Genomic DNA, 103942 nt, shown 5'->3' with positions numbered 1-103942 from the left:
ATAAAGTTAATAAAGCCTGTTTATTCAGAAACTTGCAGCATGGGAACTCTTTTGCTGTCACCTTTGCTTCAGCAGCGGTTCAAAGGTGTCAGGGAGTATATTTTATTGAATAAAAAGGAAATACTGACGCAGTATCTCATTGGAAAACGTTCCCGTAAGGCAGGATTTGTGGAGCGAGGGACAGACTAACTGGTCAAGTACATTTGGCCATCCTCGGTTAGCTGCAAGGGGCCAGGCAGTTTGGGGACATTTCAAAAGAGGAAGGGGCAGAGGGTGTGTGGCCAGCCCTTTCCTGGAACAAATAGGGGTCAGTAGAATGCTTTTTTGTAGTCAAAAGTGTCATCCTGGTTATTGGGGGGCGGGGGAGGTGTGTGGCCACATGATAATTACAGTTTTAGAGTTGGAAGTTATCTTAAAGTTCACCTGGTCACTCTGACCTACCATGCATGCCCCAGCCCCCACCCCGAATCCATTCAACAAATGGAAACACTCAGAAACAGGGTAGTTCAGTGTCTAAGCTGTAGCAAAGGTCAGAAGCAGAATTAGAGTTCTCCTGAATCTTAGGACTGTGTATATAACCGTCATGCTTCTCAAAAATAAAACAAAAACGAAGAAAAGGAAAATGAAGTCAGTAGATCCTGGATACTGTTCTGGGGCTCAGGGGCTCTGGGCTTCAGGGGAGCCAGCACTGGGGAAGGGGTGATGTGTCTCTGGTCCAGATCAGTCAATCCTCCACAGATTTAATTCTGACCAAGGAACATGAGGGAAAAGTGGGTGGGTGGGTGGGTGTCTCGAAAAAGAAAGTGCTTGTTTTTTAAGGAGACCATGGAAGGGACAACCCATTTTCTGCCATGCAACGTAGGTGGGATTTGTTTTCGGTGTGTGGGAAAAGGCTTATACAACTTGGCAACATGAACTGAAAGTCATAAAAATCTCTTTTGACCCTACAGTCCTTCTAGTGTTTTATCCTATAGAATCAAGATATTTAAGAAAGAAAAAAACTACATGTTTAAAGATGTATATTGACTTTTTGTTTTAATAAAAGCAAAAGATTGGAAATAACCTAAGTAACCAACAATAGGGTGTCAGGAAACATTGTGAAAGACTTTGAAAGAGCTTCCCTCCCTCCCCAGTTACTGGGTGTTCCATTTACCCATCCACCCTCCACCCCCTTCTGGGTTGTCTCCACCTTTCACTCTCTTTAAGCTACTTTACAATGATGTACATTGAGGGAAACTGATAATGCAGATGATTCTTGTGCAGAGAAATGCAGATTTCATCCAGTGGAATTTAACTGATTGTCTGTGGATACTGGCCAATTTTGCCAGTTTTGTATCTATTAAGCAAATTCATTTCAGCATTCCTACTGGACTTATTATTAAAACGTCTTACTGGTTCTCTCATTAATTAATGAGTTAACTAAAATCTTTAACATGTTCATTTTGTATTTGAGTCATGATTTTACTTCCTAAAAAAATTTGCCCTTTAACAAGGTGGTTAAGGGAAATTCCCTGGCGGTCCAGTGGTTAGGACTTGGCGCTTTCACTGCCGGGGCCCAGGTTCAAACCCTGGTCGGGGAACTAAGATCCTGCAAGCCGTGGACAAAAAAAAAAAAAAAAAAAAAAAGCAGTTAAATTTAGTATATTCATTTGATTTTATTTACAGCCCTCTTAAGATATAAAGACCTTACAGCAACATGAACAAATATTCTTAATCAAAAACATTCAGTGGAGAAAAAACCAGAATGCAAAATTTATACTAGGCTGTGATTAAAACTAAAAATGGCAGGTGCCTAGGGCAAGAACTAGAGGGGAAGGAGAAAAAAACTGAAGTCTGATTTGTTAGAGCTGTAGAATCCTGGAGATTTTTTAAAAATCCTGATTTGTTATTATTCTGTTCTCTGTTATACATTAAAAGTAAAAGAAACAAAGACCCTGTATGAGTTTCCTCTTGCTCAAATTGCCACTGTAACAAATTGCCACAAACTTAGTGGCTTAAAATAACACAGATTTATCATCTTACAGTTCTGGAGGTCAGAAGTCCAAAATGGGTCTCACAGGGCTAAAATCCAAGTGTTGGCAGGGTTGGTTCTTTCAGGCCCTAGGGGAGGATTCTCCTCCTCACCTTTTCCAGCTCCTAGAGACTGCCAGCATTCCTTGGCTTGTGGCCCCTTCCTCCATCTTCAAAGGCAGCAGCATGGCATCTTCAGATGTCTTTCCATCCTCACATCTCTGACTCATTTAAGGACCCTTGTGATTACACTAGACCCACCAACATAATCCATGACAGTCTCCCCACATCAGGTCCTTAATGTAATCACATCTGCAAAATCCCTTTTGCCATGTAAGGTACTCACAGGCTCTGGGAATCAGGATGTGTGCATCCTTTGGGGCCCATGGTTCTGCCTGTCACAGATACCTGACCCTGATCCAGTTGATTTCTTTGAACTTTTAAGTTCAATGAGAACTAAAAGCTTCCCTATGTGTCTGAGTGCAGGAAGACATAGTGTTTAAGATGATATTGAAATTAAATTCTGTAACAGGCAACACTATGGTAGAAAAAATCAAAACAATTGTTACCTCTGGCGGTGGGGTGGGGACTGACTGGGAAAGGGCATAAGGGAACTTTCTGAGATGGTATTCTGTATTTTGATAGGGTTTTAGGGTACAAAAGTATAAACAAATATTAAATTCTAATGATATTTAGGGGAAACTGTAGCGATGTCTGCTGTTTATTCTGAAATGTAACATAAAGGGACAGACTGACAAGAGGGATGAATAAATATGTGATAAGTAGGTGTAGAGTAACATTTATGGCAGAATCTACATGGTGGGTATATGGATATTCACGGGAAAAATCTTTTATTTGTTGTTTGGCAATTTTTATAAAAGAATTTTGGGGAAAATAAGACATAACCCTGAAATGATACTCTGGTGACTTAAATTAATAAAAGGATGGATTTGGAAAATCATTAAGCAAGTCTTTGAACCATCTCTCTATTTAAAATCAAAGGCCCTCAACCAGGGAAATTGTGGAAGGTGTCTAGAAAGGTGTGGGATACCACAATTTTTGGTGTCCATGACCAGAGGAGGGGAATATTACTAGCATATACAGGGTAGGGCCAGGGAAGCTACTGCAACCAAACTGTCCATGTGACAAAAAGCCTCCACACCAAGTGTCACCAAGGAACACCTATTTAAAACCCAAATCTTCCCTTCGTAACATTTCATCAATTTGCTGGTAGCACATCTCCAAATGGGTGGTGGCTCAGTTCTTCTGCTGGCTGCATCCCCGACTTCTTGGCAACTCCAGAGAACCCAGTGTAGAACTCTACCCAGACCACACATTTAATGAACATCTGATGATGGGCAAGGGGGTGGGGCTCCCTGACGACCCCAGCCTGACCTCCACAAAGTTCCCTCCATGGGTGAAGATGCAGATCTACTGCCCCCCCCCATCCCATCTCCCAAGAGGGCAACGGGGAAGGATGTTCCTGCTGCAGTTCTTCTGCTAAGACACAGCCTCCAGCACTGCACCCCCACTGCCACACCCTAACCCCATCCCCTTGCACCAAAGGGCAGGGGGAGGCACCTGAAAGTAACCACCATCACACACAGCTGAGAAAAGCCAGCATAAAGCACTTTTATTGCAATAATAAAACTTGAAACTCATATGTAGTGCAGGGGGTGGGGTAGGCGTGGGCGAGTAGGCAGCAATTTCTCTCACCAAATCACTACACAGGACAGCAGAGGGTGAGAGGGAGGAAGGAGAAGCCAGGAAACTCTGAGATCAGCAGAGGGAGCTGAGCATCAAAAAACAGGAGATGCTGAAGCTGTGATGACCAGCATCATTTTCTTAAGACAACACTCAAGGATTTGTCATGATGGCTGGGCTTTCATGGGTGTTAAGTGTCTACAAACAGCACCTTCAATTTAACTTTCGATTGAAGTTCTTAAAATTTAGGAAGTGGAGCCTGGATAGCTATGAGATTACAAAAGTCCTAAATATCCATTAGAAAACCACAGGATGGAAAAAAAGAAAAAAAAAAAAAAACAAAAAGCCAGGCCATGAAGAAGGCTTCAGAGGTCCCTGCTGGCCCGGTGACAGACACCTGTAGTGTCCAACATCTCAGTGAAAATGATCTGCTTTCAAAAGGCAGAGGGTTAAGGGGAGGGTGGGGGTGGGACAGTGGAGGCAAAGGCTCTCCCCTTCCCACTTTAGTTTTGGGTAGGGCTTTTAATTCAACCCGAGGACATCTCTCAACTTGGAGAATAATTCGGCCCTCAAAAGCGCCTCAAATCTGCTATGGCTTTGCAGCGCAGCAGCAAGAATGTTTAATATATAATAGATAAAACTTTCATCCAAAAAAAAATAAAATAAAATAAAGATTCTTGCACTCCCCCCAACACCAATTCCTATTCTAAAGTTAACCCATTATTTGTGCTGTTAATACTTGACTAGTACTTAACTGGAAACCTAGATCCAAAGGACTGAAACTCAATCTTCACCCCAAAACAAAAACAAACTAAAATGGGTAACTTGAGGTTTATGGCATACAGTTCAGGTCAACACACATACGAGGAGAAAGGGGAAGAGCAAAGCCGGTGACAGAACACATTCAGTCGGGGAAGATGTCTGTACAAAGAGTGTGGTGGAACATCAGGAAGAGCTCCGCACGGACTCGCCGTGCGCACCTGGGGGCGGCCGGCCCTTCCGTGGCACATCTGTTGGAGACAAAAGTTGGTGAGCTCCAGCAACTCAACGCCTTTCGGGTGCAGTGGGGACAGCCACAGGCTGCTGCCACACCAAGTCCCTTCCCTAACAGCTGTGAGGTCTGACTTGGCCCTCGCCCCTTCTGCTCCAGCTGGGGAGGGCCCACTGGGCTCGGGCTGGATTCCCAGGCGAGCAGCCTCCTTCCTGCTCATCTTGGTTGTGTTTTTTTTTAAACCTAAGGTCACATTTCTGTTGCTGAGGATAGCAGGAGAGGCAAAGCCCACCAATGCAGCTGACAATACAGTTTCCCATGATCAATGAGTCTCCAACCTGGCTGCATATAGGAATCACCTGGGGGCTTTAAAAAACCTCAACACTTGGACCCCACTCCCAGTGGTGGCGGTTAACTGGTCTGGGGGGTGGCCTGGGCATCAAGAGAGTCTTCAAAGCTTCCCAGGGGCTTAAATGTGCACAGCCCGAAGCTGGTTTTCCTCATGTTGAACAGACTGAGAAAATGTCTGCAGTCTTCATTCACTCTCTCAAACCTGTAACTTTCTGGGTTTGCCCTTGGGCTTTCCCTCAAGACCCTTTCATGAAGCTCTGAGCTGTGCTTTGGCAGTGTGTGGGGAGGCTTAGGCCAGGGTGACTCATAGCCATTCAGCCCTCTCTCCCCTCTTTCTCCCCTTCCTCTGTCCTTCCAGATTTCCAGAAAGCCTGTTCCCAAATCAGGGTAACTCCAAGACTTCCTCAAGTACATTATGTTCAAAGGACTCAGCTTTCCAGGGTGGGGACTAGGTGTAGACCTCTGGGCAGAGAGAGGCTCTCTGTAAAGTGTCAGAATTCCCTCCCGGCAGGAATGACAAGTGGGGTAGCCAGAGTCCTCAAACCTGACCAGGCCTGGATGACCCAGGTGTTTAGGGATCAAACCACTGGGAGGAAATAGCTAATAATAAAAAAGGCTCCTCTATTTAAAAAAGTCCATAGTAGGACAAAGATACTCCATAACAGGCTGGCTGCCACTTGCTACCATTTTCAAACAAAAGCATTCTCACCCAGCCCCTGGCTGTGGCCCTCTGGTTCCAGGGGCGGGAGGGGAGAAAATGCAGAGGTCTGGGGCCATGTGGAAAGAAGATGACAAACATTCATGTGTTTTATGATTCTTATACCCACATGAAAAGTTAGGTGCCATTAGGATATTGAGTTTGGTTGCCTAGAAATGAGGGTAGAGGAAGGAAAAAAAGGTCCAGGAAGGGGATGCAGAAAAGGGTTCTGTCCGAATTTGCCACTGTCTGGATGTGACCTTGAGTAAGGCCTCAGTCTCCTCACTTGTTGCACAGAAAGGCTGACTTAGGTCCCTAAGAGCCTCTCCTAGACTGAGAGCATCCTTTACACTTCATAAGCATCCTTAGGCCTCACCTTTCAACCCACTGATAACAAGCTGGCCTGCTGTCTGTCCTCGTGTGTCCTGGGCTTGCTCCCCGAGGCAGGTGGCCCAGGTGGTAATGCCTCTCTCATATCCTCTAACAGGCAGTAACCACAGACTGTATGGATGAGGGAGCTGCAGAAACTAGGCAGGGCAAGCAAAGTCAGTCATCCCAATCTTACCTCTAAAGAACTAAAATGCTAGCACTAAAAATTTGGCCTGTATTTCCAGTTCCCAACTCAGTTTTAGTTTATAGGCTACATATAAAAATACTTAATTTAAACAGCTACCATCAGCTGCCCCATCCCCACGAGTTCTTTCAAGAGCACATGCCGTCCCTTTCCAAGGTGTACACTTAAAAACTGAAAGGATAGCCAATAGAGGGAGACTGTAAAGGGAAAAAAACCCATGGCATTTTTGGTTCTCTCTGATGCTCATCAAACACCATGCATGACTTGGAAGGAGCAAAGGAAGGTCCTTCAGCACTAAGTTCCTTACCCAAGAATGGGGAGCTCAGGGAGGAGGCCATTCCTGTCATTCCAGTTTTAGAAGCTCCACATCAAAGACGAGAGTGGCATTTGGCGGGATGATGCCTGGGTGCCCAGTGGCGCCATAGGCATAGTCTGGGGAGATAGTCAGCTTGGCTCTCTGACCCACGCTCATCTGTGAAAAGAGCAAGGAAGAATGAATGAGCTGATGCAACCCCCAAATGTCTCCTTAAGAAGCAGAGCTGTGGTTACCTGCCAGGATGGTGTGACTAGGACATTCCAGTGACTGCACGGCTGCCTGGGCAGTGGGCACGCCCTCTATGGGATGTGGAGGTAGGCGATCAGGCTGGATGAGCCCTATATCTGTCTCCAAGGGAGCCGACAGCAGATCAAAATCCCTCTCGACTCCCAGAACCATCAGGCTCTCAAGCTTTCTGTCCAGGTCTCACTGATCTGACTCTGGGCAGCCATCACTCTATAAGTGTCACCACCTGATCCTTCAGTGGCCTGTCACTAGAGGCATCTATACTCTTCAAAAAGGAGTGCTTTGATCAAAACTTTGCTTTAAAAGAAAACACACAGAAAGTAATATTTGAGGCAGTCTACTTTTCTATCCTTTCTAGATTTATACTTGTACTCAGAAATACAGAAAAACTAAAAAAGACAGTATGATTTTCTGGGGTACAAACTACACTGTACAAAGCAGCATGCTAACTAACAACTGTGTGAAAAAGAGGAAAGTTTATATTTATACCTGCCTGTATAAACAGAAAACATCTTTGGAAGGACACAAATAATACCACCATTTCTCTAAGGGGAAAACAGAGGGTGGAGGGAAATGTTTCACTTATTAAAATGTATTTGTAGTTTTTCATTTTCTAATCAAATACACAAGTTTAAATATTTATTTTCTGTATAGTGAGGTTCTCTGCTCTATTCCCACCCTTTACCTATCTTTTTTAAGTCTCCATGTGTGCGTTCCTGGCTCTCTGACCCAGAACAAGAGATGGTGACTGAAGAGAAAGCTGCAGGCTTACTTCCTACAGCTCCCTTCAGAAACTGGGACATGTTGGACCAAGGTAGTAAGGACAGTTGAAAGCATATGGCTTAATCTAATAAAATTCAAAACAATCATATCCTTTTACCCAGCAATTCCACTTCCAGAATCTGCTAGCAACCCAAATGCCCACTGCAAGGGGTGTGGTTTCACAGCACATGTGCACCACGGGTTAGCCAACAGAAAGAATATAGCGGCCTTAATTATACTAACATGGAAAGATGTCCAATACACATCGTTAGATGAAAAAAGCAAGCTGCCAAAACAGTACATGTGGCAGGATTGCAGACCTGTAAACACAGAAAACCAGAACACAATATCAAAAGAATAGGAAAAGGGGCACAAGACAACCCCCCTTCTTCCTGTGCTTTTAACTTACTTGCTAAATAAATATTCTACAGAGGAGTTTAAAAGAAGATGCTCTATGTAGGTCTCAGACCACCCAGACTTCTCACAAGTAACAGAGCTGTGACTGACCCAAAGAACCCTGGGTGCAGGGGGAGACTGGGCATCTCCCCAACACCCCACCCACCATGCCTCACCAAGCCTGGGATGTGAAATAGACTGGTAACACTATCTTGGTGGCAGCTATGGCTCCTGGAACACACAACACAATGATTGTTCCAGTGCTGGAACAGCCACAGAAGATGAGTTGTGGGGTGGACAATGGTTGGCCCGGGAGATGGGGGATGGGCCACAGGCCCAAGAGCCTGCCAGACGTCTGGGGTGGGAACAGGACGGGACAGAAAGGTATAGTTGAAGAGGTTTCCGAAGGGAAGTAAGCCACAAAGATCCTCTCCTTTTTGTACTGCCAACCCTCAGTCATGCTGGAACAAAAATCTAGACACCTGGGAATGGGATAGCTTAAAGTTTCTGAAAGTTAAGCAGTTTATTTGGAGCTAAATCAGTGATATTTTATAGAGGAAGTAGAGCAAAGTGTATTCTGGAAAAGAGAAAGACAAATCCTTCTCTCCACACTGGTTAAATCTCCAATTCTCTTTGGTGAGAGGAAATAGACTAATTTATCCATCGTGGCAGGGCCTATTATAAAGCTCGCTGGGTCTTAGGCCACCGTAAACATCCCTTTACCTGGTTAGTGCCAAGAAGAAAATTCCTGGGCTTAGTGGAAGGATAAAGTCCAACTGAAATTTGGCAACCCTGGGTCCCCTACTATCTACTGGGAATTTTGAAGACTTGGCAGAACAAAAGCTGTTTACACAAATTTGGAGGGGAGAGGTGAAGAAACACACTTAAGACAAGCAAAATGACTTTCTCCACGAGTCTGACCTCTCAGAAGTGGTCCGACACAACATGGTCAATAATAAGACAAACACAAATTAAAATGATACCGAGATAACATTTTTCACTCATTATATTGTCCTGAAGCCAAAACTTTTTAACAACACACCGTGCTGGAGGGCCTGGGAGAAGCAGGCACCTTCACAGCCTGCTGGTGGCAACTCAGTGTAATCCCCACAGATGGCAACCTGGCAGTATGTCAAAATCCAGTGCACACAGCCACTGAACCACTCACTCCACTTTTAAGAATCTGCCTATGGCAACACCTGCACAAATGTAAAATAAAGTCCATTCAAGATTAGTCACTGCAGTATTGTTTACAATATCAAAATACTGGAAATGACCCAAATGGCCATCAATAGGGTACTGGTCAAATAAATTATAGTACACCCAAGGGAATACAGGGAATACAGGCATACCTCATTTTACTGTGCTTCACAGATACTGTGTGTTTTACAAATTGAAGGTTTCTGGCAACCCTGTGTTGAGTAAATCTACTGGTGCCATTTTTTCCATAGCATTTGCTCACTTCATGTCTGCCACATTTTGGTAATTCACTCAGTATTTCCAACCTTTTCATTATTATTATTTGGATGGCCATCTGTGATCTTTGATGTTACTACTGCAAAAAGATTATGACTTGTTGAAGGCTCAGATGATGGTTAGCATTTTTTAGCAATAAAATATTTTTAAATTAAGGTATGTACAGTTGACCCCTGAACAACACGGGTTTGAACTGCGTGGGTCCACTTACACATGAATTTTTTTCAATACTAAATACTACGTGATCGTGGTTGGTTGAATCCCTGGATGAGGAACTGCAGACACAGAGGGCTGACTGTAAGGTTATACGTGGATTTTCAAGTGTTCAGGGGGCGGGGGAGGGATGCCCCCACCCCCACACTGTTCAAGGGTAAAAACTGTCCATTGTTTTTTTAGACATGATGCTATTGCACACTTAACAGACTGCATTATAGTGTAAACATAACTTTAATATGCCCTCGGAAACCCAAAAATTCACGTGACTTGTTTTATTGCAAGATTTGCTTTATTGTGGTGGTCTGGAACCGAACCTGCAATATCTCTGAGGTCTGCCTACACTATGTAGCTCTATGAGGAGGAGAGCTTCCTCCTCTTTTATGTCCTGGTATATGAAGTATCAGCGATGGATTATGTGAAAAAGCAAAGCACAGAACAATGTGTGTGTGTCTAAAAGAAAAAAAAGGGAGGCACTTAAAGAAATTCTACAAGAAACATTAATAAAAGGAGTTATTTGGGTGAGAGAGCCAGGAGTGAAATTTTTCCTACCTATAAACGTAATTTAAAAAGTAGACACTACGAAACACAACGAAACAACGGAGAGCATACCTGGGCAACCCCTTCTTCCCAGCCTCGGATCACCTCCTGCTTACCCAGCACAAACTTAAAGGGCTTGTTTCTGTCCCGGGAGGAATCGAATTTCTTTCCATCTTCAAGCATCCCTGTGGAGAAGGGCAGTTGTAACATGAGCAACGAGGAGTAATGACACGAGGCAAGTCAGTCAGCAGCAGAGTGCCGGTCCCACGGGCCAGCACTGGAGGGCCTGGCAGGGTGTCCTAGGAGGATTTCCTGTGTCCTCAGTGGGCCTCTGAGGAGCTGGGGTAGTCCCTCTACTCCAGGCTTGTGAACGCTCTTCCCCAGCTCCAAGCAGTAAGCTGATACAGAGGCAGGCAGTAGCCTACCTTGTTGTGGAGAATGGGGAAGTGGACACACTCCTAGCAGGAATTCCCAGCACCCTGTAGGTTTCCTCCCAGACAGAGTAACTGTGGGCCCTTTAGGCACACACAACAGCTCAAAGTCACTCCATGTACAAGAAGCCATATTCCTTCCTCAATTCATTTGTCATCTTTTACAGAAATGTGGGTAGTGTCAGAACTTAACTGAACTGTAGGATACCAGTTGGTGTCGGAGAATCAGAGAATCAGAGAAGTGGCATTGGAAGACACCAAAAACCTTTCACCAGTGAACTGCTAACGACTCTGAACTGTGGACAGTGTTTCCACTACGAGTCAGAGACTGGGCTAGGCACTTTCCACATACGAACTTATTCAGTCCTTCCCACAGCACTGTCCCCATTTCACAGAACTGAGGCAGAGAGAAGTGACCTTGTAAAGCTAGGCTATAAATCCAAAGACCATGTTCATTCTACTATTCCAGTTTCCCAGAAGCGTGACAACCCATAATGGCAACCTCGACTAAAAGGGGGCATTCCAGAGATGGAGATGCCAGTGGGTGAGTGCCACGACAAAAGACGAATAGACACCTGCAACTCCTTGCTCAAAAAAGACCATCACATTGGTTTCTCCGGAAGCCAGTATCAGCCAATTGTGATAGCTGTCACTGAGGTCCTGAAAACTCACACCAGGATCCTAAACTGGAAGGGGCCAGCCAGTTGCTGACATGTAACTAACACAAAGCTGATTTCACTGGAGGCAGAGATTGGGCAGCCACCATGGTTCTAAATTAAGCAACACTCAGAAGACCCAGCAAAACACAGAAGTCTGTTGTGTTTGTATGTTTTCAGAGGTGGAGGGAAATCCCAGCCTAAAAAACAATGTCAACACTGGCAGGTAGAATGGGGAAGCAGAGATCAATTGACAACTTTATCACAGCTACCAGACATTCTGTATTTTGACAAAATAGGAAACGGGGGGGAGGAAGGGGGAAGGAACTGCTGTCCTAACAGAATAGGAGGGGAGACAGATGTCCTGGGCGCAGAGTGGGTGCTGACACTGCCTGAAGCCTGGAGCTGAGGACTGAGAGTGAGACAGGAGGATGGAGATCTACCCCTGCCAAGTCAGTGCAGAGCCAGGAACTGGCACCCCAGAACTAACAAGTTGGGGTATACATGTAGCTCCTCCTTTACCAGAACACAATCACTACCTGATAAAAGGAATGATAAACGGCAGGACTTGAATAGTTTTTTATAAATGAGAAACTGGGAGAAGACTAGGTCTCCACTTTCCATAATACTACGGACATTCCCTTTAACCCATTTCAAGTTCTTCATACACTGACCCCACCCCAACTGAACTCAGCATTAAGGGTGAGAGGAGACTGAAGACCAGAACTAGCCTCTTCCTGGTCTATGCTCTTTAGAGCAGACCCTGAGTAGAGCCCCAGGGCTTCCTGAGCAGCCACGGTAGACAGGTAACTAGGTGAGGAAGCCACGTGGGAAAGAGCCAAGGATGGGAAGGTGGTCCCTGGCCTCTAAGTCCTGACTATCTGCAAAGGCTGGCTGGACAAAACTCAAAGAGAAAACCTGCCCAGAGGGGCACCTGAAACACAGGCTATAGCACATTCCAAACCCTTGGAAAACCCAGACCCAGCACTCCCACCCCCCATTCTAACAACATCAAATTTCCAGGAGCAGCAACAGCCTGGCCCAGGAGACAAACTGGAATCAATCCAAGCCTTCCTCCTATGCCAGAGTTGGTGTGAGGTGGCCGTATGGGCCAGTTTGGGCACTTGGACCAACTGTGAAGTCTACTGGAATCTTGCAGGAAAGACCTGCCTCACTGGTAAAAAAAAGAAACACATCCAGGAAGAAAGCTCCTGCCCTCCCTTCCTGTTGCATGCTGTCATGTGAGGATGTGATGTCTGGAGCCATGGCAGCCACCTTGTAACCACAAAGTCAGCCAGGAACCCCAGAATGGTAGTCCCATTGCTCTGAACCAGCCCCAAACCACCTCCTTTAAGACCTGCATTCTAGGTGATTAAAAATCTGCTTTGCCTTAAGTCAGATTTCCAGTTACTTGCAAGTGAAAGTAACCTAATTGGAAAGAGGTAAATATTTTATTTGACATTTACTTAGTACACCCCACTGTAGCGCTGCCATGAGAGAAGTAACAAAGAAATGGAACTCAACAACCCACATCAGTAAGAGCTATCACTGTGACAACAGACCAGTGTGTTATGTCAGGACCCAGTACACACATAAATGTGTATAAATGAAGCAAAATTTACATGTAACAGTTACTATGTGGGATGCACTTCTCATTTCTAAAAAGACTGCTGATTGTGACTCTCTAGATTTATTTCATTATACATTAATGGGTTGCAAGTCACAGTTTAAAAAAAATACAGTATACCTACAAAAGAATTATATTATTTCCTACCAAATTTGAACATGTGCCCAATCAGAGCAAGATCGTATTTTGATTGCAATAAAAACCACTGGGTACTGAGACAGACTCCCTACACTTTCCTTTTATCCCTGATCAAACGCATTGCCAAGCAACTTCTAGATGTTACATGCATCCATCCTGCTTTGCCAGAAGGTGAGATGTTTCAACTGTCTGACTGGTACCAGGCTGGGGGCACAAGGTGAGACTCAGCCTCTACCTGCTGCTGAGCCAAACTGGAGAAGTGGATGCTCTTCAGTGCAGAGACTGTGGGTCTGGGAAAATGTCCCCCTTAAGCTTTTCTGGGACACTGAGGGGCAAAAAGAAAGCATAAAAGCCAAGATACAGGATTTCTAAGTAAAGGGGCTTTAAGCAGGAGCTTTGCCAAGGATCCTTATTCTCCTACCCTATTTCAGATGAGCTGCTGTCCCTGGGAAGAGGACATGAGCCTCACTCCAGAACTTGAGAGCGTGGTCATCCTCTGTCAATCTCACCTACTTCCTTGGAGAAGAAATCTTCACAGGGAAGGTTAGGTGGTGGTGTTGGTAAAGGTGGGGTTCCTTACATGTGAGGAGGGAATTTCCTGTAATCTAAGTCCAAAGGGTAAACGATATCCAAAGATCTGAGCAGGATGTCACACAACTGGCACAGGCTAAAGGGGCCAGGAGGTGCTAGAAAAAAGGCTTCCCCAATGCGGAGGAAGAGACCACCTTCTATATGGCTATAATTTGCAGGGTGAGGAAGGAGGTGATGCAAGAGAGGAAGCAATGTCCATTAAGAAGCAGGAATGAATGTGCATACAATGCTTTCTGGAGTGGGAATTAGGTTTGTCGGTATTGAATGCAGAACATAAGAGAAGCTGTGACATCAAAACCAGTAGTTTTGGCCAAGATGGAGGAAAAGGGATCAGATTTACCCTCCTAACTAAACAACCAAAAATTAAAACAAAAACAAAAAGACAACAAACTAACAAAAGAAAAGAAACGAAATGAAATGAAAAGAACAGAGAGAAACAACCCAGACAATAGTTAAACACTTAAGACACTGGACATTGCAATGAAAAACTGTGATCCCTGAGAGATGGGAAACTAACAAGGCGAGCCCTGTCTGCCCCAGCTTATATCCTTGGGAGTTTCCAGGGCGAAGAAAGTGGGACGGAGCTCAAGTCCACAGGACAAGTACCAGGGAGGAGAGAGCTGTAAAGGAAGACTCCCGGAGGTATACAGAGGGTCCCCCTTAGGTATTCAGTACAGTACTAATCAATGCATGTGTTTGAGGAAGCTTCTCAAGGTCTGGAAAAGCATCCAAAAGGTTTAGAAGAAACAGTGCTCAGAGCTTACACAGGGCTGGGATCAGTGCCTGTTCCCATCAGCCAGACTGAAGAAAGTCATGGTTCATGAGGCACTGGGTAGGAAACCCAGGAAGATCTTGCCTCAGCAGTGAGGAATAATCAGCCCCAAACTGAGCACTGCTCTGGGACCCTCCTAACAAATTGTAAAAGCAAGACCCCAGGGACTTCTCTGACAGGCCAGGGATTAAGACTCCATGCTTCCACTGAAGGGGGCGTGAGTTTGATCCCTGATGGGGAACTAAGATCCCGCGTGCCACATGGCGCGGCCAAAAAATGAAGGAGGAAAGGAAGAATTAAAAAAAAAAAAAAAAAAAGCAAGACCTCAAAGGATCAAACTATTTCCAAGTAACTTAAGTGCTTCCCAGTACAAAGCTCAAGAAGATTTTTAGGAATAAAAATATCCAGCACCCCAAAACATAAAATTCACAACGTCTAGCATCCAAAGATTACCAAGCATGCAAAGAGGCAGGAAAACACAACCCACAATGCAACTAATCAATCAATTGAAAACAACTCAGAACTGATACAGAGGTTAGAATTAGCAGAGAAGGACAATAAGATTTAAGTCAAACTTCCAGGGATGAAAACTACAACGCCTGAGATGAAAAATACAGTGGGCTTTTAGAACAACTGGATATCCGTAGGCAAAAAGTAAAAACCTGGATCTATACTTCACATTATAATCAAATATCAACTAAAAATCAACTCTAAATGAACACTATAAAACTTCTAGATGAAAACATAGGGAAATAATCTTTGTGACTGTGGGTTAGGCAAAGATTTCTTAGATATGAGGTTAAAAAGCACAATCCATAAAGGATAAAATGAACTTCATCAAAAATGAAAACTTCTGCACTTTAAAAAATACTTTTGAGAATGAAAAGTCAAGCCACAGACTGGGAGAAAATCTTTACGAAGCATATATCTCATAAAGGACTTGTGTCCAGAATATATAAAGAGCCCTCAAAACTCAACAAGAAAACAACTTAATTAAAAAAAGGCAAAAGATCTGAATAGATTTCACTGAAAAAGATAAAAAAATGGCAAGTAAGCACATGAGGATGTTCAACCTTATCACCATTACAAAAACGCAAGTTAAAACCACTAGGAGGTATGACTACTACCGATTAGAATGAGTACAACTAAAAAGACTCATCGTATTATGTACTGGTGAGGATGTGGAGGAACTGGAATTCTCACACATGGCTGGTGGGAACTTAAAACAGAACAACCACTTTGGAAGACAGTTTGGCCGTTTAAGTTAAACATACACCTCCCATTTGACCCAGCCATTCTACTCCTGGATATTTAGAGAAATGACACTTATGGCTATACAAGAAGACTTATATACACTAACATTCATAGCAGACTTACCTGTAATAGCCAATAACTGGAACAACCCAAACATCTGCCAACTGGTGAACAGATAACCAAATATATCCATACAATAGAAAATTATTTGGTAATAAAAAAGAATGAATTATTGACACATGGAACAACATACTCTCAACATAATTATGCTGAGTGGAAGAAGCCAGACAAAACAGTACATACTATATGATTCCACTTATATAAAACTTCAGAAAAATGCAAACTGACCTATGCTGACAGAAAAGCATATCAGGGGTTGTTGGCGATGGGAAGAAGGGGGAGATTTCAAAGAGGAACAAAGAAACATACCAAAACTTATGAAGCTGTACACGCTAAGTAGCAGCAGTTTACTGCATGTCAATTATGCCTCTGTAAAACTGATATTTTAAAAAAACGGAGAGAAAGGGAAAAAAGTGAGATTTACTAAAATCCTACATATGTTTACCTCCTATACCCAACCTGGCAGTGGATGGCAGGTGCTTCCTCTGTCTGGCAAGGAGCAGGTAAAGCAGGCAGCAAGTCAAGCCTCAGCAGTTGCTCCCATTTTAACTCTGGACATCTCCATGCCAGGACCTGGAGCTCTTGAACAGTGAAACCACCTGCCAAGTTAGCACTGTAATTTCCTAGAGAAAGCACGCTCTGCTGAGAGAAGGCAACTGAGGTTACAGTTCAGACATGACAGCCACTCTTAGCAAAAACCTGGATCACCAGCATGACCTTCTATCTGCAGAACTGACTGATTCTACTTCTGATGCCACACAAATCTATACCTCACGACCCAGAAATTGCCTAGGATAGCCAAGTATTCTCGATTTCAAGAATTAATTCTCGTCTCTCCTGACTGAACGCAGCTCAAGGTCACAGACCTGGACTCAGAGTTCTATGTCCCTGTGGCACTCAGCTCAACCCCTGGCACTCACAACACCGGCACTCATGAGCACTTTTCGATTTGCTTCATTTGCATGATTTTGAAGAACTAGCAGGACAAGCGTGAGGCTTCCATTTCTGGACCTCTTCCCTACATGGGAAGAAGAATCTGAGGGGTAGTCCCAGAATGGCAGTTTTTACTTTTGGCACTTTTAAATTACTCATCAGTAAGAAAAATGTGAAAATTTGGGGGGTCTCCAGTTAAAAGGACAAGGCCATGAAAGGAGTGAAAGCTATGGCTCCCTGAGGGACTGTTAAAGCAGCTTCTGGCTGGAAGGCAGTTGACATCACCTCCGCCTGGGTCTCCTCCCAAACTGTTTTAGCTGTTCTTTGGGGGAAGAACCAGGCTGAAATCCCTGGAGAGGGAGCAGGAGGGCTTTAAAAATAGAGAGCGCGCGCATGAGTGTGGGGAAGTCTCCAGGTCCTCTCCCCGGCAGCACTCCTCCCACAGCTTGGCTCTTTCGGCTCTTTCTGCTGCTCATCTGTTAGGGAGGGTTCTTTCTTGCTCCAAATGAACCAGCAGAGGCAGACTCGGCCAGCAGCTGCTGTGCAAAGGTCCCTCAGACTGTGTCTCTGATGCTCGGCCCATGTCATAGAAGCAGTGGTTAAGACCCAAGGCCAGGGAATTCCCTGCCTGTCCAGTGGTTAGGACTCCATGCTCTCATTGCTCTCCTATTAATGTCTAATGTTTGCTTATTAATCCTATTTTTTCTGTTTTCCAGAAAACACAGAGGCAGGAGCTGTCAGGTATAATGGTTAAAGGCATGAATCCTGGAGGCTGGCTCCAGATTATTACAGTAAGTCCCTGCTGGTCTCCCTGTTTCTGCCCTTGCTCTCCTACAGTTTGAATTTGACATGGCAGCCAGAGTGACATTCTTTTAAAATACAGGTCAGACCCTATTACCCTTGTGTTCAAAACCCTCCCCTAGTTCTTCATTTCACTTAGAATAGAAGCTGAAGTCCTTAAAATGGCCTACAAAGCCCTGTAAGAGCTGCCACCCCACAGCACCACCTCTCTGACTTCATCTCTGATTCCTCTCACACTTCTCCACTCAAGAACACTGTTTTCTTATGTTCTGTACACACACACCAGGAATACTCCCACCATAGGGCCTCTGACCTTGCTGTTCCCTCTGCCTAAAATGCTCTTACCAAGTCACACGGATTACTCCCTTACCTCCTTCAGGTCTTTGTTCAAATGTCACTTTCATTGTTCTATCTAAAGTTTCAACCTTCTCCTGTTCCCTCAGCACTATTGGCTAATATCCAATGTTTGCTTATTAATCCTATTTATCACCTGTCTTTCCCATTACAGTTTAAGATCTATGAAGGCAGGGACTCTGTCTTCGTCACGCCTATATTCCTGGTACCCAGAACAGTGCCTTGCATATAACAGATGGTCAATGACACTTGTAGAAAAATCAAAGGCACCTTTGCCCCCACCAGGCCTTGCACACATTTGGCAAGCCCCTGACTGAGCCACACACATCCAAGACCATGTGGCACTTCTAGCCCCAAGTGTGGGCTGCTCAAGGCACTTCCCTTATAATGTTAAGCACAAGGGAAGGCACTCCCTACAAGGTAGGCACCTCCAGGGCAAGGTTGAGGCTTCCCCCCCTGCCCAGCTCCTAACACATTCGTTGAATGACTGAGGGAAAGGTTTGGTGTGCTGACCTGTGTGTGGGGGTGAGAGAGGAAGGAGTGGTTACAACTTTATCAATCCACAGGGATTGGGCAAAGTCCAAAATGTTGTAAATATTCTCTTTCTTATTCTAACCCAAAGGCAACAGAAGTATGATACCAATCATAACAGGAATGTGGGCTTTCCACACTCCAGCCGGAGTCTAGTGCCAGGTCTTAACTGACCACTCAAAATGGTCACTGAGTACCTACTCCATGCCAAGCACCAGTGGGGAGAGAACCTGGAGAACACCACTTGTGTGGGTCTGGCCTCCTGGAGCCTGCAGTCTCCTGGGGAAAGGGTAGATGGAACTACACACAGCCTGACTGTGAGGAAAGCAAAGGACGGGTGCCTTGTTGGAGACAGAGGAGTGAGTGTGTGTGCATGTGCGAAGAACCACTTTAGTCAAGGGTCAGGGGAGACCCACTGAGGGGGTGTCATTTAAGCTGCAAGAAGAGCCTGCCATGTGGTGGGAAGTGGGGGCAGTGTGGCTGCACCTAAGCACAGGGGCAGAGACCTTCCTGGGGGGAAAGCCTGGTGTGTTTGGGGAACCGAATGCAGGCCAGGGTGGCCTGAGCTCCTGGGAAGGGAAAAGTAAAGGCAGTGAGGGCAGAGACAGCAGCATCCAGGAGCTGATTATTCCCCCTTTTCTCTCCCTTTCCTCCTCCTGCTCTTTATACTGCTAGAATTTATCGGGCCAAAGTTAAAGGCTCCTGAGGGAAGAAATGCAAGGACTCAGTTGAGTTCCTCAGTAGGTAAAAAAAATAGGGAAAACAGAAATATGAATCAACAAGTACTGCCATGAGCACCAAAGGGAGAACTGGATAATACACGCCTAAGTTATCCAAAACACCCCTGGCCTTTTCCATGGGAAATAGCAGATGACAATCCTATTTTTAGAGAAAACTCCAAGGCAGACAAATGAGTTTATAGATACAATGAACTCAATCAGTATTTTACAAAAATCAGTTTTTAACCACCAAACATGTTCAAGTTAAAATTTTTATGGTATAAATTATACCCAATAAAGTTGTTAATGAAAAAAAAAAAAGTCTATGAGACCCACTGAAAGGAACCAGACCTCTTTGGAGAGGTGACTGATGCCAGTATCGGAGAAGTAAAACAAGGAAATGATTAAAAATAGTGGGAGTATGTCAAAAAGGTACTGGAGCCTGCCTGAAGGGGCTCCTACTGGCTAATTTTGGGACAATGTGAGTAGCAAAAAGAATAATGAATATCTATGATTTTAAGGCTCCAAGTAAAATATATGAGTTCCTAGTATACTAAAAACAAATAAATAAATAGATAGAGGCGGGGAAAAGTCCCTTGTCACCATGGGGGATGACTATAAAGCCAATTCCTGACCTTGGTGATTGGTGATTAAAGAATTAAGTTTTACCCTGTGTAATAGTAGAATGGTAGTTAATAAATGTAGAAGATATGAAAAAAAAATTTTAAATTACCACTTTGTAAATGCCAATGAAATAGTTTCTTCTGGTAAGAATCATCAATTGATGTAAAAACCAGTAGGTGAAAGGCTGATGAGGAGCAGAGCACGTGGAGGATGTCCAAGCACTTCACAGACGGCCCGCTAATTGCAAAGGGTAAAATGCACCTTCACAAAAAAGATCAAATTTAGCATTACAAATAGTAATGTTCCCCACGGTGTGCTGAGTACAAAGTGTACGACATTCTGTAAGAAGTCTTCACGTTAAAGTGTTTTAAGCAGAAACTATTTAGACATTTCAACTCCTAGTTTACTGGAAATCAAGGCAGTGGAAGGAGTTAGACAACAACCAAGAGAAAACAATGAGACAGACATGGGGTATTCTATAAGGTAATAAGCCTTCTCTCTTTGGAAAAGCAGTGTGAGGTGTGAAGACTCTTCTAGATTGTTACTATAGACATAATATCCAACTGAACCTCAACAGAATTCTGGTTTTCACTTCGAAGACAACTGGGGTAGTTTCAATATGAATTTGGCTTTAGATACTACTGAATCATTTAAAATTTTCTCAGATGTGACCAATAGCAGGATAGGGAGAATACTATCATTCTTACAGCACGCTCAAGAACTTAGAGAAGTATCATGATGTCTGCAAATTACATGGCTCAGCAAAAAACCCGACATAGATATCTACCTACATATACCTGTAAGTAGACAGAAATGGCAAATATGACTAAACGTCAACCATCGTGGAATCTAGGTAGTGAGCACACGGTATTTATTATTCTTTTTTGATTTTTCTCTATGTCTGACAACTTCACAAATAAGAGCTGCACGTAGATGCAACAACACTATGAGGTCTTTGGTTCATTTAAAGCAAGTGAGCCTTCTTCTGCTCTCACCTGTGGAAGAGAGCTCGGCATCCATGTAATTCTGTTTTTTGGTAATCACAGTCCCAGAGGAAAGAAAATAATGCTTCCATAGCAAGGTCTATTTTCAAAATGTTAAAGTCCAGTTATGTTGAGGAAACTTGAGGAGAAAAAGGACTGACACCTTAACTTGCTCACACAGCCAAGCTGGTGTAGCCCAACCCTGCCCCTCTCATACCCACCAAGAAACAACAACAAACACTAAAAACCTCCCTTGGTCCCCAAATTGAAGAGAACAACTGCAGCTTTCTTAGACAATATATTCTGTAGGCAATGTGTAGGCCTGTTTTGAGATGAATCCTCACTCAGATTCATCTCTTTTTTATAATTACCTATTTCCCCACCTGTGAAATGGAAGGGTGATAAGGTCTCAGCCTATCCAACTCTGCCAATGCTAAACTGCAGGGACAATATACCACTTAGTGCCTAAGACGCAGGGACCTTTAATGAGATTATGTGCAATAACAGCGTCACTGTTGCTGCTGCCCATCCCAGAATGCACCTGCCCCCAGCAACTCCTCACAGCAGGCACTGTTACTCCCATTTTACAGATGGCACATGGAAGCTGAGAAAAGTGGATCAATTTGCCCAAGCTAAGATCCGAACCCAGCAAAGGACCCACATCTTCTTCGGGGATCACTGTCCACCTGGTACCACCTCTGCACACCTGCCCTTGGCACACTCTATACACCCAGTGTACAACCAGGGCCCTGTTTCTGCACTTGCCACCAATAGTCCACATAGTAGCCAGACTGCAGTGTGTCCTGTTAAAGTCCAAATCAGCTCATGACCCTCTAATGATTCATCTCAGAGAGAAAACCCATGTTCTGATAATAACCTACAAGGCCCCACATCACCTCATCTCCTATCACTTTCTCCCTCACACAATCCACGCCAGCCAGGCTGGTCTCCTCACTGTCCCTCTCATACACCAAGCATGCTCCAGCCTCAGGGCCTCTGCAGTAGCTCCTCCCTCTGCCTGGAACACTCTTCCCTAGACAGCCACACTGCTCACTCCCCAACTTCCTTTGGGCAAATATTAAAATGTCACTTTGTCAGAGGCCTCTTCCAACCACCCTCACTAAAAGCAGCAAAGCCCCTTCCCAGGTCCTCTGCTTTAATCTCTCTCCACAGAGCTTCTCACCACCTGACGGGTTACACCTCCGTGCTATTACTCTCATCCCCACCAGATCAGGTCTTTGTTTAGTTCACTGGCCGTGTCCCTGCGCCTGGCTGCTTGCTGTTGCTCAATCTGCTGTAGGAAGGAAAAGGGTCCTGTTGTGGCCCTGCCCAAACAGTTACAGCCTGTCTGCCTGAAGCCGCCACACATCGCGGAATCCATCTGAGCAGTCTCTGCTGGGGGCGAGCCTTCCTCCAAACATCAGATCATCAGCCAAGAAACACCCAGCAGGGGAGTGGGTGGAATAAAGCAGAGAGGAGAGGGGAGACAGAGGCTAAAGAAAAGCAAGGGGCTGGGGGCGGGGAGGGGGACTGCAGGAAAGGGACCACACCTGCCCTGGGAGCTGCATCCTCCCTCCAAGTGGACCTCCTGAGGAGATGAAGCCAAGAGATCCTTGGTTTTTCTCAGTCAGAAGCCAGGCTACAGACAACTTAAACCCGATCCCAAGGACAAGATGTCAACTATAATAAAAGAATTCTTCAATCCACTTGAGGCTGCTCTGACAATGGCAGGCATGTGGCCTGCTGATGTGAGTAAAAGGGACATAAGCCTAGCTGTGTGTCAGGACAAGCTCAACTATAAAGATGATGAAGCTACCGGAGGCAAGGAGAGAGCCATGAGGATCCACTTGATTCTCAAGGCACATATTTGGCAGATTACCATTCCACCTCCTTCCTCCCACCTCAATGCCCACCTGTCATGCTACTAGGAGGTGCTTGGCTGGTGACAGTACAGTTTTCATTTTCCCTTCTGGCACGATGATGAGGCGGCACAGGCCTCTTTTGGGGCGGTGCTCGTGCTGTGCTCTGCTAGAGGCCACAGAAGGCACCAGAGGGAGCCCAGAGAGTAGCATCCAGGATACAACTGGCAGCCACCAGTAGCATTTAAAACATCCATGTGGTCAAAGTCAGCCTGTGATAATCATATCTCTGGTGATTGAGAGAAGATTTTGGCTTCCTTACTTCCAATGCTGATTCTTAGAAGCTGCCCCCAAATCAGCTGTAGCAGATGCCTGGCCAGAGCGGACTGGATCTAGAGTATTCACCCGACCTGAACCTGGGTCAGTGAGATTCTCCCTCCTAGGAACTGTAACCACTGGAGCCACACAGCCAAGCAATCTGAGCTAGCTCTGCGAAAGAAGACAGAAACGGGGCACGGGGGTGGGAGGAGGGCGGGTGGGCAGGCAGGAACGTCCACCATCTACGACTTGGGAGAAGCAGGAAAACAGAAAGCTGTCACAGGAGACTACTGAAGCAGGCAGGTAGAGAAAGACACAGATGAAAAGTAGGAGCATCATGAGAATTTCTCCGTTCTCGAGGTCCAGTGGGCCTCTTGCCTTTGAGGACCCCCAGATTTTTATGATACTCCCCACCATGTTCCCTCAAGATGGATTCTGTTCCCAGTGGCTTAAAAGCCATAACTGCTCTAGATGAAATCTCAAAGCTTCTACCCATTCCTCTCACGCCCCCACAGGTCTCAAATGGGTTCTTTCTGGGAGGCTGGTGGCAAAGACCCACAGGAACAAAGCCGCCTGCCCAAGAACAGCCTATTCTGTGAGTATGAGAGGCAGAGCTGGCTTCTCACCAGGGCGTCTCTGTAGGGCTTATCAAAAATGAAATAAAAAAGAAAGCTTTTGTCCTAATGCATGCCAGGGTCCTGCTGCTGTTCTGGGAACGTGTGGGTGGGTGCCGCCCTCGAGGAAAACACAGACTTGGAGAAGAGGCACTGGGAGCCCTGATGGTGCTCTGGGTCCCACGACCGTCTGTTCTCTTAGGAAAAGGCTCCAGACATGCTGTGTGGGGACACTGCACCAAGAGGCACAGTGAAATGTTGTTCTGCCTACATGTGGGTGTCCAGTCCTACCATCAGCACCAGAAGATGGGAGATCCAAGGACAAGAGGCACAGACTTGGGAGTGGGACAGGTGTAGCCAATTATCCTAATGTGGCTACCTCCAAACCGGGAGGAGAAGGGGTCAGAAGTCACCTCATCATCTCTCTGAGTCCCAGTCTCTGCCCCAGTTGGCTGTGGGAACTGAATGAACTGCCCACTCACCCAGCACTGTAAAAGGCAATTGTTACCCTTCTCATCCTGCAGATCAAAAACAACCAAACTGGCAGGTTCTCCTCCAGCAGACCTCCTAGGTGCTGACTGTGGTCTACAAAGACAGCCATTTAAAACATCAAAACCACTTTCCAGTTTCGTTTGCAGGCATGAGATAGTTCCCCATAAAGACAGGTTTCAATACCTCCTCCTCTGGTAGCCTTTTTAAAACTTCTAGTCCCTAACTCCCTCCACCCCCGGCCCCCTTTTCTACACATGGAGAAGGGCCAGAGGAATAAAAAAGCCAGAGAAATAAAAGGGCACAGGAGGGGGGAACGTTAGTTGCTTTTTTTCCTTCCCAAAGAAAGTCATTTCCCTCAACAGGGGGCTGCCCCCCATGATCTGGAAGAGAAGGGTAGAGCTAATCCCTGAGCCGCGGGGTCAGAACTGCCTACAGAAGACTGAGAAGGAGGAGGAAAAGGGAGGGAAGGAGAAGAAACAGAGGAAGGAGGAGGAGGAACAGAGGAAAGGGTGGGAAAGCGGAGAAAGGGGAAGGAGGAAAGGGAGGGAAGGAAGGTGGTTCATGTGAACAACTGGGGCTACACCAATCACCAGCAGCCCCCTACAGCTAAGAAGTCTCCGCCTGCTCAGCCTTCTCCCTCCCTTCCCCCCACCAAGTACAACCCAGGAGGACCTTGTAAGGGCATGGAGTAAAAGATGGTCTCAAGGCAGATGACTGTCATGTTAGAATTGTGGCTGAGAGTCTAATATTTCCTTTGGCTTACAGTCCTGTCTGTTTCCCTAACTGGGCCTCAGTTTCCTTAGTTTTAGAATGGGGATAGGTCTCTACTCTTAGAAGGGTTGGGGGGCTAAATTACATGTTCTGTCAGCCTGGGCCATCACTGCCACTGAGGCTTGGATTTGTAAAGTGGCTCAAAAGTAAGAAGAGGAAAAAGACCGTGCAGATCTGGCTCCTCCAAGGCTGGGCTGGGCCAGAGCAATGACTTAGAAAGTGGGACGTCTCCCCACCCGCAGCGCAGGGCCGAGTTCCCCGGGGAAGAGGCTGAATTCCCACGGCCTGGGAATTACCTCGCCCTTCTTATCTCCATCGAAGGGCGGGGAGGAAGCGGGGATAGGGTGTCAACCGGGACACAGAAATGATATAAATCCTCTCTGATGGTCCTTGGCCAGTGCTCTGCCCATTCCTGAGCCTGTGACTTGGGAAAGTGACTTCGCCTCCCCAAGCCTCAGTTTCCCCATCCGCGCTGTGGGCAGAACGGCAGCATTTGAGGCACGGAACCGCTTTCGAAGTGCGGGATAACGTCGGGCCCGCGGTCAGCGCTCGCACACGCCGGCTCAGACCGTCCGGGGTTCCGCAGGCCCGACGCTGTCCCCTCGGGGGCGCTGCCACCGCCCAGGCCTCGGCCTCGGGCCACGCGGGCCCGCCGCCGCCACGCCCCGGGCCTTTGCCCCCAGGCCGCGCTGGCCGCCCCCGGACCGCCCCCCAACCCCACCCCGCGGGCCCGCCGACTCACCCGTGTAATGCACCACGCAGGTCTGGCCGCGCTTCGGGAAGGTGCGCCCTGAGGAGACAGACGGGCGCGGTGAGCGGATGCGCGCGGCAGCCGGGGCACTCCGAGGCCGCTGGGCGCACCTACTCACCGTCTCCGGGGGAGATGGTCTCCACCTGCACTCCCATGGCGGCGGCGGCGGCGGCGGCGGACGCGGGGCGGGCGGGCGGGCGGGCGGACGGCGCGACGGCCGGCGCGACAGGCGGCGTGGACAGAGAGCGGATCTGGCGGCGGTTCCGCGGCTGTGCCTCGTCCCTCCGCGGAACGGCTGCGCACGCGCGCGCCCCCGCAGCCCCGCCCTGCGTGCGCGCCCCACACGGCGCGCACGTCCCCGGAGCCCGGGCCGCGGGGCAGGGGGGCCGGAAGCCCGGAAGCCCGGAAGCCCCGAGGCCTCCGGATGCTGTCGTTCCGAGGGGCCGGGCTTCTTCCCTCACCTTTCCTTTCTCCGTTCTTCCAGCCGGGCAGGCATCTCTAACCCAGTTTCCGCATCCGAGAAATGGGAGTCAGAATTGGGGATCGGCCAGTTACCAGTTACTGACCGGAGGACTGATAAGTCCACACTTACCCTGTGAAAAGGATGGTTGTGAGAGGTCCGAGCAAATGTGCGTTCACGTTAGCGTTCAATCAGTGGGTCACGATTCTGAGCTCTATTTTTCTGCTTTGGAGGAGGCGTCAGCATTTACACTGCCCTGCATGAAGCCTGTCCTCTCTTGTCCGAATTCATTCATTCATTCAACCATTCACAGCTTGCATACATATATTCTTATTGAGCACCTACTCTGTGCCATGCACTGTGTTAGGTGCTGGGGAAACGTGGGTAAAGGAAACTCCGTACCTGACCTTACAGAACTTACGGTCTCGCGAGGAAGAGACAACCAACCACGCAGGTAAATGTAAAGTTTCAAATCTGTAAGTACTGTGAGAGCGGTTCATGGCATTGTGCTCTGAGGGACATATAATAGAGATGCCTAACTTAACGTGGACTGTGGTGACATGCTTCCCTGGGGTAGCCAGGTTTAGTCCAGGTCGGAACGTGTTGACCAGCTGTGTGTGTGTGTTGGGGTAGGTGAGGCAGAAGGAACAGGTAGATGCATTGCAGCCAGAAGGAGCATTGTGACACAGTCTAGGACCTGAGGGAGGCAGATGTGGACCAATCCTCTGGATTTCCCTTCATGTGTTCCTGAGGTGTTTTAAACATGACCCCAAAGTTCTTTAACACTCTTCTCAGCATCTATGTCCCCTTTCCCTAGAATCTCAGGGAGGCTTGTGACTGCTTTGGCAATTTTCGCCTTATTTAGGATATGGGCTGTAACGGAAATATGTGGCTGATGTAACAGTGGCTGAAATGAGGCAGAAGTTGGTGTCTCTCTCTTATAACAGTCTAGAGGCAGTTAAGACAGCTTGGCTTCACAGGCTGTCCAGGAACCCATGCTCTTTCTACTTGTGCTTCTCCATTCTTAAGATCCTACTCTCATACGCATGGTCCAAGACGGCTCTCCAACATATTTGCATTCCAACCAGTGGAAAGGGGGAAAGGTGGAATATGACGGCATATCCCCCTCTCTTTAAGTGCATGACCTAGAAGTTACATACATCTCTTCCTCTTACACCTCACTGGCTACACCCTATTGTATGGCCAAATGTAGCTGCATGGAAGGCTGAGAAATATAATCTCCATTTTGGGTGGCCATTTGCCCAACGGAAAATCAGGCATTCCGTGCCTATAGAAGAAGAGAAAAATGAATATTAAGAGACAAAGTTTAAAAGGGAGATCCCAGCAGCTGCCATGACACTATGCCACACATACCCTCTTCACTGTACAACTACATAGAGAAAGTAGACTGCAGAGAGTTCTTGGGTCCAATATAAGACTTTGTTTACCTTTTCCTGTGGGGATTCACCAAGAACCTCATGTTTGCACCACCTCTTGTTCACTGCTTTGAGGAAAGGAAAGAAAACATGTGGTGCCCGTTTTAGCCACCAGTGTTGATGTACTGGGTAGGCCTGAGATGAATTGAACCCCAGAACTGATGCATGCTGTGCAACACAATGGACACTTATTAAACATTTGTAAGATTTTTATAATAACTGGAAGAGTTCGTTTCCAAATTGGTTTTGATTTTATGTTCATAATCTATAGCCTTAGTTATTAATTTTTCCACAAAAATGTGGTTTATTTTCTTACATGACTTAATTTGTTATTGTCAATTAACAACAAATTTGTTAATTTGTTAGTTGTTATGTTAAGCCTAGTTATTAGTTAATAAAAATGTTAAGTGTTCAAATCTTTTAAAATCACCTATTTAGCAACCAGAAGAACTTAGAAATAGTGAGTGACCCTAAGAGGTGGGACTGGGAGAAAGAACAGGAGATTTCACTTTTCATTTAATATCATTCTTAACTGATTGACTTTATTTTTACTCTGTGTGTGTATTATTTTTATGGTTTATAAAGGAGACAGGGAGTAATTTGAATCTCAAAGTGTAAGCATCCCTGATGACAGGGTAAGTGATTCCTTCCTTGCAGCTCCAAAATCTGAAAAACGGGGCTTAGATTTCTTTGGGTTTATCCTGTTTGTGTTTCATTCAGCTCCTTAACCGTGTGTTTATATCTTTCAACAAATATGAAAAGTTTTCAGCCATTATTTCTTTAAAATTTTTTCTGTACCACTCTATTTCTCCTGTTCTTCTCAGATTCTGATGACACAATCGTTAGCTCTTTTGGAATTGTCCTACAGGTCCCTGAAATTCTGTTCATTTTCCAATCTTTTTTCTCTCTGATGTTCAGATTGGATAATTTTTATTTTTCTGTCTTCACTGACTTGTTTCTCTGCCATCTCTATTCTGCTACACACCCATCCAAGGAGTTTTAAAATCTTTGGTTATTTTTATTTTTCAGTTCTAAGATTTCCATTTTGTTCTTTATATGTTCTATTTATTTGTTTAAACTTTCTATCTTTCTATTTGTTTCTAGATGGTTTGCCTGTACTTGCTGAAGCATTTTTATAGTAGCTGCTTTAAAGACTTTGTCAGATAATTCCAACAGCTGTGTTGTCTCAGCATTGGCATCTGTTGATTGTCTTCCCATATAAGTTGAGATTTCCATGTTTCTTCATATGTCAAGTGATTTGGAATATACCCTGGACATTTTGAATATCATGTGATAATACTTGAGTCTTTTAAAAATCCTATAAAGAATGTTGATGTTTCTGTTTTAGCAGGCAATTGACCAGATTGGGCTTAGGCTGTGAGTTTCAACCAGCCTTCTGTGGCTTTAATGTTATTTTTATTTCCAAAGCCTTTCCAATGTCATTTGGATCTGTCCCGGCTATGCACCACTCAGTGGTCTATCTGGGACTTGGGCAGTAGTTTATCCTGTAATAAATTCTCAAAGTCCGTGTGAGCTGTTTAGTACTTAACTCACACATGCAAAACAGGGGGCGGAGCCCAGAAGTTCATAAACAACGCTATTAGGTAGCTTTCCTGAACTCTTCCCTGTGATCGCCTCAATAATGTTTGGTTCACTGGGGCTTCCCTTTTTGGTCCTCTAACCAGAAATCTGGGACGTTATTTACCCTGTTATGTCAGTCAATTCCCATGACTGCACCTGTATTCAGGACCAAGCAGTGAGTGATGAGAGAGAAAGGAAAAGCAACAGGAGTTTGCCCTATGCTCTTGGGGCCATCGCTCCTCTGACTGGAGAGGAAGGTTCCCATCTTTCAGAGTTTTAGGCTACTGCAGGTACAGGCCATCATTGCTGTTGCTTTAGCTGCCACCCTCATCATAGGATTTCTTGGGGGCTGCAGTGAATGTGAACAGAAAAAAGAAAGAAAAAGCTGGGAGACTGCCCTTACTCTGAGCATTGGGAGACTTTTTCTTGCGCCTCAAATCAGAATTAGAGGGCTTCTCCTAGAGCTTCTCTGTCTGCCCTGGTGTATACTTCCAGTTTATTGTTTGTTTGTTTGTTTTTGGCTGTGCAGCGAGGCTTGTGGGATCTTAGTTCTCTGACCAGGGATCAAACCTGGGCCCTTGGCAGTGAAAGTGTAGAGTCCTAACCACTGGACCTTCAGGGAATTCCTATACTTCTAGTTTTCAAGCTGCACTGAGTCCAGGCTGGGAAATACTGGAGGAAAAAAATGGTTAACTCACAGCTGGATTGGTAGTAGTACTTCAAATTCTGGTCTGGTTCCTCAATCTATCTGCTACTACTTATTCTTCAGAGTTCTTAAATAGCTACTCTCTGCATTTTGTCAGGGTTTTATAGTTGCATTCATTGGAAGAAATAAAGTGCAGTGTGCTTACTCTGTCTTACCTGAACCAGACCCAGTCCTGTTTGATTCTAGAAAGATCTTTTTCCAGAGACAGAGAGGGAGAGTGACAAAGCAAGTGTAAAATGTTAACAGTTGGGGAATCTGAATGACTATAATGTGAAGTCTTCATACCAATTTTGCAACTTTTTTGTAAGTTTGAAATTATTTTCAAAAAAAATTTTAAACTCTGGATAAATGTGGCTGGTATGGAAAGTCCTCATTAAAAAATGGTAATAAAAAATAACAACAACAACAACAGAACCATTTCTTTTTATTTAAAACAATCAGTCTGGGGGTAAATATTGAGACAACTCCTCAAAGCTATTTCTTGCCTCCCTATCCCCCTTCCCAAGATGGTGTCTGGGAAGGTAAAGGCTTAAGATCCTCTTGGAACTAGAGGCAGGGGATGCTGCCATGGGTGTTCATGTGTAGTACCCATGGAGAGGTGGCCAGTCTGATGCTCCTCTGGGCATCTATGGCTAAAGATGTTTCTGGTTGTCTCTTGACCCCGAATGCAGTGCGTTTTAAAAACCCCCAATGATTATTTTGCTCATAAATTTCCAATTTGAGCAGGGCTTGATGGGGAAAGCTAGTCTGTGTTCCACGCATTGTCATCTGGGGCAGCTTGAAGGCTGGGGCTGAAATCATCAAAAGGTTCACTCACTCATATGTCTGGTAGTTGACGTAGACTGTTGCTGGGATCTCAGATTGGTCTATTGGCCAGGGTCTTAGTCAGCTTAAGCTACTGTAACAAAATACCATAGACCGGGTGGCTTAAAAAACAGACATTTATTTCTCATAGTTCTGGAGGCTGGGAGATCTAAGATCAAGGTGCTAGCCAATTCTGTTCTTGGTGAGGGCCCTCTTCCTGGCTTGCAGACAACTGCCTTCCTGCTGTATCCTCACATGGTGGAGAGAGGAAGCTCTGGTGTCTCCTCCTTTTTTAATAAGGCATTAATCCTTTCGTGGGGGCTCATCTAAACCTAATTACCTCCCAGAGGACCCCCTCCAAACACCATCACATCAGGGGTTAGGGCTTCAACATATGAATTTCAAAGAGGACACAGATACTCAATCCATGGCAGCCAGAATACCTATGTGTGGACTTTCTATATGGTTGTTTGGCTTCCTCACAGCATGGTGGCTGGGTTCCTATAGGGAGTGTCCCAAGAGAACCAGGTGGAAGCTATATCACATTTTATGACCTAATCTTGGAACTCACATCACATTACTTACTCCATAGTTAACCCCCTTCCTCAGATTAAAGGGAAATTAGACCCCACTTCTCAATGGGAGGAGTGTCAAAGACACATCATTAAGAAGAACATGTTGGATGGCGGATCTTGTTATGGCCCTTTTGAGATGTACAATCTGCCACAAAGATCTCAATGATTATTAAAATACTGAAATACCTCCAAAACAGTTACTACATAGCAGCAGGGCCCCAGCCCGACCAGATGTGTGGGAAACTTCAGGAAACATTGTATGCCTCACCTAAGATATAGGGCTTTACTTCCTGGTGTGACTTTTCTCCAGTGCTTTTGATTTTCCCTTTATCCTAACTAACACTGCCCTCCCCACGATTTGTGAGGAAGCCAGGACACACAGACATCTACCCACCTGCCTCCCACCCTTAGTGACCCCCACCCTTCTCCCATAGTGGAATCCTTCTTCCCCTCTAGCAAGGCAACAGGTAGCTGATGTGATTACAAGAAATGCAGTGGTAGGTGCTTTGCATATAGTGGTTTATACAATCCCCATCCCAATATCACTGTTATTAACCCCCTTTTACCAAAAGGAAAGCTGAGGCTTAGTGACATTGGGTAAGTTGCCTATAGGTAGCCTGAAAAGTGGCCTCCCAAAGAAATCAGGTCGTAATGCCTGGAAACTGTAAATGTTACCTTACATGAAAACAGAACGTTTGAGGTTAGGCTAATGTTCTTGAGATGGGGAGATTATCCTGGATTATCAGGGTGGGCCCTAAATGTAATTGTATATATGTGAGAAGCAAGCAGAGGGAAACTTCACACACACACGCGAAGGGGATGGGATCATGGAGCTGAGAGATTTGAAGATGCTGGCTTTGAAGACTGGAGTGATGCAGTCACAAGCCAAGGAATAACAGCCACCAGAAGCTGGAAGAGCCAAAGAACAGTTTCTCCCCTAGAGCCTCCAGAAGAAGCATGGCCCTGTCGACACCTTGGTTTTACCCCAGTGATACTGATTTTGGACTTTTGGCCTCCAGAACTGAGAGAATAAATTCCTGTTGTTTCAAGCCACCAAGTCTGTGGCCATTGGCTACCACAGCCTCAGGAAACTAATACATCACATAAGGCCAGAAATGTGCCCACGTCTGTCTGGCCCCAACAGCTCCGCTGCTTCCCGTGCACCATGGAGCCACAGTGGAGAAAACAAATGCCCCCCACCATGGTGGCACTAGTGGAGGTGGAGTGGGTGTGGAGAACCCACCTGGGGCCATTATTTGGCTTGGGGAGCACGGTGTGCTTCTAAAAAATTATTGTTATGAAGATCGACTTTGCTACATGTGGTAGTCTGAAAAATGCTCGGGCTTCTGAATCACTGGGGATCCTAATGTGGGTCCACAGGATGGTGGGCAGGGACAACCCAGGATGAGGGGTGCTCCACACATGCTCCTCAGAGGGGACAGTCATGCTGTCCTGAAAGTAATATGGTCAGACAGGCTAATAGATTCCAAGTGTTAGGTTAGCGTGGATTTAGCAGATGGGAACACATCCAGCCCTGATGGATGGCAGTTGTTTATTGTTTACATAAACAGCAGAAGCAAGATCAGCCATGCTGTCAGCTCCCTGCCTCCCTTGTCCACAGGATGACTTTGAAATGAAAGGGGCCAGACGACGTGGGCTTTACAGCCTGAGCTGTACCCTGCGGGAGGAGGGCGTGCGGAAGCCCCACCTCATCAGAACGAGGGTTGCCGAGACAGCAGAATGCGCCTCGTGGCAGCTCCTCACAAGACTGCCTGACTTGCCACGTTCCGGCAGATCTCGCGGGTTCCACCAAGGCTTAGGTCAGCTGTGGTTAAGCCTTTCCTCTGTGGTCCAGGTGGATACGTGCAATGTTGTCAGGGCACCAGCACAGAGCATTTCCCTACCAATATGAGCCCTTCACAGGGAACAAGGAACCCTATGAAAGTTTCCAGGGTGAAGTGGGAGGAGCTGTGGGCAGGGGGGTGGGAGTTCTGGGTTCTAGATCCAGCACTGCCAGTGACTTGTTGTGTGACTTGGGTAAGTCCATCCCCCTCTGTGGGCTTCTGTAAAGAAAAGGGGTTTGTCTAGATGACCGCCAAGGGCCAGGAAGGCTGTAATGATCTGTGACTCTAGAACAGTGCCTGGCACATAGTAGCGGCTCAAATGTGAGTTGCTGAATGAAGTATAAGGGCGTGATCAGTGACGGGGTGGGGGAAATGGTATGCATTGAGGCCTCCCCTTTGTTGGTGGTGAGATGGGGGCAACAGAGGAGGAGGCTGAATGTGTTCACCCCTCTAAAAAGCCCAGTGGTGCCCAAACACTCTTGGGAAGGGCTTAGGGACATTCCTCAGCCAGTGCGGGCTGCTGTCGATTACAGGAGAGCCGAAGTCTATTCCACAGTTAATTTCCAAACTCTCTGTGAAAGACACAAGTTGCAGAGAGTCGACATCACTCTTGACAGTTCCTCGGAGACTGCCCTGTTGGAGGTGTCTGGCTCTCACTGAGTCCTCCATGACCACTTTATCCTTCAGCCATCTTTTCCTTGGATGAGCTCCAGACGAGTCTACTGTTTGTGTGAAAGGCAGACCCGGTCACCCCCAGTGCATAAATTCCCTCCCTCTAAGAGGTGAGGGATGGAACCTGCCTCTCTCCTGATGCCCATGTGGGGAATTCTCCACTGTCTTTATGAATTAGTATAGTAAAATGCACTGATCTTAAGTGTACAGATAGAGTTTTGAAAAATGTATACACAGTTGTAGACAACACCCCAAACAAGATATGGACCATTGCCATCTCCTTCGAAAGTTCCCTTATGGCCACTTTCCTGTCAGCCACCCCACAAGAGGCAATCACTGCTCTGATTTTTATGCCTGCGGATTAGTTCTAGAACAGCACTGTTCCATAGAGCTTTCTGCAATGATGGAAATGTTCTATATGTGATACACACACACACATACACACACACATTTACAGTATACACTGGCCACATACGGTTATTAGGTGCTTAAAATGCGGCAAGTGCAACTGAAGACTGAAGTTTTTATTCTATTTAATTTTAATTAGTTTAAATATATAGCGGATAACACTGTATTCTTTGTTTCGGTAACATCTTTGAGATTTGTTCATGTTGTCATGTGCCTCAGGAGTAAGTTTAAAAATTTTTTTGAAATTTATTTTTAATTGTGGTAAAATCTACATAACATAAAATTTACCATTTTAACCAGTTTTAAGTGTACACTTCAGTGGCATTACGTACGTTCGCATTGTTGTGCAACCATCATCCGCATCCACCTCCAGAACTTGTTTGTAAAACTGAAACTCTGCACCCATTAAACGAAACTCCCTGTTCTCCCCTCTCCCCAGTCCCTGGCAACCACCATTCTATTTTCCGTTGTTTAACAAGTTTTTTTTTTTTACTGCTGAGTTAGCCTTTTACTGCTGAGTAGTATCTCTCCCTCCCTCTCCTTCTGCCTCTTCCTCTCTCTCTCTCTCTCTCTGCTTTGTGTATGAGTTCAATCCCTGACAGTTAAATGTGCACGTGATATAATTCAACCACAGCCCTTGGTTTTTGCCCGTTCTCCGTGATTAGAGGAGGCTTGTGGCGGCAGAGCCATGGCTCCTGTTCCTCTGACTCCCACACTCTGGGTGCCCTGCTGGGTAGCTGGTACCGATACGATGTCTGCTCTTTGTGAGCTCCTGATGGGGAACTCGGGTAAGGGCACCCACACTGGCTGAATTCCCATGGGGTGTCCAAGTCGCACGCATGTCCTCTCTGTCATGTCAGCAAGTTCTCCGATAGCCCAGGGTCTTCTTAACCCAGCTCGTCAGTACAGAACCAGGCCTAGGACTCCGACTGGGGTGTGCTCTCCTGGCCAGGCTGTGAGCTTCCTGGAGCACTGGGGAGGGTGCTGAGCATGTCGGGGTGTCAGGGGAAGAACGCAGGGTTTGGGCAGGACTCCGCGTTGCCTCTGTGTTCCTGTGTGACGTTGGGCAGGTGACCTTACCCTGAGTGCCAGTTTCCTTCTCTGTGACAGGAGAACAATAGGCACTCTCATGCATCGTTTGTGGGGACATATATATTAGAATGGCCCAATAGCCTTAAATATGTGCTCACCAGACTTCTGGTCAGACAAGTTGACATAGACCCATTTCTCCCTGCTCCTCCCTGTTGAGCAAGACCATAAAGCAAGGGGCAACCAAAGGAGCGCTCTGACAGGTGGTAGAGGAAGGTGAACCGGTTTGGAACCCCAGCACTGGAGGAACAACACAGAGGCAGGGCACCTTGTGCCCCCCTACCCAACAGAGGAAGGCGACCTGGACCTGTCATTTCCCGACCCCCAACCTAGCAACAGAAGGCAGCCCAACAGAAGGCAGCCCAGGTAGGCAGCCCTGGATGAAAGGGGAGCCCCTCTGCCAACATCAGGTGATCCCAACACCACTGGCAAGGGGGGTTGATGGGGAGTCCCACTAACAATAAGCACGCAGGGGAAGCACCCCCCTTCCCCACGGGGAGACATGGGGTGAGCAGGTGGAGAAGGCAGGAGGGATCCTGCCACAGCAAGCAGCAACAGCAGGTCGGACACTTCCCTCCCCAGCAAGAGACACACAGCGGCCAGGCCCAAGGAAACCCCTTCCACCCTCTTGGCAGCATAAGCAGAGGCCACTGGGAAACCCAGGAGCACCAGATAAACCAAGCAGGATAAAATAATACCACCAGAGGCTCTGAAAATGAAACTGTCAGTGGAACCACAGCCTGCAAAAGTAGTGCAGGACCTGCACGTTCAGCCTAAACAGGGTGACTGGCTGCTAAAATAAAGACTTTAACTAGGACCCAGAGTTTCCGAACATACTAGACAATCAACTGACTCCAACACTGAGTTGAATCCGATGTTAGAATTATCTGACAAGGATTTTAAAGCAGCCATCATAAAAACGCTTCAATAATCAATTACAGAAACAAGGGGAGAAATAGAAAAAAATCTCAGCAAGGTAATAGACCTTATAAAAAAGAGCCTTCAGTAGAAACTCATGTTTAATTTAATATAGATGCAGATGGTTACCGATAGAAATATTTATAGGTATGTGTATATTACGGGTTAGTATGCATGCATCTATTTCTTAGCTCTGTTAGCTGAGATGGCCTAAAAGAAAGACACCCAAAGAGCAAAGGGCATACCTAACACCCGGATCTTGGTTTCTAATACCATTCTCCAATAAAAGAAACCGGGGCTCCTCGGATAAATAGCTGATTCTCGAATGGGAGTAGAAATATACAAGATGAAGCTGGAGCATCTTGTAGTGATAGAAAGTTGAAAAGTGCTCAACCACCCCCCACCCCCCGGAGAATCTGGCAAAGGAGGCTGGGAGGGGCCAGGTGCGTGAGAGTGGGGTACCCTAGAAGCCCCAAGGGGCCAGTGGGCCCTATGTGGAGGTTCCCAGGAGGACAAAAACTCAGAGCAGTGGCCGTTGGACTTAGCAGTAGAGGTGTTGATGAATTTGACGGAGCAGAAAGGTGGGACAAAACGATCATCACACCTGGGCTGCACCATCTTCACCAGGGCAAAGTGGCTCTGGCCAGGCTGGGCTCCACTCTGCCACCCTACTGGGGCTCAACCAGGTTCAGGGGTGGATGAAGCCTCCTTTAACACTTTGGTGATAATTCTCCTCTGTGTGGATGTCACCACAGCCTCATGCGCACAGTCGCCAGGGCAGGAGAGGCATTTGGGGGTGCCATCAGGAACGCACGGCCTCTGAGCAACAAGAGGAAGGAACGAGAAGCACACTTGGACCCCGGGTGCTCAGTCCCACCTCCGCACCTCTGTTTGTACATGACTCTCTCCTGGAGGGTCTTTTCTCCCCATCTCCCGCTTCTTCAAATCCCACCGCCTCTTTGAATCCTGGCTCAAGGCCTGCTTTCTCTTGAATGCCTTCTCTGCCCCCATTGATCTCTCCGTCTGCCCTGAAAAACTTCTGTGACACAGGGTCATCTCCTATGTGTCCTTCCTGACTTCCTAACTCAGCTGCCACCTCCTTGAGGGAGGAAATAGTGACTACTTCTTCTGCCTCCCTACAGAGCCTAGTAATGGTAAGTAAAACCACAATAATAATTGCTAACAATTATTGAACAGTTCCTATTATATTAACTCATTTCATCCCTGCAACATCTCTCAAAGGCGAGCTCTAGGATTTGTCCCACTTTACAGGTGAGAGGACTGAGGCTCAGAAAAATTTAAGAAGCTGCCCAAGCCACACAGCTCATACATGGAGCCAAGAAATAGGCCAGCTGTTAGGAATCAATGGAAAAATGTGTACGATGCACTTAGAACTGTGCCTGGGGTATAGAAAGTGCTCAGCCATCCAGAGAGCATTTACTGAGTGCCTACCATGTGTCAGGCGCTGTGCTGGGTGCTGTGGATTCAGCTGTGAGCAAAGCAAAGTCCCTGCTCTCCTGGTGCTCATAAGCTGTTCCTACCTAAGCCCTCCCACTGCTGTTCCCTGGACCTGGAACATTCTTCCTCCAGGTACCTGCATGACTCGCCCCCTTGCCTCCTTCAGCTCTCTGCTCAAATGTCACCTTATCAGTGAGGCTTCCCCCTGAACTCACCACTTAAAATTGCAACTCGTTCTCCCCTTCCCTGCTTCCCCACAGCACACACTTCGGGTCCCTCCTGCGCTCTGCTTACCACTCACCTATGTGTAATGTCTGTTTCCCCCACAGACATCAGTTCTGTGTGGGTGGATCTTGTGTCTGTCTTCCCTGCTGCAGCCCCAGTGCACAGAACTGTGCCTGGCACACAGTAGGGCCTCAATAAATATATGCTGAACGGATGATTAATATGGCAGGTGGAGGAAATTGTTATGAAGCAAAACGAAGCTGGTTGAAGCTGGGGGTCGGGGAGGCCACTTCCAAGAGGTGACGTTTGAAGAGACCTGAATACAGTGTGTGTGTGTGTGTGTGTGTGTGTGTGTGTGTGTGTGTGTGTGTGTGTATGTGGGGAACAGGCCATGTAAAGATCTGGGCAGAGTGTGTTCCAGGCAGAGAGAAAAGCATGTGCAAATGTGGGAGGGTGCTGGGTGCATCTGAGGAACAGCAGGGAGGCCCAGCGTGGGGGGCAGGGCTGGGGGGGCCCTCAGTCCCCCTCTCTGTGCCCCAGTTTCGTCATCTGTAAAACAGAGGAGACAATGGTACACCCTTCATAAGGTTGTTGTGAGGATTTAATTTCTAATTCTGCTGTGGAAAATTTTCATTTAAGCACTCAGAAGAGTGTTTGGCAGGAAGTAAGCACTCAGTGAATATTAGCTGTCATCATAGAAAAAAGTCAGGGAGGAGCTACATTAAATGACAAATTGTCCCTATCTTGGGTGGTGATAGTGGATTATGGAGGCCAGTAACTTTATCTGTGTGTGTTTTTTTTTTATGTTTCAAATGATTAGGTATACCCAGAAAAAATAGCTATTAATATATTTCCTTAAAAAAATGTCCTGTGCAGTGGGGGCATTCTCAGATAGCTTGGGTTTGGAAGAAATAGGGATGATGGTTGTGGAAATGGAGGGTGGAGGAGGGGGAGATGGAGGAAGGAGGGGGAGGGGGAGATGGTGGAGGAGCCAGTGCTGGTGATGGTGGAGGAGGGGGAGGTACAGGTAATTGGGGGGATGGTGGTAAAGGTGATGGCTGCCAGGGGAGGAGTGGTGGAAGATGGTGGAGAGGGTGGAAGAGGTGGTGCAGGCAGTGGTGCATGTGGCTTGGAGCGTTTCATCTTGTGACCACTTGGAAATAGATACCTCGTAGTGGGATCCTCCAACCTCTCTAAGGAGGGAGCATATTTCACTTTCCATAGAGAGACAACATTGAGCTTCTTTGTGAAACATCAGTTTCCTGTGTCCATCCCCTTGATTGTGGTACAGATGGGCCCCAGTGGCCCACACCGGAACCACCTGGCAATGGCCCGCTGAGTTACTATAACTCAGCCCTTGACCTAACTTCTCCTAAAGCCAAGGGCTATGGCCCTGGAGGACATCTACTCCACCCCTTCTCATTCACTGACCTTCCTGAGGCCCAGCCCCAGAGCCCTGACCACTGAGAAAGGCAGGATCTGTCCCCACTCTGCCCCCAACCAGCTAGACCTGCCAGGTTCCATAAAGCCACCAGGGCTCCAGTGACAAATCTCAGAGGCACAAGGCTGTGTTTCTCTTGACCAGATAGGTTCCCAGTGAGTAGAATTCCTCCTGGATTGAGCTCCAGGTTGGGCTTTGTGAAATGAAAGATTCCAGATCTATCTTCTGAATCCAGACCCATCCAACCACTTCTCTGCCTGACGTTTTTCCTGCACATCTCACAGGCACTGCAAAAGCTGAGCTCCTCCTACTCCCACAGGCCTGTGTCTCCCACCAGCTTCTCCATGTCTCTGGATGGCACCACCACAAGCAGCGGCCAGAAGCTGGGCACCCTCCTGGCTTCTCATGCCGCCTTTGAGAAAATCCTACTCCCTCCCCACCCCTCAAATCGCCTACTTCTCCCCAGCCCACTGCCAGCTCCGCAGGCCAGGTTCCATCACTCTCTCATCTCCCACCCTGCCAATTGCAAATCCCTCCATGCTTCTCTCTTTTTCATTTTAAAGTCGTTTATTCATGTGTAACATACATATAGATAATTGCAAAATCAAAAGTGTGCATCTGGATGAATTTTCACAAACTGAATACACTTGAGAAACCATCACCCAAACAAGAAATAGCATATGACCAGCCTCTAAGTAAGAAGTCCCCTTGGGCCCTTTCCTTGGCTCCTTTTCTTTTTCCCAAAGGTACCCTCTATCCTGACTTCCAACACCACAGATTAGTTTTATATAAATGGAATCATGGGGTATTTGCTCTTTTGTGTCTGGATTATTTTGATTAACTTTATGTTTGTGAAATTCATCAGTTATTTGCAGGTAGCAATCATCGGTTCATTCGCACTGCTCAGAGTATTCCACTGTGTAAACATACCACGTTTATTTATATATTCTACCATTAATGGGAACTTCGGCTGTTTCTGTAAAAAAATTAATAAACAGAAACCGCAATTAAACAGAGTGGGGAGACCAGTAGGTGGAGCTCTCACACCCTGCAATGATAGCAGAGCCCAACAGGAAGAAGAAGGACTCCTCTTCTCTCCTGGCAAGGACTCAGCCAATGAAAAGCCCTTGACTCTTTGTTTACTACAGCCCTCCAACTTCCTTTTCCCCTCTATAAAAGCGATCTCCTTTCCTTGCAGTGCAGGGACTTGCACGTGGCTCACCATGGTTGCAGACCCTGAGTTGCAATTCTCTGCTGATCCTGAATAAATCTATCTTTGCTGGAGAAATATCTGGCAGTCTATTTGTTTCATGTCAACATTTCCAGTTTGGGGCTATTGAAATGCCTTCTTTTAGATAAATGTGCTCATTTCTCTTGGGTACACACCTAGGAGAATTTGTTTTCCAAGGTGATCCTAACAATTTACACTCTTATCCACAGTGTATGTGTTACCAATCCAATCCCTTCCCCCAGCCAGCATGATCTTTAATAGGCAATAAAAGTGCACAGTTCAAAATTCTAAAGTTTAAAAAAAAAAAAAACCAAAAACAGTGTAACATAAGTCCTCTTACTCTGTCCCTGAGCCACACAGGTGCCTCCTCTCCCCACAATCACCATTTGGTGTGTCTTTCCAGCGTGTGTGTGGTGTCTATACAGATACAAGCAAATACATATTTGTATCGATTTTATTTTATATGGATGAAAGTGAAGGAAAGCAGAATATGTCATCCCAAAATGTGCCTCTTTGACATAAAAATTATTCTAAACTGAAGACAATTAAGAAGGAGCAAACCCAGAAGAAGCTTCCTCCATTTTCCCCCCTAAAGGCAGGATATTCTCCTTTTATTAGAGACAGACTTTTCAGCCCAGAGATGACACCAGAGGAATCTGCAAACAAACCTTCTTCCATTTGTTCGCTCCCATTTATTTGCTTTCCCACAATCTGCTGTCTTTGGAAGACTAAAACTGCTTTCCTCTGTCTTGTCATTTCTCTACAAACTTACTGTTCTTTGTTGAAGATGCTGGAATTCTAAGCTGCCTTTCTGAATTACAGTAAGTTCCCTACATACGAACCTTCAAGTTTTGAACTTTCAAAGATGCAAATGTGCGTTGACATGTCCAGTCATGTAAGTTAGTTCACATGTCAGGCATACATTGTTATGTGTGTGCATCCTCTACAAGTGGTTGTACTTTTGTGTACTTTACTGTACAGTACTGTATAAAGTATAGTAGTACAGTATCTTTTTTCTTTTTTTGGCTGTGCTGGGTCTTCGTTTCGGTACACAGGTTCTTCATTGCAGTGTGCGGGCTTCTCTAGTTGTGGTGCACAGGCTCCAGAGTGTGCAGGCTCAGTAGTTGCAGTGCACAGGCTTAGTTGCCCCGCGGCATGTGGGATCTTAGTTCCCCTACCAGGGCTCGAACCTGTCTCCCCTGCATTGGAAGGCGGATTCTTAACCACTGGACCACCAGGGAAGTCCCCGTACAGTATCTTTATTTCAAGCCCAGGATGTCCGGAAGCAAGCATAAAACCAGCGGTGATGTAGCTGGTACTGCTAAGAAGAACCAAGCTATAACGATGGAAACAAAAGTGAAAATAATTGAGAGAGTGGAGCGAGGCGAAAAGATGGTAGTCGTTGTTGTTCTTGTAACATGAATCGTTCAACCATTGGCAGGATTCTAAAGAACAAGGACAAGATCATGGAACATGTGAAGTCTGCTGTGCCAATGATGTCAACAAAAATATCGAAGAAGCATGGAAAAGTGATGGAGGAGGTGGAGAAACTTCTCAGTGTGTGGATGCAGGATCAGCATCAGTGTCGCGTCCCGCTCAGCTTAATGCTGATTCAAGAGAAAGCTAAAAGCCTTTATGAAGACTTGAAGAAGAAACACAGCGAAGAATCAGAGGGTGCATCTTTTACTGCCAGCCATGGCTGGTTTCATCAGTTCAAGGCTAGAGCCAACTTTCAAAACAGAAAAGTAAGTGGTGAGGCAGTGAGTGCAGATACGGTAGCTGCCAGGGAATTTCCTGAAATGCTTTGAGAAATTATTGATGAAGGCGTGGATTTACCCGAGTAGGTTTTTAATGTGCATGACACAGGACTGTACTGGAAGAGGATGCCAGACTGAAGTTACATCAGTAAGGAGGAAAAGTTGATGCCAGGCTAGAAAGCAGCAAAGGATAGGCTAACTCTGTTGTTTGCTGGCAATGCTTCTGGTGATATGAAGCTGAAGCCTCTCTTAGTTTATCATTCAGAGAACCCAAGAGCCCTTAAAAACATAGCCAAGGGCTCTCTTCCTGTTGTGTGGAAGAGTAACTCCAATGCATGGGTTACACAGGCCATTTTCCAGGACTGGTTTTTCCATCACTTTATCCCAGAGGTAGCGAAATATTGCTTGGAGAAGGACGTCCCATTCAACATTCTTTTGCTGCTTGACAGTGCTCCAGGCCACCCCCCATTCATGGACGACTTTCATCCCAATGTCAAAGTAGTGCATCTGCCACCGAATACTATGTCGCTCATCCAACCTATGGACCAGGGAGTTATAGCGACTTTCAAGACATTATTTACATCACACTTTTCGTCAGGCTGTAAAGGCGAGTGACAATTCAGGAACAACATTTTGACAATTTTGGAAAGACTATAACATCTACAAGGCCATAAAAACATTGACTTTAGGGGCTTCCCTGGTGGCACAGTGGTTGAGAATCTGCCTGCCAATGCAGGGGACACGGGTTCGAGCCCTGGTCTGGGAAGATCCCACGTGCCGCGGAGCAACTAGGCCCGTGAGCCACAATTACTGAGCCTGCGCGTCTGGAGCCTGTGCTCCGCAACAAGAGAGGCCGTGATAATGAGAGGCCCGCGCACCACGATGAAGAGTGGCCCCCACTTGCCGCAGCTAGAGAAAGCCCTCGCACAGAAACGAAGACCCAACGCAGCCATAAATAAATAAATAAATAAACCCAAAGTTAAAAAACAACAACAACAAAACATTGACTTTGCTTAGCATGTGTTTACGGCCGTCACCATGAATGGGGTTTGGAAGAACCTTTGCCCACAGTTTGTTCACGATTTTTGTGGATTTGAGAAGGTGGATGAGGAGTCCAAAGAGGTCTTCATCGACTTAGTCACCCTCAGCGAGAAGCTGGAGCTAGTTCTGCAAGAGGACGACTCCATTGAACTCCTTGCTGTGCAACACGAGGGGCTTACTAATAAAGACTTGATGGAATTGGAGGCCCAGAGAAAGGACGAAGAGAGACAAGAGGAAGGAGAAGTAACTGAAGAACCGAAGAGATTCATGACGTGGGAAATGGCAAGGGGATCCAGCAAGGAACCAGAACCTGTGCCATCAACGTCAGGCATGAGTGAAATTGCAGCTTGCCCTCTGTCTCCTATTGCTGACGATCCTTCAGCTCTACCATCTCCCACCTCCTCTCCCTCCTCCAGTCAGTAACTCTTCTTGCCTGTTCACTCGATGCCAGCCCCTGTGTGCCAGCTGTTGTACTATACTACTGTACTTTTCAAGGTACTGTACTGTAAGATTAAAAATGTTTTCTTGGGGCTTCCCTGGTGGCGCAGTGGTTGAGAATCTGCCTGCTAATGCAGGGGACACGGGTTTGAGCCCTGGTCTGGGAAGATCCCACATGCCACGGAGCAGCTGGGCCCGTGAGCCACAATTGCTGAGCCTGCGCGTCTGGAGCCTGTGCCCCGCGACGGGAGGGGCCGCGATAGAGAAAGGCCCGCGCACCGCGATGAAGAGCGGTCCCCGCACCGCGATGAAGAGTGGCCCCCGCTTGCCGCAACTGGAGAAAGCCCTCGCACGAACCGAAGACCCAACACAGCCAAAAATAAATAAATAAATAAATAAATAAAATAAGAAAATCCTTAAAAAAAAAAAAAATGTTTTCTTTATTTTTTGTGCTTGTTTTTATGTATTATTTGTGTGACAAGTATTATAAACCTATTAAAGTACTATATAGCCAATTGTGTTAGTTGGGTACCTAAGCTAACCTGTTGGAGTTAACGAACAAATTGGACTTACGAATGTGCTCTCGGAACAGAACTCGTTCATATGTAGGACGAGTTACTGTACTATTTGTTAGGTTTCTCCTGTGTCATGTGCACTGCACGCATTAATAAACTGTTTTTCTCCTGTTTATCTACTTGTTAGAGTCCTAGCTAAAAACCTAAGATGGGTAGAGGTAAAGTTTTGCCTCCCCTACAGAAGCAAACTACACTTTCCAAGGGAGGGTGGGAAATGGTCCAGCACACATTCTGGAACCAGCTCCTCATGTTCACATCCTGCCTCCTCCACCTACTGGCTGCATGACCTTGGGCAAGTAATCTACACCCTATGTTTCTCTTTCTTCTCTCCCTAATGGGGTTGGTGTGAAGATCATGGGTTAAAACTTGTGAAGTGCTTAGAACAGTGTCTGGAACATGGTAAGCCTTATTCTTGGAAATGACTTATCAGGTGTCTTGGAGAACATTCATTTTCATGCATGAGCACTCATTCTTTATAAATGGCTGCATTGTATTCACTGTGTGAATGTGCCATGATTTACTTAACCATCTGGTTAAATTCATTTAGAATCTTATATTACAAAGACTGATTCAAAGCTATTCATTCACTCATGTGTGTGTACCTCACTTGGCTCCCAGAATGCACTACACACTCTGGGTCTTCCTGGCCTTTGCACCTTCTGCTCCCTCCTCCTGAAACATTCTTCACCAGCTCTCTGACCACTTGGCTGAATCCTGCACAATGTCCAGCTGTCAGCACCAAAGTCCTCTCCTTGGGGAAGGCTCTCTGGCTCCCTGACAGGCCATGTCTGCCTGTGACAAGCTCCTGGGGTCTGTCTTGCCCCTCACCTTCCTCAGTGTCCTTTAATTACTGTCCCTCTCCCCTGCAGACTGTACATGGGGTGCGACCTTCAAGGAACTCCACCATGGCCCCTTGGGCCTGGCACCGAGGAGGTGCTTACCAACCCTTGTTGACTGATGGCTACTGTGGGCTATATTTCTCACTTGTTTTAATCTCCTAAATCTGCAAGAAACCTGGATTTTAGAAAATGTATTTCCCTGTGCTCAAGATCTCAGCTGCCCTTAGCAAGCTGAGGTCTGAGGTCACGGCTTATCTGCTTTCTGCCCTGATGCAGGTAACAACGTAACACTTAACGAGTGTGTGCCTATACACGTTATTTGATTTAATTCTCACAGTAACCCTCTGAGGCAGATACAATTATTATCTTCCTTTAGAAATGAGGACATTAAGGCTCAGATAGGGGATACAGCCAGTAAGGGGTGTGGCAAGATTCAGATCCAAGTCCAGCTCAGGGCACTGGGCACTTTGTCTCTTGGTCACTTGTACCTGTGCCCTTGGGGCATCAGGAATTTGGTTTAGATAATTGTCTGGGCTTTGCAATAACTCTCACCCCCCAACCTTCCCCACCGCCCCCCCCCCCACCAACTTTAGATCTCTGTCATCTGGCTGGTGAGCTGAGAGTGTTCAGACGGCCAAAATCTCTCTTGAATTCTGGCCACAGCTGGAGATTTGGGGACCTGTCTGGCCTGCCTGGAAGAAAAGCCGTCCTATCTCCATGGGGTCACGTGGTCCCACCTGCTAAGAGCCTTTGGCGTCTCTGCTGATTGGGGCCTTGCCCTCCAAGTTCCTGTTTGAAAATCATCCAGAAAAGGACAAACCCCTGGCCCGGGGAGAGGGGTTGCAAGCTGACCTGCCATCTTATCAGTCTGAAATCTTTGGATACACCCCATCATTTTCAGGGAGTTGAGGTGTCCCAAATCTGCCCTGTAGGCTGAGTGTTGTTGTCAAAACTAACAGTACTGGCTGATCTGGGGACACAGGCGCTCACAGGTTTGGGAAACAGTGTTACTAGCATACAGTAATTGTTACTAACAATACAATAATTCTGCTGAGAGCCCATTTTACAGATGGGAAGACTGCAGAGCAGAGAGAAGGAGTTGAGCTGAGGAGGAAGGGCTTGACCCCAGGGCTCTGGAGTCCATTCTTGGTTTCCTTAGTCTTCTCTCATCCCACAAATCCAGAGGGGGACTTAGTGTCGTCCCTCAGTAGGGACAAGATGCGGTCCCTGGCACTGGCTCCAGGGACTTGTCCAATGTCATACCTGGTAAAAGATGGAACCTAAGTTCAGAGCCAGATCTGCCTGCCCCATGCCTTCACAAATCCTTTGGGTTTGTCTCTTGAGGAAGGAAAACTCTTTTCCTCCTTGTTAATGAACATCCTTCACAGCGCAGCTCAAGGGTGCCCTCCTCCCAGAAGTCCTCCTTGATTTCCTGCTGCCCTTCTCCCCATGTGTCCCAGTCATTACTCCCACCGCTGTCCTTGGGCCTGCCTTTTTCACAGCTGTAGAGCTTGGTGGTCAAGGGCTGTGGCTTTGGAGTCAGGCAGCTGGGGATTCAAAGTCTTGGTTCTGACTTTTACTTGGTGTGTGACTTCAGGCAAATCCCTTCACTGCACTAGGCCTCAGCATTTTCCTCCACAAAATGGGCTACTACGGTACCTTTGGGTGTTGTCAAACTACATGAAGTAAGGTATATACAAGGTCTGGCACAAAGTTAGTGCTCAAATTATGGTGGCTGCTATTATCATCAGTAGAAGCTAAAGAACTGGTCCTGGCATTGAGGATCTCAGGTGCTCACTGTGGAGGTAATTAGCCCTTAATAACCTTCCTAGTCCAGCCCAGGCAGGGTGGGGAAAGTGCTGGGGGGCATTCCCTTACACCCTGGGCCCCTCCCCACACACACACCTGTTTTTTGTTCTGCCTAAGTGTCTTTTCCGGAAGAACCTGAAGCTATAGCACCCTTTAGAATGATGCCCCCCTGTGGCTGAATGGGAACCTGCTTTGGGAGGAAGGGCGTAGATGGGGAGGTCTTATCTCCATTTCACAGGTTCATCCAACCAGTTATTTGCTGAGGACCTACTATGTGTCAGGCACTGTGCCAGGTGCTCAGGGTACATGGGTGAAGCATACAAAACACCCTGCTTCATGGAGCTTATAATCTAGTGGAGGGACAAAGGAATCAGAGTGTATAATGCATCAGCTGGAGATTAGGATAAGACGGAGAATAAAACGGGACAGAGAGATTAAGTGATGGGGAGGGGACAGGTCCTGCAGGGCTCTTCAGGCTTTAGAAGAAGTTTCTAGGGCTACTGAGGAGCTCCTGAGGGCTTTAAAAGGAAGAGAGTAATGGATGTGGTGACTGTGTGTGAACAGACTGTCAGGGGCAAGGGCAAGAGCAGGGGGACCAACAAGGAAGTCACGGCAGTTGTTGACGTGAGAGATGGACGATGGGCCAGGGAGATAGTAGGGAGGGATGATAAATGGCTGGGTTTGGGATGCATTTGCAGCAGAACCTGGAGGACTTACTGAGGGACTGGAAGGACTGGGGTGAGGCATGAGACTGCTGAGAGAGAGAGAGAGAGAGAGAGATGCAGGCACATGGCACAGGAGCTTGCTCAGACCGGGAACCAGGCTGGACACTAGAAGTCAACAATGTTTGCTGCTCTGCTTCCCTGGCCTGGCCTAAGAAGACAGAGGATGTTGAAGGGGGGAGGGGAGGACACAGGAGGACACATCCTCCTTTGTCCCCTTGACAAGGGAGCAAAGCCCATTTTAAAGAAGGAAGACCTCCTTACTTGGCCCTGGGAGGGAGAAGTCCTGACACCAGTTTCCCCCTAAAAGGCAGTTAGGATAAAGGGAGCAGCAGGGAACCCACATTTCTGCACCAACTTCTTCCTCCAATGAACTCAAAGTCAGCTTTAAGGAGTTCCTGGCAGGGATGGGCACACTTTATACTGTTGGTGGGCATGGGAAGGAGCCCTGTGGCTCAGGAGGGCACTTTCTCAATGCCATCCAAAGCCATCTCTTGAGGAAGCAACCAGACGTGTCCCAAACTGTACCTACAGGCTTGTTTAGCATGGTGTGGTTTACGAGACCAAACAGGAACACACATGCTGCACAGTAGAGACTAGTTTAAAATGTACTCATTAGGGCATCATCATGAGAACTAACTTGCATTTTTCACTCAGTGACGAATTTTAGGTATCTTTCCATTAGGACATGTCCTGTATGTTGCAATATATCCTTGGGCCAGCCTATTTAATGCCAGGAGGATCCCACTCACTAGCCAGTATTTGGGATGATCCAAAATGCCTCAACTGAGAACTGCCCTGAATTCAGAAACCCCAGAACCAGTGGCTGTTGAGTATCCGCCCCCCCCACCTTTTTTTTTAAAAAAAACCTATGAAAGCCTATCTGGATGGATGAACCTTTCCATCTGGGCCACCAGCACAAAAAACTAGGGCTGAAAACATCCTTTCTTAGCCTTGAACCAGACTAGCGTGGTCCCTGGTTCTGTGGTTGGCAGTCCTTCTGACCTAGGGCCAGTTACCTGGCTGGTCTGCACTGTGGTGGCTGCAACAATTAGATCAGCTGCCTCACTCACTTCCCAGGGCTGGGTGGGAAGCCAGAGGCCTTTGTGAATTCTACACGATGCAGGTTTTAAGCGTGTTTTTATGTTGTTCTGGTTCTACTAATCAACATAGCAGAAACCCTCAAGAGGGGTGGGGAGTGTCGAGCGTATTTATGCATACAGGGCTGGGGTTGGGGACGGAGTGCACGTATATGTGGCATGGGGGTTAAGAGCAGGAGCCTTGGGGGGCAGATAGGCCTTACCACTTACCAGCTGTGTGACCTGGGCTTCAGGGTTTGGCACTGTACAATGGGACCGTTGTGAGGCACTGAAGTACTTACAATGGTTGCTGTCATTACACAACTTCTTCAAAGCAACCCATTAGAAAGTACAAAACTCCTTTGTCCTCATTCTGGTTTTTAATGGTCAAGGTGACAATAATCGTTTCTCCAGACCAGCACTTAGTTTCATATTTACCTCCAACTGTGGCAGATGCTGCAGCCCCAGCAACCCCCTGCCACTTTGGGATCAGAAGCACCAAGCCAAGTCCCTTTCTCAGGTTAGATCCCCAAGGCCTCCCCCACTCTGGGTAGAAGTAGTGTTGCCTCTTGGCTCATTGCAGTGGGTGAAACAGAAAAGAGAAAGTGATTGGTGATGACTGCTTGGAAAGAGTACTGAGGCACGTTATGATTCAAACCCAGAAAATTCTGAGTCAGCGTTGATTCTAAGTCTGTGGCTCATTTAATAGGGGGTGGAAAGGCTTCCATCCAAGACCCCAGTGATCCTCCTCTCTCAAACTTGCACACTTATGGGGGGAGGGTCTTGTCCTGGCTGGGACTACTGCCCAAGTTGGTGCAAGTCAGAACTCAGCGGGTTGAACAGCGGAGTGAAGCCTGCACAGCAAAACCATCTTTGTTAGTCACCCTGACTTCAGTCAGAAGAAGCCTCCTGCAAACGCTAACACAGTACAAGGAGCTCGTAGCACAGGGAACCCACCCCTTCTTCAACATGTGATTTGCCATGCGTCATCAGTGCTCAGTGGTATTTTGATTGTTTCTCTTTCAGACCAAGATACCCTGACTGAATTCATCTGGGTTGGCACAAGCTGTTTCCCAGTAAAAAGATACCCTATCTACCTCCTAGGTACAGATTTCTGCACGTGGAGTACATAAAGCAATGACAGAGCAGCCTGGATGATGAGGGAGGAAAGCGCTGAAGCAGGAGGTGTAGTTAGAATCTCAGCTGGCCAAGGCCTGGAAAGTGTAAACTTCCCAGGGTTTGAGTGAAAGGAGCACAAGGGTTGTGTGCCTCTGGATCTGACCTCATGCTTCAGAGGACTCTTGCTGCTGCCCAGTTTTATCCAGGCAAGAGATCTGTTCTTGTGGAACTGAGTGGCTGCAAAAGCCTTTTTCTGTAAGTCCCCCCACTCCCTTCCCTACACAGGGGAAATCCTCCACTAGTCATCCTGGGGGCAGCGGGGGAACACACTAGTGGGTGGGTGTTGTGTGCCACATGCAATTTTTACGCAGAGGGGATAGAAAACTCCTCCCCGCACACCTTAGACATAAATATGATTTTAAGATAATCAAAGCCTGCCTCAGTGGGAGAGGTTCTGTATAACATGCTGGTGATATTCCTTCCATTTTTTTGGTTGTTTTTATTTTTTTCTTTAAAGTCCATTGATCGTCACAAAAACCCAGGAAATGCAACTAAGGAGAAAACAAATGTCCAACTGAGATCTAAGAACGCAGAGCTATGGAGGAGACATGGCACTGGACTGCTGGGTGTGCGGGAGGGGGTGGAGGGGTGGTCTCCACGGGGCAGCTGGCCGTGGGGGACACAGGAAGGAGATGAGGCTGCTGGCTGGGCCAGGCAGTTATGTTAACCGCTGCACGATGACGGCATTGAGCAGGTTGGCTTCCTTCAGGGTCTGGCTCTCGTCAGCCAGCTCTTTGTTTGGGAAGGTGGTCATGAGGACAAAGCTGGTGGCAGCCATGGCCGGCCGGGCGTCCACGATGAAGAGTCGGATGTCGCTGATCCTGGTGGAGTGGGGGGAGTGGGGAGGTGGGTGAGCAGTGTTCTTCCCCGCTTCGGGAGGCTCTATCACATCCCCAGGTCCCCTCCCCTGCCCAATCCTTCTCCACAGAGTGTCCAAAGCTCTCATTTGGAACCACATGAGCTCATGTCACTCCTTTGTCTAAAACCCTTCAGAGTTGCTCCCACTTCCCTTGGTATAAACACCAATCTCCTAACTGTGGTCCTGAGGCCTGCCTAATTTTATACCACCCTCCTTCCCCCTGTTCTCCTACCTCCCCATTTCAGTTCTTCATCATGCTGTGCTCCCTGCCCACATTTGGGCCCCTCTTCCTAGAGGCTTCTCTGCCTGATCCCTTTTCTGTAATCCTAATCAAACTTGTTTCACAACTAACCTCATGTGAAGCCAGTCAACACTCAAGGATTGGCAAGCCATTCCCTGGGCCCCACATGTGGGTCCTGGTTTATATGGCCTATGATTGATGAAATTTAGACACTGCTATTCTAGAAAAAGAAGTTGCCAAATATCTTTACAGGCAACAGTCCTCCCCTGCTAATCCCTTCATCACTTTGTACCTCAGTTTCCCCATCTTTAAATTGGGGAGGAACAGTTGCTTTGATCCCAGATGATCTGAGATGGAACAGGTATTCTAGAATTCTCAAAGTCCAGATCTAGAAGAGACCTTAGTAGCCTAGTGGTTTTCAGAGGCTGCTTGCGGGCAGGGAGGTAGAGGAAGCCCGGTGGGTGGGAGGGTGCACTGCATCCCCTCTCCCCTCCATCAACCACAGCAGTTCAAATTTTATCTGTTCTACACTTGGGCTTTAGCATGAAACTTCCTTTGAACAAATTGTTTGGTGGCTAAGAAAACCCCTCTGAGGAATCCGATCCCCTAATTTTAGAGATGAGGAATGAGACCCACACAGGGGAGGGAGCAAGTCACTGGCCACACTTAATGGAAGAGTGGGAACCAAACCAAAGGCTTCAGACTTGCATACTTTCCTATCCCACTGCCTCCTCTGGGGAAAGCACGGAGTGCCTGCTGGTGTTTAGGAGGAAGAACTGCTCCCTGCTTCTCACCTGTTTGTGGGAGTTTCTGGGACCCTCTTAGAATAAGCCAGGCTACATAATGCAAGGTACCTGTGGCTGTGGTTAAATTTCTGCACCAGCCTCCCGCCATCAGCAAGCCGTATTTGGATGTTTGTGGTAGGCTGTGACTCATCAATTGAGATGGAAGAGCTGGCTTTGGCTTCATTTTCTGCCTGTTGGGCTGGAGAGCTGGTATTCAACACCTGGGGGGCAGTGCTGAGGAGAGACGATCGCGTCAGGACACAAATAGAAACAAGGCCCCACACAAGAGGGGAATCCTGTCTCAGATTTTTACTGAGCATTTGCTACGTCTGGTGCTGTTTGTTGCTACTGATATAAGGAGTGTCCAAGACAGAATCCCTGTCCTGATGGAACTTAGAGGTCCAGTGGAATTCACCTCAACCCCCAAATTACTGCTAGCTCCCTCACTCCTGGAGTTGGGCAAGTTACCTACCCCCTTCTTCCTTGGTGTCCACAACTGAACAAGGGCTTGAAGGGAGGAAAGCAGTATGCACGACAGCCTGGGCCAGGAGAAACTGGGACCTGATGCTGGAGGACCCAACAGACCAGGATGAGTTTTAGCCTCAGTGAGAGGCTGAGGGCAGAATGGGGAGGGGGCACGCCAAGTCTTCAGATGAGGCAGGCATGACACAGCTTGGCAGGTGACTGCTGGAATGTAAGGGACAAGTCCAGACTCTTTTCCTCTGATGGAGTTTTCAGGCCTGCCTGCCCCAGTGCAACCTCACTCATGTGAGTATCTCATATTCATGTGTCAACTATCAGGAGGTGGCTGAGATTTCTGGAAAGCCAACTAAGTGCCTGGCACCGCAGGGATTAATTATACAATATGAACAGGACACAGTTCCTACTGTGGTGTTGACAGCTCAGATCCTGGAATGAGATGGACCAGGGTATGAATTTACCCACTAGCTATGGTAGTGTTGGGCTAGTTATCTAAGCTCCCTGAGTTTCAACAAGGGTAGTAACAAGGTTCTTTAACAAGGACCCTTGTGAGGATTAAAGGGGTGCTACACTCCGGGTGGCTGACAAACACAAAATGCACACGAATTCCCCATTCTCCATAACCATTGGAGGCTTCATCTCTCTCCTGTAAACCATCTATGCATCTCATTCTCAGCCTTTCTCTTAGCAGATGTCTTGGCCTAGACCTATGCAGAGAATAGAGGCCATTGGATGAGAACTCCCTTGCTTCCCCTCAAAGCCTCTAATTAGATTAATTCATACACCTCACCATTCCCTCTGATCCTTACAACCTAAAAAGGGTATTCTCAGCAAATCCAACTGAAAGTGCTTTCCTAAGTGTGTTCCCTGGGACCCTAGTCCCTTGAGTTATCTCCAGGAAGGTTTTGGAAATGCCACATATTATACCAACAGCATCACAGGCCACTAACATATTAAAGAAGGTCTTGAGAGATCGTGAGGTTAAGGCAAACTTATTTGACCACCATGTCCTTTCTTTCATGTTACGCTTGTTAACCTCCTGCAGATTGTTTCATGGAACACAGTGAAATGTTGCCCCAGGGCACATAATTAGCAAGGAAGAACTGAAAACTGAACTTACTCTTTTCTGTAAACATGAAAAACAGTGGCTTAGAGAATTACAAAGTGGAGCTCAGAAGAGAAACCTGGCCACACTTATTGGATATGAGAGGAGCTTCTATGGATCAGCCTCACAGCACGTGGGACTCAAATGTGGGCTGAGACACAGATAAATTACACCATCATGGGCCTGAAGAGATGCTTGGAAGTAGTGGAAAGTTAAATGTTGAACCTGTAAATGCCTAAGATCTACTCTGTTCTGTTCATTAGTTTTAAGGGCATTAGGTCAACTCTCTAATTAGACTCTAGGCAGCCTGTCCCTCAACTGTTTATAACAATTCCAAGTACATGATGGGTACTCACTGATGCTACTGCCTGCCAGAAAGGCCTGAATGAGAGAGAAGCTGAATCACCTCACTGCTCATTTCCTTTGTAGTGGGAATAAATTGGGCACTAAGGTGCTTTGTTGCCACAATGCTACCTCCTGAGACCCTGCCACCTGCTTTACAAAGATGACCACTACAGAAAGCATGGTGAGGGGGCAAAGCTCATCCTGGCAGCAGTGTCACCCTTCACCCACACCGCAAGTGCACTCTTGGTGTTTGGTACTCAAAATCAAGTAAATGCAGGCTTCCCAAATCTTCAGATTAGTTCCCATCCAAACAAACAAATGCAAAGCCTAAAATAAAAAAAGTTTCATGCAACTGAACGAACTTTTTCAAATTTCTGAACTGAGAAAAGTCTATTCATTTTATTTTTCTAGGTAATTGGAGAAAAAACAAGCATTGACTGATTTTTGAGGCAAACCTGAGAAAAATTTCTTAAACTTTTGGCTTCTTGATCATTTTCGTTAACAAGAAGACAATGGAAAGCATAGTAAAATTTATTGGAAAAACTGAAAGAGCTGTCCATCTAGTTTAGACTGAAAAGCTAATGCTCCATCTCCCTTAGCTGTATAAAACATTTTTTTAGCTCATTTTTCATTAAAAGCTAGAACTGAAATAAAATCAAAGTGGAACTGGCAATGAACATTTATTTAGCTGACAAGCATCACATCTGATTATCAAGCTCTGTCTTGACTTGTTGATTCATCACCTGCACTAAGTATTCCCATCCTGCTAAAACAGACTCCTTAAAAACATCTTAATTTTTTGAGATGTGGAGTCTTCACACAATAGAGTTAGACTTTCCAATAGTAGAAGCATTTTCTGTTAGTATCATGAAACCTGACAAATCCAAACTGCACAGTGCTCTGGACCCTTCCTTATAACTACTGGCGGGTGAAAGATGGATACAACCTTTTTGGAGGGCAATTTGACAACATCTTAAAAATATGAAGATCTTTTGAGCTAGCAATTTTACTTCTAGTACAACATTAAGGGGTATATAAAGATTTAATTAGAGATATTCATTGTGATGTTGTTCATAATACTGGCAGCCACCTAAATGCGTAACATCAGGGACTGGTTAAATTATGGCACATACATAAGACAGAAAATTATGTTAGCATTAAAAATAATATTGTAGAAATACACTTACTGATCTGGAATGACAGCCATACTACATTGATTAGGCAAAATAACAGGTGATAGAACATTTATTTTTACACACACACACACACACACACACCCATATACATATACAGACTGGAAGGATACTTCCCAGATACTAACTGGATATATCTGGGTGTTAGGTTTAGGGACAGTTTTTATTCTTTATCTGTATTTTCTATTTTTTCTTTTTTTAAAGATAAACACATTTTATTTTAATAATATAAGGAAAAAAATTATCTGGTGCTCCACAAAGCTTACCATAGCTGACAGGTAAGTCACAGATGGATCAGAGAACAGCTGTCCCGGACTAACCCGCAGGCCCCAATGTGGTAGATGAAATGATGAGCAGGGTGGACTTAACTATTTTGGTCCTGGTATACCACAATCTATTGGTCTCTAATGTCCTGAGCTATGACCCTTGCTCCTGATGAGGCAAGAATGGCCAGCAGGGAGGCAGGGGATTCTAGGAGAGGGCCAGCCAGAAGCTCAAAGAGCACAGCTGTTGGCAGACCACACTCTGATTCCTGCAGATGGTGGTGAGGTGAGCAAGGGCAGTGCCTAGTTCAAGAGCTGCCAGAGCTAGGTCAGAAACGGTGTCTTGCTGTGTAGGAGTGTGGGGAGAAATGCCAATCAGAAGGCCTGATTCCAGTCCCGGCTCTACCATAGGGAGCACCTAAGGGTATCCCTTAAAGTCCAAGAGCCTCAGCTTTCCCTTTGTAAAATAAGGATGGTACTGGCGGGGAGGGTCACCATGCTGAGTGCCTCTCATGTGCAAAGATCCCTCTGAAGGATACTGACGAAGTGACCCCATGTATGGCCAAAGCTGAGTGGGTCCCTGAGAGAAGGCTGCCTGTCTGTGGGATGGTCAAGGATCTGGTGTGAACCCTGCCTATCAGAGGTAATAGGGACTATCAACCAGTCAGATCCTATTAGGGGTTTGAATGCAAGATAGAGATAATGGCAGAGGACACGTGGCAAAAATTTCACAGGAGATGACAAAGTGAGTCTCAGGCAGGACCAAAGAAGTAGAGATAAGAGCTGCCATAACAGTGGAGCAGCAGGCTGCAAAGGGGCAACAATGTCTCTGAGCTTCCCTGGATCCTAAACGATGCCGCTGTAGGCTGGCTGGCAAGAGTCCAGGATTCCTTTCTCCTCTGAATCCCCATTTCAAGTGACCTGAATACGTGTGTCTGTTTCAGCCTTAAAGCCATGCAGAAGGTTATCCCTGCCCTGGACACCCTAGATTACCGAGTCAAAGCATCAATATGTTACCTTTACTGATTACACTGACTGCTCACTGTGGGGCAGTGCTCTACGTGCTCCTCCCAACAGTAATCGAGGAGGTAAGGATTCGTATTAGTCCCACTTTATAGTTGAGCAAACTGAGCCTGTATAGTCCAAGCTCATATGGCTAGAAAGTGAAGAATAGATTTAAACTCAGGTGTGTTAATGCCAAAGCCTATGTTCTCCATACTCTTCCTCCCATAAAAATAAAATCTGAAGTACCTTGTACTAAACAGTAAAGAGCTATACAAAGTGAGCTTTACACAGGGCCTGCTGGGCCCGACAGGAGTGGCCCACACAGTCCCACTCCCCCCCGTGCTGCTCCTTACCTGCCCAGTTTCTGACCCTCGCCAGTGAAGGCTTTGAAGGCTCCCTTGGGCTTCACGAAGTCCTCGTCCCGATGGTCCTCCATGTCCAAGTTCACCTGCCCACCGTGAGCTAACCTCCGCAGCTCTGCTGGCACCTCTCTGTGGGAGAAAAGGCAGTGCTGGGGCCCACACAGAGCAGGATGGGAATGACAGTGATGGGTCCAAAGGGAGGAGAAACTTCTCAGTTCCAACTGTGAAGCTGGGCTTCACAGGGAGTCGACTGCTCTAGTGGCTACCTGTCCGCCTCCCCCTCCTCTCATGCCTGCTCAGAGTCAAGAGTGGAGACCTGTACCTTACTTGGTGACTTGGCTCTGTCCTAGGCCCAAAGGGGAAATGTAGATACACAGGGTTTTGGGAGCAGATCTGTGAATCTGTATCTCAACTGTGCTAAATCTGCTTAAAAATGTAAACTTCTTAAATAATAAATACTTGAATCAGCTTCTTCTTTCCCATCTGCCATCTCACTCACTGATATGGAATCCGAAGGAGGGCTTTTCTGCTCACCCTCTGCGGATAGACTCCAGAAACTGGGCATTGGATGGGTCTTGGTAGCTTCTGAGTTCACCATTGTCCAGGCTGAATCCACTCTTCCAGAGCTTCAACACTACATGAACCTGTGACAACAGGAGGTAAGCAGTCCATACATTGTCAGGAACCTGGCAAGCACACCAGCATGAACTTGCAAATTAACGAGTTTTTACTATTTTACTGTGTCATTATTAAAACACGCAGACAGACAAACATATACTCATGCACAAGGAGATCAATCAACAACCAATGAAATAAGTATTAACCTAAAATAAGAAGGTGATATGGCACAAGTTAAGAGAATGGGCTTTGATTTAAGCAGACCTGGGTCTGCATCTTGATTTTGCCACTCACTAGCTAAGTGGCACTGAGCAGATGACTCAATTGAAGCTGTGGCTTCCTTATCTATAAGGTTGCCAGTGTGCTTGGCACAAAGCTTGTTGTCAACTAAAGTAGCATGGCAAATCTTACGTGGACTATTTTGCAGCCATTAAAAATGATATCTACAATTTCTGTTAACGACTCCCTATATATACACACAGAAAAGGGTCTAGAGGACTAAAGACCAACCTATTAGCAGCTGCTACCTCAGGTGGATAGGATTTTTATTTCCTCCTTGCTTGACTACTTTACTTTGGAAAAAAAACCCAAAATAATTAAAAACAAATACATTATGGAGACTAATGGTCACAAGGTCATATGAAAATGTTTATGGCACTGAAAAAGTATATATATATATATATATATATATATATATATATATATATATATATATATAGCTGAGTCACTTTGCTGTACAAAAGAAATTAATACAACATTGTAAATCAACTATACTTCAATAAAATTAAAAAAAAAAAACGTTTACGACATAAACCTCAAAACTGATTCTACAGTATGATTACACTTATTGGAGAGGGGGGATCCCTATGCGCAGGGAAAAAAGGACTGGAATACAATACGGAAAAAGTTCAAAAAGTACGTTTCAGGCTTCCTTGTGGCGGGGGGGGCGTCTAAAGACCAAGTTTTTTAGGCACGTTCACACCACCAGAAAACCCTGGAATCACTATCCCTCTGCCTGAGATCCATGGAATGCTCAGAAAACTCTTTTTTTTTTTTTTTTTTATTTTTTTTTTTATTTTTTTATTTTTTATTTTTTTTTAATTTTTTTAAAATCTTATTTTTTTTTTTAATATTTATTTATTTATTTATTTATTTATTTATTTATGGCTGTGTTGGGTCTTCGTTTCTGTGTGAGGGCTTTCTCCAGTTGCGGCAAGTGGGGGCCATTCTTCATCGCGGTGCGCGGGCCTCTCACTATCGTGGCCTCTCTTGTTGCGGAGCACAGGCTCCAGACGCGCAGGCTCAGTAATTGTGGCTCACGGGCCCAGTCGCTCCGCGGCATGTGGGATCTTCCCAGACCAGGGCTCGAACCCGTGTCCCCTGCATTGGCAGGCAGACTCTCAACCACTGCGCCACCAGGGAAGCCCAGAAAACTCTTTTATTTGTCCATCCGCTCTGCCTGTCCCCACTCATGAGCCACCCCCCACCCCCCACCCCCAGCCAGATGAGAGCTGTCTTTGATTCTCAGGTAAGCCTTTCCATTCATGGATGACAGCAAACCTGCTGCCTCTTCCCTTTCAGAGGCTGCTGATTCACGTGTAACATGGGACTAATTTCTCCCCCAAAATGATAAAACAGTCCATGAACTTCCCTAAAGAAGGTAGGTGCACACTCACATCTTGGCCGGAATGCCGCCTCCTTTCTCCTGCCACGTAGGCAGACTCTTCCTCTGGTGCTGCTCCAAGGCGGTAGCCACCTCCTGCAAATGGCTATAAAAGCCAAGTTCATAAACACCGGAGGAGTGGGTCAACAGTTTACAGGTTATTCAGATACAATGATGTTATCTCAAGCTTGTTAACTACTAGGTATACTTTCTCTGAGTAGGAAACTCAGAGACTGGGGTAAAAACAGGAAGGGTGGGGGGATACTGTTTGGTTAAAGGGAACGGCTGCTACTAAGCTCTAGTTAATCATGACCATTTCAGAATCTAGGTGTAGGATAACACTAAAGACTTTTTGATTTTCACAAAGAAAACAGAAATCCTGACTGTACGTAAAACAGGTGGCCACCAATTCAATTAAAACAAAAATAAAGCAAGACACTGACTAAATCAGGTTGGTTAGGCCAAACAAAACATGTTTGCAGAACCTGATCCAGACCACAGGCCATAGGTTTGAAAACTTTGCCCCAAATCTTGATTTCATGTTAAAAGGTAAGAGAAACTGCACTGCTCTTCTGCATATGAGAGGAAGTGAGCAAATGAAAAACAAAACAAAAACAAATTCAGTCACTGCTGGGGTGAGGAAGGCCTCCTTTCCCCTGCTCTGGAACCTCAGTCCTGTGGACACAGACAACGACCCCGACCCCTTATGCTCACTCTTGGTTTACTGGTCTCTCCAGGGCTCTTGGACACTCGCTCCACAGCTACGGCTCCATGTTCCTTGGCACCTTTAAAGAGATCGTCCACCAGCTCGTTGGGACTTTTCTTCCTGGGAGGGCCAACAATCTGCTGTCCACTTCTCTCTGAGCCCCCGGCATAAAACCTGTGCAGAAAATACACATCTAACACCAAATATACTTAGAAAACATGAATAGAGCATGTGCCAGGCTCTGGGCTAGGAACTGGGTACAATGAGGCAAAGGGTACAAATGCCCATCTTTAAGGAACTTACTGTCTAGGTGGGGACAGATTTAAGAAGCAGGCAGCCATACTGCAGTGTGAGCCACAGTAGAAGTCAGTAAGGGGTGCTCTGGGAACACAGAGCTGGGGAGTACAGTCAAGGGTTCCTAGAAGGGTGTCTTCTGGGCTAAATCTTGAGGATGAGTTTATCAGGTAAAGAACAAGGGAAGGGTATTCCAGGCATGCACGACAGCACGTTAGCTCTGGGAATTCACCATCCGTCGGCCAGCACCTTTCCAGCAGATGATCACTATGGTCAGTTAGAAGCAGCTACCACTAGCAGCCCTGGATTAATGGTGGCAGTGGCGTGGTTAGTACAAGCAGCTAGGTTCCACTGTTGGCTCTGCCACTGAGTGACCTGGGCAAGCCAATGCACTGAGCTAACCTCACTTTCCTTCTTTGAAATGGAAGGGAAGGACCACATGCCCTACCTACCTGTTCCTTAAGTCAGGGCCATCAGGTTCAAATCAGCGGAAGTATGCAAAAGAACAAGCACAGAGTAATGCACACATGTAAGGTGTGATACAGCACCGAGAGCTCCCAAGCCTCACCTAACCTTGCAATTCTTGTGACATACACCGGGCGGATGCGGAAGAGTGGGTACTGGAGGAGGTCAGGGAAGCTCAAATACAAGCCCCAAGATAACCCATACCTGCTTTGCAATGGGCCAAGCATGGCTTGAGATGAAGTTAGCACCTTTTTTTTTACCTGCATCTGAAAACCTTCAGTCATGTAGCCTTGGCTAGCTGCCTCCTTATCACTCCTATTCACAGCTAAGTCAATAGCATGTCTCAGTGGGGAGAACTGAGAACCTATAAAACTGAGCCTCAGCCTTCCATTTCCTGACATTCCCCAGAGAATGCAAGGCAAAACCCTAGGCCTTGGCATGGACAACAGCACCAGTGTCATTAGGTCTGAAATGCTGAGGGACCAGAGATGTAACCGGGATGTGAAGTAAAAGAAGGTCACCGCCTGGAGGATGTGAAAGGACAGGAGAAGTAGGAGGAGGTCATTTAGGAGTTGGGCATTCACTTACTTGATGACACTGCCTTTCATTCAAGGAGTATTAAAACACTGAAATTAACATTTATTCCTGAACTTTGAGTGTATCTAAATAGAAGGCTCTGAGGTAGTGTAAAGGTCACTACGTGGACGAAGACAGAGAACAGAACACTCATAATTTCTCAGCCCACTTCCCAAAGAGTGACCACGATGAGATAACTGCATTTCCATAATGGTTATTATAAAATGGTCCTTAGGAATGTTTGACAGACCAAGACAGATTCCATGGAAAACCAAAACCCATGAAGTGAGGCTGCAGCCAGTTCATCCTTGTTCATTCCAGGTAGACAAAGTTCTGTTCAGTGGACTGTAAGATCCTTATTAAGGGATCTCAAAGCCCTGGCTTACAAGCTAGGAATCTGTGATCAAATGCCTTAAAAATACTCATGCCCCTAACCCGGTATTTTCATTTCTATAAACTATCCAAAATAATCTGAAATGTAGTCAAAGATTAATACACAGAGCTGTTCACAACATTGATATCTAAGGTGGCAAAAAACTGGAAATGATTTAAATGTCGAGCATTCCATATGATGACCATTATAGTCACTGAAAGCACTTATGAAGAATCTTAATGACCTGGAGAAGTATTCAAGATGTAGCATTAATCCTACAAAAGCAAGAAACAAACATCTGCCTTTCACCATGTAAAATACAATATAAACAAACTACATTTACACACAGAACCAACACTTAGTGGAAATATGTCAAAATATTAACCGTAGTTACCAAAGGGTAGATGAGTGTTATATTTTTTTTCATTATGCTATTCTACATTTTCCACAATGGACACTAATTTTATTATAACGTTCCTAAAGGTTAAAAACAAACCAACAAAAAACAGTACTGTGTCTGTATATTGGAGGAATATACACTTGTAAGCCCTTTTTTTCTCTTTATTATGTAATATATTGCTTTTTCAATTAAGGAAAAGCTGGAAGGAAATACACCAAAAATATTACTGATATGTGGTTACCTCTGGGTTGTGGTACTACAAATGGCTTTTTTCCTTATAGATTTATTTCCCTTCCCCTAATATTTCTTCAATAAATACATACTATCTTAATAATTAAAAATGAAACAGAACAAAAAGAAATCCAGAATACCCCAAAAGAAAAAAAAATAGTAAGAGGACAGGGATCACTTCTAAGCACAGGGAGTGGAAAACTGTTTCTAGTATGCGTATGACTAGCCCACAGTAGTAATGGCTAATGATAACCGAGCATGTTTATCCTCCTAGGCCGTTCTAGGTGATTTATACATTACCATGGAGTTTCCTGTGGACTGTGCCCCCAATAAAGACTCACCTCTGACCCTCCTCATCCTCCTCGTCCTCGTCTTGGTCATGAATGAGGTCTCTGAAGGATGTCACCCTATTATCGCTGGAGACACAGAAAGGAGCAAAATGATCTCAAGGGGAGTTAAAGAAAGGTAATCCGCATCATCAGCTGCTAACAGTTGAGGACACTGAGGTTAGGTTTTTTGGTGGGGCAGGAAGAGGATCTATGGGAAGAGGGTTAACCTCTCAAGTTTATATGCAAAACAATGATATTTATTCAAGGTCACACAGCACTAAGAATAAATTAGGAAGTGTATCAAGAAGTAAAATGAAATCCAATTTAAGCTCTCCTAGAGGGGGAGGAGGGAACCAGATAGGATCTGTACTACTTTGAAAACATACTACTGGATAGTGATTTTCATCATATAATTTCTAAATATTGGGGGAATGCCTGTGTGCCAGGCACTGAACTGGATGCTAGGTCTATAAAATGATCAGGCACAGTTCTTACCCTTTAGTTGCTTACAGGCTAGTGGCTCTTTGGCCAGGAAACCATCCATTAAATACTGTGCAACAGGGGCTGTGACAGAGGGAAGCACATGGGATGTGAGAGCAGTCTCCTGTTCTAGGTGGGGGTGGGGGAACATCAAGAAAAGCGTCCCAGAAAAATGCAACATTTGGACCGAGTGCTAACAAACTAGGGGACCATCAGTCAATTGGATAAAGGATGGTGGGGCTGGTGGGGAAAGGGGACCAACAGGGCATTACAGGAAAGCAGCACAGGCACATACACAGAGACTAGTGAAAGTAACACATTAGAGGAAGGATAAATCATCAAGAAGTAAAAATGAAATGAACATATGCATGAAAAGGCCTCTGCTTCTGCTGTAGGTTAGTCAAGTATTTATTAGTGTTTAGGAAAAAAGCAGGGTTGTGTGGGGTGCGGTAGAGAGGGCACACTAAACATGGTATGAGAAGGGTTAACTCCCTCCTCTGACAGTCTTACACTGCCACTTTTTTCCTAGTTTAGATTTGTCCTTAAGGAAAAATCTTAGTTTTTCAAGGATCATGAGACACACAATTTATAAAAACATTTTCTGTATTCCTTAGGGGGAAAAAAGTTGTTTCTCTTTAATATGGTGGGAGAGGGTAATGGAGATTTAGTGAGGCTAGAGAAGGAGTCGTTTACTCCAGTTCAGCCTTGAAGAAAGATTTATTTCAGGGAGACAATCAGAGGACAGAATAGGCTCTGAGGCTCCACTAACTAGAAAAAAGAGGACAAAGATCAACCGATGTAGCAGATACATTCCTGCCTGAGTGAGCTGAGAGCAACCTCCTGGGCATTCCTTCATGCTCTACACAACATGGTTTAAAAGGATGCAAGTGATAAGATCCATACTAGTGCCCTAAAAGGCTAATTCTACTCATTACTCTTCCCAGGGGAGTTTTCCACAGATGCTTAGCTTAGCGTCTATGGAAAAAAAAATCCTCTATCTCTCCGTCGTTAAACACCTTCAAATACACATGTGTATACCTGCTTGAGCAAACCATTTGCTCTGGCTATAGGTCTGACTCTTTCCCCAAAAGTTCTTACACCTAGACTCTGACAGTATCTAACACAGACTCTGGTGTCCATTTACTTGGTTCCAATCCCAACTTAGCCTCCAACCCTGGGATCTTGGGCATGCTAATGAAATTCTCTAAGCCTTCATTTTCTCATGTGAAAATGGAGACAATCAGCACCAACCTCGTGGGCGTGCTGTGAACAGTCGGGGTGCTGATGCACGGTGTAGCACATTTCAAGTACTACTCTTGAGCAGCAGTTCTCAAAGTGCTGGTCCTTGGACCAGGAGCATCAGTATTACCCTGAAAATTGTGAAAGATGCAAGTCCTCAGCCCCTACCCTAGACCTCCTCAATCAGAAACCCTGAAAGGAGTGTCTACCAATCTGGTTTTAAGGAGTCCTCCAAGTAATTCTGATGCATGCTCAAGACTGAGAACAACTGCTCTGGAGTAATGCTCTGAGAGTTACCTTAACAGTATGGATGTCCTGGGGGCATTACCAATTTCAGAATACTCTGTCTTGTATCTTCCACAAATAGGCAAAATGTTTCAGAAATTTCAATTTTTCAGCATCAGAACTCTATCTCCCAGGCACCCTGAAGTGGCACAAAAGTGCTTTGTCAGATCACATTTTCTGCAGTGACAGAAATGCTGTACCTGCACCGTCCAATAACGAAGCCACTAGTCACACGTGGCTATTGAGCATTTAAAATTTGGTAAGTGCAAATGAATAACTGAATGTTTTATTTTAATTAATTTAAATAGCCACATGAGGCTAGTGGCTACCATACTGGACAGTATAGTTTTAGAGAATTAGACAACGGTGCTCCCTAGAATTCTAAGAAAATACAGTTTGGTTGAATGAAAGAATAAAAAAAAGGAAGAAATAACAGCCTACCTCTTGCTCGACCCTGTGCTCGGTACAGGGGTGGGAGGTATTGCACAGAGAGGTAGCTAGCACATGGCAGAAGCAGCAGCTTTGGATTTAGACAAATTTGGGTTTGACTCCACTATAACAGCAAACGTGTTACTCAACCTTTCCTAAGACTCAGCATCCTGACCTGTGAAATGGTGAGCACCTGACCTACTTCCATGGTTATAGAGGTATAAGAAGAGAACGTATGTGAGAATATCTGGCAGAGCCAGACAGATGGTGGGTGCTCCTGGAATACTAGCCCTCCCACCTCCAGGAACTTACAACTTACTTAGGGAGAAAAATATTAAGGTAATTATCAGGAGAAGAATTCAAGACAACACAGGAAAGATGTCATACAGTAGTACGTGGATATGGGTTGTGACTGGAGTTCGTGCTGCCTATGGGTTGGGGGATAACATGCTCAGTAGAGAAGGTGGGGAGGGAGCTAAACCTGGAAGGACACAGAGGATTTGCACAGGTGGAAAGGAAGCAAGAGAGTGGGCATGTCCAGTCAGATGAGAGGCTCAAACAAAAGCAGAAGAACCAAAAACAAGGCAGAATTGAGACACCAAACAAATCAGTTTGGTTGAAATAAAGATTTAAGAAAGGAGGAAAAGGGGGATAAGATGAGGATGGCAGGTTCACAGCAAATTCTGGAGGACAGTGAATGTCCACAGGGAGAGGCAGTACATCATTCTGGCTGAGAGCTGAATGCTGGAAGCAGAAACAGATCTGCATTTAAATCCTTGTTTTACTAGCAGTGTGATCTTGGGAAGATGCCCAGCTTCAGTGTCTTCATCTGTAAAATGGGAAGAATAACGGTACCCACCTCACAGGGTTGTAGTAAGGGTTAAAAAGATGTATATATATCAATAAAAGCTTAACCCAGTGCCTGGCAGCTGCTAAGTGCTCAATAAATGACAGCTGTTATAACTGAGGAGTTTAGACTTTCTCCTATAGCTATGGTTAACCTTTTTATGTCCCACAGCCCTTTGAGAATCTGATAAAAGTTATGAATTTTCTTGCCAGAAAAGGTACTACATATACACAAGTTTTTACCTACAATTTCAGGTAATTTATGGACCTTCTGACATCCATTCCACAGATTCCTCCTAGGGGGTTCAGGGCCTCCACGTGAAGAACCCCTGTTCTAGAGTCAGAGGAGGAACTCACTAACTGAGTGCTGTACCACAGAGGCAGTGATGACATGGAAAGGTATGCGAGAAGATGACAGTGGGGTCGGGGAGAGCTCAGCAGCAGGCTAAGTGTCCTGCAACAGTCCGGTCAAACAGGGGAAAGGCAGGCCCCACACAGGACTCCTCTGAGGTGCCAGCACAAGCCTGCCTTTTCCTGAGAATGCAGTCAGCCTTGACCACCTGGACAAGGACAACGATGTCACAAACAGTGCCTTCCCTCTCCCTTTTCCCTGGCTTCACCTAAGCCCAGTACCAAGTCTGAGCCTTAACCAAAGCAAAAAAGTAAGACCTTTAGGCCTGCATGTGTGCTCAGTCTTTTACTCTCCGCAGTCTTAATGTTAAACTCTATTCCCTTGATTCTTTTACTTTTAAGTCTACTTTTTAACATATAGACTTGCTGTGGAATGAGACAGGGAACAAATAAGAAAAGAATGGGGAAGATGAGAATGGATGCTAATAATGGTAATAATAAAATGACAATAATAGCAGTTAACACGTTCTGTGTTCTAAGTGCTATGTAAGTATTAACTCATTTAATCTCCCATGTGGTAGGCATTATCATCATTCCCATTTGACAGGTGCCGAAAACTGAGGGACTGGAGATGTTAAGTAACCTGCCCAAGGTCACAAAGCTCTAAACTGGCAGTGCTGGGATTTGAACGTGAGCAGTCAGGCTCCTAACCCAGGTTCTAATAAACCATTGCCTTTTTTTTTTTTAAAAGATTTTTTTTGATGTGGACCATTTTTTAAGTCTCTATTGAATTTGTTACAATATTGCTTCTGTTTTATGTTTTGGTTTTTTGGCTGTGAGGCATGCGGGATTTTAGCTCCCCAACCAGGGATTGCATCTGTACCCCCTGCATGGGACAGTGAAGTCTTAACCACTGGACTGCCAGGGAAGTCCCATAAACCACTGTCTTGCCAGGACTTTGGGTCTATCAGAGAAGACAGGTGTGAACATGTGACTGACATCAGAGGCTAAGTTTCAATTTCTCCTCCTCTGTATTTTTGTGCCAACACCCCAACAGTAATCTGGGGTGCCTGTGAAAGACACACCCCAGGAAGTCAGCTGTCTCTATCAGCAGCTACAAGAAAAGCCCGTACCTTATCAACCAGGTCCAGGCAGTAACATCCTCATGTGCCATCACTGACACCTCACACGTGGGCATCTATGAGTAACTAAAGATGTCCTGCCTGTTACCTCTTTCCTCTGGAAATGTAGGTAGGGGAAGAAGGTAAGGAAGCAATGAGAACTGGGGTTAGTGTTCCTTCTAGAAAGGGAGGAAATGTAATTTAAATCTCACATGCCCTTAGAGAGAAACACAATTTATCACTTCACCAGCAAAGAAACACTTTATCTGTATTCTGGGGTTGAATTCAAACTCAAATAAATTGAGAACATACACCAGAGAGTAGAAACAAATCAGGCTGCAGCAGAGAGGGGAGCTGTAGTTCAGACACCTTTAAAGGAAGAGGCCCTGCCTGTCTCCCAGAAGACCTGCATTATCCCACTCTGTAGATCACAGCAGTGATCGGCTGTGAGAACCTTGGAGCCAGGGTGGCCAGGACAGGGGATGCAAATGGGACAGCAAAGGTTAACACTGCTTCACAAAATAAGACAAGGTCTCCCTAATCAATTCGGGAAAGGGTGGGTTAAACACGTTTATTTTCTCTAAGTCTTCTTAACAGGGTAATGGGCATCCTAAAATATTGAAAGAGCCTTTTTAAAGTCACCTGGCCTAATCTTTTACATCTACAGCATCCCTGAAAGGAAGTACTTTGGTTTCTACTTAAAAACTTCCAGAAATGGAGAGGCCACTCCTCATATTTCATAAATAAGAGACCCCCCCCCCAAACATCTTAAAAGTTGGTTCTGTGGTTTCCTCCAGGATTGGATCATATACCACACTCAGTTAAGAATCCCAAATCTCTACAGGAAAGGAATAAGTCTTGCAAGAAACTACTACCCACCAGTCAGTCTATCTTCCTCCCTCAAACCCACTGGTCCACATCCCCAGGCCTGAACCCTCTGTTGAGTCAGGAAATAGCTCACCATTGCTGGAAGCACACCAATGTAGCAATAACTGAAGTTGGCCCTTACCTGGGGGCTGTGCCTCTGGATACTGAACTGGGGGTTGCCTGCGAAATGGTCACAATGTCTTCGTCCCCTCCATCCTCATAAAAGCTTGCTAGGGCGATCTGAAACAGAGAGATAGTAACTTGGGATCCTTAAGCAGGCCTTCATCTAACACATCTCCTTTCATCTCCTTTGAACACAAAGGAGCAAAGACACAAAAATATGGCCCACACTTACAAGGCGGTCTGCATTTGGGGGGGCCATAGAAAATAAGACCAAAAGGTAATGGCCCAACTATTTGTTTTCATATTACCTGAAAAAAATTCCACCTACTAAGGGGAAAAGAAGGCAAGAAGGAAAGTTGGGATGGAGACACTCCTCATTGTCATTTTTATTAGGAAATGTGATCTAGTAAAAGCAGTGTACATTTATTGAGCACTTATTTATGAGCCATGTTGTTCTGAGTACAACTCTACCTGTATTAACTCATTTAATCCTTAAAGAACCCTATGTAGTTAGTGCTATTATCATCTCATTTTATAGCTGATAGAGAAGCACCGAGAAGCTAAGAAAGCTGTCTGAGGTCACACAGTTGGTAAGGAGTAGAGCCAGGCTCGATCCCAGGCAGTCTGCTCAGGCCCTTACTCTCAGCATTTAGGTGATAGCCAGGAGTTGGGAACTGTGAGGTCAGTCCAGATTGCTACTTTTACTTTCTCTCTGAGGCTGTTTCCTAATCTGTGCAATGGGGACACCCATCCCACTAACCCTGCAAAACGGACGAGAGGATCCATTAACATTTATGCAGTCATGTCTTAGCTCTATACATACGGAAGGAATATGGGCCTCTTTTGGCCATCTGTAATTGGATGTTTCTCGCATGGACTCAATGCACAGGTGTTTACTTATCACTTACTTTGCACAAAGAAGTAAGAGAGCAATGAAGTCTACAGAGGTGAAAAAGACGTGGCTCTTGTCCTCAAGGTCACCACCTTTTAGGAGGCAGTGAGCTGCTGTGGGACATAACCAGCCTGTTGGAAGCAGCGTGCCTTTACAGAACACGCTTTAGCAGGCCTGCCAGGAGGCAGTATGCTGCCGTGGGACATGCACTGAACTGGCATTGAGGGGTGTCTACATTCAAGTCCTGGGCAAGTCATGTCACATGCATGAGCCCGTTTCCCCACTAATAGCATGAGGAGACTAGGACTGATGACCTGCCACCTGTAACACTGTGAACTTTTAGGTCTTTCAGGCAGAAGCTGCATTTTGTATTTCTGCCCAGCACAGGGGCTTTACACTGTGTGTCTGTACAGGTGTGATGCTTTATCTAACTCTTACACTTTCGGGAAGCATATAAATGGTGAAGTCAGCAGACACAGTTCAAATCCTAATCCCTGGGTGTGTGACCTTGGGCCTATCACTTGACCTCTGAGCTTCCAATTCATCTATACAACTGAGAAAGTTTTCTTTACCTCACAGTGTGGCTAGGATTAACTGAATCATCATATGTAAAGTGCCAGGGCACATGGTGGTTAAGAGCTTGGGCTCTGGTATCAGAACTGAGTTCAAATGCCATCTCTTCCACTTGGCAGCTAGTGAGGCACTGAGCAAGTTACTTAACCTCCCTAAACCTCAGCTTCAAAATGCACAGGTTAAATGACTTAAGACACCTAAAGCAGTTAGACCAGCACTTGGCTCATGGCAGGCACTCCATAAATTTTAATCATCATCATCTACCTAAGACGTAGGCTGGCCAACAACATGTATGCAATTCTTCCTACAATTAATTACTGAGTGCCTACTACGTGTCAGGCGTTTTTCCAGGCACAGGGGATTCAACAGTTTACAAAAATCCCTGCCTAGTGTAGCCTATCTTAATGTCTTCTTAACTAATAAATATTTAACGTATACTTAATACATGCTGGTGAACTAGACGATAAGCTCCACGAAAACTCCCATTTTACAGAAGAGTTACTTATTAAAGATGAATAGGCTCCACTACCCAGCTTCTCCCAGCAATTAGGTAGGAGGGGGCGTGGGCCAAGTCCTGGGCTGGGTTTCTCCCCTGTCCTGAGGCCGGGGCTGCGAAAATGGAAATGAACGAGCACCTAGTCCCCAGCGCCGCTCCACCGGGGAGCTGGTCAGTCGGGCCGGGCCTGCAGCCGAGACTCGGCGCGGCAGCCACGCCCCCAGTCTCCCCTAATTCACGCGGGCTGCGGCAGTGCCCAAAATCTCGCCGACCCGAGAGCCAGGCAGAAGGGGAAACTGAGGCCGGGTAGAGCAGGTCCGGGCCGGAGCTAGCCCGCGTTTCCCCACGCCCAGGCCAAGCTGGCGACGCGTAGCAAGGACCCTGAGGCCTGGGTCGGGCCGCGGCCCGGCGGGATGACTGTGCGCTTCGACCACTGCGGGCTTGTCGCGCCAGGCGTCCGCGCTCCGCAGTCCCCAGCCCGCCCGACGCGGCCCGCCTCGCGGCGCTACCTGCAGGTCCCAGCCGGCCGACTCCAGGAAGAAGCGGGCCCGGTCCTCCTCGGCGCCCGTCACCGCCACGAACTCCCTCAGCGAGTCCTGTCGCTCCGCCGCCATCTTAGCTCCGTGCGCCGCCCAAACCGCTCCGGGCGCCGCCGCACAGCCTCAGCCCCGCCGGCGCGTTCCACACACCGGTCAGCCCTGTCCAGCTGAGCGGCGCCCGCCCGCAGGCCCCGCCCCATGCGGTGCCTCACACAAAGCCTTCCGTGCGAGAACTCCGCCGCTCCGCGCCCTCTGGCGGCCGTAGCGTGGACCCGCAACCTAACGGCGGGGGTGGGAGCGCGGGGAGGAAGAGAGGAGGGGCGGGCCTTCCGCTGTGTACCTGTGGGATGAAAGATCCCGAAAGGAGTCAGTTTCACAATTATTCATTGAGTCGTTTCCTCATTTCATTAATTTATTCATTCGTTCATTCACTTACTTGTTCAAATATTTACTGAGTGGAATCAAGGGCCCGTTGCTCTTCCACGGCTGGGGATCAGCAGCGAGCAAAACAAAGTCCCTGCCTTCTTGTTGTTCACATTAGAGAGCCTTGAACAAGTCACTCTTGTCTCCCAACCCTTCCGTGGCTCCCCATCTCAATCTGCTTAAAAAATGTCTCAGGACCTGCAAGACCCCTGTGAGATGTGCCAGCTCTCCATCTCATCTCCTGGGCTTCTCAGTATTTCCTCTGCTCCAGGCACACTTCCTTTCTTGCTGTTCCTTGAAGGTGCCAGACGCGTATTTGCATCGGAGCCTTTGTGCTCCCTTTGCCTGGAACGCCTTTCACTCTCTGCTGGGCAAGGTGCTCCCTCACTTTCTTCAGGTCTCTCAGACACAATCCCGTCTTAGAGGTCCTCAGCTTCTTTGCCCTCTTGCCTCTCACCACCCTGCCTGAAATGCTCTTCTCTTCCTCTTCCCCTGGTCTGCTCTTGCTCAGCCTTCTGGTCTCAGTTTAGGTGTCCCCTCCTCAAGGAGGCCCTTCTACCTCCCCAGGCTCTGTCAGACAGTCCCCAGTGTATGCCCTCTGGTGCCATGTTAAATGTCTGCCCTCCCCAAGGGCCACGATCCCTGTGAACAGCAGGGCCTCTGGCTGTTTCCAGAACAATATGGCTTAAGAGCACATGCTCTGGACCCAGCCTGGGGTTGAAGCCCAGCTGTTACTGCTTGTGTGATCTTGGGCAGATTCTCTCTCTAAGCTTCAATTTCCTTATGTGTAAAGTGGAGCTCCTCACATTTCCTACTTCAGAGGGATGTGTGAGGATTCAATGTGCACGGCTGAGAGCAACGTTTGATACTTAGTGAGGCCCCAGCAAACGTTAGCTATCATTTCATCTCCCGTGACCTGCAGTCACTGACCTTAAACAATCACTTACTGACTCTTTGCTGAATTAATAAAGGAGCAAATAAATGAAACTTTGTGTGTTTGCATATCCAGGTGAGAAATACAGGGATCAAAATCTGAGGACAAGGATGCTGGGCAGGTTCCTGGACCCCCAAGGAGTATTGAGCTGACTGTGGGATATGACCTAATTTCAATAAATAAAAATTTTCATTTTCCATAAAACAGATGCCTTTGCGGCTAGGAAAAATGAGAGACCGACAAACATACAGTCTCGAAGTGAGGTGGCTACAGAGCCACTGCCTTTACTGTTCACTATTGTTGTGGGCTGGGCTCTTGCTGGACAAGCTGGGTGATGAGAGCAGGCCTCTTGCCCTCTCTGGGCCTCTGGGCCTCAGGGCCTACATGATACAAGGTGGGAGGTTGGAGGTGGGCCAACCCAGTGTTCACAGCCTTCTCAGACCCATTTTCATAACAAACATTTTGTATCAACCCTTTACTGCCTTAAATGGAATCCAGAGATAATAAAACTGACCTACATGCACTGAGAAAACCAATATCATGCCCTAAGTGGAGAAAAGAAAGGATAGTAATTGGAATAAAATGATCTGTATTTCAATCCTCAGGTATAAGAACAGTACAAAGCAAAATGAAGCAGTTAGATGCTGGCCTCTATGTACAGGGCTGTATTATGGTTGATTAAAATGTTGTTAGTGTGCTGCTGTGGGTGATCTAATTTTTCAAAATGGTTAAAAAAAGCGCCTCAGTAAGATTATGAACAATACAAAGTTCAGTCTTCCCTTGACGGACACAGCAGTTGCATTCCTGGGAAATTTGGTATATATCAAAACTGTGCAAAAAAATACTTTTAAGTTTATATGTTAAATGAATTAGGGTCTAGGTTCACTTTATTAAAAGCAGGTTTTCAGCTGCACTAGGTCCTGTAGGGAGGTGTGGGAGGAAGGACCGTTTTTTGTGGTGCGACTATTTCCTTTCCATTGCAGGGCATCCAGCACCAGCCCTGGTTCCCAGTTCCTTCCCCCTTCATCGCTGTGTCCACCCCAGATGCCCTCCAACTTCCCAGAAAGTCCAAGAGCTTGGGGGCTCACTCTACACTATGCTCATGCTCAGCTACAAGCAAGGTCTTTCCACCCTGGAAACTGATTGATGACTTGCCCCAGCTTAAAGGTCTGGAGGTGATCAGCTCCCCATGATCCAGCTCCTCAACTGGTATTTGAGTCCCTGATTCCAGCTGTCGCCCCTCTTCACTTTTGTGCCCCTGGGAAAACCCTTTCTTACGCCAGGGCATCCCTGGCCCCTCCTCCAGAGGCCTCTGGGTATCCTTCCCCTGTAACACTACCTGATAGCTCATGTTTATTAATCACTTACTATGTCCCAGACACTCTTAAAAGAACCTTAAATACACTAACTTACTCATCCTCATGACAACTCTATGAAGTGAGTTCTATTATCATTTCCATTTTATAAATGGGGAACCCTACATTCCTAAATGAGTTTGAATCCAGGCATCTCAGATATGAGCCTTGTGTTCCCAACCACTACACCATCCTGTCTCTCTTTGGCCTCTAGGACTGTGCTTCCATGGTTGGTTTCTGGATGCAGCTCCAGATGATCTGACTGGAGGTATTTAGGGCCACAACTTGATTAGAAGGGAATGTGAGGGTGTGAAGTTGAAACTACATTTTCATAAAATTTATCTAAATGTCCTTAACAAAACTGGGTGGGGGGTGGTGCTGAAGGCCCCACCACCTTCCTACCTCCAGCCCCTTCCCCCCGCCCACTTCCACCCCCCACCTGCCTCCACCCCCAAGTCCCACAATCACTGCCAGCTCCAGGCTCCCCCCAAACTTGAAGATCCACCACCACCCGCTCCTGACCCACCCAGCCCCACCCCTTTCTCCCGTAACCCCACTCCCAGTACTACATGCTCCCCCACCCTTCAAAGCCCACTTCCTCCCCAAGTTTCATCCCAGCCCCCTCCAATTTCATCCACACCTTTGTTCCCATCTGGCCTTACCCGGGTCCCACTCTCTAGTTCCACCTTCCATCACCTGCCTGGCATGTTGTCAGCCTTCAGCTACTTTTTATGAGGGAATGTAAGGGGCTACAATAGTGAAAAGTTAGGTTCCTGCCCTCAGTGAGCTCAAATTCTAGTGGGGACAACTAATAATCATCAAGGAAATAAATACACATGCACTCACATTTACACGTAGCAGTAAGTGCTGAGAAGAAAACTTAAGCTGCAAATGGGAAATGAGAAGGAGGAAGATGTCGTGGTGGAGGGGGTGATCTCGGGAGGCTTCTTGAAGGAAACAGTTATGTAGAGACTTGGCTGAATTAGGGAATGTGTGTGGTCAAGGCCCACGTGGGTGCCAGAGTGGAGTCACTTTAAAGGGTGGTGGTGGGAGATAAGATGGGGAGTGTGTTGCGGGGACCAGACTATGCAGGACCCTGTCAGGTGAGGAGATTTTCAGGGGCAGAGAAGGCAACCACCTTCAGTTATTTCAGAGGCCCATTTCCATGCTATTAGTATTCCATGGCTCCTGCAACACATTACCACAAATCTGATGGCATAAAACAACAGAAATTTATTCTCTCTTATTTCTGGAGGCCAGAGTATGAAATCAGTATCACTGGGCTGAAATCAAGGTGTTAGGGGGCCATGCTCCCTCCAGAGACACTGGGGAGAATCTGCTCCTTGCTTCTTCCAGCTTCTTGTGGCTGCCAGCATTGTTTAGCTTGTGGCCGCATCACTCCCATCTCTGCCTTTGTGGTCACATTGCTTTCTCATCCTCTTCTGGGTGGAATCTCCCTCTGTCTCTCTCTCATCAGGACACTTGTGATTGCATTTAGGGCCCACCTGAATAATTCAGGACCACTGCTCCATTTATAGATCTTTAGTCACATCTGCAAAGTCCTTTTTGCCATATGAGGTAACATTAACAGGTTCCAAGGATTAAGACTTGGATATCTTTTGTGGGAGACATTATTCAATTTATTATATCTACCCTTTCTTCTGATATCTGGTAATTCAATGATTTATTCAATTCTCAGTGCAGTGTAAACCTTGACACTTGTTTCTTTTTCCTTTTTTTGTAATGCAATTATCTGATTTAAGTTTTGATTGCTGAGGCATCCATTTCAAAGAGGCATCCCCTTCAATGTATTTATCTTGAATAAAAACATTGCCAGCCACAGGGGTAGATAAAGAGTCAGGCCATCTTCCCCTACTGAGGTTCCTTTGTTTTAGAGATCTTGTTTGTTTTCAGTAACTGATCATTTGAGCTACCAGTTTTGTTTTTCTTTTTCCTCTTCCTGGGCTTTAAATTCCCACTCTTAAGTTTTAACTTTACCAATAAAGAGTGAGCCCACAAAATCATCACCCCCAATAAAACAGAACCCCAGGTGCTGTCTCTCTCTCTCTTTCTCTCTCCTTCTCTTTCCCTGTGACCTCGCTGTGTGGCCCCAGGAATGCTGTGTAATTTCCAGGTCTTGTAAAGTAATAAGCCTCTGTTTCTTCAAAGTTCCCTGATGGGTATCACTGAAGGGCATCTTGCACTCATAATACCAACCACAAGGGCCAGTCCAACCACAACACTGGTTATCGATATGCTGAAACTGGCACAAAACACTCAGACTAAATTAATGGCCCCTTAGACTTAGTGTTATTCCAGCTGCTTTTCTGTTTGTTATGATGAAAAACATCCAGACTAATCCACTTCCCCACCTAATAGGTGCTAATAAATGTTTGTGTGGAAAGAGGAAAGGGAGTTTGCGCGCACTGAGTGTACACAGAGCACATAGCACATAGTAAGCCCTCAGTCGACGTTGAATTGAATTGCTTCTTATACAGTGCAGAGAGCCCACGTGATTGTCCTCGATGTTCCAAGAGGTGCAATTTGTTACTAATGGTGGACAGGGAGGGAGTGGGGGCTTCAGGATTAGAAATCGGGCGTGTCTGACTCCAAGGAATGCATACTTTCCCCTACACCAGGGCTTCTCAACTTCGGTACTACTGATACTCTGGGCCAGATAACTCTCAGTTGTGGGGTCTGCCCTGTGCATTATAGGATAATTAGCAGCATCCCTGACCTCTACCCACTAGATGACAATAGTACCCCCCAAGTTGTGACAATCAAAAATGTCTGTAGACGTTGCCACATACCCCCTGGGGGGCAAAGTATTCTCTTCTTGAGAACTACTGCCCTCCATTATGCTGCCCTAGTGGAGGTGGAGGTATAAAGAGATGCCATTTCATCTGGGAATTGAATTCAGTTGTCCCACGGAACAAGTAAGAAACCGTCTCTATGCCACAGAGGTGGAGATCACTGGTTATCTACTGATGTTTACTCTCTGATTCTCTAGTGACAGATTTTAGCTGGGCACACCTTGCTAGAATAAAGACTACATTTCCTAGCCTTCCTTGCAGCTAGGTGTGACCATGTGACCACATTCCAGACAATTAGAGGTGAAGTGGACAAATTCCCAGCTGTGACCTTGAAGGGAATTGTCATTCTCCCCTTCACTACTTCTTTCCCTGGTCTTTCTGCCTGGGATATGGACCTGATAACAACAAGATCAAGGAATCCTGGGTCTCAGTACCAGGGAGTCCCGAATTGCCTGGCCGGTTTATACTGGAATATTACTAGAGAAACCAACTTTCTTCTGATTTGAGCCACTGTTATTTAAGAGTTTTGTTAAAGTTGCCAAACCTGCATTCTAACTGTTACAGCCACCCAAGCCAGCCACAGTGGAGAAGGAAAGAAGGCAGGAAAGGAGGAAGGAAGGACGTAGATGGAGGGGCACAGGTGGTCTGGTTGGGCTCAGAGACACTCAGGGAAACCTTCTGGGAAGGACTCTGAGTTGCATCTTGAAGGAAGAGAAAATGTGGAGTGGGGAGCAAGGGGGCAAGCCCTCCAGAAGGGGCTGCAGCAGGAGCAAGGGCCTCGAGGAGAGACCCGGGCAAGGCCTTGAAGGACAAGGAGGGCTTGAACAGGCTGAGAAGAGAGAGGAAGGCAAATCAGAGGGGAGCCCAGTGCCAAATGGGGAATTTCGCCAGGTGAAAGGAAATCAGGTGTAGGGAATCTGGAGTTCGTCATGAGGCCTGAGGGCAACTGGAGGCTGGAATTGGAGGCAGAGGAATGATTGGGGAGTCCCTGGCCCTCTCTTAGAGGACCCACTCTAGGGCTGACCAGTCATGCATACCCCATGCCCCATGCCAAGATGAGCACAGCTCTGCTGGGCCTGAATTTTCGACATCTTCTTGTCAAGGGTTCCTCCGGTGGGCAGCCAGGGCCAGCAGGAGTGCAGCCAAGGTCACTGCTTTCAGCCCCAGGACCGCAAGAGTGAGCACAGACAGGAGGCCTGGGGGACACAGAGGAAAGCTCAGGAAGGACTCCAGCTGAGCCCCCAACAGCCCACACCTCAGTGCCTCTATGGTGAAGTTGGGTCAAGCTTCTGTATAACCTCTGGGGCCTCATCCTTTTTACCCTGGAAGAGATCAAAGACCTCCCATCCCCCTGTCCCAGCCTCGAAGAGCCTTTGCCCAATATCCTACCTGTACCTTTAATCATCTTGACAGCGTCTCTTACCTCTGATAACAATAGAAAATTGCTTTCATTATAGACTGCTCAGCTCCTCTGTCCCAGGCCCTGAGCTAAGCACTTCCTAATTGCCTTATATAATCCTCAAACTAATCTTGCAAGGTAGGATAGCAATCCAGCTTGTATAGATAAGGAGACAGATCCAGAGTGGGGAAGTGATTTGCTCAGGTCTACATGTGTCAAAGTAGTGATGGGACCAAGTGGTTTGGCTCCCAAGAATGGCAGGAACAGGGCTGAGCATCAGGGACGCTAACCTGGTCACCTCTATTCCAAGTTCACCTCAGTTATCAAGTGCCCTTGAGTGTACCTTGAGGTGATGTGACAGGCACAGTTCTGGACACTTGACACATGTGGCCCCATTGGATCTGTACATAACCCCACGAGGTAGGTTCTCTGTTTCTTATCTCCCTTCTTCCCCCTAGATCACAGAGCAGGGCACCAGAGATTCAAGGAGTAAGGCAACCTGTCCATAATCCCACAGCTAGAAAGGGGCTCAATCCAGGATGCCTGGCTACAAAGCCATGTTCTTCAGCACTGTTATGCACAGCTTCATAGTGCAGCCTTGCTCTGAATCACGGGGAGCTCACCACCTCGTAAGCAAGACTGCCCACTGAACAGTTAGCACTAACTGTTAGAAAGTCCTTCCTTTGATTGAGCTTTAATGTGGTTCTCTGGGTTCTGGTTCTGCAGCTGAGATGGAGTCCTGGGAATTGTCTTAGTGACAGAAGGGCCCTAGAAGTCTGGGACTGCACCCTTCCCATGGCCAAGCCATCTCTGGCCCCACTTACCTGTGGGAGCCTGGTTAACACCACTGGAGATAGGTACACTCACCTGATGGAAATACCTTGGCTGCACGTTCATTGGTGAATTCTGACTCTTGGAGAGAAGTGTGATTTGCTGCAAGGGAGAGAAATGGTCTCACACTCCTCTTTCTTTCTATCACTCCACTTCTTGAGTCCCTGTGTTAGGAGCTGGGGTCCCTGAGATGAGTCTGCCAGTTTCTGCCTGGGATGGGGGCTAGAATTCAAGCCCTGTAACTATGAAGGACTAGTTAGACCTGCATGAGCCTCTCTGGGGTAGGGACAATGCTCTCTTCATTGCAGTGTCTGCAGCGCCTAGTACAGTGTAGAGTAGTCAACAGGCATGCAATAGATGTTTGTTGAATCATTAACAGCCTATAAAAAGTTCTGTGGAGCCCAGAATGGGGATAAATTAACTCTGCCTGGGAGAAGGAGAAGATTTCACAGAGGAGGGGCTATTTGTGCTGGGCCTTGAAGGATGAGTAGAAGTTCTCCGTAGAAAAGGAGAAAGCATTCCAGGCAGAGGGAATAGCTTATGTAAAGGCCTTGAGGCTAAGAAGAGCTAGCTTGTTTGGGACATGATGAAATTTTCCTTGTGGACCACCTCCCCTTCTCCCCCAACATCTCCTAAACCACCTGTCTCACCTTTGACTCTCAGCCTGGTGCCCTGTCCAGATAGGTATTGCCTGTTGGGTTTCCTCTGAAACTTTACACAGTAGTAAGTGCCTGCATACTCAGTGGAGATGCCATGCAGAAGAATGCTGAAATCATTGTTGGAGGCCTGGACCGCTGTCACATTGGGGTAGGAGATGCCTCTAAAGTTGTAAATGGCCTCCCGGTTCAGACCAGCTCCCCGAAACCACCTGATGGGTCCAGGGGGACCATCTCCAAGCACCGTGCAGTTCAGGAAGACAGTGTCTCCAGTGGTTGCCAACACCAACTCCTGGGGTTGGATGATCCAGAGGTCTGGCTCTGGGTCCCCAGCTCCTGCAGCCAAAGAGAGGACTTTGTTGTTCCCTCTCTCCCTCCACAGTCCAATCATTTCCTCCCTCATATCTACCCTCCCTTTCCTTCCCCTGTTTTCTTCACTCAGTCACTCCCTCCGGCATTCTCTTGTTATTCACTAATTGATTCACTCAGTAAAGGAATTCTCAGTACCTACTATGTGCTGACGCTAGGATTGGGGAAAAGGAAGCTTGCTAAGACCCACAAATGCCCTGCCTTGGAGAAGTTCTCAGTCTGGGGGTGGAGATGGTCCAGAAAATCCCCCTAAGGTTGGAAACCCAGAGGACTGCAGGACTAAGAGAAGCTTGGAAGGAGTCAGAGAAGACTTCCTGAAATGCTTGCATTAAGTTAAAATGAACCCCCCCCCACCCCAACACACGTACATGGATACCCTCTATGTCAACGGTTTACGGGGGTTTCACAAACATCAATTCTTCTATTTCATCACCTGAATATCCCTTGAAGTAGGAATTATGTTGCCTATTTTGCAAGTTAAGCACTTGAAGGAGATAGAGCTGAAGTGACTAATTTAAGAACACATTTCTACTGAATGACAGACCCAGGATTTTGGTGTCCAGGTCACCAATGGTGGACCTATAGATAGTATGACTGGTTACTTGGGGATTAAATGATCAGCCCCAGTTCTTGACTCTCCTCTGATAATGTGGCACATCCATACTCTTGCTGTGGATTCATGGTGGTCAGGTACACTTCCTTGTCTCTTAACTTTGACCTTAGCCATGTGACTTGCTTTAGCCAATGGGCTGTTAGCAGACATATATGAGTAGAAGCTTGAAATGTGCTTAGGGTGTTGGGACTTGCCCTCTTGTGCTTCTGTCATCTCCATGAGAAATATATACTCTGGCCAGTCTGGGCCCTGGAATGAGACATGTAGAACAGAACCACTCCAGCTGCCTGTAAATGTGTGAGTGAGACATACTAATTGTTATATGCCACTGAGATTTTGTGTGTGTAGCATGATTGTGGATAAAGGTGACTGATGCAGGGAGATAGATCAGAGCAGAATGCTATGACCTGCAGGACCTGATACTCACTCTTCACAAGCACGGAGGTGCCCTCATCCAGCTTATTTTCTGAGTGCTCACTCAAGCCATCAAGCCTCACACAGCGGTAGGTTCCAGCATGTTTCGTGGTGACATTGTGGATATAGATGGAATAGTCGCAATTAAGTGGTTCCAGTGTCTTCTGGATCATGGGCATCACCCCGGGAAAGAAGCCATGTTTGAAGTTATAAATTTCCTGCTGGTCCTGGTTGCTCACCTTGACCCATTTTATCATGTCATCAGTGCAGGAGCCGACTACTGTACACCTCAGCAGGAGTGTCTCACCTTCTGCCACCAGCATGGGGCCCTCAGGCTGCAGCACCTGCCACTTACCCCCCTTGCTCTGCTCAGAAGCTCCTGCAACAGAGGAAGAAAGGCCTTGTGCTGGGCTGGAGGGACTTGGAGCCCTAAGAGGCAAACTTAACATAAACCAGCCATCAGCTGGTCAAGAACAGTTGCTTAGAACACTTGAGGCGTGTTGTTGGAGAGGGAAGTAAAAGAGGAGATGAGGCAGCTGGCTGGAGAGAGAGAGAGAGCAGGGCTATTAAATGGATTACTTATGAGTAATAGATGGCACTTGAGTGCTCACCATGTGCCAGGCAATGCATGTATTATCTCATTTATTCCTCCAACACTCCTTAGAGGTTGGCAGCATCATCCCCATCTTACAATAGAAGACATTGAGAACCCAGAAAGAGTTAGGTAGCTTTCCCAGGATCACTGCTAACTGGGCTGAATTTTGCCTCCCCCACAAATTCCTATACTGAAGTCCTAACTCCCAGTACCTCAGAATGAGATTCCATTTGGAGATAGGGTCTTTAAATAGGTGATTAAGTTAAAATTAGGTCACATAGGTGGGTCCTAACCCAATATAAATGGTGACCTTATAAGAAGAAGATAGGTTGAACTATTGAGTTTGGCTTGAGACTGGGCACAGAGAAGGAAGGCCAAGCCCTCCCATGGAAGTTCTTCTACACCTGGGTTATGAACAGCAACTCAGGTACTCCCTCCAAGAGCTCTGTGAGGTTCTCCATTTCTGAGAGAAAACTAATGCTCAGAGAGGTGCAGAAATCTGAGGGGAACCATGCATTCAGTAGGTGTCATGGCCAGGATTTGGACTCAGATCAACTGCCTCAGATTCTGCTCACTACAAGGTCATCAGCTTTGTGCCCCGAGTTTCCCTTCATTTGTGCTTCCATCAGGCCTTGGGAATAACTTGGTTTCATTCCAAGACTTAAGTTTGTATTGCGGTGTTTCTCAGTTAAGAGTGAGGTCGGGGAGTAGAATGAAGCAAACATTCCCTTCTAACAGGATCTGGGGAAGGGTTGTGGAATTCTAAATTCATTTCCCCCCATCTTCAGCTAGGCATGTACCATTAGCCACTAAGAACTGCCTCACAGCTGTGACCAAGTGACACCCCACATTCAATCCTAGGAATTTTGTTTGTCCTTAGTTCCAGGAAGTTCAGCAAACACCCACCCCAAATACCACTATTTGAGTCAGTCAGACCTTGTTCTCTCTAATTCTTTCTAGTGGTTCCTCCCCTGGCCTCAGGTAGTTTCCTCACATGAATGTGCTAAACTGTGCCCATCACTCAGCACAGGGCTGAGAATAATGCCTGCTCCCACCTGTAAAACTGGAAAACCTCATGATCGACAGGGCAATGGGTAGACTACACAGAAGGGAGTACTCTACCGAGAGAGAAGTGCTCTGGTCCCACCTAGCAAATCTAGAAAGCAAGGTCCCAAAATAATAAAATATAGTAACGTTCTATTGTGAGGCTTATAATGCATGTGTAAGTAAAGTTAAGGCAATAATAGAATAAAGGCTGGTGTGGGGAGAATGTTAGTATACCATCATAAGGTTCTTGTACTATATGTGAAATGGTATGCTATCACTTAAGGTAGATGTTGATAAATTAAAGAGGTATATTATAAACCCTAAAACAACCACTAAACTTCAAAATAAAGTTATAGCTAATAAGCAAATAAAGGAGAGAAAATAGCATTATAAAAATATTAAATTACCAAATGAAAACAGAAAAAGAGGAAAAAGAGAACAAAGAACAAGTAGAACAAATAGGAAAGTAATAGATTTAGACCTAATCATAACAAAAATTACTTTAAATGTAAATGGTCTAAATGTTCCCAGTAAAAGTTAGAGATTGTCAGATTGGACAAAAAAGTAATATCCAACTACATGTTGCCTACAAGAACTCCACTTTAAATATAAAGGTGCAAATATGTTAAAAGAAGAATGATGGAAAAAGATATATCATACTAACACTAATCAAAAGCTGGAGTGGCTATATTAATATCAGATAAAGTAGATTTTGGAGTAAAAAATATCTCCAGGAATAAAGAATGCCATTTGATAATGATAAAGGGGTAAAATAATCAAGAAGACATAAAACCCCCAAACATTTATGCACCTAATAACAGAACTTGAAAGTATATGAAGCAAAAACCAACAGAACTGCAGGGAGAAACAGACAAATCCACAGTTACAGTCTGAGATTTCAATATCCTTATTTCAATAGTTGATAGAACAAGCAGGCAGAAAATCAGAAAGAATACAGAAGATTTAAAAATACTATCAACAACTTAGTCTAATTGATATTTACAGAAAATTATATCCCCAAATAGCAGGATATACAGTTACTTTCAATTGTACAAGGAACATTTACAAAGATAGAGCATATCAGATATGCTCTTTCTTATGACTCAGATAGAGTTCTGAGTCATAAAAAGGTCTCAATAAATTTAAAAGAATTCAAGTCATGAAAAGCATGAACTTTGACCACAGTGGAATTAAATTAGTAGAATCAGTAACAGACAGATGCCTGGAAAACTGCAGATGTTTGAAAACTAAATAACACACGAGTCAAAGACAAAATAAAAGGGAAATTAGGAAGTATTTTGAGCTGAATGAAAACGAAAACACAACATTAAAATTTGTGGCATGCTGCTTAAGCTGGTGGATATTTTAGCATTAAATGCTTATTTAGGAAAGAAGAAAAAACTTAAATGAATGACCATAGTTTCATCTTAAAATAGAAAAAAAGAGCAAATTAAATCAAAAGTAAATAAAAGAAAGGAAACCACAAAGATCTGAGTGAAAATCAATAAAGTAGAAAACCAAAAACAATAGAGAAAATCAACAAGAATAAAATCTTTGAGACGATCATTAAAACTAATACATCTCTAGCCCTTCTGAACAAGGAGAGAAGGAGAGTGAGAGAAAGAGAAAGAGAGAGAGAATGTGAGAGCCATAGATAGGTATCAGGAATGAGAGAAGTGACACCAGTACAGATTTTACAGATATTACAAGGATAATTAGGCATTGTTATTAACAAGTTTCATGGCTATATATACTTGACAACACAAACAAATTACTTGAAAATCACAAACTACCAAAGCTACCTCAAGAAGAGATAAATAGATGTTTCTATCTATTTAAAACATTTAATTTGTTTTAAAAATCTTCCCACAAAGAAAACTCCAAGTCCAGATAGCTTCACTGGTGAATTCTACCATATATTTAGATACAACACCAAAATCTTGATCGATTAAAGTACAAATTGATAAATAAAAATTAAGAACTCTTAAAAGGAGTTCAAAAGACACTTGTGAAAGAAGAAAAGACAAGCCACAGAGTAGGAGCAAATCTTTGCAAAGCATACATCTGATAAAAGGTTTGTAACCAGAATATACAAAGAATTCTCAAAACTCAATAATAAGAAACACAATTTAAAAATGGGAGTTGAACAGACCCTCATCAAAAAAAATGCACGTGAAAGATATTCAACTTCATTACACATTAGGGAAACGCAAATTAAAACTACAATCAGATATCACTACACAGCTTTTAGAACGACTAAAATTGAAAAGGCTGACCATACCAAGTGTTGGCAAGGATGTGGGGGAAATGTTATCCTCCTACATTGATGATGAAAATGTAAAGTGGTACAACCACTTTGGAAAACACTTTGGCAGTGTCTTAAAAAGTTAAACAATCACCTACCATATGATCCAGTCATTTTATTCTTAGGTATTTTCCCAAGAGAAATGAAATCATATGTCCACACAAAGACTTTTATATGAATGTTCATAGATGCTTTATTTGTAGTAGCCCCAAACTGCGAACAACCCAAATGTCTGTCAGTAGGTTAGTGAAAAAAAAACTGTGGTTTATCCATACAGTAGCTAGAAATGCAAAGAAATGACTATTGATATGTGCAACAATATGAATGAATCTCAGAATAATTACGATGAGTAAAAGAAGCCAGGCAAACAGGAGTATATACTGTATGATGTTTGTTGTATAAAGTTCTAGAAAATGCAAACTACTCTACAGTGATGGGAAGCAGATAAGCTGTTGCCTGGGGAGGAGGAGGAGTGGAAAGGATGAATCACAAGGAAACTTTTATGGGTGTTTGATGTATTCCTCATCTTGATTATCTTGGTGATAAGTTCACAAGTGTGAAATGTCCAATGCCCACAAAACTTGTCAAATTGTACACCTTAAATATGTACAGTTTATTTATGTCAATTATACCTCAATTAAGCTGTTAAAAAATTTATGAAGATGAAGCTTCTGTGTGTGATGAGAAAGGGAGAACTAATGGAGAAGAGGCAGTGGGAGGAGATGAGGGCTCAGAAAGTCTCATGATTCTTATCCCAGTTGGGGTGAGTCTGGGAAAGTGAAATAGCAGGGAGGAAACTGGAGCCTGGACTAAGGCCCTGTGCCCCACACCCCTCTCCCTCTCCCTTTCTTGATTCTCCTTCTAAATGTCCTCGGTGCTTTGCCTCTACCTGGGCTGTGGAGCTGGACCAGTCCCTTTCCCACAGCTCTGGGATTCCTTTCCAACCATTTCCCATCTGCATGCTCTGGTCCTTCATGATTCCTGTTGAGGGGTTCCCTTTTGGAAGCATGATAGAAATCAATATTTTTCAAAAATATTTTGAATATATTTTATCCTGGTTAGTTTAGATATATGATTTCCTAACCTAGTGCCTAACATGTAATGGACACTCAAAAGTCTTTGTGAAACGAGTTAAGAAGAATTATGATTCACATTTTCCTCGAGAAAACCAGCTGGAAGAAGAGAAGTGGTGCCCCAAGTCACAGCCAGTGAACGAGGGAGCATCCAGGTCTGACTCCACACCAGGGTCCCACTGGGGCCTCTCTTGGGGGTGATAATTCTGGAGGACCCTAGGTGTGATGAACAGAATCTAGATCTCAGTAGGGCTTGGGGCAGAGACCCACATGGGCAGGTGGTGGAATGAGCCCACTGATAGCCATGCATCCTGTCTGGTGGATCAGAGGGTTCTGGGCTCAGAGGGTGAGTTGTACCCAGAAGGCCCAAAACTCAGGAGCTAAATCAGCCTGATCCTGACTTAGAGGAGACATGGGTATGATAATAATAGCCAACAGTTATTAAATCTTTACATCGTGCCAGGTATTTATAGGCATTATCTCATTGAATCCTCCAAACAAAGAGGTGGGTCCTAGGATTAGTCTCATTTTGGCTCATGGACGTTTGATTTGTATCATTGCACAGGGCCCAAAGCTTAGACGGGCCTCATGCTTGCCTTAATGCTCTACTGTTGCTGTCTTAAAATTCTTAATACTTTTTGAACAAAGGACCTGCACTTTCATTTTTCACAGGGCTGGGCAAATTATGTAGCTGGTCCTGGGCTGAGCCTCACCATTTTTATATTTAATACAGTACCCCTAGAGAAAGGCCCCAAAGAGCAGTTCTTTGTAGATAGGCATACAAGTGTCTGAGCCAGAACCCGGCGGTATGAGCCCAGAGCCTGGGAGCTTAACATCCCTGTGCTGCCCAAGAAGTTCTGCTTCTCTCAACACTTGGTCTGCACTCTGCTGGGATCAGGAAAGTTCTCAGCTTCCCCTTCCCCCTCCATCTTGGTGGGGTCAAGCCCCTCCTGGCACCTCTCTGTGGGATCAGCCAGGGGTGGATCCTGTTCTGTCCCAGATCCTACTCACCCCAGAGGACAAGGAGCAGTGCCAGCAGCCAGGAGCAGGGAGGTGAAGGAGCCAGGCGGGTAGGGGTGGACATCACTGGGGGCAAAGTATGCCTCCCGTGGTCTCCTAGACTGGCCACCATTCCATTCTCTGATGGGTGTTGGAGTCTGAAGTGAGATCCGTGGGCAAGGCTTTTTCTGCTTCTCATGGCCAAGGCTACTTGGGGAAGTATTTTCACTACAACAAGACAAGGCTGCTGGTGTAAGAGGAAGAAGCTGGGTGGAGAGGTTTCCGGCTTTCGTGTCTGAGCAGTAGTTCCTGTAATCACTCTGTCAATGACTTAATGACCTTTTCCAGGCCCTGTCCTTGGCATCCTGGAAGGGAGATGAGCATGGCTGTCATAGTGTGCCCTCAAGTCAGCCTGACTTTGGATCAAGAATTGGGTCTGCCTCTTCTTGGCTGTGTGACCTTTCAAAGTCACTTGTCATCTTTGAGCCTTTGTTGCCTCATTTGCAAAATGGGGACAGTAACAATCCCTTCCTAAGAAAGGTGTTGCAGGAATGATATATGTGTGTGAGCGCTTAGCATAATGTAAAGGCTAAACATATTAGCCATCATTATTCATAATATGTAGGAAATAGAGGAGGTGATATTTGCTTAAGAAGGATTTATTATAAAGCAAGCTTCCCAGAGGCCTCCTTTTAGCATTGCAGGGCGGCACACACTCTCTTCCTAATTGTGTAATCGTGGGCAACTTTCTAAACCTCCATTTCCTGGGGTCCAAATGTAGCACACTCGGGTTGTGCAAAAATCTGTGTTTGTGGCACCTTAATTTTCTGTAATTGATCTAAACTTCCTTGAGACCCCCCGCCCCGCCCCCATCATGCTGCCTATCAGGAAGGAAAAGATTAAGTGTGCTAATTAATCCCAGGCTCTTCCAGGTCTGACAGCCTCTTTAGCTGTACTGTCTGGATTCAAATCTTGGCTTTACCCAGATCTGGCTGTGTGACCCTAGGACAATCATTGATCCATAAAATTAAAATAAAAATATGCTTGCAAGTATGGGGTGGAGTAAGCACTGTATATGCTGCCATCATTCTCTCTTAGGTTAACTCAGTCTTTTCTAGGAAAATAGAGAAGCTCAAGCTTTCAGTGCTTCCCTTCTTCTTTCCTAATGCAGATGGTCCTGGGTCCAGAGGAAGCTGAAGTTTCTTTCTGGGGTGGAATAGTAGGCCTTGGGTCTGAACACTGTCTTGGGGTCTGGGTCTGTCTTGGAGATTGGTCTAGTTTCGTCCCTGAGCACTTTTCACTGGGTCTGTTGAGGTGTGGCTGGTCCTGTATGGCCTTTGGGACCTTGCATTGGCACCACTGCTAAATTGCATTGCTTCCTCTACTTGTTCTCCTGTTGAGGAGGCCTATCTATTGGAACCTCTTTGAACAGACCACAGGCCTAGAAAATTCCACCAGACCCTCAGGACCTCCATGTCATCCTCACAGGGGAACTTTTGAATCAGCCACTTATCTGTGTGAATTCCATTCTCAGCTATTTCTTTCATTCTCAAGTTTTTTTAAAATTAATTTAATTTATTTTAATAGGTAAGGCATTGTATTGGTTAGCTACTGCTGAGTAACAAATCACATCAAAATGTTGTGACTTAAAACAATAACCATTTATTTAACTTGTGATTCTGTGGGTTGATAATTTCATCTGGGCTCAGCTCCATGGTTCTTCATATCTCTGCTGATTTTTGACTGGTATTGCCATGCATTCGAGATCTGCAGCAGGTTGGCTAAGTTGCTTTGCTACTGAGGTTGGCTGACTGTTGCCTGGGCCACCTCAGTTTTCCTCCATATGGTCACTCATTCTCCAGGAGGCTAGTCTGGGCTTGCACAGTTGAGAGGGGCAGTTTTGAGAAAGAGCAGAAGTTCTAAGGTACAATGTCACTTCTGCCACATTCTTTTGGCCAAAGGAAGTCACAAGACCAGACTAGATTCAAGGGATGGAAAATAGACTTCACCTCTTAATAAGAGGAGCTGCAAAATCAGATCTCAAAGAGCATGGATACAGGGAGGGGGTAAAGAATTATGCATATTTTTGTAATTTACCACAGGCATCCATGGGGTGCAAAATTCACATGATTTAAAGTCTCCTTCATAGGGCTCCCTAATATTACATTCCCTAGGGTTAACCATGGTTGCAAGTTTCTGGAGACATTCAGTTCCCTCACTATTTCTGATCTATTGCTCAGATGTCAGGTTGAACATGGCCCCTTGTGTGGTCTGTGGCACCCTAGGAAGGTTCCTGGACACCCTAAGAAGCCAGGTCAAATCCCTTCTGCTCTAGGATTTCTAAATATACTTGGGGTTTGTATACGCCATTCTCACCACACCCCAGAGTTTTGACCCCAGGATATGGTTGCCAGGACCCTAGCATCTTAACTCCTGCTCTTCCTCCCCCTTACTTGCCACCCTCATCAAATCATAGGGAAGACATCCCCTTCTTTCTTTCTGTAGGGACTTTCCTAACCTCAACCATCTTCTGAGCAGATGGTCTTCTTTGTTTTGGCTGGAATCCCTCTGGCCCCCTCATTGAGGCAACAAGTCTTAGGCTCCATCTTTGATAAGGGACAGAGCTGCACAGGAAGGGACTCGACTACTGTGAGGAGGAAAAATACACAAGGAAGTACATAAAAAATATTAAACTTGTCCCTTCACCATAAAAAAGATGCTATATGATTAGCATGTGTGGCATTGGCTCCCAGTAATTTCCCAGTATCTAGGAGCAGTGATTCTCCTCCTGGTTAGTGGACTTGGTACTCGGTTGTTGCAGGAATGGTGGTGTCTATTACTAGCTTGAGGAGTTAGTCTAAATTGTTTTCAACAGGGACAACTGAGGTATATATAAAACACAAGTCCACACTTAACATTAACTTTTTTCTCTCTGCAAATTGGAACTCTGTAAAACAACAGCTTCCTCATTGTTTACCACAAAATGGAAAACCCAGTAGGCAAGCCTAGGGAAAATATTCAAACTCATCAGCAAAAAAAAAAAAAAAAAAAAAAACCACAAAAAACAAAAAACCCAACAATTTAAAAAACAGCACTGGTGTTTTTGTAATCAAATTTATCTCCATTCGTTTCTCTGTTCTCCTCTTTATCAGAGGGGCTAAACCCTGGGGACCACATTTTTCAGAACTCCTTGCCAGGTTTACTTGGGATTCAATTCTACTGAGGAGAGATGCTTGCATTAGATTTGGAAGGTGAAAGAGAAGGAGAGGCATGATTGCCCCTCTAGAAATGGAGAGGGGAACATGTGTGGGCATCAGAAGGTGACAAATGTGAGGTTTTGCAGTGACCCCCACCATAAATCTTCCATAAATCACTTGTAAATCACAGGCAGCTGTGACCACTGGTGGTGGGTTCCTATGAATATTGCAGATTCTTGGTTCTTCAGAAGCTAGAAATGAACTAGGGAGCTAAAGCAGTGAGGATGTCCAGTGTTCTGTATGCAACAAACCTCCCAGTTTCCATGAGAATAAAGCAGGATTGCATGGCTTTTTTTTTTTTTTGACCTGACCTTGAATTCATCTAGCATGATTTCAGCCATTTTCTTTCTTTCTTTCATCTTTCTTTCTCCCTCTCTGTCTCTCTCTCTCTCTCTCTCTCTCTTTCTTTCATTTTTTGGCCGGGCCATGTTGCATGTGGGATCTTAGTTCCCTGATCAGGGATCGAACCCAGCCCCCTGCATTGGAACAGCAGAGTCTTAACCACTGGACCACCAGGGAAGTCCAACTCTCTTTATTTAGAAGAGCATTTGGTGTCTCATTAATACTGAAGCCTTGGAGACAAGAGAAGATGGCAGAAGAGTAAGACGCGGAGATCACCCTCTTCCCCACAGATACATCAGAAATACATCTACACGTGGAACTGCTCCTATAGAACACCCACTGAATGCTGGCAGAAGACGTCAGACCTCACAAAGGGTAAGAAACTCCCCACGTACTTGGGTAGGGCAAAAGAAAAAAGAAACAATAGAGACAAAAGGATAGGGACGGGACCTGCACCAGTGGGAGGGAGCTGTGAAGGAGGAAAGATTTCCACGCACTAGGAAGCCCCTTCGCGGGCAGACACTGCGGGTGGCAGAGGGGGGAAGCTTCGGAGCCACGGAGGAGAGCGCAGCCACAGGGGTGCGGAGGGCAAAGCGGAGAGATTCCCGCACAGAGGATCGGTGCTGACCAGCACTCACCAGCCCAAGAGGCTTGTCTGCTCACCCGCCGGGGCGGGCGGGGCTGGGAGCTGAGGCTCGGGCTTCAGTTGGATCCCAGGGAGAGGACTGGGGCTGGCAGTGTGAACACAGCCTGAAGGGGTTAGTGCACCACAGCTAGAAGGGAGTGTGTCCAGGAAAAGGTCTGGAGCTGCCAAAGAGGCAAGATACTTTCTTGCCTCTTTGTTTCACAGTGCACGAGGAGAGGGGATTAAGAGCGCCGCGTAAATGAGCTCCAGAGACGGGCGCGAGCCATGACTATCAGCGCGGACCCCACAGACGGGCGTGAAACGCTAAGGCTGCTGCTGCCGCCACCAAGAAGCCTGTGTGCAAGCACAGGTCACTCTCCACACCGCCCCTCCCAGGAGACTGTGCAGCCTGCCACTGCCAGGGTCCCGTGATCCAGGGACAACTTCCCCGGGAGAACACATGGAGTGCCTCAGGCTGCTGCAACGTCATGCCGGCCTCTGCCGCCACAGGCTCGCCCCGCATCTGTACCCCTCCCTCCCCCCGGCCTGAGTGAGCCAGAGCCCCCGAAGCAGCTGCTCCTTTAACCCCGTCCTGTCTGAGCGAAGAACTGATGCCCTCAGGCAACCTACACGCAGAGGCGGGTCCAAATCCAAAGCTGAAACTCGGGAGCTGTGCGAACAAAGAAGAGAAAGGGAAATTTCTCCCAGCAACCTCAGGAGCAATGGATTAAAGCTCCACAAACAACTTGATGTACCTGCATTTGTGGAATACCTGAATAGACAACGAATCATCCCAAATTGAGGAGGTGGACTTTGGGAGCAAGATATATTATTTTTTCCCCTTTTCCTCTTTTTGTGAGTGTGTATGTGTATGCTTCTGTGTGAGATTTTGTCTGTATAGCTTTGCTTTCACCATTTGTCCTAGGGTTCTGTCTGTCGGTTTTTTTTTCGTTTTGTTTTTTTTTACATAAAAAATTTTTTTTCTTTTTTTCTTAAAAATTATTTTTTATTTTTTTATTTTAATAACTTTATTTTATTTTATTTTATCCTCTTTCTTTTTTTTTCTTCCTATTTTTTCTCCCTTTTATTCTGAGCCGTGTGGATGAAAGGCTCTTGGTGCTCCAGCCAGGGATCAGGGCTATGCCTCTGAGGTGGATAACCAACTTCAGGACACTGGTCCACAAGAGACCTCCCAGCTCCACATAATACCAAACGGAAAAAATCTCTCAGAGATCTCCATCTCAACACCAAGACCCAGCTTCACTCAACGACCAGCAAGCTATAGTGCTGTACACCCTTTGCCAAACAACTAGCAAGACAGGAACACAGCCCCATCCATTAGCAGAGAGGCTGCCTAAAATCATAATAAGGCCACAGACACCCCAAAACACACCACCAGACATGGACCAGCCCACCAGAAAGACAAGATCCGGCCTCATCCACCAGAACACAAGCACTAGTCCCCTCCACCAGGAAGCCTACACAACCCACTGAACCAACCTTAGCCACTGGGGACAGATACCAAAAACAACAGGAACTACGAACCTGCAGCCTGCAAAAAGGAGACCCCAAACACAGTAAGATAAGCAAAATGAGAAGACAGAAAAACACACAAAAGATGAAGGAGCAAGGTGAAAACACACCAGACTGAACAAATGAAGAGGAAATAAGCAGTCTACCTGAAAAAGAATTCAGAATAATGATAGTAAAGATGATCCAAAATCTTGGAAATAGAATAGATAAAATGCAAGAAACATTTAACAAGGACCTAGAAGAACTAAAGAGGAAACAAGCAACGATGAAAAACACAGTAAATGAAATTAAAAATACTCTAGAAGGGATCAATAGCAGAATAACTGAGGCAGAAGAACGGATAAGTGACCTGGAAGATAAAATAGTGGAAATAACTACTGCAGAGCAGAATAAAGAAAAAAGAATGAAAAGAACTGAGGACAGTCTCAGAGACCTCTGGGACAATATTAAATGCACCAACATTCGAATTATAGGGGTCCCAGAAGAAGAAGAGAAAAAGAAAGGGACTGAGAAAATATTTGAAGAGATTATAGTTGAAAACTTCCCTAATATGGGAAAGGAAATAATTAATCAAGTCCTGGAAGCACAGAGAGTCCCATACAGGAAAAATCCAAGGAGAAACACGCCAAGACACATATTCATCAAACTATCAAAAATTAAATATAAAGAAAACATATTAAAGGCAGCAAGGGAAAAACAACAAATAACACACAAGGGAATCCCCATAAGGTTAACAGCTGATCTTTCAGCAGAAACTCTGCAAGCCAGAAGGGAGTAGCAGAACATATTTAAAGTGATGAAGGAGAAAAACCTACAACCAAGATTACTCTACTCAGCAAGGATCTCATTCAGATTAGATGGAGAAATTCAAACCTTTACAGACAATCAAAAGCTGAGAGAGTTCAGCACCACCAAACCAGCTCTACAACAAATGCTAAAGGAACTTCTCTAGGCAAGAAACACAAGAGAAGGAAAACACCTACAATAACAAACCCAAAACATTTAAGAAAATGGGAATAGGAACATACATATCGATAATTACCTTAAATGTAAATGGATTAAATGCTCCCACCAAAAGACCCAGACTGGCTGAATGGATACAAAAACAAAACCCATATATATGCTGTCTACAAGAGACCCACTTCAGACATAGGGACACATACAGACTGAAAGTGAGGGGATGGAAAAAGATATTCCATGCAAATGGAAATCAAAAGAAAGCTGGAGTAGCAATTCTCATATCAGACAAAATAGACTTTAAAATAAAGACTATTACAAGAGACAAAGAAGGACACTATATAATGATCAAGGGATCGATCCAAGAGGAAGGTATAACAATTGTAAATATTTATGCACCCAACATAGGAGCACCTCAATACATAAGGCAAATACTAACAGCCATAAAAGGGGAAATCGACAGTAACACAATCATAGTAGGGGACTTTAACACCCCACTTTCACCAATGGACAGATCATCCAAAATGAAAATAAATAAGGAAACACAAGCTTTAAATGATATATTAAACAAGATGGACTTACCTGATATTTATAGGACATTCCATCCAAAACCAACAGAATACACATTTTTCTCAAGTGCTCATGGAACATTCTCCAGGATAGATCATATCTTGGGTCACAAATCAAGCCTTGGTAAATTTAAGAAAATTGAAATCGTATCAAGTATCTTTTCCGACCACAATGCTATGAGACTAGATATCAATTCCAGGAAAAGATCTGTAAAAAATACAAACACATAGAGGCTACACAATACACTACTTAATAACGAAGTGATCACTGAAGAAATCAAAGGGGAAATCAAAAAATACCTAGAAACAAATGACAATGGAGACATGACGACCCAAAACCTATGGGATGCAGCAAAAGCAGTGCTAAGAGGGAAGTTTATAGCAATACCAGCCTACCTCAAGAAACAGGAAACATCTCGAATAAACAACCTAACCTTGCACCTAAAGCAATTAGAGAAAGAAGAACAAAAAACCCCCAAAATTAGCAGAAGGAAAGAAATCATAAAGATCAGATCAGAAATAAATGAAAACGAAATGAAGGAAACAATAGCAAAGATCAATGAAACTAAAAGCTGGTTCTTTGAGAAGATAAACAAAATTGATAAACCATTAGCCAGACTCATCAAGAAAAAAAGAGAGAAGACTCATATCAATAGAATTAGAAATGAAAAAAGAGAAGTAACAACTGACACTGCAGAAATACAAACGATCATGAGAGATTACCTCAAGCAACTCTATGCCAATAAAATGGACAACCTGGAAGAAATGGACAGATTCTTAGAAATGCACAACCTGCCAAGACTGAACCAGGAAGAAATAGAAAATATGAAGAGACCAATCACAAGCACTGAAATTGAAACTGTGATTAAAAATCTTCCAACAAACAAAAGCCCAGGACCAGATGGCTTCACAGGCGAATTCTATCAAACATTTAGAGAAGAGCTAACACCTATCCTTCTCAAACTCTTTCAAAATATTGCAGAGGGAGGAACACTCCCCAACTCATTCTACGAGGCCACCATCACCCTGATACCAAAACCAGACAAAGATGTCACAAAGAAAGAAAACTACAGGCCAATATCACTGATGAACATAGATGCAAAAATCCTCAACAAAATACTAGCAAACAGAAACCAACAGCACATTAAAAGGATCATACACCATGATCAAGTGGGGTTTATTCCAGGAATGCAAGGATTCTTCAATATAGGCAAATCAATCAACGTGATACAACATATTAACAAATTGAAGGAGAAAAACAATATGATCATCTCAATAGATGCAGCGAAAGCTTTTGACAAAATTCAACACCCATTAATGATAAAAGCCCTGCAGAAAGTAGGCATCGAGGGAACTTTCCTCAATGTAATAAAGGCCATATATGACAAACCCACAGCCAACATCGTCCTCAATGGTGAAAAACTGAAACCATTTCCACTAAGATCAGGAACAAGACAAGGTTGTCCACTCTCACCACTATTATCCAACATAGTTCTGGAAGTGTTAGCCACAGCAATCAGAGAAGAAAAAGAAATAAAAGGAATCCAAATCGGAAAAGAAAAAGTAAAGCTGTCACTGTTTGCAGAGGACATGATACTATACATAGAGAATCCTAAAGATGCTACCAGAAAACTACTAGAGCTAATCAATGAATTTGGTAAAGTAGCAGGATACAAAATTAATGCACAGAAATCTCTTGCATTCCTGTACACTAATGACGAAAAATCTGAAAGGGAAATTAAGAAAACACTCCCATTTACCATTGCAACAAAAGGAATAAAATATCTAGGAATAAACCTACTTAAGGAGACAAAAGACCTGTATGCAGAAAATTATAAGACACTGATGAAAGAAATTAAAGATGATACAAATAGATGGAGAGATATACCATGTTCTTGGATTGGAAGAATCAACATTGTGAAAATGACTCTACTACCCAAAGCAATCTACAGATTCAATGCAATCCCTATCAAACTACCACTGGCATTTTTCACAGAACTAGAACAAAAAATTTCACACTTCGTATGGAAACACAAAAGACCCTGAATAGCCAAAGCAATCTTGAGAACGAATAATGGAGCTGGAGGAATCAGACTCCCTGACTTCAGACTATATGACAAAGCTACAGTAATCAAGACAGTATGGTATTGGCACATAAACAGAAATATAGATCAATGGAACAGGATAGAAAGCCCAGAGATAAACCCACGCACATATGGTCACCTTATCTTTGATAAAGGAGGCAAGCATATACAGTGGAGAAAAGACAGCCTCTTCAATAAGTGGTGCTGGGAAAACTGGACAGGTACATGTAAAAGTATGAAATTAGAACACTCCCTAACACCATACAAAAAAATAAACTCAAAATGGATTAAAGACCTAAATTTAAGGCCAGACACTACCAAACTCTTAGAGGAAAACATTGGCAGAACACTCTATGACATAAATCACAGCAAGATCCTTTTTGACCCAGCTCCTAGAGAAATGGAAATAAAAACACAAATAAACAAATGGGACCTAGTGAAACTTCAAAGCTTTTGCACAGCAAAGGAAACCATAAACAAGACCAAAAGACAACCCTCAGAATGGGAGAAAATATTTTCAAATGAAGCAACTGACAAAGGATTAATCTCCAAAATTTACAAGCAGCTCATGCAGCTCAGTAAGAAAAAAACAAACAACCCAATCCAAAAATGGGCAGAAGACCTAAAGAGACATTTCTCCAAAGAAGATATACAGATTGCCAACAAACACATGAAAGAATGCTCAACATCATTAATCATTAGAGAAATGCAAATCAAAACTACAATGAGATATCATCTCACACCGGTCAGAATGGACATCATCAAAATATCTAGAAACAATAAATGCTGGAGAGGGTGTGGAGAAAAGGGAACACTCTTGCACTGTTGGTGGGAATGTAAATTGATACAACCACTATGGAGAACAGTATGGAGGTTCCTTAAAAAACTACAAATAGAACTACCATACGACCCAGCAATCCCACTACTGGGCATATAACCTGAGAAACCATAATTCAAAAATAGTCATGTACCACAATGTTCATTGCAGCTCTATTTACAATAGCCAGGACATGGAAGCAACCTAAATGTCCATCATTGGATGAATGGATAAAGAAGATGTGGCACATATATACAATGGAATATTAGTCAGCCATAAAAAGAAATGAAATAGAGTTATTTGTAGTGAGGTGGATGGAGTTAGAGTCTGTCATACAGAGTGAAGTAAGTCAGAAAGAGAAAAACAAATACAGTATGCTAACACATATATATTGAATCTAAGGGGGGAAAAGAAAAGGTCATGAAGAACCTAGTGGCAAGACGGCAATAAAGACAGACCTACTAGAGAATGGACCTGAGGATATGAGGAGGGGGAAGGGTAAGATGTGACAAAGTGAGAGAGTGGCATGGACATATATACACTACCAAAAGTAAAATAGATAGGTAGTGGGAAGCAACCACATAGCACAGGGAGATCAGCTCTGTGCTTTGTGACCACCTAGAGGGATGGGATAGGGAGGGTGGAAGGGAGGGAGATGCAAGAGGGAAGAGATATGGGAACATATGTATATGCATAACTGATTCACTTTTTTATAAAGTAGAAACTAACAAACCATTGTAAAGCAATTATACTCTAATAAAGATGTTAAAAAAGTATTCATTATAAGAAGATTTTATTTTATTTTAGAATTTTCACACAGAATTTTTTTTCCCATTTTTATTGGGGTATATTTGATTTACAATGTTGTGTTAGTTTCAGGTGTAGAGCAAAGTGAGTCTGTTATACATATACATATATCTACTCTTTTCTATATTGTTTTCCCATATAGGCTAACACAGAGCATTGAGTAGAGTTCCCTTTGCTATACAGTAGGTACTTATTAGTTATCTATTTTATATATAGTATTGTGTATGTGTCAATACCAATCTTCTAATTTATCACTCCATTCCCCTTACACCCTGATAACCATAAGTTTATTTCCTACGCTTGTAACTCTTTCTGTTTTGTAGATAACTTCATTTGTAGAGTTTTTTTAGACTCCACATATAAGTGATATCATATATTTGTGTTTCTCAGTCTGAGTTACTTCACTCAATATGACAATCTCTAGGTCCATCCATGTTGCTGCAAATGGCATTATTTTGTTATTTGTGTATGGCTGAGTAATATTCCATTGTATATATGTATCACATCTTCTTTATCCATTCCTCTGTTGATGGACATTTACATTGCTTCCACGTCCTGTCTATTGTAAATAGTGTTGCAATGAACATTGGGGTGCATGTATTTTTTGAATTATGGTTTTCTCTGGATATATGCCCAGGAGTGGTATTGCTGCATCATATGGTAACTCTATTTTTAGTTTTTTAAGGAATGTCAATACTGCTCTCTATAGTGGATGTACCAGTTTACATTCCCACCAACGGTGTAGGAGAGTTTCCTTTTCTCCACACTCTCTCCAGCATATATTGTTTTTAGATTTTTTGATGATGGCCACTCTGACTGGTGTAAAGTAATACCTCATTGTAGTTTTGATTTGCATTTCTCTAATGATTAGTGATGTTGATCATCGTTTCATGTGCCTCTTGGTCACATGTATGCCTTCTTTGGATAAATGTTTACTTAAGTCTTCTGCCCATTTTTGGATTGGGTCGTTTGTTTTTTTGATATTGAGCTGCATGAGATGTTTGTATATTTTGGAGGTTAATCCCTGGTTGGTAGCTTTGTTTGTAAATATTTTCTCCCATTTTGAGGGTTGTCTTTTCGTTGTTTGTGGTTTCCTTTGCTGTGCAAAAAATTTTAAGTTTAATAGGTTTCATTTGATCATTTGTCTTTTTATTTTCACTACTCTAGGAGGTGGATTGAAAAAGATCTTGCCATGATTTATGTCAAAGAGTGTTCTGCCTATGTTTTCCTCTAAGAGTTTTATAGTGTCTGGCCTTACATTTGGGTCTTTAATTCATTTTGAGTTTATTTTTGTGTATGGTGTTAGGGAGTGATCTAATTTCATTCTTTTACATGTAGCTGTCCAGTTTTCCCAGCACACTTTCTTTTTTCCATTGTATATTCTTACCTCCTTTGTCATAGATTAGATGACCATAGGTGCGTGGGTTTACCTCTGGGCTTTCTATCTTGTTCCATTGAGCTATGTCTCTGTTTTTGTGCCAGTACCATACTGTCTTGATTACTGTAGCTTTGTAGTATAGTCTGAAGTCAGGGCATCTGATTCCATCTGAGTTTTTTTCCCTTAAGACTGCTTTGGCTATTCGGGGTCTTTTGTGTCTCCATACAAATTTTAAGATTGTTTGTTCTAGTTCTGTAAAAAATGCCCTTGGTAATTTGATAGAGATTGCATTGAATCTGTAGATTGCTTTGGGTAGTAGAGTCATTTTCACAATATTGATTCTTCCAGTCCAAGTGGGTAAAGTATTCTTCACTGCAGTTATTTCCCTTTCATCACTTTAAGTATATCATGCCTCTCCCTTCTGGCCTGCAGAGTTTCTGCTGAAAGATCAGCTGATAACCTCATGGGGATTCCCTTGTGTGTTATTTGTTGTTTTTCCCTTGCTGCTTTTACTATTTTTTCTTTGTATTCAATGTTTTTAGTTTGATTAATATGTGTCTTGGCATTTTTCTCCTTGGGTTTATCCTGGATGGGACTCTCTGCACTTCCTGGACTTGAGTGACTATTTTCTTTTTCCATGTTAGGAGAATTTTCAACTATAATCTCTTCAAATATTTTCTGACACTTTCTTTCTCTTCTTCTTCTGGGACCCCTACAATTCAAATGTTGCTGCATTTTATGTTGTCCCACATGTCTCTGAGGCTGTCCTCATTTTTTTTCATTCTTTTTTCTTTATTCAGTTCTGTGGTAATGATTGCCACCATTCTATACTGCTGCTCACTTATACGTTCTTCTGCCTCAGTTATTTTGCTATTAATTCCTTCTAGTGTATTTTTCATTTCAGTTATTGTATTGTTCATCACTCTTTGCTTGTTCTTTAGTTCTTCTAGGTCCTACGTAAACCTTTCATTTATCTTCTCCATCTGTGCCTCCATTCTTTTTCCGAGATCTTGCATCATCTTTACTATGAATTATTTTTCAGGTACATTGCCTATCTCCTCCTCATTTGGTCTTGTCGGTTTTTACCTTGCTACTTTGTCTTCAACATATTTCTCTGTCATCTCATTTTGTCTAACATACTGTGTTTGTTGTCTCCTTTCTGCAGGCTGCAGGGTTGTAGTTCCTCTTGCTTCTGACGTCTGCCCCCTGGTTGGTGAGGTTTGTCCAGGTGCTTGTGCACGTTTCCTGTTGGGTGGGACTGGTGCCTGCCCTCTGGTGGGTAGAGCTGGGTCTTGTCCCTCTGGTGGGCAGGGCCATGTCAAAGAGTGTGTTTTTGGGTGTCTGTGAGCTTAGTGTGAGTTTAGGCAGCCTGTCTGCTGATGGCTAGGGCTGTGTTCCTATCTATTTTGATGGTTGTTTGGCCTGAGGTGTTCCAGCACTGGATCGTGCAGGCTGTTGGGTGGAGCTAGGTCTTAGTGCCAAGATGCAGACCTCTGGAAGAGCTCATGAGGATTAATATTCCCAGGGGATGGGAATTCCTTCGTGGTCCAGTGGCCAGGATTCAGCGCTTCCACTGCAGGGTTTCAGGTTTGATCCCCAGCTGGGGAACCAAGACCCTGCAAGCCATGTGGTGTGGACAAAGAAACAAAAACAAAAACAAAACAAAGAAAACAAAAAGCCAAGAAAACAACCAAAAAACCCCCAAACCAAAACAAACAATAAAAACAAAACTAAGAAGAAACCACAAAACCAAAAAATAAAACAAAGCAAAAGCAAAAAGGGAAAAGGTAACAAAAAACAAACAACAGAAAAACGAAAAAAAGAGAAAAGGAAACAAAAAATTAAAAAAAAAACCCCAAAAGTGAAACAAAAACAGACAAAAAAACACACAAAAGTAAAATAAAATAGAAAAATTAAAAAAATGTTCTTTAAACTTTTAATTAAAAAATAAAATGACAGCAACAACAATGAAAAAAAAACAAACAAAATTCCCTGGGGCCACCTCTATCAGTGTCCTTGCCCTCACGGTGAGTCACAAACAACCCCTTCCTCCACAGGAGTCCTTCCAAGACCTCTAGGTAAGTCTCTGGACCAACTGTGGGCACTGTGTGGGCAGCTCGGACTCTGAGGTGGCCTGACTCCCAAGTGTATGTACCCACAAGTTCCACAGCTGCTAAAGCTAGACCGGTCTCTGTTGTGGGACCACTTGTTGTCCATTCAGATATTCCTCAGACACTACGTTTCCTAAGCTAATCGTGGGGGGTTAATCCATGGGTTGTTCAGCTGCACAGAGAGATTTCAGTTCTTCTTCCTTAGTCGTACAGCCCCTGTGGCTCAGCTTTGGTTTCAGCCCCATCTCTGCATGTGAGCCACATTCAGGCTCTGCTCCCTGCCCAGGTGAGAGGGGGGGGGAAGGCAACTACTGACTGGGGCATGTTTCCTTGCTCAGGTTAGGAGGGGCAATAGGTGGCAACAGAGGGGGCATGTGTGCTTGCTCGGGCCAGAAAGGGATAAGTTTGCAATGACTGAGGCACATGTGCTCTTTCTGGTGAGATCCCCCTCTAGCGCCTGCAGTGGCAGGGGTTGGCAGGAGGTGATGACCAACCATGGCATACATGCTTGCACAGGCATGAAGGGGACAAGGTGGTAAAGACTGGGGCATGCGTGCTTGCTCTGGTGGGAGCCCCACCCAGTGCCTGCGGAGGCAGGGACTGGTGTGTGGGGAGAGAAGTTGTGATGGTGGCCCTGCCCCTCATGCACCACTCAACAATGGCACCTTGCTTCCATGGCAGTCTGCGATTCCTCCAGGGGCATTCCCTGCTGCAGACCTCCTAACTCTTGTCCCCTCAGTCTGTCTCTGAGCAGTGGAGTTCCTCACTCCCATCCCCTCAGGCCATCTCTGTGCAGCCAACAGCAGTCCTCTCCCCAGGTTCACTCTCCAGACCCCACGCTTCAGCACCCAGCCCCTGTCAGCACTGGTGGACACCATTCTCAGGCTGGAGCACGCAGGGCTGTGGAACAGACCATCTGTGCAAGACTCACTCCGTCCTGCCTGCCACAGGCCAACTGCTGTACTTTCCTCTGATAGCCCCTGAAGCCCCACCTCTATTAGAGCTGATCTTGCCACCAGTGAAGGGGCTTCCTTGGGTGTGACAATCTCTCCTCTCCTTCAGCTTCTCCCCCAAGGGGTTTGGGTCCCATCCCATGTCCTCTTTTCTTTTCCTTCTTTTTCTCTCTTTCATCATACCCAGTTACGAGGGGATATTTTATCTTCCTTTTAGGTGTCCAAGGTCCTCTGCTAGTGTTCAGCAGGTGCTCTGCATGAACTGTTCCACTTGTAGATGTATTCTTGATGTACTTGTGGGGAGAGGTGAACCCCAGGTCCTCTTTTTCTGCCTTCTAGACCTCATCCTCCCAGGAAGATTTTTTTTTAAATTACTGATTCAGTTTCTTTAATCGTTTAGTACTCCACATATTTCTTATTTCTTCTTATTCAGTTTTGATCAGTTATATTTTCCACGTAGTTTCCCTTTCCACTAAACTTTACATTTTATATTGGCAAAGTTGTTCATGATATCCTCTTTTCATTTTAATATCTGCAGGATCTATATTAATGTCCCTTTTCCATTCCTGATATAGATTGTTCACTCCCCGCGCCCCCCCGCCACCTTACTCTTTCTTCTCTCTCTCTCTCTTTCCCTTTCTTATCATCACACCAGAGGGTTATACAATTTTAAAGAATTAACTTTTGTTTATGTTGAAACTTTCTTTTACACTTGTTCTCTGTTATATTAACTTTTACTCCTGTATTTATTATTTCCTTTTTCTTCCCTATCGCATACTTTTAAATTTCCTTTATGTTGTTTCTATCATACATAATTTTTTTTTACTTTTTAATGAACACTGTTATTGACATATAATCCACATACCATAAAGTTCACCCATTTAAAATGTACAATTCAATGTATTTAGTATTATTCACAGAGTTGTGCAATCATCTTTATGATCTAATTTTAGAGTGTTATAATCATCCTCAAAAGAGACCCTATACCCATTAGCAGTCAATTCTCATCCTTCAATCCTTCTCTTGGCAGACACAAATCAAATTTATGACTCCATAGATTTGCCTATTCTGAACATTACATACAAATGGAATCATATAATACATCATATGTAATTTTAATCAAAGTTTTAAAATCAACTTTATGAATCTCAATGAGTTGTATATTTAGGATCTTAAAGTTATTTCTCATTACAAAGACATAAAGATTTTTTTTTACTCTAATAGTTGATCTAGGTTTAGATTTAAGTATTTAATGTGTTTGGAATTTATTTCTTGTTCAGTGAGATTTATAAAAAAAGTTGTGCCCAACACCATTGTTGCCTGGCTCACTTTTTTTTACAGATTCCCAAATTCCCATATATATGTGGGCTTTCTAATTCATTAGTATTTTAGTCAACAGATTTATTTGCATTTTCTGTGTAAATTCACGTATTTCTTCCTCCTTCCCAATTATTTTTTATTCATTAAATTTTCTTGCCACATTGCATTGGCCAGGATCTCCAGTACATTGTTGAATAGATGCAGTGAGATTAGATATCTTGTTGTTGTTGATTCCAAAGGACATTCTTATAAAATTGCACATTAAAGATGATATGTTGTTTGAGGACTTTGGTAGATAAATATCAGGTTAAGAATGTTCCCTTCTATTCCTAGTTGTCTAAACATTATTAAATGAGAATGAGTAGTAGGAGGAATCAATACCAAAGGGGTAAAATATAGGAATACAGCTCCTGAACTGACAAGCAATATGGCCTGAGGAAAAAGCACAGTCTATATGTTCAGAGAAACTTGTATTCCAGTCTGGCTCTGCCAACTGCTAGTATGTCCCTTGCCTCTATAAGCCTCCAGTTCCTTATCTATAAAATGGACATTATCATACCTAATCACAGAGTTGTCAAAATTAAATTATATAAAGCACACACAATACTGCCTGGCTCACCAACATTAATAGTTTATTATTCTACTTCCTTGTAGATCCAATTGCTCTGCCTGTGATAATAGGCCCCTTGGGAGGGTGCTGATTGGGCAGGCTGTGAATTTCAGATTCACATCCTGGCCTCTCTCCCAAAAACATCACCCTGAAGTGGTTCGAAACAGAAAGGAAACCACATCCCTCCAGACCCAGATGGTGCAATTGAAGAACACAATGTCTACAAAACCTTTAGTACCACTGGTGTGGTTCCTGACTCTACAGGACTTCTACACTTATGTCACCTGCAATGTAAAACACTTGAACTTACATTATGC

At 45.1% G+C, this 103942-nt stretch overlaps 3 protein-coding genes across 4 annotated transcripts; all 3 read right to left on the bottom strand.

Moving 5' to 3' along the window:
- Nucleotides 1-3618: 3618 nt before the first annotated feature.
- On the bottom strand, nucleotides 3619-25955 carry FKBP1A (FKBP prolyl isomerase 1A). Of its 2 annotated transcripts, XM_057529380.1 has the most exons (6): nucleotides 25734-25955; nucleotides 25607-25654; nucleotides 19937-20088; nucleotides 10349-10461; nucleotides 6635-6799; nucleotides 3619-4724 (listed from the first exon to the last, which is right to left on the bottom strand). In XM_057529380.1, exons 4-5 carry the CDS (start codon nucleotides 10457-10459, stop codon nucleotides 6671-6673), a joined length of 240 nt encoding a protein of 79 aa, XP_057385363.1. In that variant the 5' UTR covers nucleotides 10460-10461; nucleotides 19937-20088; nucleotides 25607-25654; nucleotides 25734-25955; the 3' UTR covers nucleotides 3619-4724; nucleotides 6635-6670. The 2 variants fall into 2 exon arrangements, with proteins under 2 accessions (XP_057385363.1, XP_057385364.1); XM_057529381.1 differs by lacking the exon at nucleotides 19937-20088 and having other exon boundaries at nucleotides 25734-25951.
- A 23447-nt stretch (nucleotides 25956-49402) lies between these two features.
- NSFL1C (NSFL1 cofactor) lies at nucleotides 49403-70567 on the bottom strand. Its single transcript, XM_057529661.1, has 9 exons — nucleotides 70407-70567; nucleotides 67956-68053; nucleotides 62208-62282; nucleotides 59536-59701; nucleotides 58835-58927; nucleotides 57075-57184; nucleotides 56532-56669; nucleotides 51857-52021; nucleotides 49403-50723 (listed from the first exon to the last, which is right to left on the bottom strand). The coding sequence occupies exons 1-9, from the start codon at nucleotides 70509-70511 to the stop codon at nucleotides 50561-50563; spliced, it is 1113 nt and encodes a 370-aa protein (XP_057385644.1). The 5' UTR covers nucleotides 70512-70567; the 3' UTR covers nucleotides 49403-50560.
- A 3794-nt stretch (nucleotides 70568-74361) lies between these two features.
- SIRPB2 (signal regulatory protein beta 2) lies at nucleotides 74362-86444 on the bottom strand. Its single transcript, XM_007193354.2, has 5 exons — nucleotides 86275-86444; nucleotides 80257-80622; nucleotides 78842-79183; nucleotides 78228-78293; nucleotides 74362-77157 (listed from the first exon to the last, which is right to left on the bottom strand). The coding sequence occupies exons 1-5, from the start codon at nucleotides 86393-86395 to the stop codon at nucleotides 77060-77062; spliced, it is 993 nt and encodes a 330-aa protein (XP_007193416.1). The 5' UTR covers nucleotides 86396-86444; the 3' UTR covers nucleotides 74362-77059.
- Nucleotides 86445-103942: the final 17498 nt, after the last annotated feature.

This window comes from Balaenoptera acutorostrata, chromosome 15, assembly GCF_949987535.1.
Source record: "Balaenoptera acutorostrata chromosome 15, mBalAcu1.1, whole genome shotgun sequence".
In the NCBI taxonomy this organism is placed as follows: domain Eukaryota; kingdom Metazoa; phylum Chordata; class Mammalia; order Artiodactyla; family Balaenopteridae; genus Balaenoptera; species Balaenoptera acutorostrata.
Note: the sequence above shows the minus strand (reverse complement) of the source record. Positions and strands in the feature narration are given on the sequence as shown.

What these genes read in the sequence shown, in the direction of transcription:
- FKBP1A (XM_057529381.1), bottom strand. Translation starts at nt 25,770, where the DNA reads ATGGGAGTGCAGGTGGAGACCATCTCCCCCGGAGACG. An exon ending in GACCATCTCCCCCGGAGACG is followed by an intron (nt 25,655 to 25,733) that starts GTGAGTAGGTGC and finishes CTGTCTCCTCAG; the next exon opens with GGCGCACCTTCCCGAAGCGC. An exon ending in CTGCGTGGTGCATTACACGG is followed by an intron (nt 10,462 to 25,606) that starts GTGAGTCGGCGG and finishes CCTTCTCCACAG; the next exon opens with GGATGCTTGAAGATGGAAAG.
- NSFL1C (XM_057529661.1), bottom strand. Translation starts at nt 70,511, where the DNA reads ATGGCGGCGGAGCGACAGGACTCGCTGAGGGAGTTCGTGGCGGTGACG. An exon ending in GAGGATGAGGAGGGTCAGAG is followed by an intron (nt 59,702 to 62,207) that starts GTGAGTCTTTAT and finishes TTTTCTGCACAG; the next exon opens with GTTTTATGCCGGGGGCTCAG. An exon ending in AAATTTAACCACAGCCACAG is followed by an intron (nt 50,724 to 51,856) that starts GTACCTTGCATT and finishes CCACTCCACCAG; the next exon opens with GATCAGCGACATCCGACTCT.
- SIRPB2 (XM_007193354.2), bottom strand. Translation starts at nt 86,395, where the DNA reads ATGGTGGCCAGTCTAGGAGACCACGGGAGGCATACTTTGCCCCCAGTG. An exon ending in CACCAGGCTGAGAGTCAAAG is followed by an intron (nt 78,294 to 78,841) that starts GTGAGACAGGTG and finishes TCTCCCTTGCAG; the next exon opens with CAAATCACACTTCTCTCCAA. An exon ending in AGCCAAGGTATTTCCATCAG is followed by an intron (nt 77,158 to 78,227) that starts GTGAGTGTACCT and finishes TGTGTCCCCCAG; the next exon opens with GCCTCCTGTCTGTGCTCACT.